Below are 139,606 nucleotides of genomic sequence, written 5' to 3'. Positions count from 1 at the left end.
CTATTCAGGAGACTGAGGCAGGAGAATCACTTCAACCCGGGAGGCGGAGGTTGCAGTAAGCCAAGATCGCACCATTGCACTCCAGCCTAGGTGACAGAGTGAGACTCCATCTCCAAAAAAAAAAAAAAAAAAAAAAAAAAGAAGGTGTATTTATCATTTCGGTAGACGCTGTCCAATTGTCCTTGAGAGTGAATGTGTCCCTTTTTATTCCCACCAGTCATGTAAGAGAGCATGGCGCGGCTATAAAACAAACACGTATGTTTTCGGCATGGTGCCAAAGATTTCGTCTTCCTTGGGGAAGCTAATCTGACATTTCCTCATACTGATGAAAACATTGGCCTAACATTGCACTCTGTCAAGGGATTTGCAACTTAATTGCATTTGTTCATAAAACAATTAATATTGCATAACTTGCCATCAACAGAACTAATTTTGACCCTGCACTATGACAAATCTATTTATGCTTTATGTTTTAAAAATCCGCTCAAAGCTAAAAAAAAAAGCTACTATTCGAATACCATTAAGCTGATATCAAAACTCAGACTCGATTGCAATGTGTCTCCCAACCTTTCCAAATAGCACAACATTTATTTTTCTCAATTCCTTTCCAGAGGTATATCCGTGAAAATTCATAAGTGGGAATTCTTTTATCAAGAGTATCTAACAAGATAAGGGAACAACTCACATATCAAATATTAATTCAGCCTGCACATATGATACTATATGTGGATTTAGAGAAGCAGACAGCAGCTCTTTACCAAGCCCACACCAAACCACATGCTCCTCCAACTGTAATCAAGAAAGTAACTGAAATTGTTTGGGCAAATCAGGGCCTAATTAAAAGAGATAAACAGATGATAACCCCATTAACTCCATTATACGAATATATGTTTATAATGAACCAGTCACAGTTTTCAAGAAGAAGGTGGATGTTCTCAAGGGGTAAAAAGTCTCATAAATGAGGTACTAACTTGTAAATAAACTCAGGACAGCAAATTCTATATGTTCTGTAAGCTGCTAATGTAATATTTATATTAACTATAATAAAGATACATGCCAAGTAAAACATGAGGTGCAGGTGAATAAATGAGACATTCTTAATCAGTATAGATTAAAGCCATAGTAAATACACATTAGCTTTGTACTTAGTGTCAATCTGGAAGCTGGTCTACATAAATATCAGCTCACTTCTCTTTCCTTGCATGAAACCTTCAAGTTCACCTAGTTCAACCTCTCTCCCAGCGGAGGAATCCCAGGTCGCCTAACCACAGTTCGCCTTTCTCCAATGATGGCAGTTTCACTATTTCAAAAGGCAGTGAATCCATGCTGCTTCTGATTCGCTGCCCAAATTGGGAGCCGGTGATTTTCTCCTCCTCTGAGCGTTGTCCAGGGTGCACCATCTTCCTCCCCAGTCCCCTGAGATTCAGAGACACAGAGTCACCCAGAGATAATCTTTAAAGCTCCCCAGGTGATGGCAAGGTACAGCTAAGTGTGGGACCTACTGCCCTATACTGATCATCCATGATCTGCCTTGTCAACTGTACATGCATTTGTTTATTTTTCATTCATTACTAGCATTTATTGAATACCCATGCTAGGAGCTGAGAGTACATACATGTTATTTACCTAATGTCTTTCTTTACATGGACCCTTTTGTATCTAAAGACATTCGTTTTAAATATTAATGAATCTGATGGATCAGATACAATCAAACTAGATACATAACTCTTAAAGAAGTTCATCGCTATTATCTAAAAATTACCCTGATAGTTTACTAGTGTTATTCACATGACCTTTTAGGAAATAATGAGTTCATTCATTCCTTCATTCACTCATTCCTTCCTTCCTCCATCCCACATATGCTAAGTCTCTCTGACAGTCCATACGCAATGACAGGCACCCTCCCTTGCCCCCTGCTGGAAAATGCTCAGTGTCTACCTGCCACCCACAGTCACACCCCCTGCTGCTGGAACAGGAATGGAGCTGTTCCCAGCTTCTTTGGGCCTTTATGAAGCACATTCTTAGGGCTCTGTGCTCCTCCCACAGGTGTCCACCCTTTCCTTCACCCAGCCAGGCAGTCCTGGAGGTGTGTGTGGGGAATGCTGCTACCTGGCTGGATCCGGGGTAGGAGTCCCAGTGGACAGTGCAGAACATCACCAGCAGGGGGCACTCATGCATCACCACTGGCTTCTCACCTGGACCAGGGCAAGGCAGGCCTGGCTGGAAGGTTAAGATGACTGGGGTGCCACTGAGGGGACCAGGCTAGGCTTGGGAGGGGCCTTATGGGATAAAAGGGCACGAAAGTGGGCCCCTTGCACTCAGATTCTAAGAAAATCCTCCCCAGCCAGGGGGAAGAAAAGCACACAGCACGTCTCCTTACCAGATTTAACAAACATGACCATCTGGGGGACAGCAGCCATCAGTTAAATAATCCTGCCATTTGGTGAGGGGCAAGGTTGCCTCTCAGGCACATGCTGGTTCTTTGTAGGGAGAGGAGTGGGACAGAGAGCAGACCTTCAGGCCAATGGGGCTCTCCTGGGGACTGGCCCTCATATCCCCACCTCCAGCCCAGCCAGGAGAAGACCAGTCTGGGTGGCCCGGGCCTTCTGCAACTGTCCTTTACCAGTCCCTTGGGCCTCATGTTCCCCTTCTGCAATCATTCCCACCCTACCTGCTTTTCCTGGGAGCATGAAGGTGGAAGTGTGTTGCCAACAGAGGAAAGCCATCTAAACAAAAACAAGGGAATCTAAAATGGAGCTCGCCTGCCCCCATCCTGCCACCCCCTTCCTACTTTGGAATTTGTGTGCATTTGTAATCTGTGAGTCTGTCTCATTGTGCGTTGCTGGAGCTGATGATTAGGTGCAGTGGTGGCTCTCGCCTTGCCCTCTGACGACTTTTCCCTAATTGGTTTAATCTGTATTTTCACGCACTCACTGGAAAATGAGAAGAGCCGCCAGCTTCTCCGAGGAGCTGGGATGAGGCGTGAACCCTACGAGAAGGGTCGCGGGGGTTTGCGGCTCCTGCCATGGGAGCTGGGGAGGTCACAGGAAAATGGCAGACTGTCCTTGTTCTTGGGTACTCACAGTCCCCGGGCGAGGAGGGGCATGAATGGAGGAGGTACAGGAGGCGAAAACGTACTGGGGGCCTGCGTACCTGGGAAAGGAGAGGTGGGGAGAGGAAACCCTGACTGGGGTTGGCTCCCCCTGGGCAGAATGTCTGTCTATTCAGGGGCAGGAACGGGGGCACCCAGGCAGAGAGATCCCAGGGGCAGAGTGTGAGTATCTCGGTGCCAGCTACTTGTGTTTCTGTGGCTTTCTCTGGGATAGGACAATTCTGTGGACCTCTCTCTGGATTTGTCATGACTTTGGGGAGACAGCTCGGTGGGTGTCTGAGTCTAGTGTGTTGTCTGTGTGTATGAGTGCATGAGTGAGTGTGTATGTGTGTGAGTTGGGTGTGACCACTGGTGGCTGCTAACTCTCTATTGCATTCGGCTTCCAGCCCTGCAGGGTTTCCTTGTTGAACCTCTGGGGATCCTGCCTTGGGACAGAGGTGGCTAATGCAGCAGGGGGCGGGGGTGGGGCTAGCCTAGATAGAGGCTTAAGCCCCTACTGCTGGGGTAAAGCGATTACCAGTGTGTGTGTGTGCGCGCGCGTGCGCGTATGTGTGTGTGTGCCTTTAGTGGCTGCAGAATCCTCAACCACCCTGAGAGGGTCCAAATACTTGCCCCGGCCTTCCCTCCCTTTCCTTGCCATGATTCGAAGCCCCCCAGCTGACCTCGATATGTTCATTTACTCTAAGACGCTGTGCTCTGAAATTGCTTCTCCTCCTCGGAGTTCTCTGGCTCTGATAGTGAAATTTCCACTAGTGTCAGAGGGGAGACAGTTTGGGATGTGGGGAGCTTCTTGATGCTGCCTTAGTGACATGTACAAATTGGGACCCTTGACCTTGCGTTTGACAAATGAATCACTTATAATCACCACTTATTTTTACTTGCATCAACCTCACCAAGACGAAGAGCTTTGGGTTGCTCCTTCTGGCGCCAGGAGCCCCTACGCAGGGTTAATGATGATAAGAGAAGTGAGTGTGACTCAGCGGATGGAATGTTCCAATGCTGGTGAGTAAATTCAGTTTCCTATAACAAACAGACAATAAGGAAATTAGGTTCTCACCGTGAACCTGAGAATGGTGCTGATCCTTAATAGCCCCTCCTGTGTAGCAGGCACCGCTCTAAGCTCTTCCCAGATCAGCCGCCCTCTGTTGCCCATTTCACAGATGAAGAAACTAAGGCACAAAGAAGTGAAGTAATTTGCCCTGAGATTAACCAGTTCACGGAGCAGGGATGTGAGCCCAGGCTGTCTAGGGTCCTTGCCAAGTACCTAGCCACTGTGCCCTGCATTGCAGGGCAGCCCCGCACGTGGTCACGGTGTGGAATTCATGGTGTTTCCTGCAGCAGAGCTGCAAACCTTAGTCTTACCAGAGAGCTTCTTGCCAGCGACTTGATTTCACATGGCAAAGAAAGAGTAGGACAGGTTTAAAAGAGGCTTTTACTATACCCAACTGGTATTCACTTCGTGTGTCTGTTCTCTGTGGTTTGTAAATATTCTCCGGCTTCCCCTTGATCTCTACAGCAGGGCACGCTGTCCATGACAGCACTTTGCTTTCTCAACAGCGCTCGTGTCACCAGCTCGAGCCGCAGCCATCTGCATGGAGCACCGTTGACATTGCAGCCGTGGGGCCCACTCCAGGTCTGGCAGAGGCTGACTCAGAGCGTCAGGGGGCTGGGAATGGAATGCTGGTCTTTTGGGCATCACGGACATCACAGAGGGAGGAAGGGAGGCTGGGGGTGCATCTGTAAAACGGGGGTGCAAGGGGCAGGGGTTGCGCAGTGGTATCTACCTCACGGGGTTTGGGTATCAGTCAGGGCTTATTTCCCTTTGCTGAGAACAGAGGCTGGAAATATTGATAATAGTGGTTTAAACCATATCCAGACTTCTCACTCTCTCACCTAACACGTCGGGGGTAGGCGTCCTGGGTTGGTGGGGGCCCCAATGCTGTCTTCAGGGACCCAGGCTCCTCTCTTTCAGTCCCACCCGCCTTAGCAGTCAGCTTCCATCCTCAAGGTCACCTCATGATCCAAGATGGCTGCTGGGCCTCCATCATCACGTCTAACTTTCAGCAGGGACTGGGCACACACTGGCCCCAATGTTCCCTTCTGTCCCACCTGACAGCTTACACTTGGCCCTCAGTGGCCACTCCTAGCTGCAAGGGAGGCTGAGAAACGGAACCTTTTGGCCAGGCACATTGCCATCCAAGTGTTTGTTGCTAAGGCAGGTGGGAGACAGGATATGGTAGGGGCCCCCCACAGTCTCTGCCACAGCACACAGTAGACTCCTGTGTACCGCAAGGTACAACCTGTCTATTTGTCCAAGTGCTGTGACTGTTTCAGCTCAAACAGCCAGATAGGTGAGGGGGAAGGAGTCCCACAGGCGAGCACTGGAAACCTACCCCTTCAGCTGATTGCAAGTTCGGGGTTTTATTTCTCCTTTAGTATCCTGTGGCAGTTCCAGCCTTGGGGAGGGAGGTTCTGCTTTCTTGGGGAGGGAGGTTCTCCAAGACTGCTGGACAGTCATGGAGGCGTCTAAGGAGAGAAGGAGAAGGCTGCCAGGCATGGGGCTCTGTGCCTTGCAGGTATGTTCCGAGAGGAACTGTGGCGATAGCAGTGGCAGTACAGTCATCTGGCACTCCAGGCATCGCTCTGAGTTGGCAGGTCTGGGTGGTCCATCTGGGAGGTCAGGATAGAGGGACCCTGGGGTCTTGCGGATGCGGTGACCCGCAGGTGGCAGGCCGCCTGGAATGGCTTCCTGAGATTCTGCGGCAGGGCCAGTGACCAAGCCCATGCTCCTGGCTCCTCACCCTTTCTGCTGGGCCCTGGGAGAGTGTCATGAGGGTTGTGACAATGAGAGGGAACATTTAATCATGAAGGGACATTCGCCTCCATTTTCCCATTGGTCCTCTCCACATTGGGTAGGGTGGGCAGAGATTTTCATCCCCGTTTGACAGATGGGGAGACTGTGGAGAGGCAGAGGCTGAGGGAGGCTAAAGAATGAGGTGGAAGTCACACGCGGCAGAGCTGGGCTGGGTCCCTGCGTCCTTTATTCCTGAGGGGGTGGGGGATGGCCTGAGTGCATTTCCTAATGTGGTGCCTTTTCTTTTTTACTTTAACTTAAAAAAAAAAAAACAACAACTGAGGTATAGTGTACATACAGAAAAGCAAAGAAAATGCATGGGTTTTAAGTGTTTAGTTCGATGATATACATACATTTATCAAACATGCCCAGCATTCCAAAAAGGTCCCTTTTGGCTGGGCATGGTGGCTCATGCCTGTAATCTCAGCACTTTGGGAGAATGAGGCGGGTGGATCACCTGAGGTCAGGAGTTCAAGACCAGCCTGGCCAACACAGTGAAACCCCATCTCTACTAAAAATACAAAAAATTAGCTGGGCGTCTGTAATCCCAGCTACTTGGGAGGCTGAAGCAGGAGAATCACTTGAACCGGGGAGGCGGAGCTTGCAGTGAGCTGAGATTGCACCATTGCACTCCAGCCTGGGTGACAGAGCCAGACTCCATCTCAAAAAAACCCCAAAAACCAAAAACCAAAAACAAAACCCCAAAAAGGTTCCTTTTGTGTCCCTTCCCAGCCACTGACCTCCCATTCCACAAAGGTAACCACTTTTATAATCCCTATCACTAGAAATTGGTTTTTCCTGTTCTTACACCTCAAATAAATAGATTCATAAAGAGTGTTCTCTTGCTTCTTGGACTTAGCATAAGCCTTGTGAGATTCATCCGGGTTGTGGTTTGTATGTCAGGAATTGATCCTTTTTTTTTTTTTTTTTTTTTTTGAGACGGAGTTTCGCTCTGTCACCCAGGCTGGAGTGCAGTGGCATGATCTCAGCTCGCTGCAAACTCCGCCTCCCGGGTTCATGCTATTCTCCTGCCTCAGCCTCCCGAGTAGCTGGGACTACAGGTGTCCGCCACCACACCTGGCTAATTTTTTGTATTTTTAGTAGAGATGGGGTTTCACTGTGTTAGCCAGGCTGGTCTCAATCTCCTGACATTGTGATCCACCTGCCTCGGCCTCCCAAAGTGCTGGGATTACAGGCGTGAGCCACAGCGCCGGGCCTGGAATTGATCCTTTTTTTTTTTTTTTTTTTTTTAATCACTGACTGGAACTCCACTGTGGGGATAGACCAGAATTTGTTTATTCATTCACCTGTTGATGGACATTTGGGTTGTTTTCTGTTTGGGACTAAAATTAGTCAGTGAGAATTTGCATTCATTGTATACACATATGCTTTCATTTCTTCTTTTTCTTCTTCTTTTTTTTGAGGCAGGGTCTCACTCTGTTGCCTAGGCTGGAGTGCAGTGACAGGTGGCACAATCTTGGCTCACTGCAGCCTCGACCTCCTGGGCTCAAACGATCCTCCCACCTCAGCCTCCTGAGTAGCTGGAACTACAGGCGCATGCCACCACACCCAGCTAATTTCTTTTTACGTTTCTTTTGTGGAGATGGGATCTTACTCTGTTGACTAGGCTGATTTCAAACACCTGGCCTCAAGTGATCCTCGTGCCTTGGCCTCCCAAAGTGCTGGGATTACAGGTGTGAGCCACAGTGTCTGGCCTGCTTTCATTTATCTTGTGTAAATACCTAGGAGTGGGATGGTTAGGTTATAGAATAGGTGTTTATTTAGTTTTTTTCAGTGTCTTAGTCCCTTCCTCTTGCTACAACAAAATATCTGAGATGGGGTAATTCATATAAGAGAAATGTATTTCCCATAGTTCTGGAGGCTGGGAAGTCCAAGATCAAGATGCCTGCAAATTCGGTGTCAGGTGAGGGCCTGGGCTTTCTTATTACATCCTCACATGGTGGAAGGGACAAAAAGGGACAAACAGTTCCCTTGAACCTCCTCTATAAAAGCATGATTCCCATCCAGAAGGGCTCCACCCTCATGGCTTCCTCACCTCCTAAAGGTCTCATTTCTTAGTCCTCTCATATTGACAACTATGAATTTTGGAGGGGACACATACCTTCAAACCATAGCAGGAAGAAACTGCCAAACAGTTTTTCAAAGTGGCCGAACCATTTACACTCCCACTCACTGTATAAGAAAGTTGATCCTCATCCTTCCAACATTTGATGTTTTTGTTCTTTTAAATGTTGCCAGTCTGGCGAGTGTGAATGACAGCTTGAGGTAATTTCAAGTTGTGTATCTCTGCTGCTTGCTCATGGTTGGTGTCTTTTTCAAGTATATATTGAGCATTTTGATACTCTCTTTTGTGAAGTGCCTGTTCATATCTTTTGCCCACTTAAAAATTGTTTTTTTTTCTTATTGATTTGTAGGAGTCCTTTATTTATGCTGGCTACTAGTTCTTTCTCAGATATATGTACTGGAATATCTTTTCTGCATGTGTGGATTGATTTTTCTTTCTCTTGATGGTGTATTTTGCTGAACATAAGTTTTTAATTGTAAGGAAGCCCAATTTGTAATTTTTTCCTTTTATGTCTAATGCTTTTCATGTCTTGTTTAAGCAAGCTTTGCCTATCAAAGTGGATTCCTTTTAACAAGTGAATCTCCCTTGCCTCACCCCATCTGGCTGCTCTCTCTGCCTCCTCATGCCCTATTGGATCTGCCTCCCAGCCCAGTGCTCCCAGAAGCAGGAGTGGGGAAGGTGGAAATGGTATGGGAGATCTGTGGCAAAGTGAAAGGCAAAGCCTAGATTACCCCCTCCCCAGGAAAGGAGATCTGTATCTCCCACCCCCTTCCTTCCCCTGTACAGATTTGGGTTTATGTTGGGCTGCAAGATTAAAGCCAAAGAGATTAAAAGATTACCTCTGGCCAGGAAGGCAAATTCTGCCTCTTTGCTCTTGGAGCTGGTTTGGGGGGAATAGGGGAGGAAGGAGGGCGGGTGGTGGCCATGATGGAGCCGCCTCCACCTCCAGGTCCCCTCCTCCGACTTCCTGCTGAGAACCCCTCCCCGTGGTAGACTGAGGCCTAGGCCACCCTTACTGGGTATGGCCCTGGGCACAAGCTCACCTTTCTGGGCCTCAGTTCTTAAGATGTAGAGTGGTGAGGGGGCTGAGCTGGATCAGCGACACCAACATGGGCTCTAGTGGGTTCTGAGTGTGGCCCCTGGACCAGTGTCCCAGCATCAGCCAGTAACTTGTTAGAAATGCAACCTTGGGCCCTTCTCCAGGCCTACTGAGACAGGAACGCAGGGGGCAGCAATCAGGGTTTGAAAAGCCTCCAGCGAATGAACATGAAGATCTGAGAGCCAGTGTCTTTAATAATGATAACACTTGATAATATTTAGAGCATTTAACTCTATAATCCCCAGTGACTCTTCTAAAGAATATGTATCTGTTGATTAGGATGCAGGTCCTGTAACTCACCCTGCTTTGCACATGAGGAAACTGAGGCACAGTGAGGGGAAGCAGCTTGCCCATGGTGAAACAGCTACTATGTGGCAGAGCCTGAACTTGGACTGGGGAGGCTGGCCGCAGAGGCTGAACTACTGACTGCTGCGCTGTGTGGCGTCGAGTTCCCAGGGCCTTCACAGAGACCCACAGCCTTCATCAGCTTCTCCAAGGGGTGGGGGGCTCCAAAAGGCTGATCTCTAAAAGGGGTCCCTAGCACTCAAGGCCCTTTCCTGGCCTCCTTCCAGAGCTACTTGAGATCTGCTCGGACCAGGAAGGACACCTTCCTGCTTCCTCTCCTTGTCTTTGGGGGCTGCTAGGAAACCCCATGGCTGAGGCTGCGGCAGAGACACACAGTGCTAGATGTCTCGGAGATTCATCCATGCCTCAGGTCCTATTTCCTCACTCAGTATTTAGTGAGCCTCAGCCAGAGAGGGGTAGAGGCTGGCAGAAAGCTGGAAGCTGAGAGAAGGCAAAAAGGGGAAGAGAAAACCTTTCTATTAATTTTATGATCCTCTCTGCTAGCCCCCTCCTGCCGCTAGGGATGGTGAACTTCCCCCTCTCCCCTCGATGCTGAAAAGCGATCAAGGAACAGCCACGGCAGAGATGAGGGAGCTGATTTATGGGGCAGCCCCGGGAGCAGGAGTGAGCACGCTGGCTGGGAGGCAGCCATCCATCATGGCTCCCTGGAGAGCAGAGAGGGCCTTGGTGCCCAGCTCCACCGCCTGCTCCTGCCCGGCCCCCGCCTGTGCCCCCACTGGGTCACCTGCCCTGCCCTGTTCTCTGCCAGGTCACCAAGGGCCCTGCTTTCAGGGAGGGGACCTTGCCTTAGAAGCTTTGGGGCCACCAGCGCCTGTGCCTCTCACTTTCCTTCCTCAGTTCTCTTGGGCCTGCAGCCCCTTTGTACCTTGGAGTGAGTTGGGTTGGGAGGAAGGACCCCTGGGGAGGATGCTGAGCAAGTCCCTTCTCTAGATCTCAGTCTCCTCATCTGTAAAACGAGGGCTTCAGCCCAGCCCAGCCCATCCCAGCCAGCCTCCCAGGGCGGGTTGTAGAGGGGAATGGCGTGGCTGTGAGCTGTGAAATGTGAGGCTGTAACGAGGCCCTCGCCTCTTACGGCTGTATTCCTGCATGTGTGCTGGGCTGCGGGGGCGGAGGGTCTGAGTGCGTGCTTTGTATGCCACACCTCTCTGTATGTGCAGGTGCAGGTGTGTTCACCTGTGCAAATGCACAGTGAGTCCAAGCTGCCGATGCACGCGGGGTGCATGTGCGTGCGTGTGTGCAACTGCACTGACAGCCGGGAGCGGCAGCTTCCATGTAGCTCCTCCCCTGCCCACCTGGGAGGACCCCTCTGGAGGGGTGGTGGGGGCGTGGCTGGGTGTTCGTGCCCAGGCCCATCCAGCTGGTTGTTTATTGATTAATTCTGCTGCCAGCTGATGAATGCCAAGCCTGTGCCAGGCGCAGGCCCTGGGCTGATTTACATAATTAAAAACCATCAGTAACAAAGCCAGGCCTCACCCACCAACTGCTTCCTCCAGCATGACAACAGGCTGTGCCTCCCTCCAGCACCCCACCCTGTCCTCTGTACCCCAAGGCTTTCTTGCCCCCCCGATCCCTCAGCCTCCCTGCCTGCCCTGCTCTGTGACACCAGCTGTTGTCCAGTCAGTGATGGAGAGAGTGCAGCATCGTAGGATTCTCCAGTCACTGACTTCGAGATTCTATTAGTCGGTGGCTCTGAGGTTCTTTGATGGAGAGTCTCAGATTATAAGATTCAGCCATGAGCCTCCCAGAATGTGATTTTTCAAGAGTCTATTACTCTATGTGACAAAGGGGAAAAATGTTTGTTCTTAGCAGCCCTGACTGCTCACGGGGAGTGAGAGGACCTGGCTTTCTGTGGAGGCCGCCATGGTAGGTTGGGCATATCAGCCACTGCTTTCCAGAAGGAAGAGAAATTTGTTGCTGCAGAGAGTGGGGTGGGTGCTGCAGGGATCTGGGCAGAAGGAAGGGGGACCCAGAGACAGCCTGAGGGGGCTAGATGGAGGGATATTGATGAGAGGACTTGGAAACCCCCCTGAGAGGACTTGGAAACCTCCGATTCTGTGGAATGTGTGTCAGTCCCTTCCCACGTCTCACCTTCAGGATCCTCAGAGAAGGCTTGTGCATGTAGAGAGGCAGTTTGGGGTGGCGAGTGTGGGTTCCTTCACTCCCCAGCTGTGTGATCCTGGGGAAGCTACTCAGCCTCTCTGAGCTGTGGTCACCTTACCTGTAAAGTAGCGCAGGTGGTGAGAATTCATCATCTAGGTAAAGCGCTCAGAATGAAGCCGGCATGGGGTGAACCCCGCATGCATGGTGGCTATGATTGAGTGGCAGTGGTTCTTTTGGGGAGACCTTTGGCAGGCTGCTTAGACTCGGTGAAAGTAGAGACACACAAGAGTGGGCACAGGGCAGGGCCGGGTCATTCCATCCCCATAGGCCCCGCTCCCAGCTGGCATCCCAGTGCTCAGTGGATGTTTGTTGAATGAGTGAATGGTTTTCTCTTCTCTCAGCCCTTCCTATTGACTGCACCAGCCCCAGTCAGGCAGGTAGGGGATCTGGGACTTTTGTCCTCTCTCCAGTGGGTCCCCAGGTCTTGCTCTTTCCTCCTCCATCTGTCCCCATCTCCACTTCTTCCTCTCCATTCCCACAGTCCCAGCTCCATGGCTGCAGCTGCTGGTGGTGGTGAGTTCTTGCCCCTCCCTAGCTGCCTAGCCTCTGGCAGCCTTCCTCCCAAGCAGTGTGGAGAAGACAGGGCAGGCTGAGCCCATGTACACCATGGTGGTCTGGAAGTGAATTCACAGATCCTGTCTCTCCGAACCTCAGAATGGAATGCCACAGGTCTTAATCCTAGCATGAAAAGATCTTAGAATTTCAGCCTTCAGTTGCAGAATCTTAGAATTGAAACACTCCAGAGGAGCATCGCGTAAACTTGTGACCTTTTGGACTACAGGATGGCACAGGGTGCCCGTGTGCACCACCAATTAGGTAAACTCAGATTTGTCATCATTAAAAAATCTAAATTGGGCTGGGCGCAGTGGCTCATGCCTGTAATCTCAGCGCTTTGGGAGGCCGAGACAGGCAGATCACAAGGTCAGGAGATCGAGACCATCCTGACTAACACTGTGAAACCCCTTCTCTACTAAAAAATACAAAAAAATAGCCAGGCGTGGTGGCAGGCGTCTGTAGTCCCAGCTACTCGGGAGGCTAAGGCAGGAGAATGGCGTGAACCCGGGAGGTGGAGCTTGTAGTGAGCCGAGATCGTGCCACTGCACTCCAGCCTGGGCGACAGAGTGAGATTCCGTCTCAAAAAAAAAAAAAAAAAAAAAACAACTAAATCAAATATAACATGTAAAATTAATAATAGAACGTAGATGGCGCAACTGCTGTGGAAGACAGTTTAGCAGTTCCTTAAAAAGTTAAATATAGGGCCGGGTGTGGCGGCTCATGTTTGTAATCCCAGCACTTTGGGAGTCTGAGGGGGGTGGATCACTTGCGGTCAGGAGTTCAAGACCAGCCTGGCCAACATGGCAAGACCCTGTCTCTACTAAAAATACAAAAATTAGTCAGGCGTGGTGGCGGGTGCCTGTAATCTCAGCTACTCAGGAGGCTGAGGCAGGAGAATTGCCTGAACCGGGAGGTGGAGGTTGCAGTGAGCCGAGATCGTGGCACTGCACTCCAGCCTGGGCAACAGAGTAAGACTCCATCTCAAAAAAAAAAAAAGTTAAATATAGAATCATCATATGATCCTGCAGTCCCACTCCTAGACACATAAGGGACTGGGAGCAGGAACTCAAACAGATGTGTCCACCTATGTTTGTGGCAGCCTTGTTCACAATAGCCAAAGGTGGAAACAGCCCAAGTATTCATCAACACAGGGCGGACTAACAAAATGCGGTGTAGACATGCAGTGGAGTATTATTCAGCCTGAAAAAGGAAAGTCTGATGCATGCTACAACATGAGTGAACCTCGAAAATATTATGCTAAGTGAAAGAAACCGGACATAAAAGGACAAATATTGACCAGGTGCAGTGGCTCATGCCTATAATCTGAGCACTTTGGGAGGCGAAGGCAGGTGGATCACTTGAGGTCAGGAGTTCGAGATCAGCCTGGCTAACATGGCGAAATCCTGTCTCTACTAAAAATACAAAAATTAGCCAGGGGTGGTGGCGGGCGCCTGTAATCCCAGCTACTTGGGAGGCTGAGGCAGGAGAATCGCTCGAACCCAAGAGGTGGAGACTGCAGTGAGCCGAGATCGCACCACTGTACTGCAGCCTGGGTGATAGAATGGGACTCCATCTCAAAAAAAAAAAAAAAAAAAAGGACAAATATTATATGATTCCATGCATATAAAGTACCTAGAATAGCGAAATTCATGGAGATAGTTGAACAGAGGTTACCAGGGGTTACCTGGGGCGGTGGGGAGGGAGAACTGGGGAATTATCGTTGAATGGGTACAGAGTTTATGTTGGGGATGATGAAAAAGGCGTGGAAATGGACTGGACAGTGGTGATGTTTGCACAATAACACGAATGTACTAAATGCCAGTGAACTGTGTATTTAAAAATGATGAAAATGGGCCGGCGCAGTGGCTCACGCCTGTAATCCCAGCAGCACTTTGGGAGGCCAAGGTGGGTGGACCACCTGAGGTCAGGAGTTCGAGACCAGCCTGAGCAACATGGTAAAACCCCGTCTCTACTAAAAATACAAAAATTAGCTGGGCTGGTGGCACACACCTGTTATCCCAGGTACGCAGGAGGCTGAGGCAGGAGAATCGCTTGAACCAGGGAGGTGGACGTTGCAGTGAGCCGAGATCGCACCATTGCACTCCAGCCTGGGTGACAGAGCGAGACTCCATCTCAAAAACAAACAAACAAACAAAAGTTAAAAAGGTTAAAAATGGTAAGCTTTATGTTGTGTATATTTTATCACAATTTTTTTGTTTGTTTTTTGTTTTGAGACAAGGTCTGGCTCTTTCGCTCAGGCTGGAGTGGAGTGGTACAATCTTGGCTCACTGCAATCTCTGCCTCCTGGGCTCAAGCCATCCTCCAACCTCAGCCTCCCAGGTAGCTGGGATTACAGGCACGCACCACCATGCCCGGCTAATTTTTTTTTTTTTTTTTTGTAGAGACGGGGTTTCACCATGTTGCCCAGGCTGGTCTTGTACTCTTGGGCTCAAACAATCTGCCCACCTTGGCCTCCCAAAGTGCTGGGATTACAGGTGTGAGCCACCATGTCCAGCCCTTTATCACAATTTTTTAAACAAGGTTTTGTGTCACTGAGAATGATGATTCTGTTTGCAATCCTTCTGTCTTTTTTTTTTTTTTTTTTTTCTGTTCACCTTCGTGCCTCCAGGCCCTGTGTTCCCAGCATGTAGTAGGTCCTCAATCATTGTTTGCTGAGTGGACAAATGGTCCCGGCTGTCTCGATGGCAAGCTAGTTCGGCCAGCAGCTCATGTTTCCTATCTAGACAGCTTCTTTCCTTGCACTCTTCATCTCCCCAAAGCCAATAGCCCCTTGCTAGGCTGCAGGTGGTCAGAGATGGCGCCCGCAAGTGCCTGTTCTGGGATTTGGGGATTAGACACAGCCTCAGAAGTGACAAAAAGGTGATTTCTCATGGAAGCCTCCTTCCAGTACCTGTCAGAAGAGGAGACATCCCACACAGCACACTCAAGAACTGGAAAGTTGTCCAGACAAACGGCCTGGACCCTGCTTTGGTTGTATTTAATATTTCACACTGGAGAGGATTCCTTCTTGTTTGACAGCAGTGCTTGGATGTGGTTTTTAATACACTCATTGCCGTGTCATTGATTTCTTCCCCCGAGCAGTGGACAAAAACATGTAGTATTGGGACAGAGTCAGGCTGTCGGGGATCAAGAAGTTTGCCCCACAGTTTATCAAATGTGAAAAGTGTATTTTAGCTCCAAGGCGACAGAGTCAGAATATTCAAGGTGCTGACTGTGTCACTGAGTCATGTTTCTTAAAATCAAAGGAATGGTTTTCAATGGCATTATTGTGTCAGACAGAGATTTTTTTTTTTTTTTTTTGAGACAGGTTTCACTCTGCCGCCCAGGCTGGAGTACAGTGATGTGGTAACAGCTCACCGAAGCCTTGAACTTCTGGGTTCAAGTGATCCTCCCGCCTTGGTTTCCCAAAGTGCTAGGAAAACAGGCATGAGCCATGGTGCCTGGCAGAGCAAGATTTAAAAAATTAAAAAAAAATTTAGGTCGGGTGCGGTGGCTCACGCCTGTAATCCCAGCACTTTGGGAGGCCAAGGTGGGCGGATCACTTGAGGTCAGGAGTTCAAAACCAGCCTGGCCAACGTGGCGAAATCCTGTCTCTACTAAACAAACAAACAAACAAAAAACACACAAAAAAACCCCAAGAAAAATTAGCCAGGCGTGGTGGCACATGCCTGTAATCCCAGTTACTCAGGAGGCTGAGGCACGAGAATTGCTTGAACCTAGGAGGCAGAGGTTGCAGCCAGCCGAGATTGCGCCACTGCACTCTAGCCTGGGCGACAGAGTGAGACTCTGTCTCAAAACAAAACAAAACAAATTAAAAAAATTTTTAAAAAGCAAGATTAAAAAGATTGAAAAAATCTTGCCCCTCATTTAAAAAAACTTGACATGCACATTTATTCCACACTGAGAGTTGCTCAGGTTGGAAAAGCAGTTTTGTTCTGCCCGTCTCTTCTGACAGCTGGCTAAAACGATGTCCACTCAGTGGCCTGGGTTTAATTGTAATGTTCTCAGTTTCTCTCTGTGCTGCATGAAGATTGGGAGGCACATTGTTGCCCACCAGCTGCTCGCTGTGAATAAGTGCCGAGTGCTGACATTCTGGAGCAGGTGCCTCCATCCACATAGCGGTGCCCTTCCTGGCAGCCCACATGGGGGGCACTCTGCCGGCTCGGTTCCCAGAGTCCCTTTCCATCTCACAAAGTATTCATTAACTTACCCCATAAATGTCCTCCCTTACAGCATCACTGTTACGTGATGAACAGGACCCAAAGAAATAGTGGTACCCATTTCCCTCCTGGATGGATGGATCAGGTTGCAAGTTATGGAAAATCAAACTACAATTGGTTTAATAAATAACAGTGCATTCCTCAGAGTACAGGTCTGTCTGCTGTAACAAAAGCCAAAATCACCATGATTTAAATAAGATAGACATTTACTTCTCTGTCAGTGACAATCTGAACATAATGTGAGCAACGCTGAGCGGGTGTCCCTTTTATTTTGTTACCCATCTTCCTCAACCTGCAGGTGGCTTCACCATCTGGTTTATGATGGCTGCTGCAGCTCCTGCCATCACATCTGCATTTCAGCCCATGGAAAGGGCAGAAAAACAAAGGGAGGAACATACCTTTTCTTTGGAGGGCATGAACAGGAAATTGCACAACTCATTTCTGCCCTCATTTCATTGGCTGGAATCCAGTCATGTGGCCATGCCCAAGTGCATGGTAAGCTGGGAAATGTAGTCTTTATCTAGGCAGCCATGGACTCAGCTAAAACTATTAATATTACTGTAGAAGAAGGGGAGAGTGGATATTGAGGGACAACCAGCAGTCTCTTCATGAATTCATTGAAGAGAGTTGAGCCCCCACCATTGCTAAGCACTGTTTTAGGTGGTGAGGATACAGCAGTGGGCAAGATGACAAACATCCTGTTTCTTCCAGAGCTTACATTCAAGTGAGAGGAGAGCCTAGTGTCCTGGAAGCCAGAAGGAGAGCACTTCAAGGAGGAGGGGGTGACCAGCTGAGTCTATTGTAGCTGACGGGCGCGTCAGAGGCAGGGTGAATGTCTGGCCGCTGGAGTCCCTGGAGACCTTGATGAAGTCATATCAGTGACATGGAAGGGCAAAGCCTGGAGAGTCTAGTTCCTAATGCATAGGAATTGGAGTGAAAAAAAAAGGGAGCCCTTTGGATATATCTTCTTTCTATTAAGGAAAGGAGAGAACTGGGGATGTGCTGTTGATACTTTTTTTTTTTTTTTTTTTTGATGGAGTCTTGCTCTGTCAGCAGGCTGGAGTGCAGTGGCTCGATCTCGGCTCACAGCTCACTGCAACCTCCATCTCCCGGGTTCAAGCGATTCTCCTGCCTCAGCCTCCCGAGTAGCTGGGGCTACAGGCATGCGCGAGACAAGTTTTTTAAGATGGAGAAATGGCAGTACATGCATGTGGTTATGATGGTAATGAACCTGGAGAAGGAAAAATGAAAATGCAGGAGGGCTGGGTACAGGGCTCATGCCTGTAGTCCCAGCTACCTGGGAGGCTGAGGCGGATCGCTTAAGCCCAGGAGTTCGAGAGCAGCCTGGGCAACATGGCAAAACCCTGTCTCTACAAAAAATACCAAAAAAAAAAAAAAAAAAAAAATTAGCCAGGTGTGGTGGCGTGCACCTGTAGTCCCAGCTACTTGGGAGGCTGAGGTGGGAGGATCGCTTGAGCCCAGGACCAGGAGTTCAAGGCTATAATGAAACATGATGATGCACTGTACTCCAGCCTGGGCATCAGAGACCCTGTCTCAAAAAAAGGAAAAAGAAAAATGAAAATGCAGGAGAAAGAAGGGTACACACTGCAGGAGTGCCCTCCTTAAGGAAGTAAGAGGGCTGGGTATAGGGCACAGTGGAAGTGGACCTTCGTGAGGGGCAGAGTTGATGGATCAGGCTCGGAAAGAGGAATGTAGGTGTTGGTGGAGGCTCTTTGGATAATTTCTGCTCTCTCAGTGAAATGGGAAGCAAGGCCATGGATGGCTTGAGTGAAGATGGGGAAGAGCAGTAGGAAATTTTGGGGCAGAGGAGGCATCTGTCTGCTGCAGGGGTTGGGGCTTCCTCACATGACAAGAAGCCTCAAGGTGGGACAAGATGGCTTCCACAGTGGGCTCCAGCATCACCACCAGCATTCCAAACAGGAAGAAGGTGGAAGAAAGGTGGGGCCCCACTGGTTGTATCTCATGTCTTTTAAAAGGAAAGGAAAAAACTTCTTTAGAAATGCACTAGCTGTTTTCTGCTTAGATCTCGTTGGTCAGACTGGGTCACATGGGTATCCCTAGCTGCAAGGGAGGCTGGGAAATCAGGAACCAGGATCTCAAGACTGGCTTAGAACAGGGTGCACTGCCTCCTCGAGGGCTCCATTAAGAGAAAGATGGGGGATGTGCCTGCCACCCAAGTCTGATACGTCCTGTTCACCAGCAGCTTTGCTCATCTGCTAGTGAAATATCTGCTGGCATGCACATATGACAATTATGGACCTTCCATATTGTTTGCCATGAATTTCAAGCCCCTCTCCACCAGCAGTGTTACCTGCCAGTAGCCTAACCTGTTCTCTCTGACTTGTCACTCAGTGTGTGACTAGCTTTATAAGTGTCTTGGCAATAGAATGGCTTGTACCTGGCTTTTCTACACGGCAAGCCACTTTGAATAATACATCTGTGCTTTTGGTCGCTTCTCTGCCTTCAGTGATGGAAGTCATCGATTTTGTACTGGAAAGTTTTATTTTGTGCTTGTTCTAAAAAAATTCCAATGGTTCCCTGGAGTGATACCTTGTTTTGTAGGGGAAACATGAAAACATTTCAAAGGCTTCCAGCCACCACCAGCCACCTGAGATAAGAGAGCCCACACCGGTCAGAGGTATGATGCGTCTCCTCTTTCAGGTATTTAGGGTTGCACTTTCTATTTTTATTTTTCATCTTTGTTTGTGCAAAATCATACATTTCCGAACCAGCACATTCCACAGGCATATAAAAATCCTACTTAGCCCTTATGATTGTGTTGTATTCTGAATCATAGAATTTTTGTTAATATTTTCATCCCCACTTTGATGTTTCAACAACCATTTTGCATTATCCACCCATTTTGGTCATTTGGGGCTTAATACAACAGGAAATACGTAGGGCCAACTATGTACTGGGCACTATTCTAAGTGCTTTTTTTTTTTTTTTTGAGATGAAGTTTTGCTCTCGCTGCCCAGGCTGGAGTGCAGTGGCATGATCTTGGGCCACTGTAACCTCCACCTCCCAGGTTCAAGTGATTCTCCTGCCTCAGCCTCCCAAGTAGCTAAGATTACAGGTGCACACCACCACACCTGGCTAATTTTTTTGTATTTTTAGTAGAGATGGGGTTTTACCATGTTGGCCAGGCTGGTCTTGAACTCCTGACCTCAGGTGATCTGCCTGTTTCGGCCTCCCAAAGTGCTGGGGTTACAGGCATGAGCCACCACGCCCAGCTCTAAGTGCTTTTTATAAATACTGTGGTGGTTTTAAAACATGACCCCAATTTTGGACACTCTTCCTGTTGAAGGGTGGAGTCTATGTCCCTTCCTTTTAATTGTGGGCTGGACTTAGTGACTCTATTATATCAATAGAAAACAGCAGAAGTGATGTTTTGTCATTTCCAAGGGCAAGTGTTTTCCTCCTGCTTCTCCCGGGATGCTTGTTCTGGGGGAAGTCGGCTGCCATGTAATAAGCCCGGCTCCTCTGGTTCTGCTCTGCTGCAGATAGCCACTTCAGTCACCAGCTCCAACAGAGCTGCCAACCGATGGCAGGCATCAGGTGCCAGCTGTGCGGGTGAACCATCTTGATTGTACCCATCCCAGCTGAGCTATCAGATAATGGCAGCTCCAGCAGACATCTGAGGCTAACTGCATGAAAACCCCAAGCAAAAACAACCCAGCTAAGCCCTTCCATTCTTGACCCACAAAATTTTGAGCAAAATAAAGCAGGCGTGCCTTTTTTTTTCGCACCACTAGAATTTCTAATTAGCAACGATCACCAGAAGACACAGAACTCATTTAATCTCCATTTCTCAGATAAAGAAATTGAGACCCAGAGAGATTAAGCAACTTGCATATGTTCTCATGGAAGAGATAAGAGATGAGTACAGTTGATTCCAATATTCTGCCTCTTGACAATAATAAGGGGAGAAAATGCAAAGTTAACAAGTAGTTATGCAAAACATGTAAAAATGTGCCAGCCAGGCTCAGGGCTGTTGAGGAACCCCTTGTTTTTGTTTTTGTTTTTGTTTTTGGAGACAGGTTCTTGCTCTGTTACCCAGGCTGGAGTGCAGTGGTACAATCATAGCTCACTGTAGCCACACCTCCTGGGCTCAAGTGATCTTCCCACCTCAGCCTCCCAAGTAGCTGGGACTACAGATGCACACCACCGTGCCTGATTGATTTTTTTTTTTTGGTAGAGATGGGGTCTTACTGTGTTGCCCAGGCTGGTCTCAAATTCCTGAGCTGGATGATCCTCCCATCTTGACCTCCCAAAGTGCTGGGATTACAGGCATAAGCCATGGCACCCGGTTTCCTTTGGACCCATTTTGGATGGATGGACTGTATAGTACACACAGCACCTTGAAGAACTGAGCAATTCCTGCAAAAATCACAATTAATTTCACATTTCAAATTTGCAAAATGTCAGTGAATGAAATTCTAACAACCTTCTTTCATCTGAAACCTCCAAACTGCCTGGGGATCATCAGGGTTTTGAGACCGCACAGGGGAAGCTCTGACCCCTTGACTCAGCATTTTAAGCTCAGAAGCTTCCCGGTGAAAAATATTAGAGCCATTAAATTAAAGGACATCAAATTTAACTGTTGGATGCACCTTGGAGTCCATTGCATCTAACCTTCCACCCAGGGCAAGACAAGAAAACACATGTGTGAGTGAAGCAACCGTTCGATATGACGGTCTGAGCAGCTGCGGCAGACAGCTTGTGATTAACAGTTAAGGAACTGCAGAGAAAATATGGACATCAGATCACAGGGCTCAGGTGGTCACTGAGGCCGGGGACGGGGCCAGCCTCAAGGGTATGTAACCTGCGCAGTCGCTCAGGGCTCCCCACCTGGAAGGATCCCATGCTTGGTTTAATGCTCTGCTATTGCTGTCTTGAAATTCATAATAATTTTTGAACAAGGAGTCCAGAGTCCAGATTTTCATTTTTCACTGAGCTTCACAAAAGCGGTAGCTGGTTCAGGCTGGGGAGGTCAGGGGCTGGTTCAGGAATGACCGTTTCAGACAGGTGAGCAGGACAGGCAAGACCTGGGGGCTAGAAAACCCCATTAATTTGGGAAGCAGTGACTTGCCCAAGATCACCAGTCAGGAGGTGGTAGCACAAGGGTTTAAACCCAGGCCTCTCGGACTCCAAGGTCCGTGGTCTTATTTTTTGAGTCGGAGTTTTGCTTTTGTCGCCCAGGCTGGAGTGCAATGGCGCAGTCTCTGCTCACTGCAACCTCTGCCTCCTGGGTTCAAGCAAGTCTCCAGCCTCATCCTTCTGAGTAGCTGGGTTTACAGATGCCCACCACCACACCCTGATAATTTTTGTATTTTTAGTAGAGCTGGGATTTAACCATGTTGGCCAGCCTGGTCTTGAACTCCTGACCTCAAGTGATCCACCTGCCTTGGCCTCCCAAATTGTTGGGATTACAGGTGTGAGCCACTGCGCCCAGCCTGGCCTGTGGTCTTAAATACTTTACTCTCTGTCTCCTGGGAAGGACCTCACACCTGAGCTGCTCTCCTGACTGTTCTTAAAATTGTGGCTTTCTCTTCCAAGGAGACTTCCTGGATTGCTCCAGCAGTTGTGCTCACCACTCCCTCCTTCCTTCATTCTTCCTTCCCACGGTCCTCGTGCCTGCCCCCGTTTCCTTTCCCCACTCCTCTTGGCTGGCATCTACCATGGCTTCCAGGCCCCCAGGCCCATTCTGATGGGGCCTTACCCCCCCAAAAAGAAGTCTTGGGCTCAGTTTTCTTGCTGCGTACCGAATAGGCTCCATGGTACAGCTTTTTTCACCTTCCCACTCTTAGAGCTGGGCTTCTGTCTCAGTTTCCCTGCCTAAAACTCCAATGAATGTGGGATAATGGGAGTCAGATGGGCCTGGTTCACCTCCTGCCCTACCATCACTCCAGTGCAAGCAGCTTCACCTCTCCAGGCCTCAGTTTAAGGCCTATCTGTTAAGCGAAGGAAGCCCCACCCTAACCAAGTGACCAGGGTTAGTATCACCAATGATCCATCCTGTACCCCCTGACATGTAGCAGTGACAATGTACTATAACTCTGGGCTGTTCTCCCCCACTGTGACCCATATTAATGATAAGAAGGCATCAGACAGGCCAGGCGTGGTGGCTTACACCTGTAATCACAGCACTTTGGGAGCCCGAGGCCGGCGGATCAGCTGAGGTTGCAGTTCGAGACCAGCCTGGCCAACATAGTGAAACCCTGTCTCTATTAAAAATACAAAAATTAGCTGGGCATGGTGGCACATGCCTGTAGTCCCAGCTACTCAGGAGGGTGAGGCAGGAGAATTGCTTGAACCCAGGAGGTGGAGGTTGCAGTGAGCCGATATTGTGCCACTGTACTCCAGCCTGGGAGACAAGAGCGAAACTCTGTCTCAAAAAAAAAAAAAAAAAAAAAAAAAGCAAGCATCAGACAAATCCAAATTGAGGGACAGTCTACAACATATCTGGCCCTTCAAAACTGTCAAGGTCAAGCAAAGCAAGCATAGTACAATAAACTGTCCCAGGCTAGAGGATTGAGGAGACATGATGGCTGAATACAATGTCATGTCCCAGATAGGATCTTGGAACAGAAAAAGAATCCATGGAAAAACAGGTAAATCTGGATGAAGGCTGGAGTTTAGTTAATGGTAATGCACCAATGCTAATTTTTTAATTTTGACAAAGGTACCACGGTTATGTAAGATGCTGGCTTCAGGGGAAGCTGGGTGAAGGGTATCCGGGAACTCTCTGTGCTATCTTTGCATTGTTTCCATAAATCCAGAATTACTCCAAAATAAAACATGTATTTTTAAAAAGTCCCTGCGCTGCTGCTGTTGCTGTTGTCTGGCCAGGGTCCCTCCCAGTTCCTCTGCTGACAGGTCCTCTCCCTGGTTACAAGGGCGGGGGTACCTGACCCAGGCTGGGTCACCCTGGCCACAGCAATTGGTCCAAGGGATAAGCATGTGACCCATGCTGGGCCAATCAGAGTCCTTTCCTAGAACTGTTCAGCTTGGAATGGGAAGAGAAGCTCTTCCCACTCTGGCCATGAATCTGTCAGGCCGTAAGTCTGGGCCTGTGGAGGCTCCTGGTTCTCCTGCAGCAGGGACAGTGGGCCTGAGAGAACTACAGCACAAAGAGAGGATGTTGATGGCATTCAAGATGGCCTCGCCCTCCTTCCCAGTCTTCCTCAAGGCAGCCTGCCCTGTTATGGGAGTCGAGATATCATCTTTGAGTGTAATCCAGTTCAAACTGGTTTAAGTTGGGTTTCTGTCACTTACGACCAATGAATCCTGGGGACTGATGACATCCCCTCAGGTTGTCATGAGGACATGGTGGCATATCTACAACCTGGCACAAGGGAGCCGCTCCTACGTGGTGAGGGGTCTTGTTATCCTCTCCAAGGAGTCTGGGGACCGCCCTGGACTCCAGCCTGCATGGCTGTGGCCCTGACACAGGCTCCCCTCCTGGTCCCACTCAGCCCCTGGTAGGAAGGAGAGGTCCCACTTCAAAGGAGCCCGCTTGGCTCACAAATCCCTTCCCATCTCCAGGCCCCGCTCCAGCCTTCTCCTCTGGGTGTGAGGAGCTGGGGTCTTGGCTGTGACCAGAGCTGGGTCTATGGCGGAAGAGAGGGGAAGTCCCTATCACCGCCCTGGCCAGACCTGGCAGAACTAAGGCACAGGTAGGTGTCAGATGCCAAGGCTGTGCCAGTGCTTGCTCTGAGAATGAGTTGTGATGGGCCACGTGAGCTGGAGTTCCATGGCCTCCAAGCATGAGGGCAGACAGAAAGCAGGAGATGAGAGAAAATGGGGAGATTTTGGAGAAACCAGTCAGAACTACCGGAAGGATCTGAGTGAGACCAAGGCCTCTTCTGTGGCCTGCTCTTACTGCCCCCTCTCAAAGCTTCCTCTACGCCTTGCCCCTTCCAGGTGCCCTGCCTGCGTGCTCCTCCCACCTGTCAGGCAGGTTCCTGGAGCATCTCTTCTTGTGTGAAGATTTCCTTTGCCCAGTGCCCACCCCTGGTCCCTAGGGCAGAGCCGAATTCACCGGCCTTCCTGTTCACCCATCCGTTTTCTCTCCTCATGCTGGCCACTCCCTCTTCTTTTCTTCCTTCGTTTGTTCACGCAGGCATACACTTGATCATTTTCCATAGCAAATATTTTTGGAGTGCCATCTGCATGCCAGACCCTGAGCACGCAGAGGTGAATGGGACCCACCTGCCTTTGCTTCTGTGGCAGTGAGGGAGAGAGGAGGGGCTAGGTTTAGCAGGCAGAGCTGACAGGAGCCCAGGTGGCATCCAGGTGGCATTCAGGTAGCATCTGGGATTTGAGCCTGAGTAACTTGGTAGCAGCCACACAAACCCTCCCTTTGCCATGGAGTCTTGGGAATATATACAATGCATCCCCCTCCCCAGGGACCGTCAGTCCCCCAGATTCTACAGTGAGAGAACCTCAGGAAAGGCATGACTCTGGTAAGTGACAAGCGATTGTAGGGCTAAGAATGGGGCTTTGAGCCTAAAATATCCCCAGCGTCTCGTGGCCACAGCCTGGCTGCATCAGCAGGAAAGCCTGGGGGAATCATTGCCTCTTCTTCACTGTGTGATCCTGGTCAAATTGCTTAGCATCTCTGAGCCTCTGCAGTCAAATGAGAATAACAGAAGTACCTCGTAGATTGTTGTCATTATTCACAGAGACTTTAATTCATGTAGAGCACATGGCACCAAGCCTGAAGGAGAGTAAACACCTCCTTTTTGAGCTATTATTATGATTTTAGGAAGAGTGTGGCCAGGTTGCAGAAAACTCCAGATGCCAGCGTAAGGAGCTGGCGCTTTACCCTGTGGAGTCAGAGACCAGAAGTTTTTGAGCAGAAAAAAGAACATGAAGAAACCAGCCAGTCAGCTCCTTTCTAGCCCCTACAGCATCTGGAACCTCGGAGCCGGCAGCAGGTCAGCAGTGACAAGCCCAGCCATGAGGCCGGTGACCTCCAGCTCCCAGGAGCTGCCGGCTGCCCCAGTTCCGGACCCAGGCAGCAGCCTGCCCCCACCCCCAGCATCTCCCTGGATGGAGCCAGATAGATGGTTTAATAATGCAGGCTGCCGGGCTGACCTCGTAGCCGCTGAGCCAGCTGAGGCTAACTCCGCTCCCCCTGCTGTGGCTCCCGCAGAATTCCAGAGCTCCCTGCAAGGGTGCTCAGATCCAAATGGCAGCCACACAATAGTGCGGGGTGCAGTGGCCTCTGGCTAGGGGACAGAATAAGTCAGGCAGATGCAGAGATCTGAGCCTTCCTTCCTCCTCCTCCAGCTCTCCCTGGGGGTGTCTCAGAGGAGTCTCCTGGTTCAGAGAGCTGAGAGGAGGCCATCTGCCATGGGGCTGTAAACACTCGGCAGATCCCGCTTCTGTTGGAGCAGGCCTCGGGGTTGGGGGGAGGGGGATAGACACTCTCGGTCTGGCCCTTGCACCATTGGGTGGGGCAGCTCACCAGGACCCTCCCCAAGCACCTGCTTGTGACTGGCAAGGGGCTGGGCACCCATGGCACAGATCTGGATTAGATGGTTGAATTGGCTGAAAATGGCTCACCTTCTAGTGGAGGCAGCCGGTGTGTCAAAAGGGGTGTCCCCCATTGTCCTCCTGTCCCCTCCCTATCTGACAGCACACACCAGGGCTGCTCTACCAAGACTGGCAGGGAGGCAGCCTGGCAAACCTCACCATCCAGTCATCTCAGCCCCAGCCAGGCAAGCAGGGTGCCATCAGCACCTCTAATAGGGTTCTCTGGGGTCCCTCCCATAACTGGGTCTCTGGACCAACAGGCATCCACGTGGACACTTCAAAATATCCCCCAGAGTGTGGCCCTGGCCTTTGGTCCTCACAGGTACCCCCTCACTGGGGCCACACCCTCGGCCACCTTTGACTCTTGTCCAGCCCTAGGGTCTTTATGCACATTCTTTATGCATCATTAGCCTTGAGCTGCCCTTGGTCTATAAACAATGAAGACCATAGGCTCTCAGAATCATGGACTCCTAAGGAATCAGGCCATCCTGTGTTGGCTGCCACTCCTCTAGTTCTGTTTTCGTCTTTGATAGTCTGGATGCAGAACACAGAACTTCCTCAACTTCCCCAAATATAATTGATTGATCTCAAAACCACTGGCCCCCAAGAGGGCTCCTGATGGTACCTCCCTCCTGGGCTCCACCCCCTGTGTGGTCCCCTCACTACAATGAATGGGTCAGATCCATGGAACCAACGGGAAAGCAAAAATGAGTGTTACTTCTGAGGACAGGTCTTAAGAGACACAGGCTTCCTACTTGTTCTCACTCTGGAGAAATCAGCCGCAATGTTGTGAGGACACTCAAACAGTCCTATGGAGAGGTCCATGTGACAAGACACAGAGGACTCCCACCAACAGCCAACATCAACCTGCCAGCCACGTGAGGGAAGCATCTCAGAAGCAGATCCACCAGCCCCAGTCCAGCCTTCAGATGGGTGGAGCCCCAGCTAAACATCTTGACTGCAAGTTTATGAGACATTCCAAGGCCGAATCACCCTCTCCCAAATGCCTGACCACAGAAACTGTGAAATAATAAGCATGTCATTTTGCAGATTTAAGCCACTGAGTTTTGAGGTAATTCATTACAAAGCAATAAATGACTCATAGGAGAAACACGCAGACTTTTCTGAAGGGAGTAGGGGGAAGGAGGTGGTAGGGAGACTGAAGTGGGGGAGGGGGCTCGTAATGTACACACCACAGCAAAAGAATGTCAAAATCCTTCCTAGAAATACATGTGTTCTTCGCAACTAGGCCTCCTGGGCGGGTGGGCTTCCCTCCCTGTCACCTTCCTCCCGACTTGTGGTCTCTTCTCTCTCCTACTCATTCTCCCCCAGGCCCCAGCATCTGACAACTACCTTCATCCTTGCATGCCCTGACCTGTCACAGTGACCAGAAAAACAAAACACTCCTAGATAAGAGGACCCACCTTCCCCAGAAGGCAGCTCAGCCCCCATCTCTTCCTAGTCCACTTGGCAGGGTTCCACCGTGGGCAAGGACCACGCTTTGCCTTCCAGGCCCATCTTTTTCTTCCAGGCTCTGTCTCACCACTGGCTCCTGTCCTCAGCGAGCTGATGTCCTCAGTTCCAGTACTGGAGGCACAATAGAAATGTGATTTTAGGTCTGGATCCAAAGGAGGAATGTGACACCCCGCACAAGCTCTGGGGTGTGTGTGTGTTTCTCTGAAAGAATCACTTTAACCTAATTTTCTTGGCATCAACTCAAAATGCCACGGAGACCAAGTGAAGAAAATTTCACCTAAGTACAAAGGGCAAATCTTGTTATTCACCTTAAACAATGCGTGAAGCTTTTAGCATTTCTATGTTCCTCTCACTCTTCCTCCTCTGTTCTCTAAGCTTTGAAGAAAGGAAGACTTTCTGGAAAAAATGTCTTTCTAGTGACGTGGCCAGGGCAGTGGGATCATTTGGATGTGGGCCATGCTTGTTCACCTTGAAAATAAAGGGCACTTTCTGGTGAGCTGTCAGCCAGGGGCAGCTCCTGTGCACCTCTGGGAGAAGGCCGAGCAGATGGGGTTCTGGGATGCAGGGCAGGTGCCCAGCCCACCCATGTCACCTGGCACTGACATTTCGAGGATGGTTCTACTCCGGCTAATTTTCCTGTGCACGCATCACTCCACCCACAGCGCAATTAGCCCAGCTGAGGGCAGGAAGTGGTACCTGGATTCACATTCCTCCAAGACTGTCCATGGTGGTGGGGAGAGGAGCAATTAGGGCGCTGGTGGGAAGGGGGGTGGATGCTGTGTGCCCGGAAGAGAACCTCCTAATGTCTAGATTTGTGGCTTATTAATAAGAATAATGTGTGAAAATGGCCTCGCACAGTGCCTGGCCCTGAGCGAGCCCCTGACACGTGGTTGCTACTTGATAGAGGTGACCAAGTAAAGAATAAGCTGGGGGAGGTGGACACATGGAGAATGAATAATGACATGATGTGATGTGTGCTGTCACTGAAGCCTCGCAGAGTGTTCTGGGAGCCGGTGGAGAAGGAAGTAGCTCAGCCAGCTCAGTTTAGGAGTGGTCAGGGGAGGCTTCACTGAGGAGGCGGCTTTCAAGCAGTACCTGAGGATAGGTAGAAAGTAGACACGTAGGGAAGGGATCTGAGAGGAGGAAAGGCTTCCCACATCAAGGGAACAGGATCAAAAGCACAAAGGTGTGAAGATGATGGGGTGACAGATCCAACTCCATCTTCTATATGGTGGCAGAAAGTGAGTCTGGAAAGGGCAGATATTGGTGTTTCTGGGACCCAGAACATATGTGGGATGATATTGAAGATGCTGGAGGAATAAATAAGGACCAACTGCAACGGGCCTTATTTAGGCAAGTTAAAGAGTTTGGAGTTTTGGTCAGGTGCGGTGGCTCATGCCTGTAATCCCAGCACTTTGGGAGGCTGAAGCGGGCAGATCACCTGAGCTCAGGAGTTTGAGACCAGCCTGGCCAAAATGGGGAAACCCCGTCTCTACTAAAAATACAAAAATTAGTCAGGCATGGTGGTGGGTGCCTGTAATCCCAGCTACTTGGGAGGCTGAGGCAGGACAATAGTTTGAACCTGGGAGGCAGAGGTTGCAGTGAGCGGAGGTTGCACCACTGTGAGTGGAGATTGCACCACTGCACTCCAGCCTGGGTGACAGAGAGAGGCACTGTCTCTAAAATAAATAAATAAATAGAGTTTGGATTTTATCCTGTAGCAGAGAGGGCTTACCATTCATCTCTGTATTTATTCCTGAGGCAGACATCACCAATTGATCATGCCATTTTCTGCAAAGGGTGAGCACCTCTAGGCAGCTGCTGCCAATCATTTGTCATGAGAAAGAGAACATATTTGCCTCTGTGCATGGGCTCTGGGGAGCTACTGGAGGGTTTAAACAGATGGGTGGTGAGGGAGTTTGTTGCAGGTATCCAGGTGACGGCAAGCCTGGTCTGGGGCAGTGACTGTGGGAATGGACGTGTTATTGCTTACGTTTGTCTCGGTCTTAACCATTCAGCTACAGATTCTAGGCAGTCTCCTGAGCTCCCCGCTCCCCGCATTCCCAGGTCCTCAGGGTTCCCTGTGTGTGTGTCTCTGTGTGTGTGTGTGTGTGTGTGTGCATTAGGTCTGTCTGGGCTTGATTTTAATAAGGAGCTTGCTATATGTCTGGAGCTGCACTATCTCACATGGCAGCCACAAGCCACATTATGGCTATTTACATTTAAAGTAATAACAATTAAAATTAAAAATTTAGTTCCTCAGCCACATTAGCCACAATTCCAATCCCTCAATAGCCACATGCAGTTAGTGGCTACTGTCTTTGACAGTGCAGACATGTATCCTTTCCACTATGGTCTAGAGAAAGCCCAGTTGAGTGTCTAGATGGTGTGGTCCACTATGACCCTCAGGCCAGGCCAACTCTATCTTCTATATGGTGGCAGAAAGTGAGCTAAGAGCTGAAACTCTTGTCAATGTACATCTGCCCAGTAAGGGCAAAGTCTCCAAAGGGAGATTCTTAGACTGTTTTAGAGCTTCAAACAAACTCTGAGCGAATCCAGCCAGACCTGGAGGTCTCCAGGGAGAAGGGAGTGGCCGGCACTGTGCTGGGGGTACTGGCTGCTTTTGCTATATTCCTTTCACAAAGGAGGAAACAGGCTCAGAGAGGGTTGTGACTTGCACTCTGGAAGATGACTGGGAACATCTCGGAAACAGAGCAGCAAGAGGCTGTTTTGCCACTCACTCCCTGGTATTCTTTGGGGTCATCGCTGCTCAGTTTCTTGGGCAGGAGCGGATTAGGTGGCATCTGCCAGTGCCCATCTCAGAAAGTGTCTGGGCCTGAGAGCCACAGGGGGGCTGTTGGCTTGGGGAGCACTCTAGTTTCTCGAGGGATCCGCCAGAGGGCGCAGAGGCCGTTATGTTCTGCCTGAGGGGCTCTTCCAGCAAGGTCTTGGAGCTGGGACCCTGCTTCTTGCCCAGCCTTGTCAGGGATACACACCATGTGTTGGATACCGCCCCTGCCCTGTAGGAGGGCTCAGTTTAAATAGCAGAGACAGCACATGGCTTGTTTGGGTTTGCAGCGAGGGACCTTGAAGGATGGGTAGGAGTGTGCCAGGCAGCCTAGGGTGCAGGTGGGGAACGCCCAATAGTCCTTCTGCATACCCCAGGACAACAAGCGGCCTGTGACCCAGTGCTTCTCTGCCCTCCCAGCCCCATCCTGGGCCGTTCCCTGTTCTCAGTTGACAGGAGGGAGGAATTTCTGGACAGACGTTCTTTCTGCTCTACTAATACCCAACTCCGTGGAGTTCCCTGTACACACATACAAAGCTGTTTCATGCCTCTGTGCCTCTTTGCACATGCTATTCCCAGAGTCCGGGACACCCTTCTCCTCCTTCTTTAGCTGGCCAACTCCTACTCATCCATCAAGATTCAGCTCAGGCAGTGGCTTCTTCTGGGGAGTCTCCTTATTCCAGACCTGCATGAGATGTCCCGACGGGGAGTTCCCGCAGCCTGGACTTCATCTGCCGTGCAACACCTGAGAACAGGCGCTGGTGCATGCGGTCCTATAAAAGTGATGGAGAAGTACAGGGCCGGCTGGCAGCAGGCCTCCGACATGCAGCTCGCAGGGCCTCGGGAGGAGGTGCTTGCCTGCCCAAGCACCAAGTTACAGGCCCTGGGTGCCAGGCTTCTTGCATCTTCCACCTCCTCCTCCTCCCAGCATCCACCCCTTTGCAGGTGGCAGCAGGTGGCAGGGGCTTTGGCGTAAGGGGCGGGGAACTGGGCCTCTGGAACGCTAATGAAGCTTCTCTAGCTGCAGATGAGCCCAGTATCCCTTGGACCTACTCCTGGAGGGGTGGGGAAAGGCAGTGAGTGCCCTGGCACAAGGTAGGGGAGCGTAAAGTCTAATACCGTCTGTAGGCTCCCTGTGTAACCTTGGGGGAATCACTCCTCTTCCGAACCTCAGTTGTCTGGCCTGTAAAATGGGAACGCAGCAGCCGCACTTCCCCAGTCGCCAGCGGTTGAACGCGGGACCAACCAGCAGGGCGCAGGCGGCAGGGCATGGAGGTACAAGGCGGAGAGGGGGCCCATCAGCGGAGGCGGAGTCCAGGGGGAGGGCGAGTCCAGGCGCACTTCGGGCGGCCCCGCCGCAAGTTTGCCCCCAGCTGTTGAATGCGCTGGCGGAGGCCGGACCCGGACCCGGACCCGGATCCCGCGGGGTGAGCAGCGCAGGGGGCCGGGGCCGGGGCCGGGACAGGGGTCCGCCAGGCCGGGGCTCGGGGTTCCGCGGGGCCGCCTTCGCCTCCCTGGGCGCTGCAGCTGCAGCGGCGGCGCCAGGCGCGGCCCCAGCCCCGCGGGCGTGTGTCTGCGAGCGCGCGTGTGTCCGTGGAGCGTGCGGCCGGCTCGGGGGCGGGAGCGGGCTTGCTGCGGAAAGGCCTGCGGAGGGCACCGGGAGCGGGCGGGCTGGCGGACGGACAGACGGACACGGCCTGCCGCGGTCCCTGACGCGCGCCGCTTGGCCCCTCCTGGGCGCCCTCCCCGCCGAGGCAGGGGCAGAGGCGCGGCGGCGGGGAGGAGGGGGCGGCGGCGTCTGCGCGCACACGCGCGCTCCCAGACACACACACAGACACACGCGGGCCACCCCACGGCCACGCGCCACGCACCCCGCACCCACACCCGCGCTCACACTCACATTCACACTCACACTCACACGCGCAGGCCCCGCGGCCGCCGCTTCCCGGAGGCGGTGCTTGGCCCGGATCCCGGCTGGGGCTGGGGTAAGTGAATTCCTCTGGATCCGAGCGCCGCGACCGGGGAGACGGTGGGAGTCGGGGCTGGAGCCGGAGGGCACCCCCTCCGTCAGTGGGGGTGGGGCTTGGAGAGGGACACGGAAGGGGGGATGAGACGGGGAGAGCCACCCCCAGTGTCTCCTGGGTCTGGGGATCCCCGTGAGACCCCCGGGGGACCACCCTGCGCGAGGGAGGTGGTGGTGGTGGCGGTGGGCGGAGGCGGTGGGAGGACACCGAGGACGGTCGGTGAGGTGAGCGTTTCTGGGGGTGGTGCAGAGGCTCGATGGTGGACGGTGTGCCAGCCTGTGCCACACTGCACCTCTCTGCCCTCATCTTTTCGAATCGGGGGCCCTAACCCCTGTCTTTCACGGGGTGCTGCCGGGTCAAGGCATTCATCCTCTAGCTGGTAAGAGGGGTTGACGGGATGGATGTCTTCTAGGGGAAGGGGGGCCAGGGTGGGGCTTGACGGCGGTGGGGTTGGTAAGACCAGAATTGGGGGGTGGGGACCCTTTCAGAGGCGCTGGCCAGGGACAAGGAGGGAGGCAGCCCAGGGAGGCGGCATAAATCGCAGACACTGCAGCTCTGGCAGGGCCGGGGCCACTGCCGGGTGTGTGTGTGTGTGTTTGTGTGTGTGTGCGAGCGCGTGCCAGTGTGTGTGTGTGCGTGTGTGGGCTCCAGCAGCTGTCAGGGGACGGGGAGGGGGTGGGTGTGTTGGCTGGTGGGGCGCCGTGTGCATGTGGGGAGGATTGTGCGTGCTGTGTGTGTGTGGTGTGTGCGTGTGTGTGTGGACACGGGGTGGACCCTGCTCTCTGTACACACACAAGCGCACACACGCACACTGTCAGTGGCCTGGCAGGATTTTCTCGGAATGTTTGGAGGGAAGCGAGCTGATTGTGTGTGTGTGTGCATGCGTGTGCATGCACACTCGGGGAGCTTGTGTCCAAAACAGAGGCCACAGGCCATGGTGTGTCAGGCGTGCCCAAGGAGGGAGACGAGAAGGGGACAGTGGTGCTGACCGTGCACTCAGCTGGGGAGGAACGTGGTACTCGGCACTTTCTGCAGCTCAGGGCTCTGTGCTGTGCCCCTTCCCCCTGGACTCCTCCCACCCAGCAGCTGCGGCTGGAGGGCACTGCCTTGGTCCCTTGCTGAGACACAGGTGTTGGGCTGGAGTATGTGTGTGTGTCTGGGCTGCGGCTGTCGCTATCAGCAGGCCAGGCTGTCGGAGTCAGAAAGCTGGAGGGAGGGGGGTGCTGGCAGCACCTGGAGGAATGTGGTGGAAGCTGTGGGGTGCGGACTGCCCGGCGCAGTTACCGAGAGGCGTTTTAATATGCAAGCTGCATCATGAGATGGGACTGGGAGTGTGTGTGTGTGTGTGTGTGTGTGTGTATGTGTATGTGCATGGCTGACACCCCTGTTCTCGTGGCCCGTGGACACCTGTGGGACGTGTCACGTCTGGGCCATCAGCAAAGCATGTGGGCATGTGTGTCCCCTGAGAGGGGTGCACAGGCAGGTGCTGTCCTGATGAGCCGGGGGCCCTGCAACTGTGTGGGTGGGGAGGTGGGTACCTCTGGGCCATCAACGCCTAGGCAGGAAGAAAGAGTGTTAATTGTGGGGACATCAGGAAAAAGTATGTATGTGACGTCAGTGAGAACCTCAGGTGTGACATAAGCTCCAGGCCGCAGGTGACGTCACTGGGACAGTTTTGTTGGAGGTCGCTCCCCCCAGCCAGAGTGTGTAAATGTGATGTCACGGGAGTGTGTGTGGCCAAGTGTGGTTATGTCCCTTGTATATGAGGGGTGGGAAGGGGAGAGGGATGGAGCCTTAGGACGCGTGGCGTGGTCCCTCCCAAGAGGCCGCCTTTCCCAGCATCCTGAGTGGGCATGGGACCCCTTTCCTTAAGTCCTGCCCCCTGAATAGTGCACCTTCCAGGACTGGAACCCCCGAAGGAGGTTCTCACATCAGCACCATTGGCTGCTGAACTGCTTTGCCAGGTGGGCCTGGAGGCCTCCAACGTGCTGCAGCCCCCTATCTGACCTCCCCAGTCCCTGTTTTCCTCTTCATCCCAGCCAGGCCCACCAGCCCTGGGTGGATGTGCTTTAATGAGTGAGTGTGTCAGTGCATGTGACAATAGAAAATGGCCATAGCCAGGGAGCGTGAGACCATTGGTTCGAATCCCATTTTGCTGCTTTCTGTGTTTTGTGATTTAAGCATTCGCGTCGCCTCTCTGAGCCTCAGTCTCTCCTCTGTAACACGGGGTGAGGGGTTAGAGAGGTGAAGGGGGTTAAGGAGACCATGGGCCTTGTGGGGGGCGGGTGCTGATGCCTGGCATATGGTGGGGGCTCAGTCCACATGAGCTCTGTCCCCTCACCTCCTATCCCCCCAGCCCAGAGTAGCTGCTTTCCTGTTTTGGTTTAAGTCTAACTTTGCAAAGGACTGTCTTTTCTTTCCTTGGATTTCCACGGCAGTTCTTTGAGGTGGGTGAGTTAGCCACTATTATGTGGATATTTGACAGATGAGTAAACTGAGTTCTGGAATAAGCTGTCTGTTGATTTAATGTGAATTCCATCCCCCCCGCCGCCCTCAGTGGCTACAGGGAGACACATTTGATTACCCAGCCCCTTCTCGAGGGGTACCTTCCTTTCATGGAGAGATATGGAGCTATGAGGAATTGGTGGTGGGGTGCCAGGTGATGAGCCCAAGGCCAAGAGGTCTCTGGCTGGAGGAGAGGCTGCTCTTGACTCCCAGGTCGGTGCTCTCTTGCTCTTCCACCCACAAGCTCCAGAAACAGTCAGCGTGATAGGAACGGGCACACTCAGCAAGCCTTCTCCAGCGGGGCGTGTCTAGGGCGGTCACTGGGGGCTCCATGCCTGTTCCTCAATGTCCCCTGAGGTCTTGTAGGATGCTTGTTTTTGGCAGAACTGGGTTCCAGTGACACCCCTGCTGCATCTGCATCCTGGCTGTGTGTGACAGAGGTCAGCCTCTCCTGTCTCTGTAAGAGGGTGGTGGCAGCTTCCCTTGCGGGTGTGATGTGTGAGTGTGAAAGGGTGACAACCGTGTGCAGGGCTGGGAGGCACACATTGCTGCTACTCTCACCTGCTCCGGCCACAGTGCCTGGGGGCCAAGCTCCTCTCTCGGTGCCCCCACCTGCCCCATGTTGTGACATGTGCTGTGTGGAGTGGATGGCCGAGAAGTAGGATTGCCTCGAAACCTGAGGCTTCTTAGCAAGTTAGACCTCTTCAGGAGCTGTGTTAATCGTCTAGAAGGTTTACCCAGTCCTCTGCCTCCTGCCGTCCCAGCCCAATCCCTGATTAAATTAACCTTCTCTTGGCTCAATTACCACCTGGGGCAGAGGCATTGACATTATTACTGGAGATGGTGTCTGGGGGTTGGAATAATTGAGCCCCCTCTCCTTCCCCCCAGCTCTGCCGACAGTCCCCAGGAAAGCCCCAGAGAAGCCCTGAGGACTGAAGAGCCACCTGGGCAGGCTTGCTTATGCCTGGGGTGCCAGAGGAAGGGTGCTGGCTGCACGATGCTGCTGATTGAAATAGTAATAACTATAGTGATAATAATAATAATGATATCAGCTAATATTATTGAGCCCCTACTGAGAGCCAGGCCCAGTTCGAAGCTCTTTATGGGCGGCATTCGTTTAGTCCCACAAAAGCCAGCTGCAGCAGGCACTATTATTATTCCTCATTTTGAAGACAAGAAACAGAGAGGTTACAGACCAGTCCAGGGTCACACAGCGATGGAACCAGGACTGGAACCCTCGAAGGGAAACTCTCACATCAGCACCATTGGCTGCTGAACTCCTTTGCCAGGTGGGCCTGGAGGCCTTTACATCTTGGCGTACCCCTCTCACTGAAGGCCCTTTCTGGGCCTTGCTTTGCTTATCTGTAAATGGGTGCAGTGACCCTGCCCTAGGGAAGCTGGGGGTGGCGGACGCCCTTTGCTTTGGCTGCAAGGAGAGACAGGAAAGGAGGGGCCTCGTGGGTGGTGCCTGCATCTCAATCCCCCATCCCATTCCCCACAGAGATGGGACACCCCCCAAGGCAGCCCCTTGCTCCCTGGCCCTCCCACAGTGCCTTGAACAGCAGCGCTTGGAGGGCTCCCCCGGGTGACAGTGGGGAGGTTGCCCCAGGATCAGTATCTTCTTCAGGTCCCGAGTCTATCGTGGCCTCAGCTGTGGCCCCCTGGACTCCCCACCTGGCCATCTTGCTTGTGGAAAGGGCAGGGGCAGGGCTCCAAATCCAACCTCTTTTCCTCCTCGGTGTGGGTCCTGGGCAAGTCACTTCCCCTCCCCGAGGCCCAGTTTCCTCAATATGAAGTGGGGACAAAAGTACCGAATTCTTGGTTGGGTGTGGTGGCTCACACCTGTAATCCTAGCACTTTGGGAGGCCGAGGCAGAAGGATCACCTGAGGTCAGGAGTTCGAGACCAGCCTGGCCAACATGGTGAAACCCTGTCTCTACTAAAAATACAAAAAATTATTCGGGCATCGTGGTGCATGCCTGTAATCCTAGCTACTCAGGAGGTTGAGGCAGGGCGTCGTGGTGCATGCCTGTAATCCCAGCTACTCAGGAGGTTGAGGCAGGAGAATCGCTTGAACCCAGGAGGCCCAGGTTGCAGTGAGCCGAGATTGTGCTACTGCACTCCAGCCTGGGTGACAGAGTGAGGCTCCGTCTCAAAAAAAACTTCCCCAGTAGCTGGGATTACAGGCACGCACCACCACACCCGGCTAATTTTTGTATTTTTAGTAGAGACGAGGTTTCACTATGTTGGTTAGGCTGGTCTCGAACTCCTGACCTCGTGATCCTCCTTCCTTAGCCTCCCAAAGTGCTGGGATTGCAGTCGTGAGCCACCGTGCCTGGCCAGAACAACAACAGCAACAATAAAACAACCAAAAAACAAAAAAACAAATTCTTAACCCTTCTGGGTTGTCTTAAAGGTCATGCTAAAGGTTAGGTAAGAGAAGACCACGTGTATAACATCCTGTCTGGCATGCGAGATGCCATTATTTTCCTCCCCCTTCCCATCTGCCCCCTCCGTTCATTCCTGGCTTCCTGGAGGGGGTCTGCACTGTGCATGCATGTGTCTGTTTCTTTCCCATCCTTTTCACCCTCTGCTTTTCACTGCCTGAAGTGCATGGGTACTGCTGGGGTTGGGGGGGGCCTAAGGATGCATGAAAAGAGCCTGGGTGCTGCCAGCTCTTGTGACTGTTTGTATACACTGGTCACCACCTCTCTCAGGGGGAAGTAGGGAATGAATCCCAAGGCTGCCTGACCAGCCTGCCGTGGGCCTAGTCCCAAGACTCAGGCCTGACTCAGTTTCCCTCCTTGGCCCATCTATTATCCTTCTCCCCCTACAATTGCCCCTGAATCTTGGAGAGACAGAGGCTGTGGGGTCAGCCTACCTGCCTCACTCCCTTCCTGGCCCTTCTCATTCCCCAGTGGATTTCCTACATCTGCCTATTGCCTGTCTTATTTCTCCCACTTCATGTCAGCTCTGTGCAGGCGGAGACTGGTAGGCCCTCAAAAAATACTTATTAAACAAATTCCTTTCATCTACATGCTACCGAGGACGGATCGCTGCATTTTGCATTCAGATGGCGCGTGCACACACACCCTTATTAGCATGTTTCACCCAGGGAGAAATGCTGGGCCCCGGGGCTCAGGCAGGAACCCCCAGAGAGGAGCCCCTGCCTGGCAGAGCTCAGGGCCCTGGAGGAGAGGTGAGACACGGGAACCTCTGACAAGTGCCCAGCATGGGGTCTGCACACAGTAGGGCTTGCTTGACAGGTGATTCTTGTCCCTTTGTGACCTGACCGAGAGGGGGTTGCTGCTGCAGGCTGGAGGCCAGGTGTGGAGCGAGCCTCCCGGGCAGGGCTGGAGAGGTTGTGCCAACTTCTGCTCTGGGCTTTGCAGAATTCTCTCGATTATGCACCTGCTATGTGCCAGGCATCGGGCAAGGCGCTCTCTGTTATCTTGTTTAACTTTGGCTGGAGGATTGTGAAAGAGGTCCTGCCTGCCCCTGGGTGGGGGCGTGCCATATGGAGTGACCGTGTGAGCAGGGGCCCGGAGGTGGGGAAGCCCAGAGTGGATTTTGAGAAGATGAGTCTGGACATGTAGTTTGAGGAACAACCACACGGGACCATCCATGCTGCGCCAAGAAATTGAGTAATATCCTTTTTGTCAGGGAGCATTAGAATCTCTGGGTGTTCGTTAAAATGCAGATTCTTGGGCCCTGTCCACTGAGATTTTGATTGGGAGAGTGGACGAGGGGAAAATTGCAGGAACTTGCAATTTTAATGCTTTCCCGAAGATTAATTCACTCACATTTGCTGGTTGGATGGCAGCTGCATGTTCCCCGGGGTCTCTGAGACTCCTCCCAGAACCCTCGGAGCCAGCAAAGCCATCCTCATTTTCCAGAGGAGGAGCTTGAGCTCAGAGAAGTGCCTAACCTTCCGCGCCACAGCAGCAAGTCAGGGGCCAAAACTGACTAGTAATACTGGCTAATCATCTTCCGTGTTCGTTGCCTGCTGCTCTAAGCCTGTTTAAGGAGTCCCTCATTAAATCCTCAGAACGCCCCTCTGCATCATTCCTGTTGCACAGATGAGGAATCGGAGGCAGCGTGTGCGGTCACGGGTTCGAGGCTGCACAGCTGCTAAAGCTAGGCACGTTAGCAGCCTAAAGTGTGGTCGGGATGAAGTGGAATTGGAGCGGGCCTGCCCCAGCACCTTGCACAGGGCGAATGCCCTCCCTCTCCCTTCCTGTGGAGCGAGGGCGCTGGTGGAGCTGAGTTTGCGGCTGTGCATGTGAGCAGAGGCCAGAGGCGGAGGTGGAGGTGAGGGCAGAGAAGCGGCGAAGAGGGCGGAGAGCAGAGAAGACGTCCTGGAGGAGGCGACGCACAGCCGCGTAGCGGTGGCTCGATATGGTCCATCCACTTGGCGGAGGCAGACCTGGGTCTGGCGGCCGGCTGGGATTGTCCGTCCTGGGGGCGCACGGGGCGGGTGCGCGATGGCTGCTGGGCCGGAGGAGGGGGCGGGCGGGAACTGCCGCGGACCTGGCGTGGTGGGGACGGGAGCGCGCGCTCGGAGCCCCGCCGGGGCCGCACCGCCACCCTGCCCCCCCCACGACCCCGCCGCGCTCCCCACCTCCGCACCGTCCTCCGCCGTCCGCGGCTCTTCGAGGCTCCCGTCCCCCGCGGCCCACCCCGCCAGCCTCCGGAACTTGCGCCCGGCTGGCCCGGCTCGCTCGGCTGGCCCGGCTTTCCTCCTTACTTGCCTGTGTTTAGAATTTGCAGCCGCAGCCCCTGACGCTCGCAGCCAATTTCGCAGCCTCTGGGCTCTGCGCGGTGCCCGGGATCGGAAAGCGACCGGCAGGGGCGGGGGCTGAGGGGCGGGGGCTGGCGGCGGGGCCGGCCGCGCTGGGCAGGGGCACAGGGGGCGACCGGAGCCAGGACCCGGCGAGTTGCTGGCGAGGGGGTGTGTGTGCCGGGTGGGTGTGGACGGCATGGGGACGCGCCGCGTGAACTGCCCTGGGAGCGCTGTGGCGTGCAGGCGTGGCTGTGCTGGGGGTGTGTTGGCTCATGTGCATTGGCACGTGTGTCCGGGAGTGATTCCCTGTGTGTGGGCATGCTTGGGGCATGTATGTTTTGGCGTGTGTCTATGTTGGGGGCCCCGTGTCCCTGGGCACGTTTTTCTGGGTGTGTTTGGTGAGCCTGGGGCGGGGCAGTCCATGGTGCCCCTGGTTTGTGCGTCTGTGCAGTGGCCGCATGCATTTTGGCACCAGCGTGGGCCTGCGTGTTGGGGAGGGTGTCTGTGTGGGGCGCCCCTGTGTTCTGGTTCAGCTGTGTGCAGTGCACCTTGGTCTCTAGGCCCACGGGTCTCTGGGTCTGTGATGTGCGTTTCTCTGCGGCGGTGGGAAGTTCTCCTGTGTGGATTCTGTCTGGGTGTGCTCTGGGAGGACAGGTGTATGTGTGTGTGTGTGTTAGGGTATAGTGTGTGCCTCTGGGGTGCTTTCCCATCCCTGCTGGCTGAGGGGCTGAGGGTCAATTGTGTGCTCCCAGCTAGGCCTGGGAGCCTTTCCTGGAGGAAGCCGGCCCTGCTAGTTCTCTGCCTTTGGGAGGGGGTGAGGGAGTTGAGGCAGTGTGGGGGGGAGAGGGGAAGGGAGGCCCGAGTGTGTGTTTATTTTCCGTTGGGCGCCGCTGGCTGCCAGCACTTGGTGGGTCTACATATGTTTGTGAATGGCAATGCCGAGGGGGCCGAGGTGTGAGCCCCTGCCTGCGGGGGAGGGCCAAGAGTACCATCTGGGCTGGTGGGGTGCGGGGCGGGACAGGGAGAGGGGCCTCCTCGGGAGGGGCTGAGTGTGTGTGCGCACGTGTTTGCGCAGATGGAGGCGAGGTTCCGCCGAGGCCCGTCTGGGAGCGCCTGTCTGTGCAGGTGGAGGTCAGCCAGGTACTGTGCTCTTAGGCTGTGTGTGAGCCCATGTGGCGGGAAGGTGGGGCAGAGGCATTACACCTGGCTGGGAACAGGCTGAGCACATAGGGGAAGGCGTGTGCCAGTCCTGGCAGAGTTCTGAAGAGGAGAGGGTGTGCCGAGGGCGAGGGTGTCTTTGTTCCCTGAGGCCCGGCTGACGATGGGGTTGGGCGGCGTTGGTGATCCGAGTGACCAACAGGAGAGGAGGGTAGTTGGCCATGGAGGGGGTGAGGGCTGTGTGGGGGCACTGGGGGTCAGGGGAGTGTGAGAGTGTGTGTGCACACACACGTGGGTGTGACATGTGTGACCGTGGCTGTGAGTGGGGTGTGACTGGGGAGGCACCTCCAGGCTGTGGAGCCCAGTAGGGAGTGTGGGACAAGGTGAAGGGGTGGGAGTGGGGGCCCCTTGGTTCCCAGAAAGCTCACTCATCTGTGCCTGCTCCTTCTGCCCAGGGGCTTGAAAGAAGCCCTGTGGCCCCTGGCCTCTTCCCTGGCCCCTGAGCCCCATGGGTTACGATTGGAAGCCTCAGCCCTCCATCTCTCCTGCCTCATCTTCCTTCTGTCTCTACCTCCATCTCTTCTCCTCTCCCTGCCCCATCTCTCCATCTCAGTGCCTTCACATCTCTGCCTCCATCTCTCTCTGCATCTCTCCATCTCAGTGCCTTCACATCTCTGCCTCCATCTCTCTCTGCATCTCTCCATCTCAGTGCCTTCACATCTCTGCCTCCATCTCTCTCTGCATCTCTCCATCTCTCCCTGCCCTGTCTCCCCCATCTCTCTATCTCTGTCTTTCTCCATCTCTCTTCCATCTCCCTCCATTCCTCCTCTCCCTTTACCTCCTCTCTGTCTCACCCTGATATTCATTTGTGGTATATTCGGTTGCCATGGGAAACCCAAGAAAGAAGTGAGTGTACCCTTCAAGACTTCAGCATTTTTCCCTCCTCCCTCCCTCCTGCTGTCCCCCCCCCTCTCCTCCCCTTCTCTCCCTCCCTCCCCTCTCTCCCCCTCGCCTCCCTGCAGAAGGAGAGGACTTGGGTGAGGAGCTGCTGCCATCCGGGCTGGGCCAGGACCTGAGATCTCATTGCTACTGCTGCCGCTGCTGCCTGGGGAACCTTTCTGAGACCCAGGTTGGGGACAGTGCCGGAGGGGCCTCCTCTGCTGCAGACATCTGGTAAGGACAGGGTCCTTTTGCCTGTGTGTGTGTCGCTGTCTGTGAGCATAGCTCACATGACCCGGCCTTGCAAACCTGTGATGTGGCCCAGCCTCAGGCTTCTGTGTGTTCCTTCTTGTGGGCCTGGCCCCTGCCCCCAGCCGTGGGCACCCCTCCCACCCAGCTTTCCTTCCACAGGGCCTGTGAGGCGGCCTGCAGAGCGGCAGGCCTGTTGGGGGCTAAGACAAGCCCACTGGGGAGGGTGGGCAGGAAGCCCCTGTTGGCTCAAGGACCCCAGCTCCTGCCCCATCACCCGGCAGAGAGGCTGAGGCAGGCCTAGTCTGCACTCCAGCAGGTCAGGGGGCATCTGTGCACCTGCTGGGGGTGGAGAGCCAGCTTCCAGGGGAAGGCCTGGGACAACATGGTGGGGGTCTCGCTCAGGTGGGGGTCTTTCCATTGTAGAGAGAGAGGCTGGAAGTGAGCCGGGAGCAGGGGAAAACGCCAGCAGAATTGATATGGGGCCTGATCCTATGTCATTGAATTTTGGAGGCACAGGGAGAGCCGTCTGGCACTAGGAGGCCGCAAACAGGCAGACAGGCAGGCAGAAGGAGCTGCTCCGTCCTGGCTGGGGCTGGTGGCTGCCCTGGAGAGGAGAGGAGAGGCTGGGGCTGTCACCGAGGCTGTGTTGGTGGCGGCCACGTGGAGGGAGCTGTTGTCCAGGCGGCGCTGAGTGACGGTGGTTGCCGTGGTGAGGGAGCCGCCTCTGTGGCATTGTGGTCTCCGTGGAGAGAGGAGGAGACAGAGGAAGGAGGCTGGCTGGCTGCGCACAGTGTTGGTGGTTGCTAAGGATAGGGAGATGCTATCTCCAAGGTGCGGTGGTCCCCACGTGGAGGGGCTGTGGCTGTCCAGGTGTTGGAGGTCCCCAGGAAAGGGGTAGTGATGGGTGCCCTGAAGGGGGCTTGTGCAGGGTGGTGGGTGCGCCCCGGAGGACGGAGGAGGCGTGGTGGGGGAAGGCCTGCTGCAGGGGACTTGGTGTTGCTGTCACAGGCTGAAGTGGGGGTTCTTGGTGGTGGAGGGCTGGGGAGTGAGGCACAGTGGGCGGGTCTGTACTTATCCTGCCTGCCCCTGTGGACAGACCGGAGACCCTGCTGCACCAGCGCGTGCTTCCTCCCAGTGCCTCCACTCAGCCCTTCCCTCCGACTTCTGTGGTCATGATCTTCCCACCTCTGCCTCCTTGAGCCCTCTCGCTCCCCAGGGCCTCTGATCTCATAAGTCTCTCATCTGGGCACATGCTCCTTTCTTGCCCCCAAGTGACTTTGTCCCCATCCGTCATGTTTGCTGAGGACCTGTTGACCCAGTGCCGTTCTCTTGGGGACCAGCATTGGTACCTGCCTTTGAGGAATCAGACGGGAAGTGACTTGCCCAAGGTCACCCAGCAGGCACGTTCTGGGGAGCATCTCCCTCCCTGAGTGCCGGACTCAGCAGGCCTAACTCCTTCCCTGGGGGAGCCTGTCTCTCTGACACCGTTGAGTCCTCTCTCTCCCCCCAGTCCCCAGGGGTTCTCCTGAAGCAGCATTTCATTCAATTACTAAAAACAGGAAGCTGCACAGGAGAGCAGCAAGTTCTGGGTTTGCAACCTGGCTCTGGTTTTTACAGTGGAGGACCTCTGGCCTCAGTTTCCCCCTCTGTAAAATGGAGATGAGGCACATGCCTCCCAGGGTGGCTGTTATTTGGGCTCATGGATGTGATGGCTCCTGGTATGTAATAGACTCTCAGTGACTGGGAACCACCACCACCATCATTATTACTTTTTTTTTTTTTTTTGAGACGGAGTCTCGCTCTGTCACCCAGGCTGGAGTGCAGTGGCACTATCTCTGCTCACTGCAACCTCCGTCTCCCGGGTTCAAGCGATTCTCCTGCTTCAGCCTCCTTGAGTAGCTGGGATTATAGGCGCGTGCCACCACGCCTGGCTAATTTTTTTGTATTTTTAGTAGAGACGGAGTTTCACAGTGTTAGCCAGGATGGTTTTGATCTCCTGACCTTGTGATCCGCCCGCCTCAGCCTCCCAAAGTGCTGGGATTACAGGCGTGAGCCACCGCGCCTGGCCCACCATCATTACTTTTAAAAATCGTTTTAAAATGATTTCCTGACACGCGTGGGGAAGCCAGATCTCACTAGAGTTCTGTGGCATCGTACCTTTCCCCATGACCCTTAGCGGTGGGATTACGGTCCTGAGTTGGTGGTAACAGGAACGGGGCCGGAGAGGCAGAGAGCCTTCTGACAGGCACATAGTACCCTGGTGGCCGAGCCAGGATGGAGCAGGTGTGGCAGGCTCCCTCTCTGGTGCTCCTCTCCCGCCTGCCCCAGGGCCTGTGTGTGCACTTTCATCAGGCGAGCCCTGTCCCCACAGCCGTTGCCTGAGCCCCTGGCCACTGGTCTCCTTCATGGGACTTGCGTGCTCTGAGCTGCTCAGCCAGCCCTGGCCTAGGGCACCGCATGCCAGGCATGTGGCTGGTAGTGCCCTGAGAATAACCGAGTTAGGAGAAGCCTGTCCTGTCTACCATTTTGGCATCACCAGGGGGACAGGCCAGGCAAGGGACTGAGAGTGATGGCCAAAGAGGGCCATTTGAGAGACCTGGGAAGTGACGGGTGACTGTCTTTCAGGTGATGAGGGCCGGAGCTGAGATCCCAACACTGCCACTTTCCTGGAAGCTGCTGTTGGGCATGTTTCTCCACCTTTCTGGGCCTCAGTTTCTTCACCTGTACAATGGGGATGATAAGAATCCCTACTTCACCTTGCCAGAGCAAGGCCAGGGGACAAAGTAAGGCACAGGGCTTGGCACTGGGAGGTGCTCCAGGTGGCAGCTGCTAACATTTCAGGGTGACCTGGGAAGGAAGAGAGAGGGCTGTCCTGGGTGGCCTCAAAGGGCAGGCTCAGACCTTGGTCCATCCTAGAGACGTTCTGACAGGCTGAGCTGTCTTGGGATGGGAAGGGGGAATGTAGTGAGTGCCCTTTGTAAGTGAGACCGCCCAAGGCTGCCAGGAGCGTGGGGTTTGAGACCACTAGACTTAGGTTCATGTCCCGATGCTGTCATTTATGGGCTATGGGATCTTGGGAACCTCAGTTTTCTCACCTGCAAAATGGGAGGACTATTAATGGAAGCAGGGTTACTTTAAATGAAGGAAGGAATGTGGAAGAGACCTAGGATGCACTTCCAGCTGCATCGCAACCTGGTTTCCAGAAGAGGAAGGCAAGGAGCAAGGGGTTTGGGGGGCTTAGAGTAATAATGCTCACAGCTGCTGTTTATTGAGCATCTGCTATGTGCCAGGCATTTTCCCATAGGCTCCAGCTCTCATTTGATTCACTGGCCTTTGACCTTGCTGTTCCTTCTGTGCTCACTGCTGCTCTCCTGGCTCAGTGCATGTCTGTCTCCTGTTCTGGTTAACTGTCACCTCCTCAGGGAAGTCCTCCCGAGCACCGTATCCTTTGCCATTGGCCTCCTCCCTCTGGTTTCTTAAAGTCCTTAACACAACTTGACACTGTTTTATTTGCTTGCTTATTCTCTGCCCTCCCACCACTGTAGAGTATCAACTCCCTGAAGACAGCTTTTTTTTTTGTCTTGTTCTCTGCTCTATCTCAAGTACCTTGAATGGGGCCTGGCACATAGTAGATGTTCAATAAATTTGTGTGACTGCATGGATAGGTAACCCCACCAGCCACCCTGGGAGGTCAGTCTCGTTATTCCCATTTTATACAAGAGGACAGTGAGGCCAGGGAGGCCTGGTAAGGTGCCGTGGGTACACAGCAGGATGTGAGTGGCAGGCCTGGCATTTGACTCGAGGTCCAGTGCTGTCTTCTGCTGCTGTATACCACCTTGCTGGGAGGCCTTGCATTTCAGGCTGAAGAACTTGGACCTGACTCTGGAAGCCGAGTCAAAATCACAGATTCTTAGGGAGGGCTTGTGCCATAACGAACAGCTTTTGGTAGCAGCCTGAATTGTCAAAAGAAATCAATCCAGATGCTCGCTAGCTGTGTGACCTCAGGCATATTACTTAACTACTGTGTACCTCAGTTTACTTGTCTGTAAAATGGGGATAATATCTGCGCTGGCTTCTAGGAGGCAGTGGGCTTTGAGCTTAGATTTGCAGGCTTAGCTCTGAGGCCTCCTCCCCAGTGTTGCCATTAATGGGCTGTGGGATCTTTTTTTTTTTTTTTTTAGACAGGCTGTTGCTCTGTCACTCAGACTGGAGTGCAGCGGTGCAGTCATGGCTCACTGCAGCCTTGTAGCCTTGCAGCCTTGACCACCTGGACTCAAGTGATCCACTCATCTCAGCCTCCTGAGTAGCTGGGACTACAGGCACATACCACCATGCCAAGCTTTTTTTTTTTTTTTTGTAGAGACGGGATCTCACTGTGTTGCCCAGGCTGGCTGTGGGGTCTTGGGAGCCTTAACCAGCCTAGTCTTAGGAGACTTCACTGCCAGCTGTAGAGGGATTTGAGACTTTGATTTTGGAATAGGCAACATTTTAAGTGCCTGGGACAGGTCATTTTCTACTCTGCCAGCCTGTGCCCTCTCACCCCCATTTCTGCCAGCCCCACCTCTTATCCCCCTAGGGCAGAAGAGGGAATGAAGGAGAGAGAAAAACCAGTTTGGACTGAGCACCTCTTCTGTGCCGGGATTTTCTCCCTGTACCCCACCCCGTCTGTGGCCACAGCAGCCCCTGCAGCATAGGGAGTGTCACACCCGGTTACAAACGACCAAACAGAGGCCTGGAGAGATTCTCTTCCAGGGTGCAGAGCAGGGATTTGGACCTACGCTCAGAGGTCCCCGCCCACACTGTGTCAGGGGAAGGGAGAGGGGAGGAAGTGGGGAGCGTGGTTAGGGGCGCCTGGCCCAGGCCCACTCCTGGGTCACCCGGGGAGGAGGGCTGCTGGTCCCAGCCCTGCCAGGACGAGCTTAGAGTGCCGGGCTCCCAATGCCAGAGGCTGGACCTGGAGGGGCTGTGGAAGGGACAGACAGCTCCGCAAGCCTGACCACCCACCCCGCTGGCAGCCGCGCCAGTCCAGGGAATAGATCTGGCCTTGTGCGTGGTTGTCCCGGTGCCTTGCTCAAGACCCCATTTGTTTGGGGAGGAGAAAGGGGGGTCTGTGGTGCCCAACAGAGGTGGGATTCATGGACAGGGCCCGGTGGTGGGAGGGTAGCCTGCCTGGTACTGGCCAGGCCTGGAGGAGCGCCAGGAAGAAGGGAGAGGAGGGGCTGAGGCGTGGCCTGGGGTCCTGCTTGGCCCCTTGGGGCAGAGTCCTGCAATCAGGTAGGGGGCTGTGTGGATGGAGGTGCTGGAGGAGGGAGTCCTGGGACCTCTTAGTCTTTGGGAAGGGGAGTGAATGCCCTGTCTGAGGGAGATAGAGCCTCAATTCCCAGGAGCCCCAGTCTGAGGGTGGAGGCACTGTGGGTGTGCTGGCCTCGGTTTGCTTTCTTTCTTTTTTCTTTTTCTTTCTTTCTTTCTTTTTTCTTTTTTTGAGACAGAGTTTTGCTTGTTTGCCCAGGCTGGAGAGAAAGCTGAGATTACAGGCGACTGCCACAATGCCCAGAAAATTTTTGTATTTTTATTTTTAGTAGAGACGAGGTTTCCCCATGTTGACCAGGCTAGTCTCGAACTCCTGACCTCAAGTGATCCACCTGCCTCGGCCTCCCAAAATGCTGGGATTACAGGCCTGAGTGTACAGACTGAGGCGCCCAACCTCAGTCTGCTTTCTGACTGTCGGAGGAGAGATGGTCCTCTGAGCGGAGGTTCCAAGAGCTCTGGGGAGACTTTTTTTTTGGAAGAGGCAGTCCCTGAGGGCTGGGAGTGGTTGGATTGGGGCAGGGGCTGCAGGAAGGCCTGTTTGGTGGTGGGAAGTGAGACCTTGTGAGTTAGATCCCATGCCTGAGTGGTCACATGTCCCAGTCTCAGTTTTCTTATCTGTGAAATGGGGATACTGCCAGGCTCCTGGAGGGGATGGAGTGAAATAGGGTTGGAGATAGGAGTATCTGCACACAGTAGGCCCACAGGGTTGCCAGGGGCTGCGTGAGAAGCTAGAAGCTTCTGAGAACCCATAGCCCCATCCCTGTCTCCACACTGGGTCACAGCTCAACCCACCCAGCATAGGAGGTAGGGTGCCCTCTGTGCCAAGCTGGGAGGCAGAGATGAAGGGCTATGTTGCCCTTTCCTGCCTCCTGCTTGCTGTGTGAGTCTTCCTTGTCCTATACTCTCTCTGGACCTCAGGCAAAGGACAGCCCCTGTCCCAGAGGACATTGTCTGAGGTCTGTGGGGGCACACAGACCTTCTCCACTTCCCCTCCTCACCCAGGGCTGGGACTCAAGGATGGAGGTGGGGGCTCTCCAGGGACCCCAAGCATCATCCTGGGAAGAGACCGGCTACAGAGAGGGGTCGGCACTGAGGTGCCCCAATGGTGGTGGCTCAAGGGCCCTTGATCTAAGCAGCGCTTCTGGGGTGAGGCCTTTGCTGCCCCGCTAGACACTCCTTGGCTTGGGGGTCGCAGGTCAGAGTGGAAAAACTCCCAGGCTACAGGATGGGGCGATGCAGTGATCAGGCCCATGGGCCCAGCTGTCAGTTCCCAATTCTACCCATGACAAGTTGCCCCGCCTGTGTGTGCCTCAGTGTCCTCACCTGTCAAGTAGGAATAAAGGTAGTACCCATCGCCCAAGGGTGACACTATGAAGCACTCGGTGCTACGCCTGGCGTGCAGTCAGGAATGCTAGCTCTGGGCTTCTTGCTGGCTTTCCTGGTGGTCGGAGCAGGGAGGCAGCCTTCAGGGGCCCTTCTAGAGTCACCTCTGAGGCTGCTGGAGACAGGCTGGGGCCTGTGGAGTCCCGGGTCTGGGTGCTAGGTCAGGAAATGTGGGGGTGTCTGCCCCTGTGGCCCCTCCTACTGCCTGCCGAACAGGATGTTGTGGAAGGAGCCAACGGGCTTTGGAGTAGACGCGTGGGTTCCATCCCAGCTCATTCATATTCATCCCCCGCTGGCCGTGGGGCTCCGGCCCGATCATCCTCCGCGCCTCGGTTGCTTCGTGTGGTAGAATGGGATCAGGGCTGTGATGGGGATTAGGTGAGATGAGGCAGGAAGACAGCAGTATCCACGCCTGCGGTTTCCGGTCAGTGCCCGGCTCGTCCCTCTCCGATTTGATGCTGGGGCTGATGGCAGGGGAGGGAGGGGCTTTGGGAGTGAGTTCCTGGCTGGGCTGAGATGGCAGCTGACCTGGACGCTGCCCTCGGCACCATCTGGGGAGAGGGGAAGCGGGGGCTCAACAGGGAACCAGGACCCCGGAGTGCTGGAGGGTCGGAGCCAGCAGGTCTCCCACCCACTGCCCGCACTCGTGGGCAGGCTGCAGCCCAGAGAGGTGAGGCGCTGGCTTGGGGCCACACCGCAGTGAGTGGCCAGGCTGAGGGTGGAGCCTTGCCGGCTTTCCTCTTGGGCACTTTCACTTCCCGCAGCCCCTGGACCAGCCTAAAGTGGCTGCTCTGAGCAGGATCACCCTAGGGCCTGAGCTGAGCTCATTCGTTCTGTTTCTCTCTCTCTCCCTGTCTCTTTGTCTCTGTCTGCCCACCCATCTCTCTGGCCCTGCCCCGTCTGTTTGCCACAGCCGCCTGTCTCTCAGGCCGCAGGAGAGAGCTGGCTGGATGGAAGCTGGGCACACAAGGGCAGGTGTGTGTGTATGTGTGTGCCCTCGTGATCTTTGTGCATTTGCTGGGTTTTGGAGCATGTATGTGTAAAACAATGCATAAGTATACAAACCCCCTTATACCTGGGGAACTGGCACATGCTCTCGGCGTGCACAGCAGAAAGGAATGGGCCACTGCCTGTTCCCAAGGCCTCCTCCCCAGAGGCTGTCACTGACCCGTGTTTCCTGGTACCTACAAACACATGTACACCATCTGTTCTTACCCAGGAGGGATTCTCCTCGCAGCTGGCCCTGCACCCTCCTGCGGCCCCTGATTGCACCCTGAGCACCCTTCTCAGGGGTGTGGCGGGACCTGGGTCCTAATCCACTTTGGAATGGGCTTTTCTTGAAAGGACATTTCCCTGTTGTGAGTGCCTGGGCTGTTTGCACTTTTTCTACTTTCACCCACTTCAGATCTGAAGTGTCCGACTGCAGAATCAAGCTCCTCTGACCCGACACGCTGCCCCGGGGCACGGGTGGGCTGGTTTGAGGGGATCTGCTTCCAAGGCTAAGTGTGGACATCTGGGCTCCTCTCGCTGTTGGCTGAGCACTTTAGGCAGGAGCCCATTCTGGCTGGGATTCCTGCCTGCGGGCTCCCTGGGACTTGGGGAAAGGTAGGGTGTGGGGGTCCAGGGCCAGGACCCCTGGCTGTCTCTGGGGACAGAGTACCCAGGGACTTGGAAGGTGGTGCCGGGAGACCACGCTGTTCCCTGCTGTTCTCCACCTGCTGCATCCCAGGATCACTGGGCACTGGGCTCCTTGGGGCCACGGGGAGCTGCTTCAGGGCCCAGGAGCTTCCCAGGGTCCTTGAGTGCCCACAGGAGTGCCCGGGCCTTCCGGAGCTGGGGGTGGGGCCGGGTAGGCGAGTGCCAGGCACAGAGGAGGGAGGTGCAGGTGATGGAGCAGGGTCTGGGGCCTGGTCCCTGGCCTGTGGCTCTCATCCCTTTAGTCTTCCTCACAGGCTGTCTTTCCGCCTTGGGGCTGAGCCTGGACCAGTCCTGGGACTTTTTTGTTCCCTTGGCCAAGCTGGAGATTCCTTGATGCTGTAGGGAGAGAGCCCTGGACAGGGAGTCCTGAGTCCAGCGTTCGAATTGCAGCTCTGTCTCTTGCCTTCTGTGGAACCCAAGTGTCAGGCCATTCACAGAGTCAAAGGGAATCATATCTTCCTTTTGTCAACACACCATGTGCCAGGCACTGCTCTAAGAACTTTATAGAACTTAGCAAAATCCTCACAACAACCCAGCAAAGTAGATACTATCACCATCCCTAATTGACAGGTGGGGAAACTGAGGAACAGAGAGGTTAAGGATCCTACCCACAGCCACACAGCGACTCGTTGATGAAATCAGGATTTGAAACTGGCCATCTGAACCTGACAGCCTTGCTGTGTTGGGCGCCCTTGGCAATCCCTGGAAGGCCAGTTATTGGGTAGAGCTGATTCAGGCGGGTGCCCTGGTTTGAGCCTTGAGAGTGGTCCAGGAAGAAGGTCCTGGCACATGGTAGGGGTGGCAGTTTGGGATCAGGCCCGATTTGAGTGCCTAGCTGATTATTTACTGAGCAAGTGACTTCACCTAGCGGAGCCTCAATTTCCCCATCTGTAAAACAGGGTTAACAGCACTTCCTTGGCAGGGCTGTTGTGAGAATTCCGTGCAGTGAGGCTCAGGCGCTCAGCACATGGTGGGCCGCTGCCAAGGCCCCATGACCAGCTGGGAGGGAGGCAGTTCAAGGGACGCCTGTGCCAGCAGAGCTGAGTGTATCCCCTGGAGTGCGGGCCACAGATCCCGTGATTGGGAGCTGATGGGCCCTGGGGTATGTGATGCCCCACCCCTCTCATCATCAGACACATACCTGTCTATCTGGTATATCCATTGTGCAGCCAGGCCCAGGACTGGGGACATGGTGGTCATCTGTCTGTGTATGTATAAATGTGTGGGCTAGACCGCAGCCCCTGGGGGGATCATGTAGACATTCTCATGCACACACCCGGCCTGGAGAAACTCGTGAGAACTCCTGCTTGTGGGACTGAATCAGCCTTGGACAGCATCTCATCCAGCTCCCGCGCTGTGTGCATGAAACAGAGGTCCAGAGAAGGGAGGGGGGTTGCTCTGAGGTCCTCCATGAGTTGGGATTATCTGCAGTTTAATTGCTGGGTGGGGCCTTTTCTCTGTTTCTTTTTTTTTTTTGAGACGGAGTCTTGCTCTGTCCCCCAGGCTGGAGTGTAGTGGCGCGATCTCGGCTCACTGCAAGCTCCGCCTCCCGGATTCATGCCATTCTTCTGCCTCAGCCTCCCGAGTAGCTGGGACTACAGGCGCTTGCCACCATGCCCAGCTAATTTTTTTTTTTTTAGTAGAGATGGGGTTTCACCATGTTAGCCAGGATGGTCTCGATCTCCTGACCTCGTGATCCGCCCACCTCAGCCTCCCAAAGTATTGGGATTACAGGCATGAGCCACTGCGCCTGGCCGCCGGGTGGGGCGTTTTCTAAAAAATGCTGTCATAAGCCCTACCTGTGGTGGCCCCATCGCTTGTCCACATCCTATGGGTGGACTCTCTACAGAGCACGTTCCTCTATCTGCCAAAGCCAAGGCACTTGTTTCTTGATTTTCGTGTTTACTCCCTGGCTCCCCCATCACAGTGAAAGCACCGTGAGGCTGGGGACCTTGTCTGTCTTGTTCACGAATGTGCCTGTGGTGCCAGCACAGAGCCGGCTGCATGATAGTAGGTGCTCAACAAGCATTTGTTGAAGAATAAGTGGCCCTGTGGTCACGTCTGAAATGATTTCTAAAAATCGTGCCCTCCAGCTCGCTTGTGGTATAGCTGAATTTCAGAGGGGCAAGGACTTTCCCAGAGCCTGAGCAGGGAATTGAACGCAGGCTTCCTGGCTCCCAGTCCCGAGCCCTCTTGTTCTGGTGTGCTCATGTACACATACAACACACACACGCACACACACAAGCACACACAAATGCACACACCCAGTAGGCCATGATCCAGAAGCTTCCCTCTGATCATTGCTCAATTATCCAGCCTCAAATTGTCCATCTGTCCTCTTGGCCAAGGCCATGGGCTGCATGCCTACTGGGGCACCTGTTCTGGGCCTCTCCCAAGCCTGTGGCTGCCTGGAGGATGGGGCGGGAACCTTGGGAAGGTGGGGCTGTCCAGGTGACCACGGGTGCATTGCCTGCTTTGCCCAGTGGACTCTGTCTCCTGCTTCTGACCACGTCTCCTTCATCCCACCCTGAAATTCCACCTGCCCAAGCCTCCCGGTCCCCCTGCACCACCACCCTCCCATTGCTGGGCTCTCAGGCTTTAGGGGAAGGGGGTGTCATTCCCAGGGACCAGCTTCCCCCTCAGCCTCCCCCAGGAAGTCTACCCTAATGCCCGGGAGGATGGTAATTAGTATGAGGCAGGCTGATTAGCTCAGAAATTAAGTCTTTGTTTCCCTCGCTCCCCAGTTTCCCTAATTGAGCAGATGCAGAGCGGGGGACGGGGAGGGGCTGCTAGTGGGTCACAGGGCTGGGGCGGCACACGCGTGGCTGTGTGCTTGCTGCAGGGGTGGTGGGAGTGGGGGGCGGCATGGATGGGAGGCACTGTCTGGGGGTCCCTTTGCTCTCTGCCCTTTCCCTGATGGGGGAGTGCCAGGGAGGGTCACCTGGGGGTGAGTCCCGAGATGTGCAGCCCTCTGGGGTGTGATTGAGCTGACAGGCACCACACCCCGGCACTCCGCTGTGAGTGCTTGTATGCAGTCATTTGTCCCCGTGTTCAGGTCTTCATATCTAATCACCGATCGTAACTGCTGTCACTTGTTGAGCACCTGCTGTGTGCCATCACTGGACTGGACAACTTTCAGGTATCACCTCGTTCAGCCCTCGGGACAATGGTACAGATAGGGGACCCTTGTTTTTTATTTTTCATTTGTTTTATTATTTTATTTTTTGAGACAGGGTCTCACCCTGTTGCCCAGGCTGGAGTGCAGTGGTGCAATCGTGGCTCATTGCAGCCTCAACCTCCTAGGCTCAAGCGATCCTCCCATCTCAGCCTCCAGAGTAGCTGGGGCTACAGGTGCATCTCACTATGCCCAGCTAAGTTTTTAAAAAACTTTTTTTGTGGAGACAGGGTCTTACTATGTTGCCCAGGCTGGTCTCAAACTCCTGGGCTCAAGTGATCCTCCTGCCTTGGCCTCCCAAGGTGCTCAGATGACAGGCGTGAGCCATTGTGCCTGCCCAGGACACCCCCCTGCCTTTTTTTTTCCTAAAGGGAGGAAACTGGGGCTCAGAGAAGTGAGATGACTTGTCCAAGGTCTCACAGTTCGGAGAGGCCAGGAAAGGGTTCAGATCCAGGTAGTCTCAGGCTAAGGGGGCTATTTGGGCAGGGAAAGGGGATCCTGCGATCACGTGGTGGTCAGTTCAGGTCCTGGATGCTAGGTTGAGGCCTTTGTCTTTCTTGTTTGTTATTCGGGCATCAGCACATCCCCCTTCTTGGGTCACTGGGAGGAGCAGTGACAATAACTGTAATGACAGCAGTGATGAATTATTTAGTGCTTGCTATGTCCCAGGCAGGTGACCCATGCCTGACATGTTTTCTTATTTCATGTTTACAGTGACCCCATGAGCCATGGGGTTGATACCTTCACTATCCCCAGTTTACATTTTAAGAAGCTGAGGTGGCCGGGCATGGTGGCTCATGCCTGTAATCCCAGCACTTTGGGAGGCCGAGGTGGGTGGATCACCTGACGTCAGAGGTTCAAAACCAGCCTGGCCAACATGGCGAAACCCCCTCTCTACTAAAAATACAAAAATTAGCCGGGTGTGGTGGAATGCACCTATAATCCCAGCTACTCAGGAGGCTGAGGCACAAGAATCGCTTGAACCCGGGAGGCGGAGGTTGCAGTAAGCCGAGATCACGCCATTGCACTCCAGCCTGGGCAAGAGCGAGACTCCGTCTCAAAAAAAAAAAAAAAAAAAAAAAAAAGCTGAGGTTCAGGGAGGTGAGGGGCCTTGCCCTGGTTCCACAGTTGGTAAGTAGGGGACCCAGGATTCAGCCCAGGGCCTGATGCCCAGCCCTTCCTTCTTGATCACCAGCAGGTAGCTGGAACTCCTGTGTCTCTGGGGCTCAGCTAAGGATCTGGGGGGATGGCCCTCCTCACAACAACCTATGTGGTAGGTATTGCTTTTATTCTCATTTTACAGATGGGGAAGTTGAGGCTCAGAGAGGTGAAGTGACTTGCCAAGGATCCCATAGCTGGTGAGGTGTTGGGTTCGGGCTTTGAACACAGGCGGATGTGGCAGGCTCCTGAGCACCAGCATCCACTCCCAGCTGCTGCACCTGTCCCTGAGCGCTGACCCTCCCAGCCTGGGTGTCAGCCGCTGCTGTCGGGCCAGCATCTTAACAGCTGTGTGCAAGGGAAGCCTGAGTCTCCATCCTCCGCTGTCACCTGCCTCTGGCTGTAGGACATTGCGTGTGGCCACCTGCTGACTGGTCACTCCTTTGGGGTGTTCCTCTGACCCCTAAAGCTCAACTGGTCCCACCCGGGCTCTGCCTCTGTCCTCCTACACTGCTATTTGCCCATTCTCTGAGGCTCCCTGTTCCAGGGCAGGCACTACGCTCACTCAGCCACCCACCCAGACCCTGGTGGTATCCCTGAACTCCCCCCTTGGTCTCTCTCTTCATCCTGCCCAACTCTCTTCACTAAGCCTGACTCAAATCTGCCTTCATGTGCCCACCCTGCTGTCCTTGCCTGCACCAAATCACCCTCCAGGCCCGTCTCGTTGCAGCCTCCTCACAGGCCGCTGGCGCCATTCCCACCCCTCCGATGCATTCCAAACCCTTCCATTGGTGTCACCCCCCCAGCATGTCACTGGCTCCCCACTGCCCTTGGGCCAAGATCCAGAACCTTGAGATCTGCAAGGAGTTGGCTCGGCCTCGGGGCTCCCTCTCCTTCTGATGTTCCATTTATCTTGATCTCAGTTCTCCTGACCTTGTTCCAGTTCCTCAAAAGTGCCACCTTCTGGGTACCACATACGTGGTTCCCTCACCAGAATCACCCTCAGCAAAGCCTTCCTGGACCCCAGGACAGATGAGGCCCCTCAGGTGTCCATGCGCTGGGGACGTCCCTCTCTTTCTCCCAAGAGCCCTTTGAGGGGAGTGGTGTTGCCCATTTTACAGACAGGGAAGCTGAGACTCAGAAGGCTAAGCTGGCAGCCAAACCCAAGGCTCTCTCATTCTGGGGCCTGTGGTCTCCTCGGCGTGTGCAGGTGTGTGTACACGTGTGCATACACGGCGGGCACCGCCGATGGCTGGCTGTGTGAGACCTCGTTTGGGCTGAGATGATGAGCCTCGTTGGGGAGAGGAGGTCCCGGATGGTCTCTGGGTGCCTGGCCTGCCTTTTCTGCCTTTTCCTGTGGTGGGGGTGAGGGCCTGCTATGTGAATTTGGGGCGAATGTCAGCCCCTCGCTAGACCCCGAGGCCGCAGCCTCCCAGGCCCTCTCGCTTCTCTCCCTTTGCTTCAAAACAAACACCCGGGAGCCCAAACCGCCCATCCAGCCAAGGCACAGATGGAGTCGGAATTAATTAGTCCTGTTGCCCAGGCAACCGGGACCCAGACCAGGATCGAGTCTTCTCTCGGCCCATCCCCACCCTCCGGCCCCTCGCTCGCCTTGCATGGCCCCGCCCCTTAGGAGCCTGGCCCTGCCGTCTGCCCTGGGGATGCCCTCGGGGACTCCTCCTAAATCGGGAAGGTGGTGGTAGGGATGTCTAGGAGCTGGGTTTCACTCTGGGCTTGGTGGGACCTTGGGCAAGTCCCTGCAGTGCTGGGAGCCTAGCTTTGTTCTGCAGAATGAATGGTGGACAGGTGCACCTGCCTGGGGGTTGGGGGAGGAGCATCATGGAGTGATACCTCATGGGGGACTTGAGATTGGTGAGAGAGGGAAGAATGAAAGTGGCCTCAGCTTGGGATGTTGTTGGGGAAGCTGTAGCTGGTAGTAACTGGGATAGGCTGGGGCTATGGCTTTTTCTGCGCGATGCCAGCAGGAGGGGGCAGTTGTGGGCAAGTGAGGCATGGTCTCTGGCCCGGGCCATTCTTGGAAGTGGGCTCAAGTGGAGGATGTGGAGGAGACCTGAAGGGAACAGGCCACCTCTAACCCCCGTCTCCTATCTTTCAGAGTCCCCAGTGCTGTGCTCGGTGCACAGCAATGCCACCCTGGCTTGGCATGCCTCGGGTTGGCTGGGACGAGGCCCAGCGCATGCTCTGGCTTCTGCTCAGCCTCCTGCCTGGTCCTGGGACCCACGGAGCCCCTGGAGGCTGAACACCGTCTCTCCTGCCACCTGCGTAACTGGCCATTTATTTGCTCCTCCAGCTGCCAGGGAGGCTTCCCTGAAACTGTCGTGGTGGCACAGGGGCTCAGGAGAGAAGACAGGCTGGGACTGGTGGCTGCACTCTCACCTTGGCTCCACAGCCCCTTCCTTGGGAACTGTGGGCAAGTTGCTGCCCCCCTCATGAGCCTCGGTTTCCTTATCTGTCAGCTGGGCCTAGTGATGCCTCTAGTGAGATCACCAGTTGGAAAGGCTTTTGAGAGGCAAGAACTAGGGGTGGGAAACTCAGACGCTCACCGGGGCCGGGTCACTGCAAGGCGCACGTCTGGTCTGTGTAGGGCAATAGGGTGTGGTGGGCCTGTGGCAAACTCCAGCGGTCAGTTTGGATGGCATCAAAACTCAAATGTGTGTCAACACCAGAGTCTGCCAACAAAACCGAACCACAGGCTGCCTTTGGAGCTGCCAGCTTGCCCCGGAAGGCAAACTCTACAAATGGATTAACCGGAGGGTATTTAACTCTTCTTTACATAATAGCATGGGCTAACATTTATTGAGGGTTTGCTCTGTGCCAGAGACAACTAAGCACTTTACTTGGATTATCTCCTCTGATCCTCCCAGGAACCCCAAAGCAGGCAGGGTGCAGCTACTGTTCCTACTTCATAGATGAGGCAATTAAACCACAGAGAGGTTAAGTCAGGAGCCCAAGGTCACACAGCTGTGGAGGAGGGAGCAGGGCTCACTCTTGGGCCTTCTGATTCCTTATCTGGGGCTTCTTCCTTCAGCCTCCCTGGGGCAGGTTGAGGCAAGGGCAGACCCCGCAGGCAGGGAAAGATGGAAGACGGAAAAGACAAGCTTTTCCCTTGTCGCCAAGGAGGCTGGGGGCGGGGAGAGGAGAAGCAAAATTAAACAAATGAAGGGTGTTGTGGAGCTGGGGAAGAATAACTTATTTTTTATGGGCTTGTTAACATTTGTGAAGTTAAGTAAGCAGGAATTTATGCCCCTCGTTTGCATGCATTAAAGGGAGGGCTGCCGGGCCGGCTTGGTTACTGGGAAACCTCACGCGCCTCCTAGGGCGGTGGCCCCCAGGCTCGCATTAGGCAGCTCCTGTGCAGGGATGGTTTGTTTGGGCTGTTTCTAGTGATTTCTGCAGGTCCAGCTGGGGCCGTGTTTCCTGAGGGCCCACTGTGTGATTGGCCTACCCTGGCTGCAGCCTCTTCCCTCCCTGCTGGGAGTGGAGCAGCTGGCCTGAATCCCATCACAGTGGCTTGGCCCTTAGTTCACTGGCTGAATGTTCTAGAAACTGTTCCAAGCCTCCTCAGGGACTTGAGAATGTGCAGGAGGCCCCATGACCACCAGCTTTGCTGCCTAAGAGCTGTGAGACCTGAGGCATGTTGCTTTGGCTCTCTGGGCCTCGGTTTCCTCATCTTTAAAATGAGGACAATGATAGTGTTATATATACTGCCCAACTGTGTGTCCCTGTCTTAGACACTGCCCACCTGAGATGACACTGGCTGGTTGGGGAGCTGTGCTCCCTTTGCTAGTTGACCTGCTTTTTGGAGACCCTTTGTCTCCAATAGGCCTGAGAGCTAGGTGACCCTTCCTCTGGAAGACCAGGCAGCCCCACCTGGCCTAGGCCCCACGGCCCCCGCACGTTCCGCTTGTAATTCCTGGTACCCTGTTTGACTGACTCCCTTGGGGCTGTGAGCTTCCTCAGGGCAGTGCCATGTCTGTTGAGGTCATTGCCAGTCCCCTGCACCGTCCCCAGGACTTGGCACAGAGCCAGGACTTGAGAATCGGTATGAAATGAATGAGTGAATGAAATACTTAACCTGTGTCCGTTTTCGCCACTTAGGGATTACGAGTCCCTTCCAGGTGTGTAGTGATTTATGGGTTTGAAAGCACTTTCAGGCTAATGCCCTCGTTTGATCTCCACCTTTAGATCCCTCTACAAGAAGGCAAGGCAGGGCCTGTGTTCGGCATGGACTCTCTCACGCTTTTGTTTGTTCAAGGAAACTCTTGAACTCCTGTTCTGGGCCGGGTGCTGGGACCCTGGCGGGGAGTGAGGCCATGTCCTTCCCTCCAGGGGCTCAGGGGCTGCTCCCAGCAGGCGTGCCCACTGAGGGTGGGTGGGGAGGCTGAGGGGGCCTTGGGGAGTCCTGGCACCCCTGCAGGCCTCAGGTTCCTATCTGTCTAATGGGTGACAGCGAAGACGTTTAAGCTCTTCCAATTCTGCCAGGCTGTGATTCTTGGTAGTCAGGTTTGGTCACCAGGCACCTGCTAGGAGGCCCTAAGATGCCAGAATGCCTTTGCCCCAGCCCTGCCCAGGCAGCCCTGGCCCTCCAGGTGGCTGAGGTGCTCCTCAGGCACAGGTGTGTGGGCCTCCGGGGGTGAGGGGAGGGGACAACTGCCCCTGCTGCTACCCCCAGGCCCGTGTCAGTGGGGGCAGCTCTCTGTCCACAGTGGGAGTCGGCCTGTGGACAGAAGGTGAAGTCTGATTGGACCGGAGTGGGGTGGGATGGGGGTAGACACGAGGGGGTGGGTCAGCATCTCTGAGTGGAGTGGAGGGTGGTTGAGGCCCCTGACCTGGGAGGATAATAACCCCGCCTTTCCTTACATTCTTCTCCCTTGCACCCCCTTGCCCCTCCCAGTTTTCCAGGGACCTGCTGCATGGGCTGGGGACGTGGAGGGCTTGGCCTTTGGAGGCAGGGAGTGGGTGGTTGCAGGCCTCACCCTGCAGCAGCCTGGCTTTGGGCAGTTGTTTCCCTTCTCTGTGCCTCAGTTTCCTCCTCTGTCCTTTGCGAATGATGCTGGTTTGAGGGTTCAGTGGGTGCTGAGGAAGCACGTGGTCAAGCTCTGCAAGCCCTTCCTTCTTTCATTTACCAGGAGGAGCAAGGCGGCCATGGCGGGGAGGTGGTGGCTGGAGCAAGTGAGTGAGGTGGGAGGTGAAGAAGTGAAGTCTGGGAAGATTTTGGATACTATTCCAATCTCATGGGAGCCAGCAGCCGGTGAGGGCAGAGGCCGGTGGCCCAGGTGTGCGACACAGGGGGCTCAGTGGGGGTGGGAGAGGTGGGCTGGTGGTCCCCGTGGTCGGTGGAGTTGGGAGAGGTGGGCTGGTGGTCCCCGTGGTCGTTGGAGGTGGGAGAGGTGGGCTGGTGGTCCCCGTGGTCGGTGGAGGTGGGAGAGGTGGGCTGGTGGTCCCCGTGGTCGTTGGAGGTGGGAGAGGTGGGCTGGTGGTCTCCGTGGTCGGTGGAGGTGGGAGAGGTGGGCTGGTGGTCCCCGTGGTCGGTGGAGGTGGGAGAGGTGGGCTGGTGGTCCCCGTGGTTGGTGGAGGTGGGAGAGGTGGGCTGGTGGTCCCCGTGGTTGGTGGAGGTGGGAGAGGTGGGCTGGTGGTCCCCGTGGTTGGTGGAGGTGGGAGAGGTAGGCCGTTGGTCTCCGTGGTCTGATCAACTTGCTTGCTGCGCCTCCAGGCACTCAGGGGTGGCACAGGAGGGAGCATGTTTCCTCAGCAGACAGTTCTCAAGGAGCCAGTATGGGCCTGGGCATGAAAAGAGTCCCTGCCCTCAGGAAGCCCACACAGGGGCAGACTTGCCAGCCAGTCCTTACAGGGTGGCTGAGGCCTGGTGGGCTGGAAGGCTTCCTGTAGGAGGCAGCTTTGAGTCCTGCCTGAGAAGTAGCACTCACTGGGCGGTGATGGGACAGGAGGGTACTCCAGGCCGGGGAATCTCAAGGGGAAAGGCCAAGAGCTGCAAAAAGCCTCTCCGAGTTCAGAGAGGGGTAAGAAGCTCACGTGCCTATCCCTGGGAGTGGGGAGGGAGGATCCAGGAGTCTGGGGAGGACACCAGAGGCCCCTGAGCTCCCTCCGGGCCAGGAGAAGGCTGGACGCTGTGTCTTCCAGCAGCAGGGAGCATGTATGTGTTTGGGAACGGGCCAGGTGGATGCTGTGTTCCAGGAAGGAGCTGGTAGGGGAGCTGAGGAATTACAGGGGGTGTTTCTTGGAGGTGCTGTTCTGGGGTGGGGCTGGAGGTGGGAAGGTGGGTAAGGCAGGAGTGGAAGTAGAGGCCCAAGCAAGGGAGGAGGCTAGGAGATCCCGCACCAGCTGGAGAGGTGCACATGTGTGCACACATGACGTGTAGATGCGTGTGTGTGCACGCCTGCGTGTGTGAAGTGGGGAGCAGTTTGTCCTGATGGTATTGGAGGGCACATTGCAGAGACAGAACCAAGCCAGATCATGAGGGGCCTAAATTGTGGAGCAGAGGAGCTGGGGAGGCGCCAGAGGCTTTAGAGCAGGGCGGCGATGTGCGTGCGCTGCAGGAGGCTTCCTTGGGCTGCTGTGCAGAGGATGGGCTGAGGCAGGGTAGGCGACAGTCAGTTAGGAGACTGCTGTGCTGGGGGGCTTTACTGGGGTAGGGGGAAGGGGCCGGACAGGAGCGGGGTTGGTGGAGCCCAGGTCGGCTCAGTGGAAGAGGTAGCATTTGATGAGAATGTAAAGGGTGAGAGGTTTGCTTTCTGGAAGTGGAAGGAGAGGCACCGCAGGTGGCTGGAACAGTCCCTACGAAGGCTTGCAGGAGGGAGAGGCCAGGCTGGAGGCCAGTATATTCAGGGGCCTTTGAGGAATAAAGGGCAGGTTGGAGTCAAAAAAGAATGTTGTTTAGTGAGGCCCTCCGTGTGCCCGGCACGGTCTACCCAGGCCTGAGCGCTAGCTCCACCGCCCACAGCTGCCTGGCTCTGGGTAAGGCGTTTGACTCTGGCACCTTCATTTCATTGTCTATCAAATGGGGACCCTGTTAGACTCAGCCTCCCAGAGTCACTGTGAGGATTAGATGCAATAATCCACCCGCAGCGTGGCCTGGAAGATGTTCGGCTGTTATTGGCTGTGTCCTTACCGTCTCATTTGACACAGCAACCCTGCAGGGCAGCCTCGCACCCCCAGGGACCAGTGCAGACGTCCGCTCAGAGAAGCTGCACAGGCTGCCGAGGCCACACAGCTGAGAGGGGAACCGAGCAAGGGTCTGAGTCCAGGTTATGAGGACCCCAGACTTGGTGTTCTTTCCCGGGTGCCCACAGCCTCCCAGAACGCCTGTAAAATGCCCAGCCCAGTAAACTCGTTCCCCTCCTTGTGCTTAGGACGCTCCTGGATCCAATGTAAGAAGAAGTGGGCAGGAGACCAATGCCGATCTCTGGGTTCAGGTCAGCTGCTTGCTCTTGGAGCCTCAGTTTCCTCATTTGGAAGTGAGAGCCCCACGTCCCTACATAAGAAGGTCACGCGGGGCTCCCACAAGGCCAGCAGCGTCAGCTGACCTTGGGGTCTAGGCGAGGCTTCCGGCAGGGGCTCTGTCCACGTTCCCCCTCCTTTCCCTGTCCCTCTGCACCCGTCTGACCAGACTGTCCTGAGGGCAGGGCCAGCATGGGAGCCATGGTACTGGACGGCTTCCTGATGGTCACAGCAGCCAGAAGGAGCTGGGAGGCCTGGCTGTCATCAGTCATAATAATGGGCACACTCAGCGTGGTTGGGGGTGAGCGAGTGGAGACGGACGCCAGCTGGGAATTACATGCCTGGGGGCCTATGTTGTTCTTTTGTGTTTTCAATTTTCACTCCCTGGGTGCCTTCTCTGTGCCAGGCTTCTCACTGGGGGCACTGAGGGGGCACAGAGGGGCACGCCGTGCTTCCTGGCCCTCTGGAGGGGACACAGTGACCCTTCAGTGGGATGCCACTTGGAGCTGGTGAGCATGGGGGTGCTGTGGAGTGGAGTGGTGAAGCCAGACCAGGGATTCAAAGAAGGCTTCCTGGAGGAGGTGATGCCCGAGCTGAAGCTGGTAGGAGTTCACCGTGTTGGTGGTCACCCACCAAGAAGGAGCTTAGCCTCTAGCCCTGGGGCTGCAGGGAGCCCTAGAAAGATTTTGAGCAGGAGAGACAGCATCAGAGCTGCCCTCCGGAAGCCTCCCTCTGCCTGGAAAAAAAGGAGATCCCTGTGAGTGATAGGCAAGTGATGATAGTGGCCTGTCCTGGCATGGACTTGGAGGCTGGTCTGATCTTCATCTTCCAGTGGGAGAGGCAGGAGTTGACGGGAAAGCTGGGATCTGGGCCTGAGCAAGCAGGCAGGCAGTGGTGACCATGACTGAGCGCGATCTGAGCAGCCAGGGGCATGCATGAAGCCACCCTGGAGGAGAGGGCAGACGAGGGTGCCACAGGCCAAGGACAGAGCCTGGAGGAGCAGCAGTGGTTAGTGGGTCGGGGCAGGAAGGGGGCGCCTGGAAGGGAAGGGGGCGTGGCTGGGAGGCCGTAGGGCTCAAGGCTCTTGTCCTCTCTGGGTTCAGTTTCCTCACCTGCTGCATGACAGGGGCCTGGGTAGTGCTAAGGGATCTACCAGCTCTGACCTCCTTCAAAGTGCCCCAGAGGGTCTGAAAGTAGATGGCACAAGGTGTGCCCGCTGGGGGATCCTGGCACCCAAGCAGTTCTGCTCCTGGGGTTTGGAAATGAGTGCGCTAACAGAGTTGGCTTCTGCAGCATTTGCTGAGCCTCTTCTGCACGCTGGCCCCATGTTGGGGGCCGGGGACATGGTGGGGACACAGCCCTCGTCCCACCCTTGGGGTGTGCAATGCAGAAGCACCTAGAAAGCCAGGAGTGTTAGCTCACTTTCGGCAAACCCAATCTGAAAATTCAAGCTTTTGATGGGGAATTGGAGGCTGATACTTAGTTTATAAAATAATTCACAGGAAGCTTTCTTTAAATAGCAAAGTCTCTGGCGCATTTGTCCGTCTGTGAGTTCCTGGCTTGTCTTTGTGTTTTCCACGGTGTGCCTGAAATCCTAGGCCAGGTGCTCATCGGATATGGAATGTCTGGTTAGCTGGATGCAGCCCCTTCCGGGGGTCTCCAGCCCTCCGGTGGTAGCGGGTCCTCAGAGGTGCTGAGCCTCCCACTTAACCACCAGCTTCGGGTATCTGGGGGCTCAGCTGTGTCCGTGACCCTTCTTCTGGCTTCCTGTTGGGTCTGTGGTGCTTGTGCTGACAGCAGACAGGGACCTGCACCCTGCTTGTCCCCTGAGCCCTGAACAGGTGGCTCCCTGCCCCTCCCACCCTGGGCCTCCCTTGGTGATGCCCTGCACGCCAGACACTAGTTTTGCAGGTCTTTGCAGCCCACGGTGCCAAGCCCAGGACCTGGTGTGTGGTGGGCCCCTGGGTGCACGGATATTGTGCCAGTGCTGACAGGACCCCCAGGTTGTCTTGTCCACATCCCCTGCCCCCCGTGGGTGAGGAAGCCAAGGCCCAGGTAGAGAAGGACTTTGCTCAACTCCTGGCTGCCACAGAGCCAGCCAAGGGGTGCCTCTCTCCCTAGAGTGCCCCTGACAGCACAGGAGGCTGGGAAGGAGATCTGGGCAGAGCTAGAGGGGACAACACCTTGGTGTGCCTCAGGCCCTGCCGCTTCTTAGCTGTGTGCCTTTGGGAAGTGGCTTCACTGCTCTGGGCCTGATCCCTCGTGTCTCAGATGGGTAGAATAACAGTGCCCGTCTCCCAGGGCCGTGGAGGGGTTTTCATGAAGTGATTGATGTAAATGCCTACTTGGGTCTGGCGTGTGGTCGGCACTCGATTGATGCTCCTTGACTACTTCTAGGACGTTTCTTCTGGTGCTGGAACCAGGCACAGGCAGAGCCAGGTTTGAATCCCAGCCTCACCACTTACCAGCTGTGACGCTGTGAGGCCACTTTGTCTTTCTGAGCCTCCGTTTTCTCATCTGAGAAATTAATCCAACAATCTTTATTTATTTATTTTTGAGACAGAGTCTCACTCTGTCACCCAGGCTGGAGTGCAGTGGCGTGATCTTGGCCCACTGCAACCTCTGCCTCCTGGGTTCAAGTGATTCTCCTGCCTCTCAGCCTCCCGACTAGGGACTGTAGCTGGGACTACAGGCGTGTGCCCCCTTTCCCAGCTAATTTTTGTATTTTTAGTAGAGACGGGGTTTCACTATGTTGGCCAGGCTGGTCTCGAACTCCTGACCTCGTGATCCGCCCGCCTCGGCCTCCTAAAGTGTTGGGATTACAGGCGTGAGCCATTGCGCCCGGCCTGACGATCTTTATCTTGACACCCTGTAAGGTCGGGGGTGGGTGTTGAGTTTGCGGCAGCCAACCCAGTGCTCAGTCCCAGGCGAGGAGTGAAGAGTTCTTCATTTACAGCGTATGAGGCACTGTTGACAGTCACCACGGCCCGTGGGATGAAATTGCTGTCTGCACTCGATGGAGGCATTCCTTTAAGCTGCGGGATCGCTCTGCCTACTGTGTGCCGGGGCGGGACCTGCGGGGGAGGACTCACGGTGCTGGCCACTGCGGCCCCCTGACGGTCCACGGGGGCTGGACACTCACCAAGGAGTCATCCTGGGAGAGGTGAGGCTGCCCGGGAGGAGGGCGGGAGGGAGCCTGGAACAGGCGGCCGGGCCAGGCCCTTGAGGGGCCTTGACCTTCAGGAGGACGTCTGGCTTTAGCCTGGGAACTGTGGAAGCGGCTGAAAGGGTGTTAAGAAAGAGGCCTCGGTGAGTCCATAAAAGAGCACCCGAGCCGAACAGAGGAAGGGGAGGATCTTGGGGCACACTAGAGACCCTGGGAGGTGGGTGCTGCCATCCAGACAAGCTTGGACTGAGGGGCGGCAGCGGACACACAGGTGTGTGGCCTGGAGAGGTGTTGAGGTGGATGGGAAATGAGAGACGAGGGAGAGGGTGGAGTCAGACATAATTTGGATGATGAGACTGAGGCACAGAGAGTTTCAGTAAGGGGCTCACAGTCACACAGCCAGTGGGGCCAGGAGCAAAGGCTCCATCCCGGCATCTGTACGAGGTGGCAGCTGGGCCTGTGGACATCAGTCGCAGCCTGGTGTGCATGTTAGGTGGAGGTGGCAGGCGGGTCAGAGCCAGCAGGAGTGATGCTGGCGGTGGCATCATCACGCTTCATTTGCAGTGCTCCTTAGCGCCAGGCATAATGGAGATGGATTGGGGCATCTGCCAGCGAATGGGGGACCCGTTCCGTGTCGCCTGCAGCTCCATTAGGCAGAGATCGGGCCTATAAAGGAAGAGCTTGGGAAGAAGGTGCTGGAAGGAGCCAGGGCAAGAGGGTGGCCGAGTGCCGGGGCCTCCTGTTGGCACATGTGATGGGGACGCCCTGGGGACCCCGAGTCAGCGAGGCCTGGGTGCAGAGCCAGCTCCAGCCTGGCTTAGGGAGATGACTTGACCTCACTGGCCTCAGCTTTCCTATCTGTTAAGTGGAGGTTGATCTGAGGATGGGACCGTATGGGACTTAGCGCAAGGCCTGGGGCGTGGTCCAGGCTCAGGAAGTGCTGGGTGCTGTTATTATTACTGTTGTCCTCATCGATACTGTTGTGTGGCAGTTAGAGTCCAGCAACTGGTGGGGGGTGTCAGTTGTCCTCTCTGATTTGGGACGTGTCATGGTCTGCCAGGCCCAAGCCGAGTTAGCCCGGAGATGCTGCCCTCAGGATGATGGGCCAGTGCCAGGACCTGAGGCCCACTGACTGCAAAGCCCAGGCCCAGGCCCAGGTGTGAGTGGAGGCTGTTGATGGGGGAGCACAAGGAAACCTCCAGAGAGGATTGGCTTCCATTCTGGGGAGGGATTACGTGAGTCCAAGAAAGACATGCAGAGAAAGGACAAAGGATGAGACAGGGCCACCTTGATGAGGCCACGTGGTGGTCAGAGACCATCCTTTGCCTGATTTTACCAGGTAAACATGCAGGAGGCTCAGAGAGGGTGAGGGCCTGGCTCAAGGTCACACAGCAGCTGTCACTGGGAGCAGGCCTGCTAGCCCCGGGGCCTGGGTGCTGTCCCCCTCTGTGAAAGAGGGGTGTGATCATTTATCAGGGGAGTTTAATAATGAATGAAGTTGAAGTGTCTTTAATGCAGGCAGCAGGCCTGAAGTAATAAGGGACCCTGTATTAATTCAGAAGTTAATGAATATGCAGGTGTGTCTGAATGATTAATGGGGCTCCTGAAGGCCTTGGAAAGGGGTGCGTGAGCTGCTGCTGATGGAAATATGAATATTACATACATCTGGGAAGTCGGATAAACCAGGGAACAGATGGGCATTAACCAACCAGAGGTCTCTAGCAGCCACTGAGAGTGGAATATACAGATATGTGGGGGCAAATATACAGTGGCGTGGGGAGCACGCTCACTTTCTTGCAATGTGATCTTGAGGATGTCACTTAATCTCTGAGAGCCTTACTTCCCTTATCTGCAGAACGGGCATAAAAATAATACCTGGTTCTGGCCGGGCGCGGTGGCTCACACCTGTAATCCCAGCACTTTGGGAGGCCAAGGCGGGTGGATCACGAGGTCAGGAGATCGAGACCATCCTGGCTAACATGGTGAAACCCTGTCTCTACTAAAAATACACAAAAATTAGCTGGGTGTGGTGGCGGGCGCCTCTAGTCCCAGCTACTCAGGAGGCTGAGGCAGGAGAATTGCTTGAATCTGGGAGGCGGAGGTTGCAGCAAGCCCAGATTGCGCCACTGCACTCCAGCCTGGGCGACAGAGTGAGACTCTGTCTCAAAAAAAAAAAAAAAAAAAAAAAAAAAAGAGAATCCAACAAACAAACAAACAAAAAACACAACAAAAAACTGGTTCCTAGGATCCTGAGGATGAAATGTGAGAGAATCCCTTAACAAGGGTGGGCTCACTCTGAGCATCTCACAAACACAGGTGAGCCTTTTTAGAGACGAGGGCAGAGAAGTGGTTGAGGAGGGCCAAGGAAAGTCTAACGGTAGCAGTTAAATTCCCTTAAGATGGACGGTGCTTCTGTTGCACTGACAGCAAGAAGGAAGAACAACGATGAATGGCACTTTACAGTTTTTAAAGGGGAGTCGCCCGTTGGTTATCCTTTTCCTCCTCCTTGCAGCAGGTGCGTGGGGCAGAGGAGATGGGTCTTGGGGAAACTGAGGCTCTGAGGGGGCCGGTCACTGCCCATGTCACCCAGCCACGCGAGGGCCAGTTGGGCTCAGGCCCAGGTCTGCACCCCTTCCTCCTGAGTCTCAGAGGATGTGGGACCCACGCACTGCCTGGGAAGGCCCTTTCCAATATTTGCCAGGCCTGGGGCTGGGCACAGGTCATTTCTCAGAGCCTCAGTTTCTCTCCCTGTCATGTAAGGGTCTGTCTGCCGCTTGGGGTTGTTTTGAGGCTCTGATGAGGAAGTGGGACACTGTCCCTTCACCTATGCCTGGCCTTCGGGGAGTCCCAGACACCGTCCCTTTGATGGTCAGACTGCTGTATCAGCTGGACTTGTATCTGGGGAGTCGTGGGTGCTGAGCCACTTTAGCTGTGGGCTCTTGGGCATGTCTCTTGTCATTTCTCGGCCTCAGTTCCCTCATCCTTCAAGCAGGCATGACAGTGTGGCTGCCATGTGTGAAGTGTGCGGGGGCCTGGCACACAGCGGGTGCCGGCGCGGTGTGCTCCTCTGTTCCTGGGCCTCTGTCATGGCCCTGTGCGTGGTGGCTCTCTTGTGTTCCCAGGGTGATTTTCAGCCGTGGACGTGTACAGAGAGCCTACTGGGACGGTGCCGGGCCCTGGGTTTACAGGGTGAGTGAGACTGTCCACACTTGGTCTTTGTCCTCTACGAGGCTGTGGTCCAGGCAGAAGGTGGATATAAAACCGGTGTCCCTGTCATGCAACCTGGTATGGGGGTCGGGAGCCAGAGGATGGCCCCCACGCAGCCTTCGGTGGATAGGGAAAGAGATGCCCATTCATCTCCCTGTCATCCCCACCAGAGCCCCAACCAGAAGGCCTGGCTTTGGCTGTGGGTCCTCCACTTGCGGGAGGCCGTGCTCACAGCATGGCTGTTTGAATGGAGAGAGAGGGAATGAATGAATGGCTGGCTTCTAGGCTCCTTTCTCTGCCTCTTGTCAGCTCCAGGCTGGTGAGCAGGGGCATAGTCAAGCCCCTCACTTGACTGTCTCAGGTATCCGGGGTGATCCTGTTGTACATCCTTCTCTTCTCCCAGGTCTCTGCCTGGGCCTCCAGGGCCTCCCCCTGGGCCAGCCTGGCTGGGGTCAGAAAACTGTGTGTTGCTGGGTAAAGAACCTTCTGGCAGTCATGGTCATGGAGCAGCCTGCTGTTGACAAGCAAGGAAACCGAGGCCCAGAAGGGAGAGGGGTGGCGGGAGGGGGCAGGGCTGGGGTTAGAACCTCTGTCTTGGCTGTGCCAGGTCAGCCGCCCTGCAGTGACCAGCCTGGCCGTGTATTTATAGTCTCTACTGATCTATATTAACACCCAGGCCTGCCCAGGCCTTTGCAGCCTGTGGATCTGAGGATGCCTTTGAACCCTCTGGGGGGCTGTGGAATCAGAGCTCACCCCCATGGGGAGGGGAGAATGCGGCTTCTCACCCTTCCCTTCACAGCTCTGGGGCTCACGCTGGGCCCTTTGCCTGCAGAATCTTTGCCAGCCTGGGTAAGGTTTGGGCCACCCTTTGGTGGGTTCAGCTTCTTCGTCTGGGGTTCATTATCACGCCTTGCTTCCCTCTGGCTTGGCAGGGAGGCCGTGTGTACAGCATGAGATCAATGCATGGGCTGTGTGGCCTTGGGCAAGCCAGGCCCCTCTCCAAGCCTCAGTCTCCTCATCTGTAGAATGGGCATCATTCGCACCCGACTCTCCTGTGTCAGGCGCTGGGCACTCCATGCTTGTGAGCTGGGGGTTACTGTTTACACTCCTCACATCTCTCTGGTCCTCATCACAAGCAGTCCTCAGAGCCTGGAGGAACCGGAGTGTCATCTCCATTTGACAGATGAGGCCAGTGAGGCCCTGCCGCAGCGTGACTTACCAGAGCCACGCTGCCTGTTGGGGCAGAATTCGGACTCATCTAAGTCTGAACGTTCCAGCTTCCCAGGCCCCCTCCCCAGGGCCCATGGGCTCCTTGGGGCAGGCCAGGTTCCTCACCCCGCCAGCTTGGTTCCCACCCCCCCGGTCCTGGGGAGAGCTCCACTAACTCTATGCTTTTCTTACAGAGCAGAGACGACTGGCCGCCCTGAGCGCAATTCAATTCAACAGACATTTACTGAGTGCCTACTATGCGCCAGGCCTTAGGCTGGGCACTGGGGGAGGGACGCAGACAGGAAGACAGGGTCCTGTCCTCAGGTAGCTCCAGGCGGGGGAGGGGGCATGGAGAAGACAGGCAAGGGCTAAACAGCTCAGCACCAGGAGGGAAGCTGCTTGGTGGGCTGGATGCAGCAGAGACCCGGGTTCAAGTGCATCACTGGAGAGCTGCTGTTCCTCGTCCGCACCTCAGTTTCCCCTACTTGTAAAATGGGGGAGATGATCTCTAGGACCCATCCAGGATTCCAAGGGCTATACCTCGGGGTTGTGGGGGCAGAGCAGGGGGGTCACCCTGCAGAAGGGAGATCTCCAGAGGCTTCTCAGAGGAGGAGGCATAAGGTCTCGGCCCAGGGGATGGGGACAGGTGGGAATGGGTCCCAGGGTTAGTACCAGCTAATCGCTAGTGAGTAACGGCCTGGTGGATATGGGTGTGGGCGTGCCCTCAATTCCATAGGGTTGCGGGGGGACATGGTGGGCTGTGAGCTTAGAGAGGGAGAGAGGGGTTCTAGGGCCACAGGTTGGGGTGTGAGCTCTATTCTGGGGCCAGTGGGAGCCATTGTGGGCTGTTGAGGGAGAGTCAGGAACAGCTGGTCCTGCTCTGTCTCACCCTCTTCTCTCTCCCTCTCTGGGGCACACTTCAGGATCACATTCCCATAGAACCTTGCAGCCATGTGGCCTTGGCAGCACCTGCACTGTGCCAGGCACTGTGTACATTAGTCCTCATTGCGGCCCCAATTCACAGAGGAGGATGCCGAGCTCTGAGAGGAAGCTCTTGCCCAAGGTCATAATCTGACCCCCAAGCCCCGCATGCTTCTCCCACTACCTCCCCCTGAAAGAGTTCCTATTCTCTGTGACCTCTCCCATCCTGGGGACGGCCCCCACAAAGCCCCGGGGAGTGCCTGCCAAGGGCAATGCAGTTGGGTTTGGAGGGTGAGGTCAAGAAAATCCCAGATGTTAGCAGGACTGGCTTTCTCCAAGACCTGAGTTTCTGCCCTATCAGCCACCCTCTGGGATAGAGAGTGAGGCGGGGCTCCTTCCCACTTTACAGATGAGAAGACTGAGGCCCTGAGAGTCATGTGGCTAGTCCAAGGTGAAACTCAAGGGAGTGACAGCCTAGGCTAGAAGCTGGTCTCTTTATTGCCCAACCGAGGCTGGAGGGAGGCTGAAGTCCCCTGAGATCTGTGCAAAAGCTGACCCCTCCCCGACCTCCCCAGGGAGCAGAAGAGCCCAGAAGAGCATTGGAGTCACAGACCTGGTTCAAATCCTGGTTTTGTCTTTTGCATGAACTGTGTGATCTGAGCAAGTCATGAATTACTTGGAGCCTCGATTTCCTTATCTATATGAGGGCGGCGAGCTGGCCTCCTTCACTCAGCCATGAACAAATATTTATTGAGCACCTACTAGGAGAAGCAGGACCCTTCCTCGGGGAACTCAGTCCAGAGGTAGCAGCAGCAGTTATGATTCCGGTTGTGATGGAGGAAGCGCAGGGGGCTGTGGGGACCCACAGGAGAGATCCCGGCCAGGTTGGAAGAAGGCAGGCAGGTAGGAGGGCAGAACAGGCAGCGGCTCCCACAAGACCATGTGGGCTGGGCTCTGGATGCTGTTGGAATTTTCCCAGATCAGCCCGAGCCAACGAAGACTTTTCAGCAGGGAGTGCCATGCTCAGGTTGATGTTCTAGAAAGTTCATCTTCTGCTGGGTGGAGGGGGCATGGAGTGGGGAGGTAGGGTTAGAGGTAGAGAGACCAGCAGGAGCAGTAGGGGGAGGCGGCGGCACCAAGGCGGGACTAGGGGCAGGTGGGGAGGTGTGGGTGCCTCTCACCGTGTCTGGGAACTGGGAGAGAAGCAGGGGAGGAGGGGGAAGGGGCCGTGGGAGATGAGTCCAGCTGTGGAGGTGGACATGGACGAGTTTCAGGTGCCAGGGAAGGGCCCCGGAGGCAGCTGGGTACGGTGATTTGGGTGTGGTCAGCCCAGAGCTGACATTAGAAGCCTTGGGAGGGGTTGAAGGGCTCTTGGGGTAGGGGAGGGGGAAGCGGGTTTGAGAGAGGCCGTGAGCAGGGACCAGGACATCAGAGGAGGCCACTGCTTGGCTTACAAGCAGAGGAGCCCGAGGGGCCGCGGCCTGGGAGGTTGCGGGAAAGCAAAGCTGCAGGTCCCCAGCCCAGGAAGAAGGTGGCAGGACTTAGGTCTGCGGGGAGATTTCAGAAGGTGACATGTCAGGCGCTGTGCCTGGCACCAGCGCGGACGAGGTGCCCAGGAGGGTCAGCTCCTGCATCTTTTCACCTGAAGGCAGAAGCTTAGTCTGTCCCTTACCCTCCTGAGGAGGATGAGGAGGCTACAGAGGGGGAAGGTGTCGGGGAAGGAGGAAAAGGGGAAAAACATTTGCATGCATGACAAGGCTGAAGTGAGGGAGAGAGAAAGGGGGAGAAAGAGGAAAATAAATTACCATACACCAGGATCTTGTTATTCAAGCTAATTTTCAAAGGACCACAGCTGTCACACTGAGATAATTCGTTAATTATAACAGCCATTGTGCTTTGGCGATGGGAGAGAAACCGAGGCCGGGGAACAGGCTGAAGGTGGGGGTGGGAGCAGGCTATTGGGGGGCCTGGACATCAGAGAGGGGACAGGGACAGAGGCAAAGAGGGGTGTGTTGCCCTCGGGACTGAAAGGAAGACAGGCCAGGCCCCATCCTTCCTCACTGTCATTGTTGCGGTGGGTAATGAGGTTCTCCTGCCTGCCTGGCGTGTGCCACGGTGCCACGCGCCAGACCCCCACAGCGATACCTGCAGGAGGCAGCTTCCTGGAGCTGTGACCCTGCCCAGACCCTGGCCTGTGGCCATCCCCTCCATGGCCCTCTGAGCTGGTGCCCTTCTTGTCCCACTTTACAGAAGAGGAAACCGAGACCCGGGAAAGATTAGCTTGCCAGGACCATGGGGTGAGGTGGCGTAGCCTGGATTCGAGCTGAATGTGGACCCTGCGCTTCGGCAGCACGTCAGGGAGGGCCGGTCTTGGTGGACTGGCCACGCGGAGTTGGTGGCCACAGGAGCCGTCACATAGATAGCCTCACGTTCGGGCTGTGGTTTCTGCCCAGCCGGCGGCCCTCCCCGGGGAGTTTCCGGGGCTCGATGTCGACCCCTCTGCACTGACAGAGCCTCCTTGTTCTCTGCTGCTGCAGCTGCAGGCCCCCCGTGGCCTCAGAGGCGGCCGTCAGTGTGGGCTGGACCCTCCCACCTCCTCTAGAGAAAGCTGGTCTCAGGGCCAGGGGGAGGGAATTTGGGCCACCCCAGCTGGTGTCCATACTGACCCCTTGCGATCGCCTGGTTAGAGGTTCTGAAGCGACAGAAGCTGAATGGGCTGTGGCCTCAGGAGGGGTTTCTCAGCCTGGGCCTAGAGGGCTCCAGGACCCTGGGTGCTGGGCCATGCTAGGGACAGGGGGCTGGGGGCGTGGCAGGCAGGTATCCCAGTCCTAGGTGAGCAGAGTGAGGGAGTCCATGGGGAGAGGGGTGGGACCAAGGAGCCATTCCAGAAACCCCAGGGCCCCTTGGTGAGCTGTGGTGTGGCTTCAGGAACTCGGGTCTCCTGGTGTCCACAGCGGCCATGCCTGGAAACAGCACCTAGGCTAGGCCAGCTGGCAGTGTTCTGTGGGGTGGGAATAATGTTTGGGAGAGGGTAACCCTCAAACCCCAGTAGGAGCCCCAAACTTGACCCAGGCAGGGTTGTTGGCAGGGGAGAAGTGGGCCCCACAAGGTGACAGGTGGGCCTGGGGTGGCTGTGTGGGAACTCCCTTGGTTGGGGACCTCTCCCCAGTGGGGCCGCTTGGAGCCAAGGGGAAGCTGTCAGAGGGTCAGGACGGCTTAAAGTCCTGTAGAATTGGTGACCCACAGAGGCCAAGACACAGGAGACTTTTAGGACCAAATAAATGGTAGATACATCCTAGAATCCTTGAGCCCCAGACTCATAACTGGAGACCTCCCTCCCCAAATGACAGATCCATGCTGTTAGTATCCTGGTGCTAAAACCCAGGAGCCATGGGTCAGGAGGATAGGGGAGGGGGGCTCGAGGTCAGGCAGGGGTCAAGTACAGGAGGCAGGGATCGGGGCACCCTTGGGTCCCAGGCTGAGAGGCTCATAGGAATACCCCTGACAGGCTGGGTTTCTACGTGTCCCCACTCTGGGGTCCCCCCTTGTTGCTGGCCTCATAAACTCCAGTGTGCAGGGGTCAGCTGGCCACCTAAACCAGAGAGGCAGGGAGGAGGTTGGATGCTGCCCCGGCCTGTGCCACTGCTGTGCCTCCGGGGCTGCAGACCCAGGGAAGCCAGATCTTCCCTGTATCTCAGTGGATTCCAGAAATGAGGATTTTTGATATAAAATCTGCCAAGTTTTCAATATTGGCAACTGATTAAAAAAATGTGAAAACCACCAACCAGATGAAACAGGATCCCACAGCAGCTCTTGAACGGAGCCTGGGGCCGTGGAGGCTGGAAGCCACTGCGTAGCAGTTGTGAGGCCTCAGTTTCCTCATCTGCAAAGTGGGAATAGTGATAGTGCTTTTAAGATGTTTAAAGTTGGCTCAGGATTAAATGAGTTAATATGGGAAGTGCGGAGGCCCAGCCAGTGCAAGCACTGAAGACTCTTTTCATCTTGTCGGAGGCCGCCCATCCCTCCCCGGGCTACCTCTCAGGGGCCTTCGCTCTCCGACACTGGAGCCTCCATTTCCCCCTTGCGGTCCCCACATGCACTGCCCCTGTCTTGGGACAGCCCTGAGGGTACTGGAGGGCAGGGAAGCGTTCGCCCCTTGGGACCCTGGAGGAGGAGCAGGTGGAGGAGGCAGAGCCAGGAGGGCGGGCCTAGCCGGCGCCTGGTACATAGTAGGTGCTCCATAAATGTTTATTGAATGAATGAATGGAGGCCATGCAGGCAGAGGCAGCCGTGCTGCGCAGGCACTGGTGAAAGAGCGGGTCCAGTGGACACTGGTGAGTAGTGCCCAGGGGCTGCAGCTGAGGGGGCCAGCAGGGGCCGGGGGGAGGCGAAGGTCAGGTCGGGAGAGGGCAGGGGTCGGGAGTGGGAATTGGGGTCAGGTGGGGAGAGGGCAGGGGTTGGGAGTGGGAAGTGGGGTCAGGTGGGGAGAGGCCAGGGGCTGGGTGGGGAGAGGGTAGGGGTCAGGTGTGGGAGGCAGGGTCAGGTGGGGGAGGCAGGGTCAGGTGGGGGAGGCAGGGTCATGTGGGGGAGGCAAGGGCAAGAGGGGAGTGGCTAGAGGTCGCGGGGGGTGGGGAGGTGGGGTCAAATGGGATGAGGCCAGGGGTCAGGTTGAGAAGGTGGGATCAGGTGTGGGAGGCAGAGTCCATGGGGGAGGTGGGATCCAGGGGAGGAGAGGTAAAGGCCAGGTTGGGGAGAGAAGGGGTGAGGGAGGCAGTCTCCTGAGTAGCTTGGAGGATTCTGGGAAAGCCAGGAGGTGGGTTTTTAATACAGGTCATCCTTGGCTGTGGGACAATCCTGTCCTCAGGTGCCTGGTGGTGGGTGGGCTGGGGTGGGGGTTTGCCAGGGAGTGGGCCCTGCTCACGGGCCATGTGGTTACAGCTGCCCCTAGAACCAGGTTCAGGTGTCTCCTGTCAGGCCACGGGGTGGTTTGCCACGGCCAAGACCTTTGGTAAAACCTTCCACCCCCTGCCTCTCTCCTTCCACCAAGGCCTGGACATGGAGTAGGTACTAAAGATGACTGTGGCACCCTGTGAGCAGGGGAGGCACGGGGACCAGGTGAGCCATGCGGGGGTGACACGGTGGGCAGGTGACAGGGCTTTGGGGTGGCCCCAGCAAACCAGAGACACGTGTGTACTGTGGTTTTCCTCCAAACAGATGAGGAAACTGAGACCCAGGGAAATGAGGTGCTGACTTGCCTGAGGTCACACTGCGGCCCAGCGGCCCAGCCCCATGCCCCTTCTTTGGCTGAGGTTATGCCTGGAGATGCGCGTCCAAAGCACCAAGGCCTTGCAGAGACCCTGATGCCTTGGCTGTCAGCTGTTGGTGCTGTGTCGTTCTTGTTAAGCTCTTTTGAGTAAGAAGGCAGCTTAGTGAAGGGGAGGCAAATCTGTCTGCCCCAGGGCCAGGGGCATAGTAGGTGTTCAGGGAATACATGTGGAACGCGTTAAGAAACGTGGGCGGGTGTGCAGCTGCTTGGGCAGCATGCCTCACCCAGCCCAGGGCTGAACTGCAGGCAGGGCCCCTAGCCTGGGCCCAGTCCCTGTTTCCCTGTGACACAGATGCAGTCATGGCCTGCTCACCCAGTGCAGAATGACACAGAGCCCGGAGCAGGTGCCAAAGCAGTGAGGGGCAGGAGCCAGCTCCCCCGGGACCCAGAGCAGCTGGTGTGCAGGGCTGAGACTAACAAGACATGATTGAATGGGGGTGGACGAACACCCAGCACCTCGGAAGAGACCTAAACAGATACTGCCCAGAGCTGCCCGTGGACCTTGTGAGGGCACCAGGGCTGCCTGGCCGTGTGTGTGAAGGGGCCTAGAGGTTTGGTTGACATCTAGGACAAGGTGAGGACAGGACGCTGGTGCCTCCTTACTCTCACTGCATGAACAGAAGCAGGGAGCCCAGCCGAGGGAGGTGGAGGCTTCTGGAGCTGATCCTGCTCTGAACGCATCGGCACTGGTGCTTGGCTCCAGGCGACACGTTGTAAGAGGGACCCTGACAGCAAGCATGACCCGGGCAGCTGTACCCAAGGGCAGGAGGGACTTGACACCACAGCGAAGGAAGAGCAGGTAGAGGACGTGGTGCTGTTTAGCTTGGATAAGCAGAGTGATAACAGACCAGGAGATGTCAGAAGGGTCTTTATGGGGTACTGGCCTCGTCCCTAGTGGCTCCAGAGAGCAAGGTGGCACCCATGAACAGAAGCACAAGGAACCAGACTTGGCTTCGTAATAGAAGAAGAAATTTCTAGTAATCAGAGCTGTTCGAGAAGGGAATCAGGGCCAGGTACCGTGGCTGGGTGTAATCCCAGCACTTTGGTAGTCGTGGGCGGGTGGATCACTTGAGCTGATGAGTTCAAGACCAGCCTGGGCAACGTGGTGAAACCCCATCTCTACCAAAAATACAAAACAATTAGCTGGGCGTCGTGGCATGCGCCTATGGTCCCAGCTACTTGGGAGGCTGAGACACGAGAATTGCTTGAGCCCTAGAGGCAGAGGTTGCAGTGAGCCGAGATCGTGCCACTGCACTCCAGCCTGGGTGACAGAGCTAGCTAGAGTCTGTCTCAAAAAAAAAAAAAAAAAAAGGCCAGCGTGGTGGCTCACGCCTATAATCCCAGCACTATGGGAGGCCGAGGCGGGCGGATCACAAGGTCAAGAGCTGGAGACCATCCTGGCCAACGTGGTGAAACCCCGTCTCTACTAAAAATACAAAAATTAGCTGGGCGTGGCGGCATGCACCTGTAGTCCCAGCTACTCAGGAGGCTGAGGCAGGAGAATCACTTGAACCTGGGAGGCGGAGGCGGCAGTGAGCAAAGAAAAGGAAAAAAAAAAAGGAGAACCAGTAGCTTTAGGTGGGCGCTGAGAGCCCTGTTACTGGAGGTCTGCAGGTGACGGGACATCATCTTCCAGGGAGGAGCCTTGGAAAGTCTGCTGCTTCCACTAGCTCAGGCTGGCCTGGGTTCTTGGCTGTGTGGTCTTGGGTGCATCACTGCACCTCTCTGAGTTTCAGTTCCTTGCCTGTAAAATGGGAGGCATAAGGACGGCTGTGAAGCTAAAAGGAAGGCTCGGCACGTTTTGTGCCCCATCATGAGCACCCCATCACAGGGGGGGCTTCTCCCTCTGATATTGAAGATTCTTTTTTTTTTTTTTTTTTTTGAGACGGAGTCTCACTCTGTCGCCCAGGCTGGAGTGCAGAGGCGCGATCTCGGCTCACTGCACGCTCCGCCTCCCGGGTTCACGCCATTCTCCTGCCTCAGCCTCCGGAGTAGCTGGGACTGACTCAGCCGAGTCAGGGGATCCAGGATCTCCCCACCATCCCTAGCCTGGAGCTCTCACTCCACACAGCATGTCCTGAGAACCCGCTGTACGTCTGACACTGTTCTAGGCATGGGGGTTACAGCAGTGAACAAAGTCAAATCCTGCTTTGCTTTTCTGCTGGGGGTGGGGCAAGGCAGGGCGATGATGAAGAATTAAGTGACGTCAGGTAGTGCTGGCTGCTGTCAGGGGACCGAAGCCTGGGTTGGGTGAGGAGTGAGTTATCTCAGACTGGGGGGCTAGAGAAGGTGGGGGTCAGAGGCAGGGAGTGGTTGAGCAGAGATCTCAGTGAGGTGGATTATGGGGATTCTGGGGGAAGAACATTCCAGGCAGAGAGAAGAGCAAAGGTCCTGGGGTGGGGAGTGTGCCTAGGGGTTTGAGGAGCACAGCTGGCCTGGAATCAGTACTTCCTGATTGATGGAAACATCGAAATCTCTCGAGGCTTGTGGACAACTCCCCCTTGCACGCTTTCCTCTGACAGGGGCAGAAAACCCAGTAGACTGGCTCAGTGCATGTCCCGCCCCTGCCATGGTCCCAGCCCTTTGGAGGGAAGCCGGGGAGGAGAGAGCCTCTGTCTTCTCATCTGTAAGATGAGGCTGACAGCACCAGCTGTGTGGGGTTGATATAAGATTCGAGGAACATCAAATGTCAGACACAAAGGAGCATTGGATAAGGGGTATATGACTGTCTTAGAGGCCAGGAGACTGAAGCCCAGAGGAGTTAGGTAATGTGCCTGATGTCACACAGCTCAGCATTCAATCCCAGGACCCTTCCCCGCACCATCTATGCCCTGCAGTAAGGGCTCATTGCGCTGGAAATCCAAAAAGTTAACTTACCGAACGGTAGTTCCATGGTGAAGGTATAATCCTCCCATTTTACAGACAAGGAACTGAGGCCCAGGGAGCTCCATGACAAGGGAGCTCCAAGGAGCTCTAGGCAGTGAAAAGACTGGTGTTCAGACCCCCAGCTTGAGTCTCTTCCCCGGGGGGTGGCAGGCTTTGTCCCTGAGGGCAGAGTTCCTGTCCTGGTGCTAGGGTTCCAGCAGCAAGGGGTGAGGCAGCTGCCTACCTGAGAGATCTGGCTGGGCCCCAGGAGTCCTTGGTCCTCCTAATCCTCAGTAATGGCAATGACACGGATGGTGACAATGACACCTCCGGGAGCCTTGGCCAGCCTGGCTCAGGGAAGAGCCTGTGCCAGGGCTTATGAGCTGCTGCAAATGAGATTTCCCTGGCCGAGCCTCACGTCCCTGCTCCTGGGAGGCCAGGACACAGACTGCGCTTCCCCCAACCTGCTCCTGGAGCTGACGGGTGTCCCTGCAAGAGTGTGGCCACACAAGCGGGAGCCTGGGGTGGTGTGTTTGTGGGGCCTCCTGCCCTGGACTGAGCGTGTGTGTCTCTGTCATGTCTGGGATTTCGGGGGAACTCTGGAGCTGGGTGGTACTCACCTTGCCACACGGGGAGAAACTGAGGCTCGGAGAGGGCCTGCAGCTTACCTGGGTCTCAGAGCTGGTTGGGCCTGCATCTTCCCTGCTGACCTCCGCTGCCTGCATCCCCAGCTGGCCTCGCTCTGTTCACCCTCTCACCCAGCCTGGGGAGTTAGCCCAACCCCCCTCAACCCCTCCCACATGCCGCCGTGCAGTGGGGGCTCTCCCCGGGTCGGGGGTCCAGACGCTCCCCTGACAGGGAAGCTTGGGAGTCAGCCTATAGCGGGGGGCTGAGAGGATGTGACCCGGAGGTTCAGCAAGCCTGAGTCCAGGGGAACCCTGATCTTGGGTGATGAGGGTTGTGAAGAAATAACTATAAAACCCCCATTAACAACAGCGGCTGTCATTCACAGAGGCCAGGCGCTGTGCCAGGCTTGCCCTCCGAGGGGGGGCAGGGGTGGGACTGAGCCAGGACTCCTTGTCTTCTCAGTTCTGAGTCCAGAGAGGGGCCCGGGACCTAGGAGCACCCGGGCGGAAAGGGCACAAACCCAGCGGGATCACTGGGCAGCTGACTAACCGGAGAGGGGAGGCATTTGCCGAGAGTGACTTTGGGGTCTGCGGTCCTGCCCAGCTCTGAACTGAGACCCCTGCACCACCAGCTCTGCCCTCAGAGCAGCAAGTGCTGTGAGGTCTCACTGACTCTCCTCTCTGCCCATGAATGTCCCCATGAGAGGGGACGTCCTACAGCATGCAGCCTGCAGACCGGGAGCCCCCGATAACAGCATGCACCCTGGCTGTGCAGCTGTTTCTTCTGTGGTGGAAGGAGAGAGTGCCCCTTAAAGAGAGCTGGTGGTGGGGCACTTGGGGCCTGAAGGGGGAAAAGCTCTAGGGGAGGGGTCCAGTCAGGCCAGGGCACGGGAGCCCTGCTCTTTGCTGGAACATGCCACCCCCCAATGCCTGCTTGCCTGCATGGCCGCACCCCTCCTGGGCTGTGCCACCGGGCTCTGGGCAGAAGAGGCCTCTGCGCCCCACAGCTGCTTCCACTGCTCCCCTCTCCCTCTGGGCTGGTCACAGGCTGCATTCTGGTGGTTCAGCCAGACCAGGTGTCAATTGTCTCCCGGGCCTCTGGGCTGTGGGAGGGAAGCAGGTGCCCGTGTCCCCCACGCCCCCCATCTATCATCTAGATAGCTCACTGCCGTCGGTGCCTCTGTCTCAGACGCGCTTTCTCCTTTTCTCTCCTCCTCTGTCTGTCTGCTCGGCTGTCTTGATATTTTTGCTTTTCCACCATTCTCAGTCCTCACCTCCTCCCTGCAGCACCCCCTTCCTCCCGTCTCTCACCACCTGGGTATGTGGGGTGCTGCCCTGTCCCCCCTGCTGTGTGTGTGGGAGGACCACCCTCATGGGAGGAGGGGAGGGGCATGACCTTGGCCATGTGACCACTGGACCCTTAGCCTCAGACCTGAGAGGACAGGCTGCTGCCCCCACCCCCCACACCTTGAGTGCGTGAACAGCTGGGCTGGGGGCCAAGTGCTGCTGTCAGCGCCTTCTCTGCCTTGGCCTCTCTGTACCCTCCCTGGCTGCGTCAGGTCTCCACGGGTGGCAGGCAGGCAGCCCGGGATGGGGACCGGGCAGCTGACGCACCTGGGACAGCACAATGGGAGCCTCCTCCCAACTCCGTCTGAGTCATGGGGGTGGGTGGGAGCTGGGCCCAGCCCAAGCCATCCTGGAGACCAGGAGAAGAGGAGAGAGGGCCACAGGCAGGACACTTTGAGGTTCAGGTGGGCAGAGCTTGGAGTGGCTGGGCTTGGGGCACGGCGGGCCTCTGTCCACCCTGGACTGTTTGGGAAGAGCTGGTGGGGGGACTAGCTCCCCTCCCACGTGGGCCTCTTCTCCCATGCCCCTCCACGCTCAGCCTCTTCGCATCCTTTGGCAGGGCCTGGGCTTTCCCAAGGCTCCAGACAGCTTGGCTTTGCCCAATACCCTGGGTCTGGCTGTAGGGATGCTGGTTTGAGCAACTCAGATGTGAGGAGAGGGGCTGGAGTTGCATGTAGGCACACACACGTGTAGAACACACATGTACTTAAACATGCCAACTATAACATAGATGGGTGCTTGCATTCTCTGGGATGTCCCCGACACACATACCTTCCTGCCCCTCCACACACAAGCACATGCCCCCGAAGCTGATGCATAGGACGTGTGCACACGCGCCTGCCCGCCCATCCTTGACTTGTACACGTCAGCACACCCCTGCATCAGCACTCTGAGCCACCTGTGTGTGCACCTGCATACAAATGCGGTCCCCAGACATTCCCCGATGAGGAGGAGGGACTGCATTGGAGCAGACGAGGGTTCTCTGACAGGCCGGCTTGTGGATCTCTGAAGTGGCAAGCATGGAGACTCCGCCTCTTCCAGTACAATCTTGCTACCTGCGGGAGGGGAAACTGAGGCTCAGAGGGGGTAGAACTGGCCTGGGATACCCCAGGAGCCAGTGGCCGTGCTGGACGGGGGCCAAGGTCTCTGCAGCCCTGAGACCTTTGCATAGCACAGCCAAGGACAGAGCTGCTGTCTGCTGCCTGGGCACCCCTTCCTGCCTGGCTGCCTTGTGGTGCCCCCAAGCTGGTTCTGTAGTGACTGGGGAGGTGTGAGGCTGGCCTCAGAGGTCCAGATCATCACAGCCTCTGACGGCCTCTGACGTAGCATCAGCCTTTAGTCCAGCGGGCCGTCTGGACTCCCTGTTCACCTATCACCATCCCCACCTCGGACTCCTTGTGGGATTAACCCCCGACCCCGCACCCATTTCCCTTTCCTCTGTTCCAGCCCTCTGGGGCTCAGTGCTGTAAATTGGTTTTGCTTTAATGGCAAAGGTTTAAATTTTTTTTTAAGCACTCTTCTCTTTCCTGGACTTTCCCAGGAGGAGGAGGAGGAGAGAGAGGCAGAGGTGGCTCTTGTGAACAGTCTCTGGCTTTCTGTGTCCAAAGGTGGATTTCTCAGACCTAATCTTCACATCCCTGGCCCCTGCCCAGGGCAGAGGGAGGGAGAACTGGGCTGTTTCCATAGTTGAGAGCACAGGGTGGGGGCTGGGGCTGGGGTCTGTCCAAGGGGCTGTGTCCAGCTTGCTGGGCAACCTGGCCAAGTCTCCCCTGAGTCTGTGGCTCAGTTTCCCCACTTGGAAAGTGAGGGTTGATGCAGATGGTCTGCCGCTGTGACCCCCGTGGTGCCTCCCCTGCCCTTCTGCATCTTGCAAATGGGCAGCATGAGTCCCCTGCTTCTTCTCCCCCATGAAGTGGGCCAGAAAGGGACCCACTTTGTAGCTGTGGAAATAGAAGATGTTGTGGTTTACCTAGCTAATTGGGCTGAGCAGATGTGGGGCTCCAGGCCTCCTGACTTCTGACTTGGGCTCAGTGCCTTAGGAACCTTAATCCTGGTCTAGGCTGTGCTGTGTTAGTTGGGGCAACTCCCCGTCCCTCTCTGGGCCTCTGACTCTCCAGCCATGGAAGGGGAGCTGGGCCTCAGCTGTGCTACTCCAGAAGGCTGGCCCCCTCCCAAGGATCAAGGTGCTCCAGGGAAGGCACTTTGGGAAGATGATACTGGGGTACCTCTGGCCTCCCAGAGTCTGGCCTTTCTTTCCCTTGGCTCTGCTCTGCCTGTGAGATGAGGTCTCCCCATGCCCTCCCACTGTGGGAGACCCCGGCTTCTGTGTCCCTCTGCTTGGGGGGCCCCACAGCTGCGATATTCTGCTGCCCCTCCCCCATGGAAGCTGAGACAAGGGAATTATTTTTGGAACAAGAGCAGTTACACAACAAATGAATTATTTATCTTTGGGCATGGAGGAAAGGAGGCATTTTGCTGGGCTTCTTAATTCTTTTTGTGGATTCAGGGGTGCCCGCTTGGGTACGCGGACACGTGTGTATGGGCCTGCTTGTCGTGTGCAGATTGTAGGTGTGCTTGTGTGTGTGTGTGTAGCTGTCTGCGTGTGCATGCCATGGAGGTCTGGCTCATGTGGGGGCATGTGGGTCTCTGTGCAGGTAGGGGGATGAGCGTGGCCTCCAGGGTGCTGGGGGTGTGTGTCTGCACCTGTGCCCACCTGTTCTCTCCAGTGTCCCTTCTGTGCCCATGGTCCTCAGTCTCTGCCCCTACTCCCCCTATTCTTCTGTCTCCCTCCGTCCCAGCCCCTGGGCCCCCTCCTGCCTCTTGCCACCCACCAACCCCCTGCTTCTTTGATGTAACAGGGACCCCAGAGTGCTTGCTGGCACAGAGGCCCTGGGACGGGGTGTGGAGAAGGGACGGGGGGCCTGCGCTGGAGCTTGACGGGGCTGCTCTGAGCCCTCACACTGATCTGTCACCTGCTCTCGATGCTGCCTTTCAGGAACCAGGTGCAGATGGGTCTCTTCCTTCCTGCCCCCATCTCTCTCACTCCCGGCTCAGTGCGGCACTCTCCAGCCTCCTGTGGGAATCATCTGAAGTTCTGAGCCCGGAAGCCAAGGAGGAAGACGAGGAGGAGGAGGAGGAGGAGGAGGAGGAGGGAGAGGAAGTCAAGCCCTGAGAACCCTTGCACCTTCCTAGCAGGAGACAAGGAGCAACGCTGCGGTGGGGAGCAGGCTGTGGGGCCCCCACCCCCAGCCCCAGCCAGGCCTAGTGCCTGCTGCAGCACCCTAGAAGATCCCCAGCAGTTGGCAAGAGCTGTACCCACCTTGCCTGGGGCCCCCGTGCTGGGGGTCGCCCCCAAGATGGTGGCGGCCCCAGGGAGGACTGTACTGCCAGCCCCAGCCTCTGGCCGCTAGGCACCCCTTGCCTTGCCCTGGCCCCTCACTCCGAGGCCAGCGCCATGCTGCGCCTGGGGCTGTGCGCGGCGGCGCTGCTGTGCGTGTGCCGGCCGGGTGCCGTGCGAGCCGACTGCTGGCTCATTGAGGGCGACAAGGGCTACGTGTGGCTGGCCATCTGCAGCCAGAACCAGCCGCCCTACGAGACCATCCCGCAGCACATCAACAGCACCGTGCACGACCTGCGGCTCAACGAGAACAAGCTCAAAGCCGTGCTCTACTCCTCGCTCAACCGCTTTGGGAACCTCACCGACCTCAACCTCACCAAGAACGAGATCTCCTACATCGAGGACGGTGCCTTCCTGGGCCAGTCGAGCCTGCAGGTCCTGCAGCTGGGCTACAACAAGCTCAGCAACCTGACGGAGGGCATGCTGCGGGGCATGAGCCGCCTGCAGTTCCTCTTTGTCCAGCACAACCTCATCGAGGTGGTGACGCCCACCGCCTTCTCCGAGTGCCCGAGCCTCATCAGCATCGACCTGTCCTCCAACCGCCTCAGCCGCCTGGACGGTGCCACCTTTGCCAGCCTCGCCAGCCTGATGGTGTGTGAGCTGGCCGGCAACCCCTTCAACTGTGAGTGCGACCTCTTCGGCTTCCTGGCCTGGCTGGTGGTCTTCAACAACGTCACCAAGAACTACGACCGCCTGCAGTGTGAGTCGCCGCGGGAGTTTGCCGGCTACCCGCTGCTGGTGCCCCGGCCCTACCACAGCCTCAACGCCATCACCGTACTCCAGGCCAAGTGTCGGAACGGCTCGCTGCCCGCCCGGCCCGTGAGCCACCCCACGCCCTACTCCACCGACGCCCAGAGGGAGCCAGACGAGAACTCGGGCTTCAACCCCGACGAGATCCTTTCGGTGGAGCCGCCGGCCTCGTCCACCACGGATGCGTCGGCAGGGCCAGCCATCAAGCTGCACCACGTCACGTTCACCTCGGCCACCCTGGTGGTCATCATCCCACACCCCTACAGCAAGATGTACATCCTCGTGCAGTACAACAACAGCTACTTCTCCGACGTCATGACCCTCAAGAACAAGAAGGAGATCGTGACGCTGGACAAACTGCGGGCGCACACTGAGTACACCTTCTGCGTGACCTCGCTGCGCAACAGCCGCCGCTTCAACCACACCTGCCTGACCTTCACCACGCGGGACCCCGTCCCCGGAGACTTGGCGCCCAGCACCTCCACCACCACCCACTACATCATGACCATCCTGGGCTGCCTCTTCGGCATGGTTATCGTGCTGGGAGCCGTGTACTACTGCCTGCGCAAGCGGCGCATGCAGGAGGAGAAGCAGAAGTCTGTCAACGTCAAGAAGACCATCCTGGAGATGCGCTACGGGGCTGATGTGGATGCCGGCTCCATTGTGCACGCCGCCCAGAAGCTGGGCGAGCCTCCCGTGCTGCCCGTATCTCGCATGGCCTCCATCCCCTCCATGATCGGGGAGAAGCTGCCCACCGCCAAGGGGTTGGAGGCCGGGCTGGACACACCCAAGGTAGCCACCAAAGGCAACTATATCGAGGTGCGCACAGGCGCTGGCGGGGACTGTCTGGCTCGGCCCGAGGATGACCTCCCGGACCTCGAGAACGGCCAGGGCTCGGCTGCAGAGATCTCCACCATTGCCAAGGAGGTGGACAAGGTCAACCAGATCATTAACAACTGCATCGATGCTCTCAAGCTGGACTCGGCCTCTTTTCTGGGAGGCGGCAGCAGCAGTGGGGACCCCGAGCTGGCCTTCGAGTGCCAGTCCCTCCCTGCAGCTGCTGCCGCCTCCTCAGCCACTGGCCCCGGGGCCCTGGAGCGGCCCAGCTTCCTTTCGCCTCCCTACAAGGAGAGCTCCCACCACCCACTACAGCGCCAGCTGAGCGCCGACGCGGCCGTGACCCGCAAGACCTGCAGCGTGTCGTCCAGTGGTTCCATCAAGAGCGCCAAGGTCTTTAGCCTGGACGTGCCCGACCATCCGGCCGCCACAGGGCTGGCTAAGGGCGACTCCAAGTACATCGAGAAGGGCAGCCCCCTCAACAGCCCGCTGGACCGGCTCCCGCTGGTGCCGGCGGGCAGCGGCGGGGGCAGCGGCGGGGGCGGGGGCATCCACCACCTGGAGGTGAAGCCGGCTTACCACTGCAGCGAGCACCGGCACAGCTTTCCCGCCCTGTACTACGAGGAGGGTGCCGACAGCCTGAGCCAGCGCGTGTCCTTCCTCAAGCCGCTGACCCGCTCCAAGCGTGACTCCACCTACTCGCAGCTCTCCCCCAGACACTACTACTCAGGGTACTCCTCCAGCCCCGAGTACTCATCCGAGAGCACGCACAAGATCTGGGAGCGCTTCCGGCCCTACAAGAAGCACCACCGGGAGGAGGTGTACATGGCCGCCGGTCACGCCCTGCGCAAGAAGGTCCAGTTCGCCAAGGACGAGGATCTGCATGACATCCTCGATTACTGGAAGGGGGTCTCCGCCCAGCAGAAGCTGTGACCCCCCCCTTCCTCCCTGGTGAGGTCGGAGCCAGAGGGCTGGGGGCCTTTTGGGGGAAGGGTCCAGGCGGCCAGGGCGGGGAGCAGACTCGGGGGCCAAGGCCCAGGAGAGGACGCACATGCAGACCCGCACGCACGCACGCACACACACACCTGACCACCACCCGACTGTGAACAAACCAACATCCGACAATAACGGACAGGAAAACAGAGACACATTTTCTTTAAAGTTTACAAACTGATACCGAAACCAGTCGTCTTTACTGTGCTGCCCAGGGACTCTGCTGGGGTGTGCAGGGCCGGGGGCCTGGCGGGGGGGAGGAAGGAAGCCAAGAGAGGGTGTGGGGTCTGGGGGTCTGGGGCTAGAAACAGGTGTGGGGATCAAGAAAGCTGGAGTAGAGAGGGACTGAAGCCCCTCTAGGGCAGGGAGAGGGTCCCTTCCCAAGCTGGGAGTCAAGTCACCTGCAGATTTAGCATTAGACATCGGGCAATGTCTCCTTCCACTTTAGAGAGGGGGGGAAACTGAGGCCCAGAGAAGGGAGTTGACAACCCCAGGGTCACACAGCAGCTTAGCCTCAAGTCCCCCAACTTCCCAGCCCAGTGCTGTCCCGGAACCCCCTGCAGCTCTCTTGTGGACCCCTGCCCGCCCTGTGCCCACCCCACATCCCTTTCCGAAGCTGTGGTCCCTTGGGGCTGAGGGACTTGAGAATCAGGCAGGTGCTTTTTCTTCCTAGAAAGCCACATGGCAGTGCCCCCAGAGTGTGCAGCTGTGATTCAGAATCCTGGGGGGCTTTTGCCCCCTATGCCGGCACCCGGGAGAAGGGAGAGGGTCCTGTTGATGGGAAAGGAGCCGAGGCAGGGCGACATTCCACCAGCCCACTTCAAGTGTCTTCCACGTGGCCTGGGAAGAGTGGGGCGTGTGGCGGGCAGGCCAGCTCCCAGGACATCTCAGGTGCAGGCTCCCGGCCCCAGCTTCTCTGGTCCTCCGAGACCCCTGCCCACCGCAGAAGGGCAGCGGTGCACTGTGATGCCTGGAGGGCTGCAGGGAGGAGCTGTCATGGGGGACTTCCTGCCTGTCCCCATGGCCTGTGTCCCCACCTGCCCGACCCCATCATGGGATCTCGGCTCCTATCTCAGCCGCCCACCCGGGGAAGGAGGGCTTTCTCACCCATCCCCTCTGGGCTGCTCATCCAGGCCTGGCCCCCTGGCCAGAGGGGCTCCCATGTTTCCATGGCAATGGCCACTTCCCTCTTTCTGACCCCCACCCAACATCAAACAAAGCACAAACAGTGAGGCCCCCACCCGAGAGAGGTTTGAGGAGCAGGCTGGGTTCGTGGCGCCCCAGCCCCTCCCAGCCAGCCTCTGTCACCATGGTAACCCTGTGCCTGGCAGTTGGTGCCCAGAGTGACCGTTGGGCTCTGGGGTTCTCTGTCCATGTAGGCGGTGGCAGAGGATGTTGAGGGTGGTGAGGGAGGGCCAGCCTGGCAGCAGCTCCTGGGGCCAGCTCTTTTGGGAGGCAAATCTGGGGTCCTGAGACTGGGGTCTTGACCAGTCAGGATGCTGATGGGCCGGAGTCCATCATCCTTCACCTCTGGGTGGGAGCTGGCCCAGCGGGGTGTGGGGACGCCTCTACTAGCAGCTTTGCCCGCCTAGCAACATGTCGCTTGGCTGCCACCCACCTCAGCTTGGGGGGCCCCGGCTCTCCCCACGCCCCTGCCAGAGACCCCCAGTCTAGGGCCTGTGGCCCCCATGGGTTTCCTGAGATTTGGGGAGTGTGACTGAGGGGCGAGGGTAGGCACTGGAATGGGTCCAAGACTGGCACTGTTGGTGGGCAGGGGCTCTGACCAGGAAAGCTAGTGCCATCCCCTGGGGACCCCAACGACCTTCCTGCTGGGGGCAGGGGGTGAGGGAGGACAGCAGAGGGCTAGGAGGCTCGGGCTCAGCTGAGTACCTCTCTCACACCAACTTTGGGGTTAACGAAGCCTAGGGCTCACTTTGAGGGTGACATTTGCAAAGAAAAGACTGTTCTCCTGGGGCGAGGAGGGGAGGGGGCGGCATGGATACGCGGAGCGGACCTCCTCCCCCGGACCCCAAAACCTGCCCCCCAACCCCTCCTCACACCCCGTCGGCACAACTGAGAAAAGCAAGCAGGCAGAGAAGCCAGGGGTGTGAGGAAGCAGACTCCCTGTTATATTTGCATGACGATTTTACTGTATTTTTCTGAGCAAACATCTGTCGTGTATGTGCCAGTTTGTCCAGACTCCCTCGCCCCCTCTCTGATGCCCTGCTTTCCCACATTCTGTCTGTTGTGATCTGATGAGCAGCTCTTGAAACCCAGGGAGGGGTCAGCTCTGCAAAAACAGACCCAAAACAGGTGCCACCAAGACACAGCCCTGCCCCACACCCACCTCCTGTGTTTCTGAGCATTGGGCCCATGTGCCACCTCCCTTCCTCCCTACCTCTCTCCACTGCCACCTCCCTTGTCCCCAGTTCCTTCCCCTCCTCCATGCCAGGGAGGGCAGCCCCAGGGAAGCCTCCTCAAGGGCTCGTGTCCCGGTGGAAGGGACTGTCTGTCCGTCCCGCTTGTTCCCGTTTTGTAGATGAGGAAGTCAGGGCTCCCAGACGGGCCTGGTGACTTGGCTGGCCAGCTGGGGTGGAGGATCAGTCACACTGCTGAGTGTAGGAGGCCAGGAGCTTGGGGCTTCGCGGGGGGCTTCAGGGAGAGGGTGGGGGCTTTGAGAAAGGAACCCGTGGGAAGAAGGAGCACGCCTGGGCTGGGGCCCAGGGAGGGTTCCCAGCAGCAGGAGTTAGGGGCCTGCGCTTGCCATTTCCCCATCCTTTCTGCGTGAAGATATTTAGGAAACCTCAGACTCTCTGACTGCAGGGACAGGGGCCCTTCCAAAGAGCAGGACTCTGATGATCCAGGAGGGGAACTGGCCTTGAAGACCCAGTTCATGTGGTTCTTTGTGAGGCAGAGCGGGGTCTAAGACTCGGGTCTCTGGCCTCCCAGCCAGGCCAGAGCCCCAACTGCTCAGCTTGGGGAGAGCCCACCCGGAGGCTGGCCTGCATCTGTGTCCCACGTCCTGCTCAGGATGAGTTTTTCCCAGGCGGGAGGGAAGTATTCACAAAATGTTGCCATCCAAGGTCTGGGTTTGTGATGATGATGAGCATGGTGGAGCTGGGAGGGGAGATGGAGGCCCGGTGGAGCGAGGGATGCGTGGGTGCCACGCCCTGGACCTCTGTGGGGAGGCCTCCTGCCTTGGGCCCGAACGAGGTCACACCTGGGCTTGCCTGCCTCTGTTGGAGAATCTCCTCTGAAGCTGTTTCTGGGAAGTAGCACAATGGGTCTGCTCCTTCCTGGGAGGGCACAGCAGGTGCAGCTAACCCTCTGTTGGAGCTTATGGCCTTCCAGTAGCAAAACACAGAGGTCTGGCATGAAGGCAAGAAAGCCTGGTTGGTGGGGAAACCTCGTCACGGGTCCCGGCCTTGCTTTTCCCCGCGGCAGGAAGAGTCTCTCTCTGCCCACCAAAGATCCCTCACCTGGGCTCCCCTCCTGAGGCAGTGCAGGAGGCCTGTGGGAGCAGCCTGTGTCCAGGCTGGGGAGCCCGTGTCTGGGTAGGTCTGGGAAAAGGGCTGTCAGGGGAGCGAGGAGGGTGGGAGTTAAAAGACCTGCTTGGGAAGGCCAGGCCTGGATCGTCCCCGAGAGGCAGCTGGGGCAGCAGCAGTGGGGAGTATCAGGCTGGCCGAGAGTCACCCATGTTCTCAACTGGAAGTTGGTCGCCTGCCCCACTCCCTCCTGGAAATGTAACAGAGGGGTGAACAGAAGTGCAGAGATGGAAAGGAGAGGAAAGGAGACCTAGAGCTGACAAACTCGGTTGTGACAGTGCTGAGGCCGGGATGGCATCAGGAATTAAGGACACCAGTGACAGGTCCTAGCTTATAAGGGGCCTAAGTGCAGGGAAGGGATAAGACACAATGCTCCCTAGTGACTGGTGCCTTGCAGAAAATTAAAATAGGGTGATGGGGGAGGGGCAAGGCTGGTCAGGGAGCATCCTGTGTGGGATGGGGGAACAGGGAGCCAAGCTGTGAATGACAAGAGGAGCCAGAAGGGTGGGTGGGTGGGTGTGAAGACGAGACTAGAGGGAGTGGGGTTGCAATGGCTGCCTGTCCCCCAAGCACCGCCTCTGTCCCCTACTACCCTGCCCCTGCCCATTCCTGGCCCAGCAGAGCCCCCTTTCCATGAGTGTGGATGGGCGGGGCAAGCCGTCGGGGAGCCTGGGGAAGCTCGGCCCTGAGGGGCTTACTTTGCCCGTGGAAGCCAGTGTGAAGGTTAGGGCAGCCTTGCCTGGCCCCATTGCCACCTCTCCTGTCTGACAAGGTGGCTGCTCCAGAGGTGGCTGAGCCCCAGGAGAGGGGACCTCCTCTAACTCTCATGCTCAGATTCCATCCTGACACACTCCTTCCCTGACCCTGGGTCCTCCCCCTTCTAAGACAAAACCAGGGTCCATACTGCTTGCCTCCAGAGGCGGCTTCAGGCCTCACTAAAGGTCAGGCAGTCCTGCTGAGCAGGAGGGAGAGGAAGGGGGTCCTGTAGGACGGGCAGGATGGTCTGGGCCTGCTCCTCCTTCCTCTGCCCCTCTGCCACTCCACACTCCAGCACAGGGCTGGGACAGGGGCTTGGAGTTCCTGCAGTGGCGGCCACACTTCCCTCCCTCCCTCCCTTCCTCAGGAGCCGCCAGTCCCCAAGTTGGCTGTGGTTGGGCACCTGGTTTGGGTCCTGCAGAGCTGGGCTCAGGCCCTGGGCTCTGAACCTGTGAACCCTTGCTGTGTTACGAACCTTTCCTTCCTCTGAGGGCCTTGAACCCTCTCCTTTTCTTCTTTTGGGGGTGGGGGTTAACTTTATTTTCTCTTCCCTGTATCTGCCTCTCCCTTCCCTCAATTTCCTGTTTTAAAACTGAATGGCACGAAATTGTTTTCCTCAACTCGGAGATTCCTGTATGGAGAGAATCAATTTCTATATTTGCAATAAATTTCTTATTTAAAGCTACGGGGCCATGGTCTATGCTGTATTCCTCCCACATTGCACTGCCATGACGCTCGGTGCCCTTTTCCCCATTTCCCTTCCCACTGGGAGCCCCAATCATGGGGCTAAGGCTTAGTGGACAGGGTGGGGGTCACTGCCTGCGGTCAAGGAAAAAAGAAGGCGGTCTGCCAGAGAGAGGGAGAGGGGGCCAGCAGGAAACTCAATTCCAGGGTCAGTGTGCACCCAGACACCGCGCCGTCTGATGGGTTGAGGGCCTGATGACCTCCCTTCCCAAAAGCCTAGACATCCCTCTGTTGTGTGCTGTCACTCGATTTTCTGCTGCCCTGGCCTCCCACACCCGGGATTCAGAGCCCTGTCAGAGAGGCAGGGCCATGTGGGGGCATTACTAGACTTCAGCTGCTTCCCGGGAGAAAAGCCCCCCATCAGTGACCACGGTCTCTGAGGTCAGCCTCTTGCTGCCCCTGTCTATGGTGGGTCCAGTGTCTCTGTGGGACCCACTGGGCCTCCTCCATGCCTGGCCTGGGCAGCCTGTCCTGGGCCCCTGGCCCACCCCTCCTCTGGTGCCCTCCCGCCATCTGCTGCGGTTCTTCATGGCTGGGAAGCGATCCTCTCTGGTCCTTCGGGGCTTCTGCTGCTTCTCAGATTTAGGAGATGCCTTGTCTCTCTGGTCAGGCTGAGGCACTCAGGTCAGCATCCAGTGGACTGCAGGCTGAACCGCCCAAGCCTCTGCTCGGGGCCAGTCTGGGGCCTACCTGCTAGCCCCAGCCTCCTTGCTTCCCAGAGGCAGAGCCTACCTACCATTTTCTCAGACTCTTGTTCTCCAATTACTGCAAAACTCTCCTCCACGAAAGCCTGTATTCAGCCTGGATTGCTATGGGGTATTCTGGACTCTGTGGGTCTGAGCTATTCCCTGATATCACCCTGTGGCCTTCAGCCCAGCCCTAGGTCTTCAGCTGTGTCCTAGTGGCTCTGGTGGCCCACAGGGCTTTCCTGCCCCCCTGCCTGCCTCCATTAAGAGTTGGTTGTACTCTGGGGACCCTCTGGGATGGCCCAGGGCCTGGGGCCGCTCACCTTCTACTGCCTGAGCCCCAGCTGGACGCCTGTCCCTTCCACGTGCCCTCACACAGGCTCAGTGCAGCCATCCCAAGGGGGCCACAGCCAGCCAGGGTCCCTCCTTTGCTCTGCTTCCTGCCAGTCCCAGGCCTCCTTCGTGAGGGAGGTTTCACTGTGAGCCTGCACCAAGGGAGGAGGAGGAGGACGGTGGGACACATTTGTGGGAGGCGCAGAGAGGTAGGGCCTGGGCCCTGACAGGCTCTGTCCCCTCAGGCCCCTCAGCTGGGGCTGCCCTATGGTCCCCGGACCCAACCCTGGGCTCCAGGAGCCCCTGCTCAGCTGCCTGCCTGTCGCACTGGGTCCCTGTTTTCTTCATCAGCAGGAGCTGTTTCTGTTGAAGGACTCATTCTACTCCTCAGGAAACTTAAGAGGTGATCAAAGGGGTCAATGAACCTCGGGAGTCCAAGTCCAGGCCCTTCCCCTCAGCTGCCTCTGCCGGCCTTGGGCTGGGGGAGCCCTGTGGCCCCTGGGAGTGTGGAAGTGTCCTCCGGGATGGCTTTGCTCCGGTGGGTGGAGATCCGGCAACAGTTCTTAGGCTTCGAAAGTCACTTTTATTCCCTAATGTTACAAATGCAAACACCCTTGCCTTTTCATTTCAACTCAGAAGTGATTCTGTTTCTAAACAGAGCACATTTAACATGCATGTTTTGGGGCTTTGGGCTAATTTTGGTCCTGTTTACAAATGCAATTAGGGAAATGTCCTTAGCTACTCCCCACTTCATAAGTGTCGCGTATCTGCTTCCCTTTCTGCACACTTCAATTATTTGAAAACCGAGCAAACGCCGTGAGCCCACACATTTTCACCGGTGCTTGCATCTTAACATGTGAGCCATTACTTAAAAGAAAACCCCAATTCTGAATTAATGCCTTACTTGCAAATAATCAGTTTATTCATAAGTGCTCAAGGACATTCGCAAATACCTGAAACGCTATACGTGCTCAGATAGCGTGACACAAAATATAGATGACAAAAAGGTGAACTGTCATGGCATAAACGTGTTATTTTTTCTGGGGTGAAGGAGTGTTCCTCCATCTGTTGGACGAATGTCTCTAAGTGTGGCTGTACCTCGTGGATAATGTCGGGTTCAGGCTTCTCTGCTGGCTGGGCCCCAGGAACTGGATATTTCAGGTGGGACAAGGGCCCGGGTGCTGTAAACAGGACCATAGTTGCCAGGGGCACCCCACTTTGGCACGTTCTGTGTCATGCCCTCTAAGTGGGGTGCACTTCTCAAGCCTCGCCCAAGGGCTAAACTGCTGGTATATAAGTTCTTCCTCCTTTTCCTTCCTTCTTTTTTTCCAAGATATCTGTAACTCAAACTTCACCGACCACTGGCCCTCTCCAGCCCGGGCAGGCTTCCTTCTCTAGCTTCTTTGATGTTCTTCCCCGCAGCAGGGCTCCAGGGAAGCTAGGTGTCCTCAGCACAGTTCCCTGGGCTCTGCTGGGGCTTGGTTTGAAGGAGTTGACAGTTCCAAGGTGACTCTGGCGACCCTGTAGCTGCTGGGCCAGGAACTTCCTTTTCTGTTTAGTTGTTTAGCTGAATATTCCCCTCCCTCAAGCTCAGCTCCCCCTGCCTCAACAACTATAAATGTTTTCCAGAGGTGAGCCTAAAATGAGCCCTTGTGGCTGCAGGGTTTGGGGGATCACTGGATCTCACTGGTTCTCAGGGTCTCCTTTATTTAGTCTCTGAAGGCAGGGTTCCAGGCACTCAGCCCCAGGCCCAGTGTCTCAGAGGCTGGCCTCCTCCTGCCCCTGTCATTGGTGGGTCCAGGGTCACTGTGGGACCCACTGGTTCTCTCCTCTGGGCTCAGCCTGGGTAGCCTGTCCTGGACCCCTGCCCCACCCGCTCCTCTGGTGCCCTCCCACCATCTGCTGTTCATTTTTGTCACAGCCCGGAAGCATTCCTGCTCCTTCTCAGATTTAGGAGGTACCTTGTCTCTCTGGTCAGGCTGAGGCACTCAGGTCAGCATCCAGTGACCTCAGGCTGAACTGCCCAAACCTCTGTTCGGGGGCAGCCTGGGGCCCACCGCCCAGCCCCAGCCTCCTTGCTTCCCAGAGGCAGAGCCCACCTGCCCTTTTCTCAGACTCCTGTTCTCCAGCTGCTACCAACCCCTCTTCCAGGAAGGCCCCTGGATTCGGCCTGGATTGTTATGGCTTGCTTTAAATGAACTCCCTTGTTCTAAGCTATTCCCTGTGACTGGTGTCACAGCGTGGCACTCATCCCTGGCCTGTGTCTACAGGAGCTGTGTCCTGCTGGCTCTGGTGGCCCATGGGGTTTCCTGCTCCCTTCCTGCCTCCATGGGAGTTGGCTGAACTGTGGGGACCCTCTGGGATGACCCAGGGCTTGGCCCCTCACTGTTTTCCTGCCTGGGCCCCAGCTGGCCCCTGTCCCCTCTGAGTGCCCTCACACAGGCCCAGTGCAGCTGTCCCAGTGGGGCTGTGGCCAGGCTCTCTCTCGCAAGAGCACTCTCTTGCTCTGCACCCCCGGCTCTTTCCTGGCAGCCCTTGTGCTTTTTCCGGAGCCCCTCATCCCTGAGGCTGCCCCGTGGCCCTGTGCCTGATCCTGAATCCCAGGCAATCCTCCCTTGCTGCCGCCACCACCCTGGCCTCCCCGAGGCTTCCATCCTATTGGTGTTGTGAGGTTAGGGTCTGCAAGCCCCTTTTTCCAGGAAAGCCTTTACTGTCTAGTCCTTGGCCAAGGGAGGCTTAGGTGATCCCTGCTGGCTCAGGTGTTTTCTTCACATTCTTCCCAGACTGTGGGGCTGGGGAATCCAATTCTGAGTTCTGCTCTTGGTCTCACTTTACCCCAATTCCCCTGGATTGCAGGTCCCATCTGCAGCTTCCTGGTCTCTGCATCTGAGGACTCCCACATGGGGAACTGGTTGGCCCCATGAGCCTCCTTCCCAAGGCCCTTTGTCTGCAAGGAAGGAGACCTGATGCTAGGTGTGCATTGGAGGTGACGGTTCTGGCCTCCCGCTGTCACTGTCTTCCCAACCCTGCACCTGTGGGTCACCCTCTGCTCCTTGTTGTCCAGGCTGCTCTCGGCCCTGCCGTTCTGGGAGCTCAGCCATTGCCCCCTCCCTCAGGCACGTGGGGACATGTCAGGAAGCTAGGGCTTTTCTGCTTTCCCCACCACTCCTGCCTGGAGGGTTTCACGACTAGACTCCTAGGGCCCAACCTCCAGTTGAGGCCCGGGCTGCCTCTCCAGCATATGCTGGCAGCCCCTTCTCCTTCCCTAGGCCTAGGGCCCCAGCCTGCTATCAGCTCTCCCCTCTCCTTAGCACCAAGCCCACGACACCCATTCTTACCCAGTCCCCACCCCAAATCCCCCTCTCTCTGTTGGCCTCCTCTAAAACTGCCCTCACCTGCATCTCAGACCGCGCATCTTCCGTCCTTCCCGTCCTTGCCAAACTAAGCAAGGTCACGTGTGAAGGAGTTCCCAGGGGGGTGAAACTCCTCCAGCAACTCTCGCCTCCCCTGATTTAGATAACTCCCAGAATCTGCAATGGTCTAGGGGAGAAAACTCACTCATCTGCCCCTCTCTCTTCTCACTTACTTTTCAAACAAATTGTATGGCTCAATCCCCATATGTTAAGCACCATGGCTGTGAATTTATAGACTTCAGTCCGGTTTCTATTGCAGAGAACAGAATTCTCTGTAACTAATTTAAGCAGGAAAAAAAATTCACAAGAGGAAACCAAGTGGTGGATGGAATTGTCAGGAGGGCTGCAGACCAGACTCAGGGTGGCCTTTTCAAACTGACTTTTAAAATAACTACGCAGGACTGACCCACCAAGGAAGCTGCCACCTGTTTCTGCTTCATGGGGCTGCTGAGGGAACGAATCGGTCCCTCGGGGGGCCCTGGGCTGCTGGTGCCAGGATCACAGCAGCTGCATGGGTACCCCTTGGGTGCTGGCAATGGGCTGTGGACTCTCATTCTAGGGCAGGGACGATGGCGGTAGAAGCATCTCTCTGCCTCACTGCTTCCTTCCAAGGCTCTCAGAAGAGCATCTGATCTGTAGAGCCCAAACATCTGTCCTGCAGCTTTAAGAGGGTTTGGCAGGGTTGGGCTGATGCCTCACATCCGGTGTGTGGACCAGGGTGTGTTTATTTCCTCGGCAGCTCCATGAAGTAGGGGCTTTACCCCTGCTCTACACTTTGGGGGAAAGACTCAGAGACAGTAATTGCCCCAAGCAAGCACAGCATACCCAGAAGAGCTGGAAGGAGCTCTAACCCACTTTACTCCCAAACTTTGCCTGTTCCCCTGGAGGTCAGGGCCCAAAGACCCGAGTCCCAGATCGGGCATGGTCCAACGTCCCAACCTTAGACCAGTGGAGTGTCGAGAGATGCCACCTGTACAATAATCCCGGGGCCTGTGCCGGCCCTGTCAACCCCTGCATCTCGTGTCTTGTTGCTAAAATTCTGGTTCCTGCTGAGATGTCTGCTCCAAATCTTTCCTTTAAAGATGGGAAGAATGAGCCCCCCAAAATAAGGGTTGGAAACGGGGAGAGCCTTCCTGTGGTCATAGGAAGCATGATCAGGGAAGAAGAGGTCACGTCTGGCAGTTATTTAGATTATAACCCAGAGACGGCGGCGGGGGGGGGGGGGGAGGAGGCAGGTGGCACCAGGATTAAGGGCGTCCCTGCCACAGGGCATGTATGTGAGAAGGGTCTGCTCTGACCCTCTCCTAGCCCCCTGCTCTTCCCCACGGGCTGATGAGTCTGCAGGGCCCACGGGCATTCCCAGACACTTTCCACTTGACCATGCTCCAAGCACCTGGGATGCCAGGATTGACTGTCCAGTTGGCCCCGGACATGTTTCCAAGGCCTGTCCTTCCCAGGGTGGACCGTGCCACCCATGTGGGCACTCCTAGGCATGAGAGATGACCAAGGAGTAGCTGCGTGTGGGAGGTGTAGGCAGAGCTTGAATGCGTGGGGTGGCAGTCTCTATGCATGCCTGTGAGACCCTTTAAGTTGTGAGATAGTGCTGTGGGCTAGAAGAGGGTGTCCTATGGGGGCTTGACTTTCCATAGGCCACCACATTTAGGGAGGCCAGGAATTTGAAATTCAGACCTGTTAGAGGTCATCATGAAGGTACATTTGTCAAGGCAGGAGGATATTCTAACAGTTTGTTAGCTGAATGGAGAACTTTTCAGTATTTAGACACACAGGATTTGGGCTTCCCTTTGTACTCACGCCCAGGCCTAGGAAATACTAGGGATAGGCCTGGGCTCTGAGTTAATGGGGCCTGCGGGTAGAAGTCAGATGATGTGGGATGGGCCCCCTGTTTGGAGGAAAAGGCTATACATGGAGGAAAAGGAAGAGGAAGTGGTTTTGCTGTTTTGTGTCTGGGCAGGAGCAGGGTGGGCTTGGAAGGCTGCTCACAGAGGAGGGAACGACCCTGTGGGGACTGGGGAGGTGGAAGGGGAGATGGCGTCACTTGGGCTCAGGAGTTGAGTGGGGCTGGCAGGAACTTCTCCTGGGGGTGGGAGGAAGGTGGGATGGAACTGGCAACTCATGGAGGGCAGGATAAGGGGGTAGGGAGGAGGGGGGCTCAGAAAGTCACTTTACATTTGGAGTGTCTTCCTTTTGCCCTTTCCGGCTAAGTAAAAAGCATATTTTTCTCTTTTCTGCTGCTCAGCAGCATCTCATGGCCCCAGTGCTTTTCCTAGTTTCTTGCTCTGAGGGTCAACTCACAAGTCTTCTTCTACATGCCATGTGAGGCACCAGCCCTGGCTGGCACCTGTGGTGGGAAAGCCTAAAGGAGACGGCACCTCTGTCTCTGGGGAGCTGCCGGGATGTGGCTGTCCCTTAGCTGTTTATAACGGTCCTTTGACATGGTTCAGGTGAGGGTTAAAGGCGGGAAGTAACCCTAGGAGACAGTGGAGGCTCGAGGGGCTCAGTCCCTGCTGTAAACCCCATTCCACAGGGCACAGTCCACCCATCACATAGCACTAGAGGGGAGCGCCGTGCTTCACTCTGCCCACTGCAGTGAGGCTTCTGGGCCATCTTGGTTCTTCATCTCCATTTTTGTTCTGCCTTGTACGAGCCTCTTCTTTGTTCTGCTTTGTTGCCTCATGGCCAGAGCTGCTCTTGCCTCCTGTTTTGTGTCTGATATTTCAGTTTCTGCAGCTCCCATTTCCTGTCTTTGGCCCCTGCTTTCCCAGCTGCTTTCGGTCTAAGGAGCTTTCTGACTTTAGCACCTGAGAGTGGAAGTCTCCCCACTGACTCCCTGTTGACAGCTGATCATCGACTCCCCTCAGTCTCACCCTGAGCTGTCCCTGTGCCAGCCGGATGGAGGTTGCTAAGCGGGGGTGGCGTGGGGTGCACAGAGGTACGTGGTCCACGGCTCTTAACTGGAGGACTTCACTGAGGGACGAGTCACCCACTGTGTGTCCGCACTGTGCTCACACACAGAGCTTCCAGTGCCACCTCACAAGAGAGCCATGAGGTAGGCATGAGGCCGTTTGAGTTCTGTTGTACTCCAATGAGGAAAAGGTACTTACTTTTACCCTCCGTGTATGGACCAGGGAACTGAGGCCCAACAAATGCTGATTAACACAGGCAAGGCCTGGCTGCCCACTCTCCCTGACTCCAGGAGCTCATGTCCCCATCCCAGGCCTGGCTGCCTCTACACCCATAAATCCATGATGAGACACCCCAGGCCAGACTATGAACTTAGGGCTGGACTGACCACCAGGGTCAAGGGAAGGAGTGTGGTTGAGGTGGGAGACGGAGACTCAACTCTAGACCAGATTGAAGAGTGGCTAAAACAGGAAGAGGCCCTGAAAGCACCTCTCTCCAGAAGTCATGCCCACCACCAGCACCATGAGTTTTACCTTTGTCTATAGCAATACCCGGAAGTTACTGCCCCTTTCCATGGCAATGACCTGGAAGTTACAGCTCCTTTTCTAGAAATTTCTAAATAACCTGCCCCTTAATTTGCATGTGATTAAAAGTGGGTATAAACATGACTGCAGAACTCCTCCTGAGCTGCTGCTGTCAGCACACTGCCCGTGGGGTAGCCCTGCTCTGCAGGGGCAATCACAGAGCTGTAACACTATCACCTCTGTAAAGCTGTTTCTTCCACCACCAGCTCACACTTGAATTCTTTCCTGAGCAAAGCCAAGAAACTTCCTAGGGTAGGCTCCAAGTCTGGGGCTCGTCTGCCCTGCCCCATGGTGGTCAGGCAGTACTGGGCCTTGGAGTGCTCCTCCGAACTCCAGAGCCTCAATTTCCACCTCTGTGAAATGGATTGAGCTACTCCTGCTTCACGTAGCTGTATCGAGGCACGGAAGCCTTGACTGCTGAGGAGCGTTCATACCGTGGCCTGGCCCAGGTAGGGGCCGCTCGAGAATGTTGGCTGAATGAAGGAGGCTGCGACAGTGTTGCAGATACAGCAATGGAAGCAGATGCTCTGGTCAAAAGAAATAGACCCCATAGAGGGCCGAGAGCCAGGAAGGAGAGAGCCAGGAGAACCTCCGAGTGGGGTAAAGAAACAGAGGAGTGGCAGGGGCCTGGCCAGGGAGGCCAGGGGAAGGCTCCCAAGAAGGACCAAGCCAGTGAGGGCAGAGCCGAGCCCCTTGTGCTGAGGGTCAGTGACAGCGACCTCACACCATCTGAGTCTTTCTGAGATCCAAACTTGGTTACTCTCCTTCCCTTCCTCATTTGGACCAGATGATTGCGTTTTACAAATTATATTTTCAATTCTCTGCAGGGTGGCCTTAATCCAGGTCTCCATCTCTCTCTTGGATTCCTGCCACAGCTGGAGACAGTCACGGAGGTGCTAAAGTGTCGACTCACTGATTCCCTACTTAGTGCACTCCCCCAAGCCCCAGGGCTTCCAATACCAACATATGGATATATGTTGGTGACTTCCAGCCCCACGTCCATCTCAGATAGCCCAGCAGCCCCCAATCCTCCTGCTTCCTATGTAAGTGGCAGTCCCCTGCCGCTCAAGCCAACATGATGGGCCTTTTTTTTGGAGCTAGTCTCCACCTTCCCCTCATCTCATACTGACTTGATCTTGACAACTCATCTCAATCTGGCTGCTCCTCTCCATGTACCCATTCCCCTTGGGGTGCAAGCCACACCACCCTTCACTTGGGGGATGATAGCAGCCAGTGGGCCCACATCTGGCTGTGCCCCTCATGTGTTAAATAATCTCACAGGCTCTTCCAGCCATGCTGAGAAGGCCCATCACCGACTCATGCCTCTGGACCTTGGCACCTGCCAGAAATGGTAGTCCCACTCCCCCTGCCAGTGATTGGCTTAGGAATGGCCACGGGACCCAGTTCCAACCAGGAAGAGGAAGTGGGACGAGAAGAATGATCCTCCTTTAGAATCGGTTGTATCTAATTGGGATGCAGATGCCCAAAACTCTGCAGTTTAGGAAACACTAGGGCCCTCTCTGTGAAACATTGAGATGTCCAAGTGGAAAGAGAACAAATCCTGTATTCGAAGAAATGGTGGACCGAGGCTCGCCCCGGCGGACCTGGACCTGCGTGCCTCTGCCTTCTCATGTGAACTGATGTCTCTTGCTTGAACTCACTTGAGTAAAGGTTTTGTGCCACTTGTAGCATGTGCAGATGTAACCATCAACACGGAACTCCTACTTCCTGGAGACTGTGGGGGATTTGAACTTACTGTAGGTTCACGGAGTGACAAAGCTGTTTCTAGGGCCGATGCAGCCGTGGGCCATGTGAATAGGATCACGGGGTCTGAGCTGGGGGAGGTGAGGGTTCTGTGCTCTCCCGTACTGGTCAGACTCCACCTGGAGAGGCTATGGTCAGTCCAGGGTGAATATGCCAGGAGGGAGGTTGACCCGCCAGGTCCACCTGCTGAGAATGATAGCAATTAGAAGGGTTGGGAATCCCTGCCACGCAAGGGATGAGTGAGAAAATGGGGCTTTTTCTCCTGGCAAAGAGAAGGTTGGCTGTGGGACTTCACTTCGGCTTCAGATGCGTGCAGGGTGATGTGTGGAGGGGGTGGCCATGCTCGTGCTGCTGACCAAGAGGAAGTCAATGACAGTACAGAGTTTGTCAACAATTGAGGGCAAATTCAGACTTCAGTGAATATCATTCTCACCCAGGGAAGTTGGTAAAAACAGAAGGGCCCAGGCCCTGTCTTTCAATAAGCCTGGGCTCCAAGTTGTTAGCACTCTAGGGGGTTCTAGGGCACCGCAACATTTTTGCAATGCCTGACTCAAGGGAAGGAAGCCAACATTTGTGAGGCATTTAACGTGAGCCACGTGTTGAGCTGGACCCATCCCTGTGGCTCCCATTTGATTTTGACACAGATTCTTAGAGCCAAGCACTGCTACAGATGGTTTTGGGAAGTGTAGTGAGTTCCCCATAAGAAGTGTGGCTAAAAATCAGTAAGAAAAGGATGATCAGTGTGAGAGGAAAAGGAGAGTAGGAAAAGAGAATTCTTAGATGAAGCCATAAAAATGGCGAAGAAACCTATGCAAAGATACTCCTCTGTTGTGGCAGAGATCACAAGCTGTTCTCCAGTATCCACCTTCCCTTCTTCCACAGGAGCAAAACCCTTGATTTTCAGCCAGGCATGTGGTCTATTATTAAGACATTCCCCAACCTCCCGTCTAGCATGAGGCCCCGTACTCAAGTTCTGGTCAATGAGAAGTAGCAGATTCCAGGAACCGTCCTAAAAAGGCAGCTGACAGGTGTTCCTTATTTCCTTTTTCTTTATCTTTTTCTTGTGGCTGGAATACGAGACATAATGGTTGGGGCTCCAGCAGCCTTATGGGGCAGTGAGGAGACCTTGGGGACAGAGATCCCACATAGCAAAGTAACAAGAGGAGGGGTCTGCGTGACCAAAACCATGGAGTAGAGCTGACATGCCAGCTCTAGACTGCCGTCCTCCTGATTTTACTTAAGCAATAAATGTCTGGCTGGAGTCTCTGTTATTTGTTCCTCTGCCTATTCCTCGCTGATAACAACAGAGAAATACAAAACAAGACAATGAACTTTCCAAACTCCTGATCACTTTTCACTCACGAGATTGGCAGAAACCTAAAAAGACAATGATATTGTTAGAGACAGTGTAGTGCTGTGGTTCACATCCCTCCTGCTCTGGACTTACCAGCTGTGGGAACATGCACAAAGTGTGTAATCCTCTGTGCCTCAGTTTCCTCACCTAAAAAATGAGTGTCAAACCCAGTACTACCCCACAGAGTCATTGTGAGGGATCAGTGTTTAGAACAGTGCCCCATACAGAGCACACATAAGTGTCTGCCATGACTATTACTATTTAGCTGGCGTACCTGAGGTGGGTGAGCAGGTGTAGAGGAAAGACGTTCACGCCTGGCCAGGAGTGTGAAACGTAGACAGCCATTTCAGAGGGCTCTTGATGTTTCAAAACTTTCAAACTACATACAAGACTCCCCCCAAGGTGCCCCCTCTAACCCTGAAATTCCACCTCTAGGACCCTGAATCCCTTGGGGTCAAACGTGTTTCAGATTTTCGGAAGGTAACTTGGCGCATATGCCCCATCCTGTGTTACTCTTCCCCGGGGTCTGGGGCTGCCCTATGCTGTAGACCCTCTGGGGTGTTCAGCCCACCTTAAGTGCACCTGGGGAATTCTGGGGAGTGAAGGCCCTTCGGGTAACCCTCAGCTGGTAGAGCCCAGGGGCAGGTGGGTAAGTGCCCAGCAGCCTCTAGTCCTTCAGAGAAGCACCCCACATTGCTCAGGAGGTCCTAGAGAAGTCGACCACCCCCTCCTGCAGTGCCCTCTGCAGTGACCTCCGTAATGACCCTTGTATTATCTTCGCCCAACCCCCGTCTCACTCTCCCCGGTTGCTTCCTCCTGGATTCTGGTGTCACCTTCCAAAAAAACACCTGCACTCAAGTCCTGTCTCAGGCTTTGCTTTTGGGGAACTCAGCCCAAGACAACCCCCTGATGAAACACATTATTTCTTCAGCAAGCTGCACATATATCACAGCAAGTGGGAGAAACAAAAGACGCTGAACACTCTCACGTCAATTTGGGTCAGGTTTGCTGGCAAATAGGTAGAAGAAAAGACGTATGGTTCTGGGAGCATTGGGTTTCATGGCTGTGGATATGGGACTGGACTGCACTCTGTGGAGCACAAAGGCACCCTCTCTTGCTGAGTTCACTCGGTGTGAGTGGAGAGGCTCCCCCGGCCATGGACTGCACTCAGAAGGCCTGAGACAACAGCAGTCACCAGGAGTTGGGCCCTCCAGGAGCTGACACTCGAGTGTAGAAGATGTCTGCTGGGGCTTCTGGCAACACTTGGGAAGGGGAGCCCTTGGGTGGGGAGACAAGGCCACAATCGATGGGTGCTCAGGGATGGCCCCGCTGCAGAGGTGAGGTCTGAGAAGGGACTTGACAATGAGAGGAAGCCTAGGACGCCAGCACCACCTCCACCTCGCCACCACGGCAGGTGCTCCTGATGGGTCTCAGGGCGAGCGCACCCTCTGCCAGTGACAGGTCAGGTGTGGGCTATGACCAGTCTCAGCCAATGAGACATCAGGGAGGGCCCGCAGGTGGCCTTGGGCCCGGCCAGCCTGGATGCTGAGGCTGACCTACGAGGCTGACTTGAGGTGGGGAAGAGCAGAACAGGCAAACGGCCAGTGCTCACCCTGCTCCCTGCCAGGCAGCACTGTGGATGGGCTTGTGGCCCACGTGAGACTGAGCAGCGATTTCTGTCACTTGCGGCAGAAAACCTCCCACTGGCTAGCAAGCACCTTGTCCATCCCAAGGGACAGACTGACAGGCTATGGCTTGTCCCCATCATGGAACACAGCAGAGCGCCGAAAACAAAGAGGGGGTATCCTCCCGTCCTGAAAAGGAACCAGCGACGAGAGATGTCATCTGTTCTCAACCAGGGGTAATTTTGATCCCTAGGTAGGTTGCCAGGTTAAGGAAATAAAAATGCAGGGCAGCCAGTTCAAGCTGAATGTCAGACAGTGCATATTAACTAGATGTCCTGTGTTTACTGTGGCAACCTTACCCCCAGGGGACATTTGGCAATGTCTGGAGGCAGTTTTGGTTGTCACTGGGGATGGTTAGGTGCTACCAGCATCTGGTGGGAAGGCACTGGGGATGCTGTTACACATTTCACAATGCATACGACAGCTGAGGCCAAAAAAAAAAAAAAAAAAAAATTATCCAGCCTAAAATGTCAGTTGTAACAAGGGTGAGAACCCCTGTATTAAATGAAAGATAGCAAAAACCCCATAAGAACCCCATAAGATATGGTAGGATCTCATTTGTACGTCCTGTATTTACTCTGGCAACCCTACCCCCAGGGGACATTTGGCAATGTCTGGGGTTGTTACTGCGGATGGGGTTGTGTGTGTGTGTGTTTCTTTTTTTCTTTTTACACACCCAACTAAGCCATAGAGTCGCATAGAAAAAGGTATGGAAGGTCACATACCTAAGTCATGTGGGGTAGGGAGTGGTCATTCCTTTTACTCTAAATACCTTCTGCAGTGTTTTATTATTTGTGAAGTTAATTATAATTGAAGTGAATATATACGTGCATACACACACACAGAAAGCATGCCTATCAAAACAATAGATATTTCACAAAGTGAACGCACACATGGCATGGCCTCCTGATGAAGATGAAGAACATGGCCACTGCTCCATGAGGCCCTTTGCAGCCCTGCCAGCCTCTCCCTCGAGGGCTGCAAGGGGAACTGCTGTCCTGACTTCCAACCTGCTTTGGGCTCCACATGAACCGAATTCTGCCCGACGTCCTCGCTTGAGACTGGCGTCTTTCCCTCAGCAACGTGTCATGATTCATTCATGTGGATCGGAGCAGTGGTTGGATCATTTTCATTGCTGTGAAATACACCACAATGGATTTATGCATTCAACCGTTGATGGACATTTGGGTCGTTTCCCGTTTGGCAAGATGATGAAGAAAGCTGGTATGAGCATTCTTTCACACGTCTTTTCTTGGGCATATGTACTCACTCCTGTTGAGTGTAAACCTAGGAATGAATCGCTCAGTCATAGGGCAAATGTGTGTTCCTCTTTCCTAGATACCATTCGAGTTTCCAAAGTGCTTGCACGGGTTTACGCTGCCATCCACCAGAGATGAAAGTTCCGCCTGGGCTGCTGCCTCCTGGCCAAGCCTGGCTGGGTTGTAGCTTTTGCGCTTTAGTCCCTCTGGTGGGTGTGTAAATTGCTAATCACTGTGATTTTAATTTGCATTTCCCTGATGATGAAGCTGAGCACTTTTTCATAACTTTATGGGCCATTTGATTGTCCTCTTTTGTGAAATGTCTATTCGGGCCATTGGTCCATTTTTCCATGAGGTTATCTCCGTTTCTCTCATTGATTTGTAATTAAGAGTCCTGTTGCAAATCTCTTTTCCCGCCGTGCGGCTTCTTGCCTTTTCCTTTGCTTACAATGCTCCATGCTGTCCTGGACCCTAGCATCACCCAGGCCTAGGTAATAGAAGGGTGGCTTTTGTAAAGCGACTCAAGGCTGAGAAGGGAACAGACACTCTTAGCACAATAAGCTACAGGCTGAAAAACAGCCGGAGGTGAATCTTGGCAGCGTGAATGGTCTGGCTGTCTTTTATAAAAGTAACTCGATTGGACTAGACCCCATGAGGGCCTCTGCTCCTCCGCTCCCCTTTCCCTGAGGACCTAATTCCCCACTGGGTCAGCCGCAGAACCAGATAGAGCTGGGGACTCACGACCCATGCTGAAGACTGGATGCAAGAGGAGGAAGGACTTTGGTGGAGAGAAGGAATCAAAAGGAACCAAGGTACACAGCTGGGGGCAGGGGAGGTGAGAACATGGGAGAGGGTTCTGGGAAGGGGCTTACTGCTGTCATGGGCAGGACACATTGAGTAGACCCCTTCCTGTGGTCTCCGTGTAGGCCAGAGCCACTTCTCTGCCTTTCTATGCAGCCACTTTGCCCCTTGCCTGAATCACTGTAGCATCCTCTTAACTGGCCTGCCTGCTTCAGCCCTGGCCATCCTCCACCCCGACCTGTGCCCAGCAGCCAGAAGTAGCAAGATCGTTAAAAACGAACATCAGAGTGCATTTCTCCCACAAAGCATCCAGTGGCTACTTCTTGCATTTAGAATGCATCACAAACTCCTTCCAGGAGTGCCCATCCAGGCAGGATGTGATCTGGGTGTGACAGCCTCCCCTGCCACTTTCCTGCCCCAGCCACACTGGCCACATGTTGCTCAACCACACGTGTTCCAGCCTCAGGGCCTTTGCACTTACCGCTGCCTCCATCTAGAATGGTATATATACCCCAACTTTGCCACGCCAGCTTCTTATCATTTTGGGCGCATCTCAGGGTCACCTCCCCTGTGGTGTCTTCCCTGAGCCCTCCTATATGGCCTTACCCTGGGTCAGCATCCCCTCACTCTGTTTTCTTTCCTTCATGACACTGGCCACTCTGAAATGAGCTATTTTTCTATTTTGTTTGCAGAATGTGAGACAAGAGGACTTGCTGGTGGGGTCCCCTGCTGTGTCCCCAGAGTCCCAGCATGTGCCTGACACACAGCAGGTGCCTGATTGATAGTGACGGTTCCCCAAAGGCTGCTGGAGTCACCTCTGAGATTCTGCACAGGCTCCACACTCTGGGGAGGTGTGCTTGGTAGAGGACAAGAAGGCTGCTTGTTGGGGTTACCTTAGTACCTGGGTGAAGAGTAAAAAGTAATTAATAATAGCGAAAGAAAACGATTGAGTTGGGTGAACCATCGGCGTCCTTGAACCTTGCGGACTTATGGCACCCATAGGGTAGGGCATGGGGTCTGGGAGTGAGGAGCGTGTACCTTTCACTTCCAGAGAGGCACCTTCTTGGGCTACCTAGGATGAGGCCAGGTGGTGCTGGTGGCCAGGACGTAGGTTACCTGAATGCCCACCAGTCCTGGGTGGCTGCCAGCTCCGAGTTGGGCAGCCCAGTCTACTCGGGGGCCAGGCAGGCGCAAAGATGAGTGAGGCAGCTCCCGCAACACAACAGGAAGGAGAGAATCTGCTAGAAACTGGAATGCTAATGCCCTGGCCCAGAGCCATTCCCAGTGAAAATAAAAACAAAATAAGATTTGAAATGGGGCCGCCACCAGAGCAGGTCAGGAGTGACCCCGCGGCAGCCCTCTGTGTTGGCTGGAAAGCTGACAGGTCTGGGGGCCACACAGTCTGAGCGGGAAGGACTCCGAGGTGGAGCCTCACTTCACAGGTAAACTGAGGCCTTGAAAGGGGGCCTGGCCAGCACACAGGTCTCGAGTCCCAGCCCAGTGCTCTTTTCTCCAAGCCTTGAACTTGGGGATGGTCAGAAGTCGAGAGGGTAGGGGGACGCTGGAGCATGGGGAAGGGGCAGAGTGAGAGGAGTTTTGGGGCAGTGAGAGGAGGCTGCAGGCCTGGCAGGATGAGAGCAGTGGGAGGGTGCCCCCACTGGAAGAGTCAATGCCAGCACCCAGCACCTGTCACTCGAGGAGAGGTGAGGGAGGTGGAGAAGGGCAGGGCTAGGGCATTAGGATTCCAGACAGCTCTCGACACCCAATTTTCCAGCTGGGTGCCCTAGCCTGCTCTCTGAGCCTCCTGCCAGAGCCAGTCTAATTGACAGGGAGAGAGGAAGCTGCTGGGGGTGGGGGCAGGAGAGGAGAGGAGTGAGGGACTAGAGAACAAGGAGAAGACAGTGAGGAGGAGGGAGAGAAGAGAGAAGAGGGAGAGGAAGAGATGGGAGAAGGACAGGGAGGAGAGAGGGGAGAAGGAGGAGAGGAGGGAGGAGGGAGGAGAGGAGGCAGGCAGGTGGGCACTTAGCCCAGGGGACCGCAAGGGAGGAGGGTTGACTGGCTGATTGCAGCTGGAAGGGAATCAAGAAATGGCACCCCTCATTTAAAAGAGGAGGAACCCGGCCTGGAGAGGAGAAGCCATGTACCCGGGGTCCCGCTGCCCACTGAGGCAGGGGCAGGATTAGAGGGCAGAGCTTGGTTTCCTGACTCCCAGACAGGGGAGGGAGATGGAATGGGTCAGGGGGTAAGGGTGGAGGAGTCCTGAGAGGGGAGGGCCCCTCCGAGGCTGATGGAGGTGGGGTGAAAGGAGACTGCCTGGAGTCCTCGGGTCTTGGAGAAGCACCACCTTGCCTGTCCTGCCTCCCAGCGCCCCCTCTCGGTGGCTGCCCACAGCCAGCGTGGAGCAGGGATACCTGGCACTCCTGACACAATTCTGCCAGAGCTGCCGCCCCCACCCTGGGGTGCTGGTGGGAGTAATCAGCGCTAATGACAGTACTGGGGGCTCTGGGGTCACACACGCTCTCAGCCTCCAGGGGCCCAGGCCCGGGGAGGGGAAAGGAGCTGGCGGGTGGGCCTAGGGGCCTGCGGTGGGGAGGCAGGGAAAGGGGATAGGGCCGGGGGCTGTCTCTAAAGCCTCCTCAGCAATGTGGGATCAGTAGTGGGCCTGAGTGAGTGGGTCCCTCCCCTCACCCCCTGGGTGGCCAGAGCTCACTGAGGCCACTGAGTCCCCTGCAGCCGCCCGACAGTGTCTGCTCAGTCAGCTGCACACTGCGTGCCAGAGGGACCTTCTCAGGCTGCAAACTCAAGTGGCAGAAATGGAACTTCTTTTGCCTCCAGGAGCAAAACTGAATCATTTCCTTGGCTCCCACCCTGTTCCTGCCATTTATGCTGCTACCTGGCCCCTTCTAGACAAGCTCTAGACAAACTCGGCCCACATGGGGGTTTCGCCGTTGCATCAGGTTCTCCTTGGACCCGCTCACTCCTGGGCGTCTGTGAGGCCAGCTGTGGGGTTCCCTTCTCCGACAAGGGCATCTCTGGGTGCTGTGTCCTTTGAGCCAGCAGCCCTCTGCGTACCACAGCCCAGGCAGCCTCACACCCTGTCCCCACTGCCCGCCAGGAGCAGGTGCTGCTGTGGGCGCGCACCGCTCCTCACTGCCTTGGCTCTCCGATCTCATGGGGGGCATCCCTCAGGAACAGGAGCCTCGTGCCCACTTACCTCTTGACTGTCCTCAGGGAACGCTGGCTTTTGGGCCTTCTGTGCCCAGGGGTTGGCTGGAATCTCCTTTCAATGTTGCTCTCTCTGACACAAGTTTCAAATTTTTATTTCAAAATTCAAAAGCTGAGCCTTAACTTCTGTGGGCACAACCCCACCTTGAAAGCAGAAGCTGGAATGTCCTGGGCTGGAGGTGTAAGATGATGGTGGTGAGGGTAGGATGTAAACCACGGTGTGGGCTGACGAGTGTGCCCTGCAAGGCCCCACCTGCACCCCCACCCCACCACCCAGTGCCTTCTCTGGAGGGCAGGGCAGGAGGAGGAAGGGGCTGGCAGATCTGATGTCCCTGGGGTAGGAGGGGCTGCAAAGGGGGTCCTTGTGCTGGGGCTTACCCTGTGCCAGGCTGGGGATCAGAGTGTGTGGCTGTAGGAGGGAGCAGACGCTGGAGGTGGGTGTGGGCAGGGCCCCTGGGGGGCCTCTCAGGAACCTCCAAACATCCTTGAGAAGTAGGCCGGGCTGCCCCAAACTGGGGCAGGTGCAGGGAATCTGGGCCGGGGGCACCGTGGATCCCCAGGGCTGGGCCTTGTGCACCGGTGCCTCTCTTCTACCTGCCCCTGTGGGGAGAGTCCAGGGCAGGGCCACCAGGCCACCCTCATCCCATTGGCCTCTGGCTCTCGCAAGCACACAGTCCTATGCCACCTCCGGATGCACGACAGCTAAGTGGCAGGGCTGGGATCTGCACCCAGGCCTCCTGGTGCCGGGGCTTGGCCCCTTTCCGGGTGTATCACATTGCCGTGGGGAGCGGGCACCCAGGACTGCCCATCAGAGTCAACCGGCCCAGCCCAGGCTAGCACGTGGCATGCAGGAGAGATGCTCTGTAGCGATCTGTGGGCTGCCCTGCTGACATGAAAAGCGCCCAGCATGCACTAAACGCTCAGCAGATGGGAAACCAGCCTGTGGGTAAATGTGTAAGACCGGTAGACGCAGACCTCCCCAGCCCCCAGGGCTCACTTCCTATCTCATCTCCTCCAGGAAGCCTCCCATGATGCTACCTCCACCAAGCCATCATATTTATGATCTTCTCCCGACCCCTCATGCTCTGCTGTCCTGCTGGCAGGGTCCAATTGACCTCCATGTCCTCTCCCACCTTCCCCCTCCCCAGGTCCCCCTCGGGTGGCACATTCCTCAGATAGGACACAGATTGGTGGGCCCCGGGAGCTGAGGACAGAGAGAGGGAAGGGAAGCCCCTAAGTATCCTTCCTGGGACAGCCCATTCTTCGGGAGAGAGAGACCCAGACCATGAGGAAGAGTGTGGGACAGGAGCCCTGCCCCGAGGTCTGGTCTGGCCCGGGGCTGGGCCTCACCTTCCGGACCTTGCTTTTCCCTGCAAGGCCACGGGACTGACCAGCTCGGAGACACTCCAGGAAGGCCACCCCTCCCTGATCTGGGGCCCTGTGCCCACCTCAGCCTCGTTTCTCCTCCTTTCATGTCTCAGGAAGTCCTCAGCCCTTCCCTGCCCCCTAACACAGGGTTCTTTGTTTCTCAACCCCACAGCCACGCCTGTCTCCACTGAGCCTGGAAGCCCCTTGCTAAGACTTCTGTGAGAAGGAGGCCCTGTTCTTGCTCTCTGCACAGTGCCCCTCACCTGGCACCCCTAGCCCCCAAGGGTGTCCTCCCCCAAGAAGATGGGCCCTGCTCTCCTCCTTTCCCAGCATGAAGGCCAAATGCCTCATACATGTGCGCACGTGTCTGTGAACTTCCAGCCTCAACGTGGCCCACGCCGGCCTCTGCCCATAGACTTGGAATGAGGAGGGCATCCCAATTGGGCCCCTGAGGTTGAGGACAGCCAGAAGAGGAGAAGGCTTAGAGCCCCAAGGCAGAGACCCAAGACCTAAGGTGGGAGAATCCCCAGGGATAGAGTTCAGCTCAGCAGAATGAGGGACTCCCACCTTCACAAGAGATCAGAGATGGGCAGGTGGGCGCGAGCTCCCCAGCCCTGGAGGTGTGCAAGTACAGGCTGAAGAGCTGTAGGCAAGGATACTGTAAAGGGGTTCAAATATCAGAGGGGTTGAACTAGATGGAATTTAGGGCCTGTTCTGTCCTCCAATCCAAGGAATCTGGGGGTTCCCTGCCTTAGTATGTCAGACATTATGACTTTCCCAGGGGGCCCATCTTCATAGCGAACTCTTAAAAATCTTCCAGGTACAAAAGAATGAACTGATAATGAGAGACTGCAGCCACTGGTGTGTGTGTGTGTGTGTGTGTTCTGCCACCCACCACCTATACAATCTTGTGTGAGTTCCTCAACCTCTTGGGGCAGTGTGTTTATCTATGACATGGAGGGTGCGGCTGCAGGCCCCAGGTACATTCCCAGCAGCTGCCCATCCTGTCAGGGGCTGCTGGGGCAGAAGTGACATGGAATGCAGAGGTGCTTCCACGGCCAGAGGTGTGGGTGGTTCTGCCCGTGGTTTTGGATGTGATTATTGTCCAGCCAGGTAATCGGGAGCTTGTGAAGCTTCTTGAGCGAGGCAGTAATGTCTGACTATGAATACCTGCAGCTTCAGATTTGGAAAGGACCTTTGGAATAGCAGCGGAAGTCAAGCCCTCCAGGAAATAATGAAGATGGGAGGCCAGGCGCGGTGGCTCACACCTGTAATCCCAGCACGTTGGGAGGCCGAGGCGGGCGGATCACCTGAGGTCAGGAGTTTGAGACCAGCCTGGCCAACATGTTGAAACCCCCGTCTCTACTAAAAATACAAAATTAGCTGGGCGTAATGGCGCACACCTGAAATCCCAGCTACTCGGGAGGCTGAGGCAGGAGATCACTTGAACCGGGGGGGCAGAGGTTGCAGTGAGCTGAGATCATGCCATTGCACTCCAGCCTGGGCAGCAGGAGTAAAACTCCATCTCAAAAAAAAAAAAAAATGAAGATGGGGTTATTCCAAGAGCAAGATACATTAGGGTGTGGGACAGAGACAGAGAGCTGGGGGTGGAGAGAGTCCAGCCACGCCCTGTCTCTGCACTGCGAGGGGACTGGGGGCTGGTGGCATCCACGGTGTTTCACTGAGGCCTGTGTGTGTGTATGTCTTGGTGTGTACAGTCTGCGTGCATGTGTGTGTTTTGCAACGTGTGTGTACGGTTGCGTGCTGCATGTGGTGTGCACATGTGTGTGTCATACAGGAGCCGTGCCTCTCCGTGTGCACCTGTTTTCTGCTGTCACAGCAAGAGAATGAACACAGGCCCCTAGCTTCCAGCCAAGGGCAGAGGAATTCTTTATTTCCATGGCCTTCCCCAGTGATTAAGTCTCCAAACTTTTCCTCCACCATCATTTCTTCAAAATGAAAAACCAAATTGTATCTCCAAACTGCTTGGAAATCGATTTCTTTCAGAATGAACTTTTGCAGCAGCGGTTTCAAGGAGAAATAAGAGGAGGAAGGCAGGAGGAGTGTGTAGGGTGGGGACAGAGCAGCTGCCAGAGCCACCCAGTGCCTGGGTTGGGAGGGAAGGAGGGGTGGGGTAGGAGGTGCTGGAGGCTGGAGGGCACTCTGGACTCTGGGGCGGAGGAACCTGCTTCAGCCTCACCCCACCTGCTCCGGCCAGGGCCCTCAATGCCAGCCCTTCCTGGGGCCTGGTCTGGGAGGCTTGGGGAAGTGCCCAGTGTGCGCACAGGCCGGAGCTTCTCCAGGGCAGAACAATAATAGAGTTTCAACTATAAACCCAGGCGTGATGTGGCCGCCAAGTTTTGAGCCAGGCACTGGGCCAAGTGCTTTTCCCGAATTATCTCCCTTAATTCTCACATCAACCTCAAGCCGGTGTTATCATCCCGTCCTAATGACGAAGAAACCAAGCATCTGTGGCCCAGAGAGGTTAGTGAGTGTTTTTGAGAGGATGGTGGAGAGGATTCCAGGTGAGGGTGGATGGGAAGTGCTCAGTACCACATCTGGGGGCGGTGTGGGATCAGCAGATGTCAGGGCCAATGGGAAAAGAGGGTGACAGCAGACAGAAACAATGGGACAAAGAAAACACTGCCTGCCAAGGGTAAAAGCAAGGAGGCCATGGCCAGGTGTGGTGGCTCATGCCTGTAATCCCAGCACTTTGGGAGGCCGAGGCAGGAAGATCATGAGGTCAGGAGATCAAGACCATCCTGGCCAACATCATGAAACCCTGTCCCTACTAAAAATACAAAAATTAGCCGGGCGTGGCGGCACGCACCTCTAGTCCCAGCTACTCCGGAGGCTGAGGCAGGAGAATTGCTTGAACCCGGGAGGCAGAGGCTGCAGTGAGCTGAGATTGTGTCACTGCACTCCAGCCTGGGTGACAGAGTGAGACTTTGTCTCAAAAAAAAAAAAAAAAAAAGACAACAACAAAAACAAAAAACAAGGAGGACATGGCCCTTTGCAGGGGAGCGGGTGTGCCTCAGGGCTGTGGAGCACCTACTGTGTGCCAGGGCGTTTGACTCCCTGGCAGGGGTTGTTATTAATGCATGTTATGCATAAGGAACTAAGGCTCAGAGAAGTGGAGCGACTTGCTGAGGTCACACAGATAGGGAGAGAACCCAGATCATCCTGGGTCCAAAGCCTGTATACCACTTCCCAGCGTCACCTTGCAGAGCATCTGGGAAGGCTTCCTGGAGGAGGTGGCTTCTGAAGGTGATGGGGAGGGAGCGGCAGAAAGGAAACTGCACAATGACAGTTGAAGAGGAGAAAAGACTGGGGATGGTGAGGAGGAGGCCAGGGTGTCAGGATGAAAGGTGCTCACAGATTGGTGGGCCCAGAAGGGGGCACAGGCAGGTAGTGGGCCAAGTGGACCTCTGTGATGGGGGCAGTGCCTGGTGCAGTGGGACCCAGAGGAGACAGGCTTGCTCTGCAGGGACTGATGGGAGCGTGGCCCCTCAGGGGCAGGTGCCTGGGCTGGCTCCTAGTGGGAGAGTGGTGCTGACAGCAGGGAAGAGAACAGGGAGGGCCCCCTGGCAGAGCAGGGGGGATTGTGCTCTGGGCATGGAGGCGGCATGGGATGATGATGCCCATTGGGGGAGCTCGCCCCTCAGTGCCCCCTGCGCACCTGAGGAGCAAGGTGAGAGCAGGCGTGGATGGGGATGGGGTGCCTGTGGCAGAGGGGATGCACATGGTGGTGCCAGGACAGGAGAAGGAGTTTGCAGAGGTCAGCCTTCGAGGACCGCAGAGGTCAGCCATGCTGGGGATCAGGCTTCCCCTGAGGGCCACGTGCATGGAGTCTCTTGTGGAAGGGGGGTAGTGACAGTGTGGCCACAGTGGGTCACAGCATCCCCCTCCTCCTGCCACATCAGAGGCACCAGGATGAGGGCCGGGAGGAATGTGTTCCCAAGACTCGAGGCTGGCACTGGGCCAGGACCAGGAAGGCCACCTGTGTGGGGGCAGCAGGGGGGCCTCTGGGTGCCCTGAGCCTGGGTCTTGCTGCCCCTCCTGTCCACTCCCAGTGCCCTGTCCACCTGGCGCTGAGAGCCAGCGATGCTGGGGGTTTGGGATGGGGTCAGGGCTCCTGGGTGTATGTGCGCATGCAGATTTGTGTGTGAGTGTAGGAGATATCTGTGGGAGTGGTGTGTGTAGGACTTGTGTGAGTGTGGTGACTGGGCTGTGGGAGGGTTGGTGGCTGCCACCATTGCGTTGTAGGTGGGTGTGGGCAGGGGGGCGTGGGCAGGTGGGCATGGGCAGGTGGGTGTGGGCAGGGGGCATGGGCAGCAGGGCATGGGCAGGTGGGGTTGGGCAGGGGGCATGGGTGGGGGCATGGGCAGGGGGGCATGGGCAGGTGGGCATGGGCAGGCGGGCATAGGCAGGGGGCATGGGCAGGTGGGCACGGGCAGGTGGGGTTGGGCAGGGGGCATGGGTGGGGGCATGGGCAGGTGGGCATGGGCAGGTGGGTGTGGGCAGGCGGGCATAGGCAGGGGGGCATGGGCAGGTGGGCACGGGCAGGTGGGGTTGGGCAGGGGGCATGGGTGGGGGCATGGGCAGGTGGGCATGGGCAGGTGGGCGTGGGCAGGCGGGCATAGGCAGGGGGGCATGGGCAGGTGGGCGAGCAGTGCTCTAAGCCCTCGGCCCCTCCACCCACTGCCCTGTCCCACTCCCTCTTTGACAGCGGCCTGGCCTAAGGGATCCAGGGGGGTGTGAGAGGCATCAGGAGGAATAGCGTTGGAGGAAACTGGGGAAGATGAGGGCCAGGAGGGTTGGGAGAGCTGGAGAGGGTGTGGGGAGGATTAGAAAGGGTTTGGGAGCTAGAGGGGCTAGATAGGGCTGGAGGGACTGAGGTGGGTGCACACTGGAGATGAGTTGGGGAGGCTGGGGTCCGGGGGGGGTGGGTCTGGGAGCCAAGGGGTGGGTGCCAGCCAGGATCGCTCTCTGCACTCCCTCCTGCTGGTGGCTGGCAGCCTGGTGGGTGTTGATCATCCTCACGGCTGAGCAGCGGGAGCACTGAGGAGGGAGCAAGACAGGCTCGGCTCACAGCAATGAGGGAAGCTGGCCAAGGTGGAGGCGGAGGAGGCGTGAAACCGACAGTGGAGCCCAGGCCGGGGGCTGAGAGAGAGACAGAAACCTCAGACTGGAGGCAGCCTGGAGCGGGAGAGGCGGGCATCGGCCAGCAGATGGGAACCCTCACAGCAGACCAAGAAATGGGCGGGTGTAGTGCCCATCTCTAGGTGGGGAAACTGAGGCTCAGGGAGGGAAGGTTGTTCCAAAGCCACCCATTAGGAGCCCAGGGGCATAGGGGCGGGGGAGCAGGGAGGAGGGGACCTGGGACACAGACCGTTGCAGCTGGGGCCCCCACCTGCCTCACTTATGGGATTCCTTGGCCAGAGGAAGGAGCTGGGCTGAGGTTCAGGAGCCTGCAGTCAAGTTTCTGCCTTCCAGTCGCCGCCCTGCTGTGGGCCCCACTGTGTGTCCTCGGCAAGTTCCAGTCCCTCTGAGGGCCTCAGTCTCTCTGTGAAATTGAAGAGGCCTGGGACCAGACCATCTGCCATATTCCTTTCTGTTTCTGTGACTTGAGCCCCATGGCACCCACTCTGCCAGCATTCATGGGGTGCCGAGTGGGCCCAGGTAAGCTGTCCCTTAGCTGCTGTGTGACCTTGGGCAAGGCTCTCAGGCTCTCTGAGCTACCATTTCCCCATCTTCCAATGAATGGGGGCTTGAAACAGATCTACCTGTCTGGGCCTGGCCCTGGGTAGCCCTGACCCTTCCCTCCCCTCCCCTCTTCCCTTTCCTGTGCCCCCCCCCGCCCACATCTTGCTCCCCAGCTCTTGAAGCTGAGCCTCCTCAGGGGCCCACAGACTGGCTCTGATGAAAGGTTCATTTTCCTTTCTTTGTGCAGGTGACAAATTCTACCGCCAGTAATCACTTGTGAAAAATCAACAGTGAAGCCCAGCGGCTCCTGGTCCCCCGGAGAAATCTGAGTGGATTTCCGGAAGAACAAGGTGGAAAACCCCAGGGGCAGCAGTGGGACCCAGGAGTGGGGGGACCTGGGAGGGAGGACTCCGCTCAGCAGAGCACAGGACCGGGCTGCACCTCGGGGGAGGGCCCCACTGCGCCCCACTCCTCCATTGCATTGTGGAGCTTTTGCACGGGATGATCCGTCTGCCTGGAATGGCCCTCGTTCTCCCCCTCCTCTGCAAGAGGACAGGGGGTGGGCAGGAGACACTGGGGAACAGGTGCTGCTAGAGGGAGGCTAGAGAAAGGGCAATAATGGGAGAAAGGGGCAGACGGGCCTATTCTGGAGGGCTGAAATGCTGGGGAGGAGCTGGATCATTTGCAGGACAATAGGGAGCCATGGAAGGTTTTTGAGCAGGGGATGGATATGTGGAAAGCTCTGCTTCACTCCGCTTCTCCGTGCCTCTTCAAGTCTTCAGGGGAAGACTTGCTCGGTTTCCAGGGACCCAAGTCCTCATCCGGTCTTTGGGGAGGGGTGTAAAGAATGCATGGAGGTGTGGCGGTTGTTGGGAGGCAAGGGGACAGGTTGGGGTGACTAACACAGATGGCAGGCCACCCCTGTGCCTGTCTAATGTCAGGGTCAGGGCTCCTACAGGGCAGTGCAAGTGGTGAGTGGGTGAGCCAGGCTTGGAACCCAGGTCTGTCTGACCAGAGGGCCCCAGCAGGAGGAGGATCCTGGTAGCGACCTGCCTGTGGGGAGAATTCCCCTAAATGGTCTCATTTGTGCCTCTTCCTCATTCTGAGGAGGGGCTCTGTCCTCACTGACCCATTTTGCAGATGAGGAAACTAAGGTTCAGAATTGTCGGGGGTTTGAGTTCACCAACGAAACCAGTATTTCTGGCTTCTGAACCAGTGCTTGGTACATGGCAGGTGCTTAACGAAGGGATGGGAGTCAGGCTTTGAGGATTTGGACTCTAGAATGAGTCCTCTCCAAATAGCACCCAAGAGATTTCTCTGAGATGGGGCTGTTCTCAGACAGTGTGAAAATCCCAGAAATAGAACCATCCGGGAAACCTTCAACCATCTTGGAAGTATGGCCCAGTGAGGGAAAGTGGCTTGCCCAGGGCCGCACAGCACACCAGTGACAGAGCAGGGACAAGGACCCAGTGCTTTAGACCTTCCCTCCTCCTCTAGACCCAGGCTGGTGAGCACAGTGGGCTCGGCCCAGAGCTGGAGAGGAAAGGCAGGTACAGCCCACCTAGCTCCGTCCTCCACAGCTGCACAGGAGGGCCTGAGATAGGCAAGGGGAGAGGATGGCTGGCCACAGTGGTGGAGCAGCAGGACTCCAGAGGGGACAGCAGTAAAGTGGGAGGGACTGAACCCCTTCAGCTCCTGCCCTACACCCCTGCCATGCGAGCCTCAGAGGCCCACCTGACCCAGTCAAGACTGCACCTCCCCTCCCATGCTGCCACATCACCACTAAGCACACAATTTCCATGGTGACCCCTGCCCCCTGGCTGCTGGTGAGGTCGGGGGGTGCCCCTCATGGTCTGGCTCACTTGCTGTCTCTCCCTCTTTCTCTCCATCCCTCTTTATCCCTCCCCTTCTCCCTCCCTCTCTCTACCTATCTCAGTCCAATCTCTGCCCTGCTGCCCTCCATCTGCCTATTTCTCTCCTAGACTTCGGCTTCAGAAAAATGTGGTTTCAAAGCTGCAGTCCCGGCCTTCCTCAGCTGTGTGACCTTGGTTACGTCCACGTGCCCATTGCCTCGCCTGGGCCTCACTTTTCTCATCTGTATCATGGAGTTGGCACCACCGGCTCTGCCCTCAAGGTTTGCCGCGCCTGCAGAGGCCCCTGAGCATTCAGCAGGTGCTCACTCAGCAGGAGCTGCCAGACACTGAATGTGTGATGGGAATCATTGGATGCTGCTGCCTCTCCGCCCACCCGCCACCTGACACTGCCTCCTGGCTCTCCATCACTGCCCAGGAGTCGGGCAGCCTCCCCGCTCCCTGCTATTTCTTCTCTGCACCTGACGCCGCCTCCTGGCTCTCCATCACTGCCCAGGAGTCGGGCAGCCTCCCCGCTCCCTGCTATTTCTTCTCTGGAGCTTCCCAGGAGGTTAATAGCAGCTTCTCACCAGGATATTTGGCTTTTTAAGGAATCTTGTTGCCTCTTTCTTCTCTGTGAGGATATTCTCAGGATGGTTGTGGTGGAGAAGGGAAGGAAGGAGACTCTCGAGGCATTTGCCAACTAAAGGGGGCACTTAGGGGTAGGTGGGGGGGCCAGTTCCGGGCAGAACTTGGGGCAGACAGTGCCCTGTTTCCAGAACAGCTCCCAGTGCTGGGCTGGGCTGGGCTTAAATGCAGTGGGAGAAGCTCAAGGGTGGAGTGGGGTCACAGGCTCCACTTGGAATGGGCCAGGTCATTTGACTATGGGGGCATTTCTGAGCCTGGTGGGGCCTCAGTCTCCCCTCCTGGAAGATGGGCCTGATGATCCATGCCAGCCTGTAAAGGAAGGGAAAGAGTTTTGCTGAGCTGCAGAAGGAGGTGCAGACAAGGCGAGGGGCTGGGTGTTGGGGGAGGCCAGCTGAGCGCCCAGGACCCCTCTGGCCCCACCCCAGGTCCTTGGGCTCCACCTGCTCTCAGCCCTGCCCTGAGCTCAGGAATGGTCCCAGGCCTGAGAAGGAGGTCAAAACTCTGCAGCCCTTCCACTACTACTTCGGGGGGCTCAGCACAGCTCCTCTGGGCTCAGGTCCCCAGGCCTTTCCCTGATGTAACCCCCCAATCAGGCCCGCCCAGTAGGGGAGGTCCACCTCTTATGTGTGTGTTTTAAATTGCGGTAAAATGTACGTAACATGAAATTTACCATTTTAGCTCTGTAAGCATACAGGTCCGTGGCATTCGGTACATTCACATTCCTGTGTGGCCATGACCACCATCCATTTCCGGGGCTTCTGCATGATCCCGAACAGAAGCTTGCATGCCCTGCGCCACGCCCCCTCCCATGTCAACCCCCGTAACCGCTGGTCTTCGTCTCTATGAATTAAACTATTCCAGGTACCTCCCATCAGTGGAATCATAAAATATATGTTCTTTTGCATCTGGCTTATCTGACTTAGCATAATCAGATGACCCCGTCTTAACAGACAAGTAAACTGAGGCACAGAGAGGCTATGGGACTCACCCCAGCTGTGCGCCCCTTCTCACTGCCTTTGCGTCTCCTCTCTGTTCTGACCGTCCCCGTGAGGGTGGAAGTATGCCGGCCATGCCCACATTTCACTGAGGAAGAGAGACAGAGGCCCCACGGTGCTATGAGTCCCCAGAATTAAGACCTCCAAGTTTGGTGCTCACACATTCAGGAGAGCCACACAGCTCTGCCCAGGAGAGCCCAGGGCCTGAGCTGGGCCAGGGTTTAATGGGGAGCAACCAGGGACCGCCATGCCTCTTTTCAGGTCCCAGTGTCTCTTTTCTGAGGCTGACTCTGTAACTAGGCCCTGAGGGTTGCCTCGGGCTATGCTAACATCACCCCTCCTCTGGATTGTCTGGGTAAGGGAGGGGACAGGAGTGAAGTCAGCAACATGGCCCAAGAGGCCGCCCAGGGCAAAGAAGAGCCTGATAAGGGACTCTGGCCTTCAGGTGACCCACACTGCCTGGCACAGCCTCCACCCCCATGCCCTGCTGGGCCTCCCAGGCTCAATTTGTGTGTGTGATTGGGGAGGGCCAGGGTGGCTGGGAAGATTTTAGGATATAGGAAACACATTTATTGTGCTTTCAACGTAAGCCTGGGGACCCAAGAAAATCAGGCATCTGGTAAGGGAAGGGAAAATGAAAGATCTTCCCTGGGCCCCACTCACCTTCTTACGATAATACTTAAGACCTTTTGTGATCTGGCCCAGTCCATGTGTCCACCTGCCAGTCTTGTCCTCCACTCCTTGATCCTTCCATGGAGTCATGCATTCGGTAAGTATTGACTGAAGATACCTCCACCCAGGCACAGTGTCAGTTTCTGGAGCCACGGCTGCAGCTGTGAGGAAGACAGATGTGCCCGCCCTCCTGGAGTTCCTGAGCTGGGGGTCTTATGGCAAAACCCAGCATGAAGGAAATAATCAGATGATGCCTAAGCACAGGCAGTACCCAGGGCTTTGGGGAAGCCAGGGCCTTGTGAGGGACTGGGGAGCAAGCTGGATTAAGACTGGGAGTCACGGAGGGCGCCGCTAAGAGGCTGCAGAGCGGAGGGATAGATGGAGCCGGCCAGGCAAAGGGCTTCAGGAAGATCAGCCAGGCAGGGGGAACAGCACGCAACATGGCCCGGAGGCGCCAAAGAACTCGGTGAGGCTGAGGAACCTGGAGGTCAGGCAGTGTCGGCCATCGTCAGTGAAGAACAGCCGGGGCAGTGGGGCCAGGGCCTGCGCAGGGGCCACCCACTCAGGACTCGGGGCCAAGCCAGGAAATGAAAATCTTCAGAGTGGAACTGGGGGACTTACCATAGGGGATTGGAAGCATTAGAAGGGGACAATGAAGGCTGGGCGCGGTGGCTCATGCCTGTAATCCCAGCACTTTGGGAAATCCCAGCAAAGAGATGGTAAAACCCCATCTCTACTAAAAATACAAAAATTAGCCGGGCATGGTGGCGCACGACTGTAATCTCGGCTACCCAGGAGGATGAGGCAGGAGCATCGCTAGAACCCCGGAGGCGGAGGTTGCAGTGAGCCAAGACTGTGCCACTGCCCTTCAGCCTGGGCGACAGAGCAAGACTCAGTCTCAAAAAAAAAAAAAAAAAAAGAAAGGGACAATGAGATCACAGCTTAGTAGGAAGTTGCTGCTTCCCAAGGCCAGGGGGACAGAGGGAGGAGGTGGCTCTGCTGGAATTCCAGCACCATGGAACCAGGAGGAGCAATTCTGGCAGCAGCTGGAGCCCTCAGGGTGTAGACTTGGCCAGAGCCGTGCCCAAGGCAGACAGAGAGGGGCAGAATCCCCTGGCATTGGCTTTCCTCCTGCCCTCCAGGCTCTTCCCAGCTGGGAGCCAACTGATGCAGGAACCAAAACAAGGCCTGTGTGGCCTTGGAGAAGACACTTGCTTTGAGCCTCAGTTTCCTCTCCTGTTAAAGGGACCCATCAGTCCGGCCTTGCAGGTCTGTGGTTAAGGCAGGGCTGTTTCTCTGCCTGGCACTGGGCCCCAGCTCAGCCCTCTTAATCTGCAGAACTTGCCATTACTCCCCTGCCCTTCTGGGCTCCCTGTGTCCAAGGGGCCCTGAGGACTCAGAAATGAGTCAGACCCTGGCCTCTAGGTTCTCCACTCACTTGGGCCAGGCTGTGGTTGCAGACTGTGCGGTGCTCTCACAGAAAGCAGGCGGGTGGGTACCTTTCACTCCAAAAGGAGCGGAGAGCACAGGGTGAGGTGGGGGCTGGAGCTTCAGAAAGGAGGCTGCACCTGGAAGGCCAGGGAGGACCTCTTGAGGGCTCTGAATGTCAACCTGCATTGCATGAACTTGATCCTCAAGGGGAGGTGGGGGACAGGCCTGGCAGGTGTGCATTGGGAAAGCCCTGTTAAGAGCCAGTGCATGTCAAGCGCCTTGGAACTGTGCATCGGGGATGGTAGCCTGGAGGGGACGAGCTGGAGGCAGGAAGACTAGAGAGGAGGGTCTTTCTAGAGGAGCTCCAAGACTCCCCTTGGACATGCTTTCTGGGGCTGCTAGAGTGATTTCTTCTTTCCTGTCACGAAACACCTCTCCCTGTCCTTGAGCCCGGATTCTGAAAAGGTCTCTGGTTCCTGGGCCAGCCCCACCCTGCCCTGCCTTGAGGCCACATCTGCCACACCCTCAGCCTGGCCTAAGGTGCTAGTTACTTGTTGCTATCTCTGGGGACCTTCTTGCCAAGACTGTGTCGTGGAGGGGGCGGGGAGGGGAGGAGCTGAGAAGAGGGGGATGGGCAGGCCAGAGGTCGTGCCGGGTGCACGTGGGATGGAGTATAGGGTGACGCTGTGCTGGGCTGTGTGTGTATGTCGGGGGCGTTTGTCTTGGAGGGGCATGTAGAAGGGATTCCAGTGGTTCACTGGGGGCTTCGCCCACCACTTTTTAATTTTTATTTTTATATATTTTTTGATACTAAGTCTTGCTCTGTCTCCCAGTCTGGAGTGCAGTGGTGCGATATCGGCTCACTGCAACCTCCACCTCTCAGGTTCAAGCAATTCTCTTGCCTCAGTCTCCCGAGTAGCTGGGATTACGGGTGCCCGCCACCACACCTGGCTAATTTTTTGATTTTTAGTAGAGATGGGGTTTCGCCATGTTGCCCAGGCTGGTCTCCAACTCCTGAGCTCAGGCAATCTGCCCGCCTCGGCCTCCCAAAGTGCTGGGATTACAGGAGTGAGCCACTGCGCCTGGCCACGCCCCCTGCTCTTAGTTCTCACTTCCAACCTTTTCACCCATCAAAGGTTACACTGGGACCCTGCGTCTGTGAGGTGGGGAGATATCTGAAGCTGGACTGGGGATCCCCTCCCAAATGGGATCCTGGGGACTGGCAGACAGCTCAGCTGCCCCCCACTCTCCATCATCCCCAGGGCTCCACCGCAGCCCTGCTCCTCTGTCCTGTGTCCAGCCACCGGTGGAGTGCAAGGGACTTCAGCACAGGGAGGGGCTGCAGGGAGGAGGAGGCGAGGTAGGTTTGAGGCCAGAAGACGGAGGGAGATGGGGAAGAACAGGGGGACCCAGAGCAGCCGACAGCAAACCTAGTGAGCAGTGACAATCAAAACAGGGGCGGTTCACTGAAACTTCCGTGTGTCTTCTGGCTTCACACACTTTATCTGGCTTAATCTTCACTAATATTATTCTTAAATTTTAGTTTTGTAAATGTTTGTATTTTATTTTGTTTCTTAGCTGGAATTGCTAATGCATTTACACATTTGAATATTTAAGAGGTGTGTGCAATACTGAGTCTCCATCTCCCCCGGCTCATTCCGCAGGGACCAGGCTCCCTCCCTGGAGGCAGCCAGCTTCACCAGCGACTTCCCTCCCCTTCCAGGCTGTCTGCGCAGACAAGCAAACATATGCATAGAAAAGCAAATATATACACATACATTTCCCACTTTTTAACCCATTAAAGGCTGGCATCCCATCACCCGAGTCTTCTGACTTCTTTTTCCACTTGCCTACTTACTAAGGCTCGGAGAGGTTAAGACAATCGTCTAGAGTCACACAGCGGGGGTGGAAAGATGGGCGGCGACCTCAGTCAACCGGTGGAGTGGGATGGAGGGGACAGGATCAGTTTCCGGTAAGAGAAGCGGGAGGAGGCGAGGAGAGCGCAGGGAGCGGGGAGGAGGACGGAGGCGCGGGGCCGGCCGTGGGGGATGGGTGGCCAGCCTGGCGCAGAGACAGGAGTCTGGCGGGAGAGGGGAGCCGACGAGGTGCGGAGGCGGGCAGGTTCCTGCTCCTGCTGCCCGCGCCCTGGCGGTTGCCGGTGGGACCTGCGACCACCGGAGCCCATGGCCCTTCTTTACGCCCCCTATCGTATACTACCCTATCCAAGGCTGGGGTGGGGGCTTCTTCCTGGATGCCCCGCTCCGCCCACGCCCAAGTTCTCCGGCAGAGCCTACAGGTCCTCACTCCCTGCCCATACTCGTTTCCAGCCTCTCAATCAGGCCTGCGAACGGGCGATGGCGATGTGGTTCTGGGCCTGCCCTATCCCTCTGAGCTAGGACCTGCCATCTGTGAAATGGGTGCATAGTGTGTGGGGGTGGGGCGGGGGTGACTCGGCCTTGGCCGTTCGAGGTTTGGGGATAGCTCGGTGACACCGGCCCCCTCCACTCCGATTTGATGCTCCCCCCAATACCTGGGTGCACTCGCCCCCCTTCCCCCCTACTCCTTGGCTTGGGGGAGGGGGTGGGTGACAGTCCCTGAGCATAGGCGGTCCTACCGATCCCCGCCCGCGCCCCCTTTCCAGATGCTCCTGGGCCGACGCCGCAGGTCCGGGCCAGCCCGGAGCGCCCAGGCGGGGCCGCCGCGGGCAGCCTCCGCGTCGCTGAGCTTTAATGAAGGCCCCCGCGGCGCCCGACTAATGAGCTCTGGGCCCGGGGTGCGCGCCGTTCCGCCGGGTCTCCGGTGCACCGCCGGGTCCTAAAACGCGGCCGCTACTGACTGACCCTGGGTTCGATTCCCAGCCGAGACGTTTCTGCTCCATTCCGGCGGGAGCTACCTTCCCGAGCCGCGCTTTGCTCACTTGTAGGAGAGCTAGATGGAAATAAGACAGCCCTTGTTAGGATGGTGGAGTGGCTAGAAAGAAGCAATCCACGCCAAAGGCTTAGCTCAGTTCCTAGACTTAGTAAATGCTCAATAAATGTCTGCCATTGTTATTATTATTTATTATGCTTCCAGCTGGCCTGGAAGGAGGGTTCTGGAGCCAGAAGGGACCTTGGAGAGACCTCGGTTAAATCTCTAGCCCCATCTTTATTTTTAGGATGGAGTAACTTGCTCAGGACCTACATCTAACATTGTGGAGGGGATGCGATTTTTAAGTAGGAATTCTTGACTAGACCTCTCAGCAACCCTTCCTCTCCGTGACAGTGGGCGCTACACCCCTGTTCCCCTTCACTCTGTGCGTTTGTTCACCTGCTTTTCTGAAATGTCCAAACTGGAAGGGTTGTTAGCTATCTTCTGGCTAACATCTCTTACTTGCTGTGTGATTCTGGGCTAGAGGCTCACCCTTGAAGGCTGCACTAGCCTGGCAGCTCCCAAACCCCAGCTACATATTGGAATCATTTGGAGAGGCTTTTTATCATTTTAATTTTTATTTACTTATTTATTTTTATTTTTTAAGAGACAGAATCTCACTATGCTGCTCAGGCTGGTCTTCAACTCCTGGTCTCAAGGGATCGTCCCCCCTTAGCCTTCTGAGTAGCTGGGATTACAGGCATGAGCCACTATGCCCAGCTTGGAAAGCCTTTCAAAAATGCCAGTTTGGCTAGGCACAGCTCACGACGGCAATCCCAGCACTTTGGTAGGCCGAGGAGGGCAGATTGCTTGAGGTCAGGAGTTTGAGACCAGCCTGGCCAACATGGTGAAACCCTGTTTCTACTAAAAATACAAAAATTAGCTGGGCGTGGTGGCAGGTGCCTGTAATCTCAGCTACTCAGGAAGCTGAGGCAGGAGAATTGCTTGAACCTGGGAGGTGGAGGTTACAGTGAGCCAAGGTCGTGCCACTGCACTCCAGCCTGGGCCACAGAGCAAGACTCCGTCAAAAAAAAAAAAAAAAAAAAAGTCAATTTCTGGCCCCTCCTCAGAACCCCCAGGGGAATCTGCAGCCAGCCGGATCCTGGCCCTGGGCCTGTGCCTGGGAAGCACATACCTTCCAGCTACGACTGTGAGCCCCTCCCCAGCCCCTTTCTGGGGCAGATGGGGACACTGAGAGCCAGAGAGGGGAGATGTGTAGCAGAGTTGGAACTAAGGGCCAGGTGTCCATCCCGCCAGTCTCTGCTCCCACTGGGATTCCTGCCCAGCCTCTGTCCACTCCGAAGGCTGGGATGAGCGTCTAATGACCGTGTACAGGGAGAAGGTCGGGGGCAGGTGAGGAGCAGGCAGCCTGGACCCTGCCTCTAGTGGACAGTCCCCATCCCCTTGTCTGACCCCAGGGTTGGGGGGGCCTGCCTCACTTTTCTGAGCTGACAATTGTAGGGTCTCTTGGATGCTCCCACACACTTCGAGTGCCCACAGCTCCCCCACGGGGTACCCGGGAAGGAGAGAAGTGGTGGTTGCGGAGGAGAGGGACGGCAGGACGGCAGGAGTACAGGAGTGAGGCTTAGCTGTCTATGGCCTTGGGGGGCTTATGTTCTTGTCCTGGCTCCTGAGAAGGAACGGTTTGGGAGAGGAACTGATTGAAATGTACTTTGCGTTTCTGGAAATTGAAATACTCAATTTGAGAGCATAGCGGCAATTAGTGTTTAATCACAGGAGGATAGAGCATGGGTGGCTGTGCCTGAGCTGGGGAGGACGGGTGGGCTGATTACCCGTCCTGCTTCCTGCTGTGGGGGCTGAGTCCCATTCCTCCCCTTCCCTAGGACAGATTAAAGGTGTAATTTGATGAATCAATTTGTTTTCTGGAGGAGAGAAGGGGGAAGTAGAAATCTGATAATAGCTGGAAGCAAGTTGCTCCATCCTGTCCTACAGGAGTCTTCATCGAGGGGCCAGGGGCAGTAGGGAGGCAGACCCAGTAGAGGAGGCCTCAGTGGTGTCTTCCTTTGAAGTCATGCACACCTGAGTTCAAATCCTGGTTCTGCCATTTACCAGCTGCACGACCTTGAGAAATCCACTTAACCCTCCACTTCCTCATTTCTAAGAGGGACAGCCCAGCAGGGTAGCTGGGCTAATATTTAATATTAGTCAACATGCCTTCTGCAGTGTCTGGCACTTAATGAGTGATCTATAAAGGAGAGAGGATACTGGGGGTAGGGAGGGGTGGGGCTGAGACAATTGACCCCTGCTGGGCTGGACTTGAGGTACACGGCCACATGGTTCCCTGTGCAGCGCCCCGTGGGTCCCAGCAGACACAGCACCATAATGGGAGACTTCTAGGCTGAGAGGGCAAAAGCTTCAAACAGCAGGTGGCAGCACCAGCTGTGTGGTGGCCGGGAGCTGGTCTAGCCTCCGCCTTCCTTCCAGAAGTCTCCCCAGCATCCTCAACCAGGTCAGATCCCCCAGCATGACTCAACATCCCTTCAACTTCCCTTCTGCAGCCCTGTGAGTGCTGGGGGTGCTGTATGTGGTGGTGGGCACCTGGCATGCCAAGTTCATAGCAGGTGCTCTGTCAGTGCAGAGCTGGGCACTAGTGGCCCAGGGTGACAGGCTTTGTCTGGCAGGAGCAGGGCTGGGTCAGGGTCGGGAGAGGCTGGGCTGCAGCAGAGACAGCTCAGGTCTGAGTCAGACAGACCTGGGTTCAAATCCTACCCATCCCTCCCAGTGTTGGGGTAGGGGGCAAGTTGCTGCCCTTCTCTAAATCTTATTTGTAATTTGCTTTCCTGGGCTGGTTATTAAGAATAGTAGAATTTGTCTTCTACCTTCTCCTGGCAGGTGGATGCCTTAGCTCAGCTCCAAGGGACAGTTTTGGGTACTGAGAGGGAACAGGGATGGGGAAGGTGGCCTCCCTTTTACTGAGTCCATACCAGGCCCTGTGTTAAGCTCTTTATGCACTCTGAGTCCTCATCACTCCCTTGTAAGGCAGGAGTAATTCTTTCCATTTTCCAAACAGAGAAACTGAGGCTCAGAGAGGTTTCCTGGCTTGCTTAGGCTCAGCAGCGAGGAGCCAATTGTTGAACGTGGGGTTGTGTGACTCAGAGCCTGGGCTCTGTCCAATCCCAGCTGGCAGTGGGGGAAGGAGGGGCCTGGGCGGGAGGCTGCAGCTGGGCGTGGGTGGGCAGGTGGGTGCAGAGGCCCATAGATGCTGGCTAATGGGCCCTAGTGGGCCCGGCGCTAATGGGCCCTGGAAGTGCCAGGCGTAGATTTAGTGGGAAGGCAGGTGCTGGCTGCAGTGGGCCAGGAACTCTTCTGCCCCTCCTTTCCCTGCCCCATTCCTCAGGCCAGGGAGGAGGGGGAAGGAGATGGGGGCTCAGGGAGGGGGCATGCACCTAGCTTTGCCACTGACCCTACAGCTGGGTCTCAGCTTTCCCTTCTGCCCAATGGGTGAATCATTCCCTCCCCTCAGGTTTTGTTCTGAGTACCAAGGGCCATACTCTGTAGGAATGAATGCTGTAAAAATCAGGGGGCCACTGAAGTAGTGACCCCCACCCCAAGAAAATGCTCTTTCTTTGGAGACTCTCAGGGCTTTAGGGATACAAGCAGGTGTGCCCCAATTATGCCAGTTTCCCTTTTCTCCTCCCCGCCCCCAACCCCTGGCAGTCCTAGGTGAGGGGACCGCACAGCCAGGCCTGAGTGGGTGGGTAGGTGGCGCTGGCGCAGCCAAGAAGTGCCTGCTTCTGATTGGAAGGCTGGTTTCCATGGCGACCGATTGATTGCCCGAGCTGCAGACTCAAGGGGAATGAGCAATGGGGCCTTTCTCCCAAGCTTCGCTGCTCAGGCTTGGGCCTGGAGGCCAAGGCAGGGGTGACATCTATGTGTCCTTTCAGGGACAAGGGGCCCACTAGGGAACAGAAGGGCACCTCAGCCCAGAAGCCACCATTGGGCACCTGCTGTGTGCACATTCTGAGCTAGCAATGGAACAGGAGGAGGGGACCTAGCATTTATGAAGCAACTACTATGTGAAAGCGAAGCTGCTGGGACTAGAACCTGGCCCAGTGGAGCCCCAAGCCTGTGAGCTTAACCACCAGGCTGTGATGCTCGTCCATGCTGCTTGTGAGGACTAAGCACATTTATGGGACACCAGCAAGCATCCTTGGACCACCAGACTGTAACCCCGCTCACACCAAGCTCTGAGGGTGAGGGTGAGACAGTCATTGCTGAGGGAGATCAGGGCTGGGGTGAAGGTTGGAGGAATTAGGGAGGAGGATTAAATGTTTGGGGTGAGGGTAGGGAAATAAAGGCACCCCAGGCAGGGCACTGGCTTGGGCAAAGGCAATGAGGTGGGATGAGCTGACCGTGTGGCAAGAGTCGGCCCCTCCACCTGTGATGTGGACTTGAAAAGGAGGGGCGGCCGTCTCTCTGATTGTTAGCTATGCAGGCCTGTGCCAGCCACACCCTACCTCCCCTCTTACCCCTTTCCCATGCTCGTCTTCCCACCTATTCTGTCCATTCTGCCTCCCCCTCACTGGGGCCTGGGTGAGTCCCTGGCCCTCTGGCCACAGGGGTCCCACCGGCCAAAGGAGAAGGCTGGCACCAGTGGGGCTGCCTCCAGGACTCCAGCAGGGGATGGTTTCTCCCCGTCCCCTCCACGGTCTCTTCTCAGATTCCTTCTTTCTTCTTTCTCTCCCTCTTCCTTCTTCCCTGCACGCACCACCCCCTCCAACAATATTCTCACTGTCTCTTTTCCTGCCCCGGGGGTGATTTTGTCCGATTGATTGTCCAAGCAATCTGAATTGCTCTGAATCAGAAATCTGACTGGTCCCTGCCCCAGCCCCATCTCCATCGTGAACCCCATCCCCTGGTCCCACCCTGCCCCTGCCCTGCTCCCTGGCTCCTGCCCTGCCTGGCTCTGTCCCTCTTCATCCCAAACTCTCACTTGGCCCTTGGTACTCAGGACAAGACCTGAGAGGAGGGAATGATTCACCCATTCAGCAGAAGGGAAAGCTGAGACCCAGCTGTACGGTCAGTGGCAGATCACTGCCCTGCTCCTATCCCTGCTCTGCCCTGCCTGCCTGCCCCGTCCCTGTCTAGCCCCTCCCAAGCCCTGGCTTCATCTGAGCCTCTGCCACAGTCTTAGGTTCCCAGATGGGCTCGCTTAGGTCCTGGCCTCATTGTCATTCTGTCCACGCCAGCATCAGTCGGTGGCTGCAGGCACTGTCGGGGGTGAGGGGGAGAGAGAGAGAGGGAGAGAGAGAGAAAGAGGGAGAGAGAGAGAGGCAGAGAGAGAGAAAGAGAGGGAGAGAGAGAGAGAGGGAGAGAGAAAGAGGGAGAGAGAGAGAGAGGGAGAGAGAGAGAGGGAGAGAGAGAGAGGGAGAGAGAGAGAAAGAGGGGGAGAGAGAGAGGGAGAGAGAGAGAGAGAGAGGGAGAGAGAGAGAGAGGGAGAGACAGAGAGAGGTTGGGGCTGCAGGTTGCGGGGAGCTGTAGGTCTGTCTGCTCTCTGAGCCTCCTCTCAGAAGGGCAGAAGGGTTGTGTACAGGCTGGAAATAGCTGTCCATTATTGAGTACCTACTGTGCGCTAGAGAGGTTACAGTATCTCTAACCCCACAGCAGCCCCAGGAGACAAGTAAAAGGGACTCTTCCTCTTTACTCCAAGAGCCGAATTGACATCTCCATAGTAAACATTGGCAGGATTCATTTGGGACCCAGGTCCTGCTGGTCAAAGCCCCTGCTCACTGCCTTCTGCTGTGGGATTTGGGAAATGTAGGGGTAGCTGGTCCCTACTGCAGGTGCCCCTGGATTGCCGAAGCCCTGTAAGATCTCCAAGGATGGCCAGGGCCCCCACAGGCACAAATGTGGGTAGGCTAAGGAGGAGAAACAGGGAGGGGGAACTGCATGAATGGAGGCTTGGAGGCCAGGACTGCTTCGGGAAGACTGTATGGGAGATGCAGCTTGAGACAAGGTTGGGGGGTGAACCAGAGCCACTTCATACAGGGCTCCAAGACTTGAAGACCAGGCTGGGCCTTGACAGAGAGAACCTGGGAAGCGTCTGAAAGTTGTTGAGCCAGGGAGGGAGATGATCCCAGCTATATTAATTCCTTCCTTCCTCCGTTGACTCATTTATTAAAAATTTATTGTCTTCTCCGCGGCATGCCTTTGCTGGGACTGGTGATTCAGAAATACTAGTCATAGGCCGGATGCGGTGGCTCACACCTGTAATCCTAGAACTTTGGGAGGCCGAGGTGGGTGGATCACTTGAGGTCAGGAATTCAAGACCAGCCTGGCCAGTATGGTGAAACCCCATCTCTACTAAAAATACAAAAATTGGCCGCGTGTGGTGGCGGGCGCCTGTAATCCCAGCTACTTGGGAGGCTGAGGCAGAAGAATCGCTTGAGGTGGAGGTTGCAGTGAGCCATGATTGTGCCACAGCACTCCAGCATGGGCAACAGAGTGAGACTCTGTCTCAAAAAAAAAAAAAAAAAGAAAAGAAAAGAAATACTAGTCACAGTTCTGGCCCTCAAGAGGCTCACAGGCTCACCAGGAGAAACTCATGCATATTCATAAAGGTACCAAAGTCCCACTGGTACCGAGATAGCTTTGTATACTGGGGCAGTGGGAGAAGGGGGAGAGACCTGGAATGGCTTCATAGGCTTTGGTCCTGAACTAAGTCTTGGGGGTCAAGTAGAGGATGCAAAGCCCATTGGACTGGGAATAAAGAAGGTTCCAGGCAGAGGAAACTGAATGGGCAAACATCTGGAGGCTTGATACAACCTGCTGGGCTCAGGGAAGTGCTAGCAGTTTGGGTGTTTGGTGGAGGGGGGTGGCTCAGCACCTGTGCTGCACTGGGGAGCCAGGGAGGAGGCAGGTGACCCTGGCTACAGAGTCGGGGATGAAATGAAGAGGGGGAGCAGGGAGACCTGGAAGGAGATGATGGAGGCTAGAGTTGAAGGAATGGAGAAAGACTGCAAAATATCCACCCATCCATCCATCCATCTAGAAAATGTTTGCTGAGGCCAGGTGCGGTGGCTCATACCTGTAATCCCAGCACTTTGGGAGGCCGAGGTGGGCAGATCACCTGAGGTTGGGAGTTCGAGACCAGCCTGACCAACATGGTGAAACCCTATCTTTACTAAAAATACAAAATTAGCCGGGCATGGTGGCGCATGCCTGTAATCCCAGCTACTTGGGAGGCTGAGGTAGGAGAATTGCTTGAATCCAGGAGGCAGAGGTTGCAGTAAGCTGAGATTGCGCCATTGCACCCCAGCCTGGGCAACAAGAGTGAAACTCCGTCTCAAAAAAAGAGAAAGAAAATGTTTGCTAAGAACCAGTGTGGGGCAGGGATTGTGCTGGGTGCTGGAGGTGGAACCGGTCAGGCTGGGTCACTGATGGGAGAGGGTGGCTGGAGGCCAGGTTGATAAGCTTGGAGTGAGGACAAGCAGGATGAATGGGGGCAGGGGATGAATATCTTGAGTTCAAAGTGCATCCACCCAGGTAGCCGTGATTCGGGATGGGGAGGCAGCAAGCAGCAGGGGCTTGGCAAAAGTCAAAGGCATTTCTTTTTCTTTCTTTCTTTCTTTCTTTCTTTCTTTTTTTTTTTTTTTAGACGGAGTCTCACTCTGTTACCCAGGCTGGAGTGCAGTGGCACAATCTCAGCTCACTGCAACTTCTGCCTCCTGGGTTAAAGCGATTCTCCTGCCTCAGCCTCCCGAGTAGCTGGGATTACAGGCATGCGCCACCACTCCTGGCTAATTTTGTATTTTTAGTAGAGATGGGGTTTCTCCATGTTGCTCAGGCTGATCTTGGATTCCTGATCTCAGGGGATCCGTCTGCCTCGGCCTCCCAGAGTGCTGGGATTACAGGCGTGAGCCATTGCACTGGGCCGGTCAAAGGCATTTCTAAGATGGGTGCTGCCAACTGTGCTCAGGGCTTTCCCAGCCTTCACTTCATCCTCACTTAATGGCATTCCCATCTGTCCAGGTGAGAAAACCGAGGCGTAGAGGCTTCATCGTTGCCCCATTATTGCAGGGATGGGCAAAGCTTTTCTGGAAAAGGCTACGCAGTAAATATTTTTGACTTTATGAGCCATGCTTCTTGGTCAAAACTATTCAACGGTGCCACCGTAGAGGGAAAGCAGCCATAGACAATACCAGAAATAAGTGGGTGTGGCTGTATTTTAATTAAAAAAGTGGATGAACATGGAAATTCAAATTTCATATAATTTTCACATGTCAGGAATTTTTTTTTAATCTTCAGAAATAGAAAAAAACCTAGTTGGGTGCAGTGGCTCATGTCTGTAATCCCAGCACTTTGGGAGGCCGAGGAGGGTGGATCACCTGAGGTCAGGAGGTTGAGACCAGCCTGGCCAATATGGTGAAACCCCATCTGTACTGAAAATACAAAAAAATTAGCCGGGTGTGGTGGCAGGTGCCTGTAGTCCCAGCTGCTTGGGAGGCTGAGGCAGGAAACTTGTTTGAACCCAGGAGGGAGGGGCTGCAGTGAGCCGAGATCGCACCACTGCACTCCAGCCTGGGCAACAAGAGCGAAAACTCCATCTCAAAAAAAAAAAAAAAAAAAAAAAAAGAAAGAAAGAAACAGAAAAAGAGAAAAAAAAAAGAAAAAAAAAACATGCTTGGTTTCTGGTTGTACCAAAACAGTTTGACAGGATTTGGCCTAGGGGCTGTAGTTTGCCCACCCCTTGGGGGATGGTTGGGAGGTGGCAGAGCTGGGGTTCAAACTAGGTTCTGCGAGCCCACGGGCTTCTGGACCAGATCAGCTCCAAGTATGTGCCGGACCTCAGCCCCCTGGTCTTTCCCTTTCGGGTTGGTTCTCCCATCTTGGGATGCACAGAGCATCCTGCTTCTACGCTGCCCATTTTGGGCAGGAGGCAGTGTGCCGGGCAGGCCACGGGCTCTGAATCCCCCAACTCGGAAAAGGGTCCCCGCCCAGCCACTTGCCAGCTTGGAAGACTGGAAACCTCTCTAGGCCTCAGTTTCCCCACCTGTAAAGTGGGGCATAGCAGATAACTCACCCGCAGGGTCACCGCGAGGCAGCAGTGAGAATATACCTTGAAACGTCTCCCCACCCCGCGGCTGCCTCAGTTTCCCTCCTCCCCTCCTTGCCTCTGAGCCTGGTCTACACCTGCGCCGCGGCCTCTCCCACCTCCCCCACCGCCGTCCCCCTCCTTAATGCGGAGAACGACATCCTGGATGTCTCCCAGCTGCCTCCTGCGCACGGACGGTTTCTCGAAAGCTTTTAAAAACGAGGCTCCCTCCCGGCGGCGGCAGGGAGGGTGGGAAGGGCGGCGCCCACCCTCGGGAGCTTCCCCGGTGGGCGGCGGCGGCCGCTCCCAGCCTTTTCGGGAGATCTCCGGCTGATTATTATGGAAATCAGGCCCCAGCAGCGCGCCCGGGTGGCGCGGGAGCGGGAGGCGCTTGGTGCGGCTGAGACGCGCTGAGGACGCGCTCTGCCAGCCAAAGGAGCGGTGCGTGGGAGGGGGCGTGGGAGCCTCCCGCGCTCCTGGGACACGCGTGGCCTGTTCTGGCCCGGGTGCCCGGGTGACACTGTTCCCGCGCAGGGCCGATGGGCTGAGCTGCAGCCGGAGGGGCTGGGGTCGCGCACGGAAACCTGGGCGCCCAAGTCTGGGAGTTCATTTCCGCCGGGACCTGGGCCCTTGATATCAGCGGTGCTGGATATTTTCAGTGCAATTAAAGGCAAAGGCAATGGGGTTCACGCCACCACCCCAGGAACAGAACTGGGGCGTGTAATGAGCTCAAGCCCTGTGTACTGGGCGCGTGTACTCGGCGTCCAGCACCGACCTCAGGGCGCTGATCTATTTAAATCCTTCCGTTGACTTGGGCATGGTCAGGCCCATTTTATGGATGAGACAACAGAGACCCAGAGAGGCAAAGCTCACACGGCCAAAGCAGTCGAGGAGAGACCAGAGCTGGGAGTTGTCCAACTCCTCTGGACAGTTCTTACACCTTCGGTCATCCTGTCTCCAACCTGAGGATGATGCCTTTGACCTTCCAGCCGCGCATCCACCTCTGGCCTGCCCTGTGCCTCTCTGCGGGGGGACTCTGCAGATGGGGAGAGAGACAGCGTGGCTAATGCCGAGGAGAGCTGAGGGTGGTGGGTTGTCCTGGTGCTGAGGGGCTCTTGGTTTCTGACTATGCCTTCTATCACCACCACAGGGTTTGAGGTGAGCCAGGATCCCCCACCCCCACCACCCCTCAAGGTGCAGGAAATCTCATCATTCAAAATCCATTTCCTTTATATTGTCACATTCTGGAGAAGGGCTCCAATCTAAGCTTAAAAGTGATAGAGAAAATAAAAATGGGAAAGTCAGATGGATTCGGCCACTTTGTAAGCCAGAAAAATGGCCCCAGCAGACAGGTGAGCAACAGCTTTGGAAAAATCTCTAGCAATCAAGAACGGCCATGGGGGTTTATCTTTGCTCTGTAATGAGCCCAGGCAGACGGAGAGGAAAGGCAGAGAAACCTGCAGGTGAATGGGCAAAGGGCAGGAGCGATGATTCACACTAGAAAGGAAACACAAATGCTTAACCCTCACAGGGAGAAAGTCCATTCCCACTCATATATGAAAGGAATACAAATGTTAATCAATGCAGTTCCATTCAAACTCACAAATATTTTAAAACATAAAGTTATTTAATCTACCGCTGAATAACTGTAACTATCTTTAACTGAACTCATGGTAACCCTGGTAGTCCATCCTCCCAACTGCTCCAATTCACAGATAGGAACCTAGGCTAAGAGAGGCTAATTGCATAATTTGCTCTAGGTTAGACCTCTGGTGAGTAGCTGAGCAGGGTCACCTGTTCGGTGGCAAAGTGGTGGCATCTGGCCGGGCGCTGTGGCTCACGGCATCTGGTCGGGCGCGGTGGCTCATGCCTGTAATCCCAGCACTTTGGGAGGCCGAGGTGGGCAGATCACGAGGTCAGGAGATCGAGACCATCCTGGCTAACACGGTGAAACCCCGTCTCTACTAAAAATATGAAAAATTAGCCAGGTGTGGTGGCTGGCGCCTGTAATCCCAGCTATGCAGGAGGCTGAGGCAGGAGAATGGCGTGAACCTGGGAGGCGGAGCTTGCAGTGAGCCGAGATTGCACCACTGCACTCCAGCCTGGGCAACAGAGCGAGACTCCATCAAAACAAACAAACAAACAAACAACAAAAAAACCCACAAACAAACCACACACACAGAAACGCAAAGGTTAGGCTTCATCCCAGCCCCCGTGGATCAGAAACTCTGGCACTAGGGACCAGCAATCTGTTTTAAGGAGCTCTCCAGGTGAGCTGGAGGCTACAATTAGAGAATGACTGCTCTGGGCTCCAGGAGAAGGTAAGGAAAGCAGGTACGTGCTTCCGCTGCGGAAGGCAAGTTGTATTGTTTCAACCTTTTTGAATTACCTATGGATAACAGGTACTGTGAGCCTGTAAACGGCCACCAATGGCACCTCTGAGAAGCCACGTAGACATGGTTTTATCCATGGAGGTATTTAAGACAGTGTATTTATAAACATGGAATACTGGAAACAGTCTGAGTCTCCAGCAAATAGGGGACTGGGGAGAGAAACCTTTGTTCATCTAAAAGATGGCTGCTGTGCAGTTTTGAAAAGTGAGTGTGTAAAGACCGCACAACGTGGTACAATAGGAGCAGACAAGTCCTCCTGGGTTGCCCAGGACTTTCCCAATTTTAGCACAAGGAGGCCGGCATTTTGGAAAACTCCTTGGTCCTGAGAAAATGGGGACAATTGGTCACCCTAGCTATAACCGGCACTAGTGCCGCACCCCAAGTATTACTGTCCTCCCATGTTGCATGGCCGGTGGTAGGATGGTATTTCGTCTGGCCTTGCAGTGAGGTAGCTATGTGACATGTTTTGGCCAATGCAATGTGAGCAGAAGTGGCATGTCACATCCAGACAGCGCTCCTGGCAATTCATGCCAGGATGGCACCTCCTCAGCCTAGGTCCCTGAGTGACTATGATAAGCAGAGACTCCATGCCGACCCCTCCCCTGCAATCCCAGGGCATAGGGTGTGAGCAAGACATAACCTCTTGTGGTGTGTGAAGCCACTGAGATTTGGGGATATTTGATGCCACGGTGTAACCTAACCTGTCCTGGCTGGTATACACGTGGACATCCGGATTTCATAGTCTTAAGGCTTAAGTGTTAGGCCGGGCACGGTGCCTCAAGCCTGTAATCTCAGTACTTTGGGAAGGCCGAGGCGTGCAGATCACTTGAGGTCAGGGGTTCGAGACCAGCCTGGGCAACATGGTGAAACCCTGCCTCTACTAAAAATACAAAAATTAGCTGGGTGTGGTGGCGCATGCCTGTAATCCCAGCTACTCGGGAGGCTGAGGCAGGAGAATCGCTTGAACCTGGGAGGAGGAGGTTGCAGTGAGCTGAGATCGTGCCACTGCACTCTAGCCTCGGGGACAGAGCAAGAATCTGTCTCCAGAAAAAAAAAAAATTGGCTTAAGGTTACAAAACTGCATTTGCAGTATCATTGCAGAGACATAACAGGTGTGTTGGAAATATTCTGAAATGTTTACAAAAATATCAGGTAGAGGAATTCTTGGTCTGGGTTTTTTTTAACTTTTAGGTTTGGGATACATGTGCAGGTTTGTTATATAGATAAACTGCCATGTGAGTTTGGTATACGGATAATTTTGTCACCCAGGTAATAAGCATAATACCCACCAGGTATTTTTTTCGAATCCTCTCCCTCCTCCCACTGTCCACCCTCCAGAAGGCCCCAGTGTCTGTTGTCCCTCTCCTAGTATTCACGTGTCCTCATTATTTAGCTTCCACTTGTACGTGAGAGCATGCGGTATTTGGTTTTCTGCTCCTGTCTATGTTCGTTTGCTTAGGATAATGGCCTCCAGCTCTAGCCATGTTGCAACAGAGGACATCATCTCATTTGTTTTTTGGTCTAAGTTTTTCTTCCTCTTCATCGCACTTTCCAATTTTCTGCAATGAGCATGTTTTATTAATTTTTAAATGGGGGACATTTTCTGAAAAAATCATTTCTTTGGATCAAAGGTTGGTCCCCTCTGGGCTCTTATTTATGAACTAAAAATCCCTTGGGGGAGGGAGAAAGAGAAGAGTTAAGCTTTAGCCTCAAAGGATCACAGGGACTGGAAAGGTCACAGAATTAATCCTGCCCTTCTGCTGGAGCCTTCTGGCCGGTGGGTCCCCCTGGCCTTAACAATTGGATCAGACGCCTGTTCCTGGTCGTGTGACTCCGGGCAAGTCACAAGCTCTCTGAGCCTCCACGTCCTCATCTGTTAAATGGGAATAATCCTGTTTACCTTGTGGGCTCCTGGGAGGATCAGATGAGATGAAGTATGTTCTACAAATGCCGGCGCCTTCTGCCTCGGTCTTCTTCATGGAGCCTCCGTGCTGGGTGACTTAGGGCGTGTGCCTGAATGTCCGTGACCTTTGATTTCGTCATGGAAGAACAGGCAGGGTGCTTTTTAAGGCCAGGGCATTTCTGGATGGGGCTGGAGGCCCCCATACAGAAGCTGAGAGGGTTGGAAAAGGAGAGGGCTTGTAGGCCTTGGTGTTCAGCAGCCGAACAAAAACTTTGAGCCTGGCGACCCCAGACCATGAAGCCAGCCCACCAAAAGCCAAATGGTGAAACCTCTGGAGTCTTAAAGTAGCCTTGGGGACAGGGGTGGTCAGGGAGGGCTTCCTGCAGGAGGAGAGATGGCAGGATGGCACGGACAGCCCCCATTACCTTCCATGGTTCTGTCCTGTTCAGAGTCCTCGAACTCAGCCCTCTCGAGGGAGACTCCATCAAGAATATAACGGTGACAGCTAATATCTGCTGAGGGCGTGCAGTAGACCAGGTTTACCCAATCCAGTGTCAGTCCACACGGTGCCACTTTGGGGTAGGACTTGGGGAGACTCACCGTGGAGAAAAGTTCGCTGGGTGAATTGGTGGCTGAACCCGATCTGTTCCGGAGGAAACAGCTGTCCTTTCCTTCTCCAGGATAAAGCAGCCACGGGGCACAACTCTTCCAGTCCACAGGGCCACCCAGAGTGACCCCAGTTCCTTGCTGCACCTTGTGGATATGTCTGATCTCTAGCGTGACCCTATGTCTTGGGGTG

At 55.6% G+C, this 139,606-nt stretch overlaps 2 protein-coding genes across 14 annotated transcripts; one reads left to right on the top strand and one right to left on the bottom strand.

Annotated features, from left to right (window-relative positions):
- Positions 1 to 23,489: 23,489 nt before the first annotated feature.
- Positions 23,490 to 32,694, bottom strand: LOC117977482 (uncharacterized). Its single transcript, XM_055105640.2, has 7 exons — positions 32,655 to 32,694; positions 32,180 to 32,383; positions 31,421 to 31,933; positions 30,987 to 31,074; positions 27,462 to 27,624; positions 25,212 to 25,325; positions 23,490 to 23,588 (listed from the first exon to the last, which is right to left on the bottom strand). The coding sequence occupies exons 1-7, from the start codon at positions 32,692 to 32,694 to the stop codon at positions 23,490 to 23,492; spliced, it is 1,221 nt and encodes a 406-aa protein (XP_054961615.2).
- Positions 31,915 to 122,041, top strand: ELFN2 (extracellular leucine rich repeat and fibronectin type III domain containing 2). Of its 13 annotated transcripts, none has more exons than XR_008622683.2 (6): positions 31,915 to 32,286; positions 41,793 to 41,943; positions 69,941 to 75,001; positions 83,827 to 86,766; positions 117,201 to 117,303; positions 118,936 to 122,041. XR_008622683.2 is itself a non-coding variant. In XM_034948478.3 (4 exons), exon 4 carries the CDS (start codon positions 84,286 to 84,288, stop codon positions 86,746 to 86,748), a length of 2,463 nt encoding a protein of 820 aa, XP_034804369.2. In that variant the 5' UTR covers positions 31,915 to 32,286; positions 41,793 to 41,943; positions 69,941 to 75,001; positions 83,827 to 84,285; the 3' UTR covers positions 86,749 to 91,794. The 13 variants fall into 13 exon arrangements, 11 of the variants coding, with proteins under 11 accessions (XP_034804369.2, XP_034804373.2, XP_014198804.3 ...); XR_008622681.2 differs by having other exon boundaries at positions 118,890 to 122,041; XM_034948478.3 differs by lacking the exons at positions 117,201 to 117,303; positions 118,936 to 122,041 and having other exon boundaries at positions 83,827 to 91,794.
- Positions 122,042 to 139,606: the final 17,565 nt, after the last annotated feature.

This window comes from Pan paniscus, chromosome 23, assembly GCF_029289425.2.
Source record: "Pan paniscus chromosome 23, NHGRI_mPanPan1-v2.0_pri, whole genome shotgun sequence".
Lineage (NCBI taxonomy): Eukaryota > Metazoa > Chordata > Mammalia > Primates > Hominidae > Pan > Pan paniscus.
Note: the sequence above shows the minus strand (reverse complement) of the source record. Positions and strands in the feature narration are given on the sequence as shown.

Excerpts from the sequence above, each read along its gene's own strand:
- ELFN2 (XM_014343323.4), top strand. The coding sequence starts at position 84,286 with ATGCTGCGCCTGGGGCTGTGCGCGGCGGCGCTGCTGTGCGTGTGCCGG.
- LOC117977482 (XM_055105640.2), bottom strand. The coding sequence starts at position 32,694 with ATGAATGCCTTGACCCGGCAGCACCCCGTGAAAGACAGGG. Across the intron at positions 31,934-32,179 it reads GAGTGTGAGCGCGGGTGTGG|CAAGCCCGCTCCCGCCCCCG; the intron begins GTGCGGGGTGCG and ends GCCTTTCCGCAG. Across the intron at positions 31,075-31,420 it reads ACACAGGGAGCCTACAGACG|GACCGCATGCACCAGCGCCT; the intron begins GTATTAGACTTT and ends TCACTTTTATAG.